This window comes from Enhydra lutris, unplaced genomic scaffold (assembly GCF_002288905.1).
Source record: "Enhydra lutris kenyoni isolate GAN:26980312 unplaced genomic scaffold, ASM228890v2 scaffoldscaffold18, whole genome shotgun sequence".
Classification (NCBI taxonomy): domain Eukaryota; kingdom Metazoa; phylum Chordata; class Mammalia; order Carnivora; family Mustelidae; genus Enhydra; species Enhydra lutris.
This window is the reverse complement of record NW_019154102.1, coordinates 19521409-19665587: the sequence shown is the minus strand read 5'-3', so window position 1 is coordinate 19665587 and position 144179 is coordinate 19521409. Positions and strand designations below refer to the sequence as shown.

Below are 144179 nucleotides of genomic sequence, written 5' to 3'. Positions count from 1 at the left end.
TTTAGAAAATGGATCTCCAATCACTGGTAATTTAAACTTCCTTATACCCCAGTTCAATGCCTGATAAGACAAGAGTGCTAACAAGATGGGAACTGAGTTACTATATTAAGGAACCCAGACAGAACAAAAACCAGCCCTCTGTGGTTGTTTTGTTTATACTGTAGACCCATCTGTTTTAATTAACATAATATTTACATGAGACCAGCTCCTGGTACAGCATTTGCTGCGGTGGTCGATGCTGTGGTTTGTTCTTTGTTTTTATGAAGGTCCTGCCAAAGCGTAACTGAGACCTTGCCTAAATAAGGGATATGCAGTGGAATCGTGTCACAGCATCCTAACTCTCCCCCCAGGCCAGGTGCACCTGCTTTGTGGAGTTGGGAGCCAAGTGTCAGATTGCCAGAGAAAGCATAGATATCCAATTAAATCTGAATCTAAGATAAGCAATCAACAACTTGTTTGGAGTAAGTATATCTCAAATAGTGCACGAGACATATGTATACTAACAACATGTTCATTGTTTTTCTGAAATTCAAATTTAGTTGGGTGTCTTGTGCATTTATTTGTTAAATGTGGTAACCTAAGTCGGCTAGTATCCGGCAGGCTACAGGAGGGGAAAGAGCCAGAGGAAAATAAAGTAGCTGTCCTTCCGTTCCCACGTGGGCTATTCAGAGGATCATGAATCAAGCCTAAGAGGGTTCATTTTTGAAGAGCCGCTCTGAGACTGGAGGTTGAAATCTACTTGACCGTGATACTTACTATCCTGAAAACAGTAACAGTACCTAACACCTCAACCTCCCCATTCCCTGAAAATCTTACCTTTAAATCTTTTAAAGATTTATTTATTTGTTTGAGAGAGAGGCAGGGGGAAGGGCTGAGGGAGAAGGAGAGAGAGAATCTTAAGCAGACTCCCCACTGAGCATGAAGCCCAACCTCACAATCTTGAGATCACAACCTGAGCCAAAATCAAGAGTCCGACGCTTAAGTGACTGAGCCACCCAGGTGCCCCGGAAGTCTTACCTTCAAAGGTTCTCTTTTTCATATTGACTTTGCCTGTTTTAAATTTTGTTATATTCATAAAAACAAAATTGCTGGAGAAAAGAACATGCACATTCAGAATATATCATTCTGAGAAACACTAGCAAGTTCATCACCAAAATGTTATACAAATTCTGCTTTATTAGCTGTGTACAAGATACTGTTTCTCTACAGTTTCCAGTATTCAACACTACTGCTTTTTTTTTTTTTTAAGATTTGATTTATTTGACAGAGAGACACAGCAAGAAAAGGAACACAAGCAGGGGGAGTAAGAGAGGGAGAAGTAGGCTTCCTGCTGAGCAGGCAGCCCGATGTGGCACTCGATCCCAGGACCCTGGGATCATGACCTGAGCCTAAGGCTGATGCTTAACCACTGAGCCACCCCAGCGTCCCACTACTGTTTTTCTTAATGGATGCTGCTCTTGTTGAACTGTGCCCCCAAGCTCATAGGTTGAAGCCCTAACCCCCAATACCTCAGAGTGTGACTTTATTTAGAAATGGGCTCTTCAAAGAGTTAGTCAGTTAAAATGAGGTCATTAGGGCAGTTCCTAACCCAACATGATTGCTGTCTTTATAAAAAAGATAGATTGAGACAAAGAGATAGACATAAACATGAGGTGAACACCATGTGACGACAAAGGCAGAGTTCAGCATGGTGTGTCTTCAAGATAAGAACTCCAGTGATTGTCAGCAGACCACCAGCAGAGAGAGGCGTGGACACGATCTTGTATCACAGCCCATAGAAGGAACCAACTTTGCCAACACCTTGATCTCAGACTTCTAGCTGCCATAACCATGAGACAATCCATTTCAATTTGTTATAGCAGCCATAGGAAACCAATACAGATTCTAAGTACAATAAATATGAATACATTGAAATTTATTTCTGTAATGATTGGTAAGTTTGAATATATTTGCTTATATTTTTTGACTAATTCTCTTTATTCTTTCAACAGACTTCCCCTCTTTTATCCATTGTTTATATCCTCCTAACTGATTTGTTGGCATATATTACACTGTATGTACTGTGTGCAATTAATCCTTTGTTATATGCTGTCAATAGTTTTCCTGTTTGTTGCACCCTAAACTTGGATTTCCTTCGTGAGACTCAGATTGAGTCTTTGTTCTTCCTCCCCACAAACATAGGAAATGCATGTCAAGCTGTCTGCGGGGCACAGTTTGAAGCTACTTTTTACTCCATTTCAAGGGTAGGACGGGCATTCTTCCCCTCCCTTTAATTCCAAAATGCATTTACTATACAAATGAATTCATCATCACAAAATCACATTTTGAATACACGTAGGCATGGAAAATATTTCCTTAATAAGAACATTTGTTTCTTAAATTAAGTCAAATTGTGATAGGTTTTAAAAACTTGGTGACTCAACATGGCTAAACACCATGCTTAAGCTAGAGCTGTAACCTTCTTTCTGTTCTGTTTATTAGATTTTAAATAAATTGTAATTTGGAATTTTTACTGTTTGGACAAAGGAATAACAGAAAAATTAAGCAACTTAATTAAAGTCAACTAATTAGTCAGTGGCAGAATTAATCATTAAGACCTAGGTACTGCAACTTCTTATGTCAGGATTCAACCTAACAGGCAACCAAGATGTTTTTAGTGAACTTTTACTCTAAGGTTTGCTTCAATACTTGGGGTTGTTGTCATTGTTGTTTTTAATGAGCAGAAAACAAACAAAAAATTCCAGATCCTAATAGACTATCTTATATATTTTCCAAAATTTATGAACATATTTGAGCAAAAGCCAGATTTTAACAAATAAAGACTGCCAAGCGATATTATTCAGTAAGCACAGATCTACATAATGTCATTGAATGTCGTTGGTTTGAGGAATTGCAAAGTGAGAAGCAAAGTGCTTTTGAAGCAACCCAGGAACATGGTGTTGAAAAGCTACATGTGGAGTGAAGGAAAGGTTGGAGGCAGGGCAGATTCCCAGGGCAAGTACAGTAACCAAGTCCCGTGATCCATCACCTTTCGGTTTGTTGCTTTTTGCCATGACAACTGCTTATCTTTGGTAGATGTTTTTGGATCCACTGCTGAAGGAGGTGGCTTTTCTTAACTGGATTAACAAATGAAGACCAAGTATGAAAATAAAGCAACAGAGCCAGAGATTTCTGTATGGAGGATATGAAAGGATTCAGTACAACTCTTCTTTCCGTGATCACACAAGTGATGTCAAAAAGACACAAGTGGAGAATACTGATTTCTCTGAGCTCTTATATTCACAAGGAAGATGCAGTGAATCAATCACATTCGCTAATCTGAGCCCTTTAGAGCTATGACTAGTGCTATTGCTAGCACAATAACTTAAAATTGGTAATAGAAAGATCAAACTGTTGGCCTCTAATCCTTGCACCCAGGCAAATTAGATCAACCTTGAGGCCCAGAGCCATATTTCAGACTCTGCTAGGCCACCCTGAGTTTGTGTGGCCATCTTGTCATTCTGGACAAGAAGGGTAGAGGCACTGGGACAGCCCTCACCCTTGTCTTCTTCTTATACCACCAAATGATCCCACCCTTCTCTTTGAGCTGTCTAGAATGAGGATGGCAACCCCCAGGTCCAGGCAAGTCACATAAACAGTGAGGCAGCCTGGAGACTGTGGAAATTATTGACATGATTGTTATGACAATGACTAAAAGAATAGGTGTTAGTATCAAGCACGCCAGCTCTCAAATGGACCTGTTCACAGTGGTACTGGTGCAGGGCCAGACAATGGTTACCATGGTAGAGTTTAGGCCCATGGATGCCAGATCTTCCAATTTTTAAGATGAGCTAGAAATCTGGAATTGCAATTTTTTTTAATGCTTGTCTGATTCTACATTCTGCAAAGTACAAATAATGCATCTCTGTGTGCCAGATTTGGCCCACAACTTACTTCTCTGGCCTTGAAGTTAGTTGAAACACGGAGAATCACAATCCCCCAACTGGGTCTCTGACATTCCCCTACCGAGCCCAGAGCTCTAGCAATTGTGTCTGGAACTGGAAATGTTCCTCCTTGAGGCTCATTCTCTCTGTTTGACTGTCATGTTCTTCTCTTAGTTAAGAAGAATCAGGAATTGGGTTGGGTGCTTTCTTGCCCCCTCAGAGCTGGAGAGTTTACATCTGCTCTTTGGTGATGCAAAGTCAACAGCATCTTTAGAGTCCCCAGGAGACCTGCTAAGGTCTGCACTTGATCCTGGCATTGTTCCTACAGCTCAACATTACAATGGGACTTTCTCCAACAAAGAGGCATTCTATTCCAGTAGTTCTTGGTCTACATCTGAATCACCTGAGGAATAATTTTTGAAAAAGTGTCTGGTCTTACCCAGGAGAATCAGATGTAGTGAAACGGGTATGGTGTAGGGCAGCGGTTCTCAAATGTTTTGTCCTCAAATCCCCTTTGCATCCTTAAAAATTACTGAAGATCCCAACAAACTATATGTGGGTTCTATCTATTTATATTTACTATATTTACTACTTACAGTTATTATAATTTTAAGTAAGAATATTTAGATATGTATTTATTAATAGAGTTTAAAATTAATAAGCTCATTGCATGTTAATATAAAATAACATATTTCGTGAATAACAAATATATTTTCCAAAACAAAATTGATGAGAAGATTGGCACGGCTTTACAATTTTACAAATCCCTTCAATGTCTGACTTAATAAAAGACAACTGGGTTGTTCTATCTGCTTCTGCATTCAATCCATTGAAATAGGTTGTTTTGGTTGAAGAGATGAAGAAAACTTGACCTCCTACAAATTTGGAGTTAAAAAAAGGGAGACATACTTTGATATCCAGTTCAGATAATTGTGGATATTCTTTGATACTATACTAAAACTCAGTGAACGACAGTTTCTTACATGTTAGTGGCAAAGTGAAATCTGAAATCGTATTCATGAACTCTGTACTTAATTGAAATCTATTGACCTTTCTGCAAATTTTTTTGGCCTCACCATTCTGGATGCCAGAAGTCCAGAATTAAGCAGAATGAGAAGGTTGGTTTCTTCTACTTTTAAAAGCATTTTTTTTTTTAGTATAATTGATACACAATGTTACATTAGTTTCAGGTGTGCAACATAGTGAGTCAGCATCTGTCTGTGTGATGCTGTGCTCACCACAGTGAATTGCCACCTGTTCCCACACAACACCATTACAATATCACTGACCATATTCCCTACACTGTACCTTTTATTTCTGTGACTTCTTCATTCCATGACTAGAGATCTTCTTGCACTTTTAATGGCTATCTCACCTAAGAATAATTCTATAATATTTGTCATTTGGAAAATATTTGTTCACAGATGTACTAAATGTCGACACACTTCATTATACATATACATCATTACATATCATGTAGCTTCTGGAAAACTGCATTGTACCCTCCCTGAGAGAATGAAAATGAGAAAAACAAGTATCTTGGATTGTTGGGAAAGATGGTTTTGACCTCTACGGACGCTCTGGTGAATCAGGAAGAGCCCTTTTCTAGAACTATCTAGATCTACTATAGATAGCGCTACAAGCTAGCTAAGTGACCTTAAAATTTCTTCACTTTTCTATGGCAGTTTCTCAGTTTTAAAATGGAATTTCAGAACTCGAGTTGGTGTTTATTAGTGAGGCACCATTGGCATTCAAGGCAGAAAAATGTGTTGTTGTGAAGGACTGTCCCTCGTGTTATGGGATAGTTAACATCTCTGCCTCCCTCACTAAACACAAGCTGTACCCCATCTTCAATCCTTGTAACACCCAGAACCCTGGTGAGAACCCTCTAGGGGGCGATATTGCCTCCACTTGAACTAAAGGAACTTCAAGAATTCGTATTCTCTGGTAGTGGGTAATGCTTCCACTTGAGCAGCTGACCTGCGGTGTGGGAAGAGAGAGCCAAGTTTTCCCTAGACTACCAAACTCCGGAGAACCTATAGAAAGCCATGAACATATCCCTCGGCCAGCCCTGCCTCCTTTCTGCTCCTGAAGGAGCAGTAACTTCTAGAGGCTGAAAGGCCAGCCTGCCTGCCTCTTACTTAAGCCCTCTATGCCTCTCTTTCCTCATGTGCCCAGTGAGAAGAATCACTGTGTGAACACATACAAATTACTTGGAACAGTGTGTCTCAGTAGATAAAGAAGCAATAAATGTTAGCTAATGGTGTTACTAAGTAAAAGAAGGAAGCCCAACTCCCCTCTGCTGAAAATTTTGGGCTGCCTTTGAAGTTTTGTTCCCCTTACCCTGTTACATTTTTCTGTTTTTCTCTCTTAAGGCTGAATATAAAACTGCCTTTATCCTACTTTTCTGTGAGCACATGCGCAGTTGGTTTTCAGAGGGGGAAACACCATGTTGATAACTCTGGGGGGTTTCCGTGAAAAGCTCTCAGGCTGCTTTTCTGATGTACATTCTAAGTAAAGGCAAAGCAATTTCCTGAAGCCCAATAAAGTGGGCACACCAGAATTTGGGGGGACTGGAACACACACTTTTAAATGAGGTTGATCTGTAATCGTCACTGTTGGCAATGAAAATCCCACATAAACAGGCCAACATGGAAACTCCTCAGATTTTTAGCTTTGCAAATGACCAGTCAGAAGAAAATTCCAGATTTAAAAGGGACACCACCTAGCCAGGACTTTTCCACAGTAAGCATTTGGAAAAGGTTGCTAGAGGAATCCTGGAGGTTGGATCGTCTTCCTCTTCCTCCTCCAGAAAGACAGAGATTGATTTACCTTTGGCACTCTGCTCTTTGTAGAACCTCCCCCTGGGCTCCAGAGAATTATATTTTCACATCACCAGAGAAATAAGGGTGGTGGAGGGATAAGAAAGCAAAGGCACCTACCTCTCGGGTTAACTGCGGCCCTATTTGTGACCTGACTTCCGGCTGACTCATGGAGCTCTGAGAGCAGAGTTCTGACAGACATATACACTCTGTCAGCATTGCAGAGATAAGGGGAAGGTGATCTCACAGCAAAGCTTCTGTGTGTTTGTGTATGTTTGTCTCTGAATAAACATTCTCTGGTAGAGCTTCTCGGTCTGTGGTTCTCGTGTCTGTTCCTAAGTGGCCCGAACACTTAGCTACTCTTTCCTCAGGATTCTACTAAAGACCAATTTAAGTACTTGGTGGGAAAGATGCATTTGGGGTCTTTTCCAACTCTGCAGATGTATAAATTTATGTATTTGTAGAGCTAGAAATGGCTTCAGAACTCATCCAGTTGGACTCTGTTTGACATGGAAACTTCCTGGATCAGAAATTGCTTTCAAGGCAGGACAGAGCCAAGATCTCCCCAACCACAACCCTTTCTCTTACTTACTCCAGGGTTCTTGAGATTGGGGTCCACGTGCTCCCCTGGAGCTATGAGCCATGTGCACAGTGCACACAAAAGTAACAGGCTACAACTTGGGGTACCCTCCTGGAGATTCAGTTTTACCCTTGAGCTAATACATAATATCTTCATACCACACGTGCCACTATTCCCATCCCAGGTATCATCTGCTCCGCAGCTCCCAGAACACCACCTAACCTAGTGGGTCATCAATCAATATTTATTGAATGAATGACTGTTATAAATAAAATATGATACTTTATCAAAAAATGTAGCTTACAGTGGCCTTAGAGATATGTCAATGGAAATATCTGAGGACACCACAGTGACACTAAAACCAGGTGTCTCAAAGAAGCAGCTAGATTGTGGCTGTGTGCCACATTTGAAAATCTTTCTATATGTTACTGAAATCCAATGTATTTTGAAATCAGATGAATAAGAAAATCACCTCCTTTGTCTCTCTCAGACATAATTCCTGCTCTTCCCACCTAACTGCATAATATTTTACCTTTTCTTACCACGTCCCCAGGGAAGCCTTCCATGACCCCCTAAACTGAGTGAAATCCTCCAGTTTTATGTTTTATTGAAACCTACCCCCCTCCTTTGTAGCATTCAGCACACTTGATTTGTGTCTGTCTTCCTAGCTACGCTGTCAGTTTCCTACACGAGGCATGACTCGTGTTGCTCTTACTCAAAGCCTGGTATCTCTGAGGCCTTGACCAGAACCTAAAACATGGTAAGGACTCAATAAATAGTGTTTAATAGAAACAGAATTGAATTTTCTAAGCTAAGCATATAGTGATTGAAGATGCCTGGCTTATCCTGCTCCAATCCAGAAACAATGGTGCTTGGCTTGTGTGAACACCAGCGGCTCACTTCGTACCGGATACTAGACTGTCTCCTGCTGCCCCAGTTGCAGAAGCCAAAACAGAGGCAGGTCACTGCTCTTCTGACCCAGTGGCCACTCACTGTGACCCAGGCTATTTTGGTCATCTCTTTCACTAACGTCACTGATGCCCAAGATTGTCCTATTTCCTAGTTGAGAACTATTGGAGGTAGGGAGGGGGCCCAGTAGGGATTTGAGGAGAGGAGAAGATGAATTCAAGAGATAATTTTGTGAGGAAATGGATGTGATTGGAACAGAGATCAGGGTGTGGAGAACCCTGAACAGTTCAGTGTTTTGTAGCTTGGATGACTCGTTGGAGACACTGCTGACTAAGAATGATGAAGGAGAGGAGGCTGTCTGAATGGAAAACCAAGAGCTGTGGTCTTAAAATATTGAGTGTGAGACTCCCACTGCTGCAGTGGGTGTGTCCAGGGATGGGCAGAGCTGGAGACTTCTATTGGAAAACTGCTAGCTCCCACCAGCTGGCTGTTCTGTTCATAGTCTACTACCTGGCTCTCTACCCAAGATCTCAAAGTAGAGACCTCTACATCCTCTCTCTTGATAAATGAACTTTGGATCAAGTAGGGCAGTGACCGTGGCAGCCTCAGTGGGAGAGACAGGTCAAGCCACTGGACTTGGCCCAGCCCCAGTTAAAGATTCATCCCTGAACATGACCCAGAGAAGACAGAGGTTCCAGCACTATCAGGGTTAGCTCTGCTGGTGGTGTGTTAGGAAGTGGAACACATCAGTGAAAATGTAACAGAAATACATGGGCATTTGTCAATCTTGACAGAAAAATGGACCCTTGTGAACAATTTTTATAGATACACAGACATGCCTGGCATATACATGATAGTCAAAAAATACTTAAAATTCAATCCAGAGCTGTGTTATTGCATAGCTTTCCAAAATCTAATTCTCTATATTTTTTTGTTGTTGTGGAAAACTCTTACTTCATGCTGACCGGTATGATTAATATCACACACACACATACACACACGCGCGCGCACACGCACACATGTTTAGGTGGAAATAATGCAAAAGGCTTTTTTCGGTGGGATGGTGCCTGCTGGTGACAAGGACTGTATGCTTCTTGGAGACTACTGGTTCTTCGGGCCTTTGAGACAAAGCACATTTTCTTTAAAAACCCTTCCTTTTGCAACTACTGGAACCACCCTTGGACATTCCATTCTAGGTTTTAGAGCAGGGGCCAGACCCAAGGGAACTACCTGCCCTGTAACTCATGTTGGGATGTATGTGAGGCTCACTGCAGCCCAATGCTCCGGACCCATTGATTAACGTCCCCACCTCCACTTACCTATCCAGGTGGAGATGACAAACTTGGAAAATATTATTTCCTCAATAGTCCCTCTAGCAAAGAGAAATATTGTCTGCCCTCATGGAGTAGACAGGACATGATATTTTCCTTTTCTATGCAATTTTTTTCTCGGCATATCTGCCATTCAGGTCCTGCCACAGGTGGTTGTAGAAGGCAAGAGGATGAGGGGCCCCGAGGATGTCCAGACCACGGCTCTCATCTGGTAACTTCCATACAGATCACCCTACAGTGAATTCAAGCAATTAAGTCTCTATGTAGGTAAAGTATCCCGGCTCTGAGAGGCCCATGTGCTCCCAGATGACTTTACAGCTTCTCTGAAAAGAGCCACTGACTCTTAAGAAGAGAACTTTGGCTTCCTTTGCCTTTACGTTTCTAGAAACTTACAGCTCATTCGGGACTGCCCCATGGAGAATGACAACAAAATGTTGGAATTTAATGAGTCTCACCTGCCTGCCTCCTGCTTTTGGCATTGGTAGCTATTACTTGCTTCTAAGTAATTTCCCTGTCTAGTAACTAAGTTTTCTCCAGAAGCTCCCCCTTTTGGCCCGCAGTGTTAGCGCAGAGCACACTCAGCCTGAATTCAAAACGTGGTTGTACCTGCAATGGCAGCGAGTTGCTGGGCTAAGCATGGGCCTCGCCCAACCTCCTTCACACCGATTGTTTGCTTATGTGTTGTGATTTAGTGAAATAGGAGTGACTGTCCCAACAACGCCGCCTCCTTAAGATTTTCTTATTAAATGGAATAATCTGTGTAAATTGTTCATACGATGTCTACTGTACTGTTACAGCTTACATTTTAGCAATAGTAATAAAAATATAAAGAGTTAAAATGATAGCTAATCATGACAAATTATCAACATTTATCAGCATCATTATTGTCACGACAATGACTAAAAGAATGGGTGTTAGTATCGAGTACACCCGCTCTCAAGCCTTGTGTCTACCGCTTGCCATCTTCACGCTCTTTTCCACCTATACAAATATGAGCAATGATCGCCCTCAAAAGACTGCTGAGGGGATTTGGTGAGGTCAAGTTAAAAAATAAAGAAATGATAGCTTAGGGCCTGGCTGATAGGTAAGGGTGTTCAGTAAACCATGGGTTGCTCAAGAAGAGAGCTCAGTGGCTGAACTCTCTTCTCCTCTTGAGGACGAAGTTCAGTGACTCTTTTTCTCTGACAGGGACTTTCAGTTCATTTTGAATTATCTTGTAGGTAGAGTGACCGGGCACAGAACTGTGATCCTGAGGCCATCAGTCAGTCAACCAACGCTGACGAAGCCAGAGCTCCCACACATCAGTTCATGGGGCTCTTGCTTTCTCAGTAAGGGCTTCTCTCATCCCTGTGCCAAAAGAACTATTGAATGGCACCATTTATTGAGTAGTGAAGTCCAAACAATCTAGTAAGTATTTATTTATTTAATAATTTAGCAGCTGTTCAGGAAAAAAACAATGCACCTACATTGAAACAAAAACAGTACTATTTTTCAATTTACTTTTCAATCTCCACAGTTAGGAGCAGGCTGTGCTCTTGTCGGCCACTGTGTGCTTTCCCAAACCTTGGCATAACCTGACCCGCCACTCTGGTTTCCTGTTCCACATTGATTTTGTGCAACTCATGTCTTTTGTCATAGCAACAACCAAAAGCCAAACTTCAAAAGATCTGGTGTCATCGAAAGGCATGCGGATGATTTCATGTTGAAACTGTGCACACTCTCCAGCCGGCAGTCTGCTCTGGGTGTCATGGTTGTTGAAGATCCCCGTGTTCCCCTCAGAAAGGTAAAACATTGTGGTACCCTGTGCGTTTGCTGCAGTCCCTGGGGCAGGGTGCCTCGGCACACAGTTTGGGAACTGCCATTCGAGAGAATCCGTTGCTGTGGGCCAAGAAGTCTGCCAATCACCGGATCTGATGCATGAATCAGATGCACACAGTCTGCGCCCCATGATTCTTACAGGTGAGTGGTGAGACCAACATTAATCAAAGAATCATTCCCCAAAATGCATTATTACGAACTAAGGGCAGTGAAATGAAACCAGCCTGTTCCTGGCTGGACCTTGTTCTCAGGCCCGAGAGAAGAATCTGTCCTCATCTGGTTCTCAGTAGGTGTTTCCTTTGGCAGCTGCAAACCCAGAGTTGTACTCAGTGCTGTCCTTCCTAAACAATGACTTGGACAGAGAAGAAAACTGGTATGGCTAGAACTGGGGAATTAAAAATAACAATGTAGGCCTTAATGAGATGAATCTGGTGGGCTCAAGGATGCCCATACTTACCTCACCAATATCTCCTTATCCCTGGTTCTCGGGAAAGATATTCAGAGGGGACTCTCCAAGAAAAATCACTTTATTTCAACAAGGCTTTTGCTAGAGACCCTACAGGTTGGGCCAGGGTACACGTCTGGGACTCTTAGGATGGATGCCTTTTGTCCTGGTCCTGGACAGGCTGGAAGCAGGTTATCGGACATCTTGGACCTCTGTACACTGGACCTTGGCTGTCAACTCTAGAACTGTAGTTTTTATTTTTTAAAGAATTTATTTATTTATTTAAGAGAGACAGAGAGAGCACAGCAGGGGGAGCAACAGAGGAAGAGGGAGAAGCAGGCTCCACTCTGAGCAGGGAGCCTGATGCAGGTCTTGATCCCAGGAGCCTGGGACCATGACCTGAACCGAAGGCAGATGCTTAACCAACTGAACCACCCAGGTGCCCCTGAACTCTAGTTTTTAAACTCACAATGTGTAAGTGGGGGAAGGCCCCAAGTCTTCCTTACCAAACTAACTGTGTGAAGTAATGACTCCCAGAAGATAACACTGCAGGGGGTGGTTTTTACCTGGGCCTCTCAGTCCCTAATGCCAGCTCCACCAAAGTATCTGGCCCATTTTTGGTTGATGGAGAGACATGAATCTAGAGCTCCCACTAGTGGCAGGAGAGAGAAACCAACATTGTTCACTTGCTTTCATTTCTTCCCTTGTTCACACTGAGTTTAATTGCTAGGTTGATGGTCTGCAAGAAACATTAAAAAACACCATCTTCACTTTTATGGGGACATTTTCCCAAACACTGGAAGTTTTCTATGGACCTTCAGGGAACAATGGATGCCTCCAGGCTTTTATGAATGCTTCATTGTTAACCCCAAAAGCCTCAGCTACTAGGAGGGAAGGGTAATAAATCATCTCTTCTTCCTAGATTTGCTTTTTCTCAGGGTCAGAGTGGTGAGATTGGCAGGGGTAGGGAGCAGGCAGCAGGCAGGGGTCAAGGAGACTGCTCAGCCTTGCCAGAGTACAGGGTGCAAATCCACCTCTAACCCAGTTACAAAGGGCCTGGTGCTGCCACGAGGTCCAGCCCAGGTCACTGGGGGATTAAACAGTAGTTTGGACCAAAACTTTTGCAACAATAATGAATGTGCTATTGTCTGTCTCGTCTCCACAAACCCACCACAGTAAAACCTGAGTGAGCAGAGGTTCAGCATTCAGGGTTCCTGGGTCAAGTGAGATACTGTCTCATTAGAGTTAACTAACAAAAATATTAATAATTATTATAGTTTAATACATAATCAAATAAAAATGCTATTTCTCATCATTTAAAGCCAGGTTTCCTCACCCCTATCCAGTGTCCTTCTCACAGTACCCATGGGTCAGCAAGATTTTAGAGTACTGATGCTATTGACCTTCTGTGATAGAAAATTTAAAACAAAATGCAACAATAATCCCTGGTTTCAAGTTTGAAGATATTAAGATATATACAGATTTGCAGAAGAGATTCTGAATGCAATGATCCCTCTTCATTAGAGATCTAAATAATGAGCTTATTTTGATGATGAGTATTTTGAGCTTAATTGTGCCTTCTTCTGGAGTCCCAAGCCCCAGTATCTCAAAACATTAACTATTTATGGAGATAGGGCCTTTAAGAGGTGATTAAGGTAAAATGAGGTCATAGGGGTCATTGGTCATAATCCAATATGACACCGTGTCCTTTTAAGTAGAGTAGATTAGAACACAGACACAGAGGAAAGACCATGTGAAGACCCAGGGAGAAGGCCGCCATCTGCAAGCCAAGGAGAGAGACCTCAGAAGAAACCAACTCTGCCGACACCTTGGTCTCAGACTTCTAGAACGGTGGGGAAATAGATTGCTGTCACTTAAACCATCCAGTCAAGGGTACTTTGTTATGGCGGCCCTAGAAAACTGACACACCAAGGTTGGGAGTTTTTCATCACCAATAGTGATGCCAAAGTCAAAGCAGTAGCGCTGGATAGAGTAGAACTGGGTTTGAGATTCAGGTAATTCTCTGGAGACTTCACATCTATGGCGAATATTAGTCATTGTCCACCATGTAGGGCTGCTTTGAAACAATGACTTTCAAAATCATAATTTAAAAGGTTATTAAAGAACATTTAGGGGAATGGGTTTTTTTTTTGTTGTTGTTGTTGTTTTTGTTTTTGGAAAAACTGCTTTCTAGGTGGTGTGGAGGAGGGAGCAGGAAACTTCTGTGTGCATCTCGGGCTCTTCTAATGTCTGTCCCAGCACATGAGGCTTCTGGTTGGAGACATCAGTCTGGTTTCCGCATCTCATCCAGATGTTTGCTCCATGCCAAGTGCTCTGGTGTGAACATGGTTCCTGGAAAACGAAAGCGCCATCCCCGGGCTGTGTGAGCACATGCCTGCATCAGAGGTTCCTCACGGGCACACTGGGTCAAGGACTGGAAACTTCCTCTAGTGATTTTACATGCGTCATCAGCCTGCTTTCTCAGGCTACATCAGGAGGCCCAAATGCCCTCACTGGGGACCTGGATCTTCATCCTCAAGCCCCAGGTACTCAGAGGAGCTGGGGAGAAAGTCTGCCTTGCTGGGAGACCATGGCCTGGTGGCGAGTCTTGCTGTGAGAGCCAGCATATCAACAGCCACATGGGGCACAAAGCCTGCTGGAAGGAGAATTCCTTGTTCTGGGGGGTCGTGAAGTGCAGTGGTATATGTTACTACTACTGAGTAGTAGTAATACTATTCTAATACTCAGGCTACTGGCTCATGTGTGTACACACACATCACCCCACTCGGTCCTAATGGTCGTCTTGTGTGGTGGGCAGCACACGTCTCTCACATTATCCCAGGTCGCAGGTGAGGAAGGTGATGTCTCACAGGGTGACCATGAAGGAACACGAGGACCAAGGGTGTATACATGCACAAGCATCCCACGTTCTCTAAGTGCCCCCCACACCGAGCGAAGGTGTTTGAGCTGGTTTTTCTGGCAGGCAAAGGTTTATAAGGCAGAGCGGTGTGGCAGCGCTGTAAGACGTTTAGTACCCCTTGAGGTAAATAATTACAACCTTGGAACAATTCTCCTGAGATAATACTCCTGTTTAAATTTGACTGGTACCATCCACCACCCAGACTAGCGAAAGGAAATCATTTTAGAATGGGAAGTTTCAGCCTACTTGTTCTCTCTGTTACTGAATCTTTTTCATATCAACTCTTTTTAAAAAAAATTTATTTATTTATTCAAGAGAGAAAGAGCGAGAGACAGAGCATAAGTGGGGGGGGCGCAGAGAGAGAAGCAGACTCCCCGCTGAGCAGGTAACCCGACTAGGGGCTCAATCCCAGGATGCAGGGATCATGACCTGAGCCAAAGGCAGATGCTTAACCAACTGAGCCACCCAGGTGCCCCAATATCAACTCTTTTATCTATAAAAAGAGCTTCTCATCTGCTATAAGTAATATTAATAATAATAACAGCTTCATCTACTAATAAAGAGCTGTTTTAAGATGGACTTCTTGGGAAATCTCTTGAGATCTAAGAACCCTCTTATCCCCTCTGTCTCTGAGTTCCTTGTAACAAGGGTGGCATGCCTGACCTTCCTTCTCTTCTTCAGGGTGCTCCGCTGCCATTTCTGCCCCACTGTGACCGTCTGTTGGAGAGTCCCCTGGCCACCTCTGGCTCCTTGGAGTGAGCTGAGTCCTGCCCACTGTGGGCTGACAAGGTCCTGAGGTTCTGGGTTTAGTGAGCTGGCTGTACGTTCGTGTGGAGGAAAGGTCCCCCTTCCTCCGGGTGAGAAGTCAGAGCACATGGCTCAGGGCAGAGGAGGGGGGCTGTGCTCACCCCTTTGGCTGTACGGCTGCACATGGCAGAGGCAGGCAGCGCTCACCCCCTGTTCCACATGGTGAACTCCTTCTTCCTTCTGACCCGGTCTTTGGGGTTTCTAACCATTGCCCCATCCAACCCCCCCACCCCCACCCCAAGCCAGGCCTTTAGTTCAGTGACTCAGGACCACGCCTCAGCCTTGCCCTGATGCTCTCCCCATCAGGTGTGAACTTTCTTACGCCATCGCCTCCCTCCGCATTCCACCCTGGTTTCTAGTAAATCTGTTTCCAGTTGGCCCTGCGAGCGTGGCTATTCATACGTGAAAGCAGACTAATTTGTCAAAAGCCAATTTGTCACAGGAGCATTTCACCCAATTACTGGAGATTTTCTGAAGTGTTAGCGTTGCCCTAAACCTGCCCTAGCTCCATCTTTAACCCTAGAAACTGTCAGAAAAAATGTTTTCCTCTAAAAGGGAGACAATGAGCAGAGCCACAGTCAAAGGCAGGAGCAAAAGCAGAAGCAAATTGCTTTGCTGTGAAAAGGGGATGCTGCTATCTAGCTGTGAGAGATTTGTTAGGATTAACTCCGTTAATACAAATAAAGCACTTAGAACAGTCTGGCAGAAAATATTCAGCGTCCCATAAATGTTAGCAATTATTGCTGTTATGATCAATGTTAACTTTAAATTTTACACATGCATTTAAATTATAGGAATTAAACCATATGCTAGATGAAAAATAAAATAACAAATGGGAATGCTGGGAAAGAAGATGGATAGCAAACACTAGGGCCGACTCAGCGGTCCATATATTTGGTCTCATCATTTACCTGTGGAGGGGGAAAAGGGCTGGAGACTGAGTTTAATCACCAGTGGTCGATGCTTTGATCAACCGTGTCCATGTAATGCCGCCTCCATAAAACACCAAGGAACGGAGTTTGAAAAGCTTCCAGGTTGGCAAATACATGAACATGTGGCCCGAGGAAGCTCCAAGCCCTCTCCCCATATTTTGCCCCAGGCACCTTTCCATCTGGCTGTTTCTGAGTTATATCCTTTATAACAAACCAGTATTCCAATAAGTAAAATGTTTCCTGAATTCTGCAAGCCACTCTAGCAAATTAACCAAACCCAAGGAGGGGTGCAGGGAACTTCTGATCTGTATCCAGCTGGTCAGCACCATAGACCCCGATTGGCATCTGAAAGGTTGGGGCAGAAGGCATTGTTGTAGGACTGAGCCCTTAAACTGTGGGGTCTGATGCTGTCTCCAGGTTGATAGTGTCAGAATGGAGTTAATTGCTTGGTTACATTGGGAAAAACACACATTGGACATACTAATTTCAAAAGTGTTCAAATGAAAAAAAAATTATCTCTCAGAAAGAAGATATTAACTATGAGTCTAAGCAAATGACTTAACCTCTTAAAGCCTCCATTCCCTCATCTGTAGAACAGAGGTAATACTAGAAACTTCCTCATCGTTGGCTGTGAGAATTAATAGAGATATTGCAAGTAAAGCAGAGTATTTCATGCTTAGGGAACAGGAAACCCTCAACAAGTGCATTTTTTTTAATGTCCTTATTCAAATGTAGTTCTTCTAAAACACTCAAGGGCAAGAGGAAGACTCGAGTGTTGCAACATTTTGCTATATCTTGGGTTCAGCCTACATGTGCTGCAGATATCATTGTAAACACAATGCAAACACAGTAAAGATACCAGTGGCAACACAACTGTCCATATTATCACTGCACAGAGATCAGCTTTCTCAAGATTGGCATGACCGCTGTCAGATGCTGTGTGATTTGCAAGTTTTTGCTTGTCCAGTAACCCTCAGATTCTTTGGGAGATAGATTCCAACACTCTCGGAAGAGCAAGAAAGACCAGGGTGACTGTCAGTGACTACGTAAGTAGCATGAATGGCAAGACACACCACTGATGTGTACCTACTTGACTTCAGCGGAGTCCGTGAAACCCAACATAAGAAACCTTAATGAACATTATGGCCGGAATTTTGAGGGTATGAGTTTCACATTAATAAATGACCAGCATTTCAACAAGTAAGCAAACTCAGTATGGTAGAACATGGTGTTTGCTTTTTCTGATTGGGGTTGGATTTCCATTGAAGGTAACATCCAGCCTGAAAATAGACACAATACCTAATCCAGACCACCTGCTTCCTGGCGATCAAGTTCAAGTTCCCACAGAATGTGTCTGATGTCTACCCAGTCAGCTGAGCTGGGCCGCGTGCTCCCCCAGCTTTTTCCCTAAAAGGACACTGACAGGCAAACCCCTGCCCTCTCTCACAGTCAGGAACAAGTGACTTCGAAGGGAAATGAGGGCTTTGTATCTTAGCTGAGAATCAGTAATGGTAAAATGCAAGAGGCAGCGGGCAAGTCCTAATAAGTGCATCATTACATGGGCCCTGCTTCCCAAGGAGTCACGTATTGATCCTTGCTCTGCTCACCGGTCCTCTGGGAGTGCTACAGAAGCAATCAGACACATGAAGCAGGCTGAAGATATTCCGTGCCTTACACTCAGAAGCCACAAGCCTCTGGCCAGAATGAGCTCTTTCAGCCTGTAAACATCCACAGGGCAGAGCCTGTATTTAACTTATGACACGTCTTAAGTTGAGGAAAGGATGGGAATTGTGTCCTTATTTCCTCCCACCAACACCACCTGGCTCATGCAGACTCCCTAAGGTTTCTACGTGGACTAGGAAGAGGGTTTTTACTCTCTCTAAAAGGACTCATGGGCAGTACATCCTTCAAAGTTATCCAATAAGCCCACTTGAGGGCCCCCTCTCAGCTCGTGCAAAGAGAAAAGTTGTCTCTAAATGGAAAAGAGAGTGAAGGATATGAGAAGAGAGCCAGCAAAGAGGTCTTAGACACTCACTCCTCAGCACTATGGAGCCAGACACTCCTGGGAGACCCCGATCCTGGAGTTACTCCCATGAGAACTTTCCAGTGTGGAGCTCACGACGTGGCACCCTATAAATGTACTCCGGGTAAAGGCCTGGCATGGTTTGTTGGCCTCCAGCCACCCTCAGGACAAGCAGGCAGGTGTGACTCGGGGCAGTGGGGAAGGCATCTGCCTGCTGAGATTTCTCCACTTTGATGCTGAATCAGAACAAAATGAGGGGCCCTTTCCTGAATTTGTACCAGTATTCTTTATATTTAAAAAAAAAAAAAAGTCCTTGGAAATTTTATTTTAGTTCATCACCACTTAGAGATAGCTTTCTTCCTGCATTCCTTCCCCACATAAGGTCAAGGACGACATAGCATCAAACAAACTGGATAGATTCGGGCCCTTGCTCTGCTGCATTGAAACCTCAATTTCCACACCTGTGAAATAAGTAGAGTAGCGCATAATCCAAAGAGTCTATCAAGGATTTGAAGGCGACGTCACGTACAGAGTGCTTGGCACAGCGTCTGACAGAAAGCAAATGGTATTTGTTGCTTATGAGTGGTAGTTAACGGTTATGATGTTGATGGTGGTACTAATTAAGAACAGAGACCAGAAAAGGAGGTCTTAGGGCCAACTTTGACCAGTCGTCAGGTTTGCTTGAGGGCAAACCAGCTTTGCAGGCTGCTACTTAAATCCCCCTTTCCCCTTTTAGGGCCCTGTCCCCACACCCCACCTCAGACTGTGTGCCCTGTGCACCTCCCCCACCACCAAACTATTCCCTCCACCCACAACCATCTTACCCACTCAGGCTCTCATTCTTTCATGACACAGCTCTCTGCTTGGAACCAGGTAACTAATATAAAGATGGTATTAATGATTAATGGAGGCTTCATGGCTGTCTCCCAGATATATCACATTCGTGGTTAATTTCCCAAAGGCTCTTGATAGAGCTTTCTCAATCTGAGTTTGAAAGGAAGATGGTTTTAATCAGAGCCGTGCTTGGGACTCTTTAAATGAAGCTGTCAACTGCTAACCTTCTTAAAGCAAGTTGGGAGCATTCCCATATATAAAAGAAATCTCAGGCTCCTTGAATTTGTTCATGTCTAAGCTACTGTTATATTGAGATTTTTTAAGTAACAACTTCGGGCTCAGTTTTCCTCTTCTGAAAAAATGGGTATGTAATGAAGATCCATTTTACTATCTCTTAAGCATTTCTTATCCTGAATGAGTGAACACAAGATAAACCAGCAAGTAGGGAGGACAGAGAATGTGTAGTGTTGACTGGGGATAGAAAAAAGGAGTAGGTAGGGGCACCTGGGTGGCTCAGTGGGCTAAGGCCTCTGCCTTCGGCTCTGGTTATGATCCCAGGATCCTGGGATCAAGCCCAAATCAGGCTCTCTGGTCATCGGGGGAGCCTGCTTCCCTCTCTCTCTCTCTGCCTGCCTCTCTGCCTACTTGTGATCTCTGTCTGTCAAATAAATAAATAAAATCTTTAAAAAAAAAAAAAAAGAAAGAAAAAAGAATAAAGGAGTAGGTAAAAAAAAAATCTTTAAAAAAGGGGGGGGCAGATCGCTCAGTTGGTTAAGGGTCTGCCTTCAGCCCAGGTCAGGATTTCAGGGTCCTAGGGTCGACTGCTTGCTTGTCAGCTGCTTGCTCAGCGGGGAGTCTGCTTCTCCCTCTACCTCTGCCCCTTCCTCGACCCCCATCCCCCTTCTCCTGCACACACACTCTCTCTCTAATAATAAAATCTTATTAAAAAAAGGAGTAGGTAGATTTAATATTATCATTAGTCAGGACTTGTGTCAAACTTAGCAGTTTTAGAACCATATTTAACAATTCTGTCTGCATATTAGAATTAACCGGAAGTTTTTTTAAGGAAAAAATTCTTAGACTCCACCCCCCCACCAAAATTCTGATTCAGTTGACATGTTGACATGGGGTGGGGTTTGAGCATCACAATTTTTTTGTAAATCTCCTTAAAGTAATTCTATAGTGCAGCCAAGACTGAGAACCACTGTCTTAAAAGAGCATCAGTCGTATAAAGTAGGTGGGAAATGGCATCCTGGGAGCCAAGTGTTGGTTGCGACCAAAAGGTGAGGCTGGGTCTCTATCCCGGACAGACTCAGCAGGTGACATTCAATGGGTTTCACCTTGTGGTCATGGCCTGGGGGGAAGAACTCCGGGACAGAAGTGGAGAATCACTAGATAGTGGGCTAGAGGAATCACTGAGTCCCCTAACTTTAATCCTCTTCTGCATTGATATGTGAGCACGGGCAATTCAACTTGCCTTCAGGCCGCAGTTTCCCTATCCATTAAATGAACAGATTAGATTAGATAAGCCCAGGGGGTTTTCTAAGTTAGTTTCTGCGCCTCCAAGGCAAGATGCACCTAGGCGTTAGCGTTCTCTGAGCACTCCTCGTCTGAAGTCACCCTGGGAAGCTCACAGATCCTTAGGCCCTCCAACTCCAGCTCTTCTGCTGCCGTCCAAAGGCCGGCCTGGCCTCCTCCAGCAGTAGCAAGACCTCTACCCTTGGGGCCTCATCCAGCGGGAGGAAAGCCTGGGTGCAGTTCTTGTAAAGGCAGCGTGTTTGAATTGCAGGGGCGGCTTCAAAGCGATCTCTCTGGTCCCTGGCAAGCCGCGGGCCTGACCACGGACGGCATCTGCAGAGGAAGTGGTGGAATGTGGAAGTTTACATGACGTCCGTGTGCGCACATCCCCCTGTCTTGAGCCCTGGGAGCCTGGCCAACAGCTGCGGTTCCCTGGGGCTCCTCGTCCGCCCACGGCCTGGAGCTCCCTCGGAGTCTCCAAGCTTTGAGCTTTTTAAAATGGAATGACTAGGCTGTTGAGCAGGGCTTAAGGAATTGAACAGAACAACAACAACAATGTTTGGTGCTTATATCCTCTGCCCAGGCTCTGCGTGAGGAAGGTCCCACTCCAGGCCTCAGACTCTGACCCAGATTCACCGGAAGGGAATTGCTGTGGTCTCAATGTTTGCGCCCCGACCCCCAATTCCTGTGTAGACATTCTAACCCCAAGAGATGAAGGCATCAGGTGGGTGGCTCCCTCCTGAATGGGATGAGTGACGGAAAAGAAACACCCAGAGATGGCGAGCCCCTCCACCATGTGGGGACACACGAGACGTCTGCAGCCCCGAAGGAGGCCCTCACTCCACCCCGCTCTCAGACTCCCAGCATCTGGAACTGCAAGAAATAAGCATCTGTTGTGACAAGGCGCCCAGTGTGTGGTATTGTGTTATAACATCCCAAGTGGACAAAGACAGGAATCATCTCAGTCAATCCCCTCATACAAAATGTCCCATCTGGCGCACTAACTTACTGGAAAACCCTCAGCTCTGCCTCAAGCTTGGGAGAAAAGTGGGCTGACGCGTGCCATACCTGAGGCTGTAAGGTAAATGACAAGTCCGGGTGGGGAAGAAGGCCAGGGGTTTTGGTGGGCACACTGCAGACCTTTTTTAGTTTCTCATTATCTGTGCAGGTGGAAGAGAGGCAAGGTGAAGAGGGGAAGGATGAATGGAAAAAGGCAGGTTTAGTAGATCTCGCCCTTGGGAGAGCTAAAGGTGGGAGCCAACAGAACACGGATGACGTAGGTCTGTCTCTGTGAGTTGCTTTCTAAACACTGGCTTCTTGATCCAGATCAAGCCTAGAGCTATCCCGTGCTCTGCCTCACACGGAGCCTTTGGGGCACGGAGGCCAGTGGCATCAGACCCCAGATCTTTGCAAGCCCTTCCTTGCCCTCACAGGGCCTAGGGTATAGAAAAAACTCCTGCTTCTTGTGTTCTCCTTCTATGGACAGTGGCAGAGGAGGAAGCAGGGCTCCTCTAGCCAGCCAAGTTGCCCTCTTGATCATGAAGAGGAACAGACACTCCAGCTTCCAAGGCTGGAGTGGCTGCTGTGTTCCCTCATGGTCCTGGTGGAAGGAATAGAATAAGAGGTGTCGTCTGGCCAGGAGGAGCTTGGAATTCGAATGCAGCCCTTCTGCTCAGCCTGAGCGCCTGCTCCGAGCCCCAGCCAGGTCCTGCCACACTGACCTCCAAACACAGACTTCAGGTCCTCCTCTTTGCACCTTCGAGCAAATGTTCCCCTTAGAATTTTGAGGTTACTTCCGTCCTCAGCTTGGTTTCAGCCCCTAGAGGGTCAGTGTGAGGAACCCACGCCTGGCAGAACTACAGACTCTCCTCAGTGTAAATTAGGTGTTCAACAAGTGTCTCCATGTTCGCCTCTCTGTAATTAGGAAACAAGCCCCAGGAAATCAAATATTTTATTGCTTTACTTAATGGTGTGCCAAATCACCCCCTTTCCTTTCACCCCAGTCTTCTATAAACTCATCTCCAAGAGAATGTGCTGGGTCTTGCCCCTGCCCTCCAGCAGTCTGGTGGCTGGTGGTGGGTATGGCAGGACTAAACCACACTGACCCTCCTGTCTGTACCTTTTGCTCTGTGTCATGGCCACAGGGAGAGGGACAGAAATAACGAGAGCAAAGAAAACAAAGAGAAGAAGAGAAAAAGTGAGAAAACAAAAGGAGAAAAAGGAATAATGGAGGAAAAGTGCGCCGGGTTACTCTCATCGCAGTAACCATCGATCTCAAACCTCTGAGGAAGCCAGGTGGCTTCAAGAGTTCAGGTAAACGCGTGGCAACGATGGGATGACACCTGGAAACCGAGCACAGGGAACACCTGCTGGGCAATCGGACTGGTGGCCTCCAGAGCAGAAGGCACCTTGGAGAACATCTATTTATATGTGTTTCTGTCTCATCCTTACTCAAAGTCTGTCCTGTGTGTGTTTTCAGATATGTATGATAGAGTCGTACAGTAGTACCTGCATGTGATTTCTAAGTAAAGAAATCTATTAGAGGGTGTCTGCTCAAGTATTTTCTTCCGATGGAGTACATGGTCAAAAGAGCTTGGCGATCACCTGATTAGAACAATGACAAGCGCCATGAAAGAGCCCTCTCTCCTACTTAGTGAGGCGTGGGGCCTCTCACCAGGGCCCTCTGCTAAGCTGCCTTAATGTAGGAGGAGAAGCCAGCTGTCTGCTCGAAGGCCCCTCTCCCAGCTGTTCTCTAGGGCCTCTGGTCCCTTTCAGGAGTGAAATCACTTGCATTTTGGTGAAACAGAATATTATCGTGATTATTGCTATCTAAAACCCCCAAACCAGCCTCCAAGGAAGTGCCATCATGGTGAGAAGGCCTCTGTTCACAGGCCCACAGTATACAACTGTGGCCATGGAAAGGCAGGTCCGGAATCCAGCCCAGGCCCTGCTCACCCAGCCATGTGCTGGGAGAGGAGTGCATCTGCCTCAAGGAAGGGGCACCTTTTACTAAGGTTCACAAACATGTCTGTAAGGATTACCAACAGCCCTTTCTTTCTTTCCTCCCTCCCTCTCTCTTCTTTCTTTCTTTCTTTCTTCCTTCCTTTCTGTCTTTCTTTTCTTCCTTTCTTCCTTTCTCTTTATTTGAATATGATTTCTCATCAATTTTGCCTTCATAAATACAAAGTTTATTGCTTGCTTTGTCTTAGTCTAATAATAATTTTGACTTTCCAGCCCCTAGAGAGTGTGCATCATGGAAGGGGGGTACAAAATGGGGCTTTGGTCAGCAGGTGAAGCCCCCCAAAACACAGCTCACCAGCTCACCACAGGTGAGTACAAGAAAGCTAAATATCATTTTCTGTCCCTGTGTCTCAAGGCCATCATGAGGCCATCTGATTAGGTGAATTGTTCCACAGAGAAAAAAAAAGAACTAATGCCTCAGTCCAGCCTTGGTTGGGGCCAATCTATTGCCAGGTCCTGGGATGCGGCCTGCTTCAAATGTCTCCATTGGACATAGTCACCCAGCATGGAAAGTTCCATTTCACTCGGCCTGAGACCACAGTGGAATAATGCAATCCTTTTGAATATAGCCACAGAGGTCATGGATGTCCCCACACATCCCTGCTCACCCTCATCTTCCTGCCAATTGCATTGGTTTATTTTACCAGGAAAAGTGATGTTTCTCCTCAAATGTCTTCTCCCTCCTAGGGAGTAATTTTGCCTCTCAGTCTCAGGTAGCACCGAGAAAGGGAGTGTGTCGGGTGGGCCTCTGTGGGCTGTCTTCATGGTATGCTTGGAACCCTCAAGCATCAGTTTTGGGCTCTTTCATCGATTTGACAAATTCTTTGACTTCTTCTTCCAGGGCCTTGTTCCTCCTCTCAACATCCTCCCGGGAGCGCTCCACATTGCGGAGGCTGATTTCCAAGGCTGCGGATTTCTTCTTCTCCTTCTCCAGTTCTTCATTGAGCCTCACCACCTTGGCCCAGACATCATAATTTTCCTTCTCAAGGCTACAAGGAAGGAAATAACAGAATGAAAGAACGGGACATGACCTCTAGACTCTCCCTTCACCCTTGCTCACATACTATCCATTTTCCTTTGTACATCACAAGTCCTATATCCAACTTCCACCCCCCACATGCAGACTTCCCAGTAAACCTGAATTCCCAGGGCATGTCTGAGCCCCCCTCTTGTCATTTAATATGATCTTATAACATCTTCTGTGTTGTTGTTTTTCATGTTGTTCTACGTTTTGTATCTTCTATCGGATAACAAAGTCTTTGAAAGAAGGATTATATATATATATATATAAATTATATATATATATAATTTTTTTTCCATCTCCACAGTACCTTGCACATGTCCTGCAACAGAAATGCTGATTGGGGGTTGAAGCTCCATATTCCAGATTCCCAACACCTGTGCACACATGACTGCCTGTCCATCCTGCTGCCAGGGAGAGTAGCAGTGCTGCCTTCTCCTATTAAGGCCTCCTCGGGGAGGAGATTCGGAGAATTTCAGGAGCTGCCCTTTGGGAGCAGGGGCCATGGCAGCTCCACCCTCACTTCTGAATCTGCTCCAGGTGAACAATCTGTTGGGTTTCTGAATTCCCAGAAGTTTCCCTGTTATTAGCCCAAACCATAGTCTAGTCACAGGTGCTCCCTGCTCTTCCAAGCCTTGCTGAATTAACTCCTAAGAATGAGAGTACAATGCCATTTTTAAGCCCAGAGAGGAAATTTCAGGACTGTGGGGAGATTGTGTGATTGGAAATTTGCTTCAGAATTTCACTCTGTGAGGCGTTACCTCCTTGTCCAGCACCCACTCCCCACCCCAAATGGCCTATTTTTTTTTTTTTTAGTAGAAACTTGAGTTCCCATTTGAGCCCAGCCTGGCTTCTGTCTTCAGGGGCTTTGGCCGATTCTCCAGGTAATGGCCCTTCTTTGGAGCCTTGCCTTCCCCTGCTTATCTCTTCCTACAGCTAAATTAGTCTCGTTCCTTCTGGCCCTCTCATTACAAATCCAGTTTTCTTCTCCAAGTTTACTCTTGCTTCCATCTTGCTTTGGGAGAAATCTCAACTGAGAGAACTACTGCTAGATTTTGACCACTGCTGCTGGTGGAGAGGTAGAATCTGGGTGGGCTCAGGAGCCTGACTGACCCAGTTCAAACCCCAGCCCTACTGATGATTAGTCGTGTGCCCCCCGAGGAATCTTTTTATACTACCCGAGCCCCATTTCTTCTGTAAAACGGGGATATTATCTATCTTACAGCATTGCTGTGGGGATTACATGAGAAGGTGTGTCTGAAACACGAAGCTCACAGCAGGCGTTATGGACTATTAAGTCTCCTCTCTCTGTTGAGGATGGAGGACCCCTCTGATGGGTGAATTCAGAGGACTTGGTTCCATGCAGGAGGAAAGGCCCCTCCATGGCAGCTGGGCTCGCCCTACCCTGCCAGTGACATTCACATGAGAGCGCAGTAGGAAACTCCTCTGGGGACGCTTCCATCACAGACAAGATGGCACTTGAGTGTTGTAGTCCTACAAATGACTGATTTCAGGTCCTTAGACAAAGGATCTCCATTTTGCTTTTAGACAGGCAACCCTCTATGTAGGAAACAAGGAATCAGGGCTCACCAAGTCTTCCTTTCATGTGTCTGAGCCTTAGTGAGACTGAAAAAGTACCCATAATTTGAAAGCCCCACTAGTTCGCATTTCACTACGTCATGATTTGTGTTCATATGGGCTAAACTGGATTGAGCTTACGTTCATGAAAAGTCAATGGTGTGAAAAAGGTTTCAAGAAAATAGTTTATCTACCCAGGAGGCCACATTGTGTCCAAGCACCTTAGGGATGTGCATGACAATTGTGGCAATAGCCTCTGTGTTGGCCTTCCATTCACCCCCAGTGGGGGGCCTGACCTCAGTGAGAAGTCAGTGATTTGGTGAAGCTTTAGTCAAGTAGATCTGGCTAGAAGCTCTGCCTCACACAGGCTTTAAGGTGGCTGGCAAGGCCTTCTGCCCTCATCTGCCCTCTCTCCTATCAGCTACTCCCCACTGCTCCAGCCCACCGCCACTCTTCCAATGCACGAACAGACTGACCTGCTCCCTTCCATACCCTCTGCACCTCTACTTCTCCCTACCTGGCTTGCTCTTCCCCAACAAGTGGGCCTGACTTATGCCCTCGTCTCTTCAGGCCTTTGCCTTAGTGCCACCTTCTCAGTGAAGCCTTCCTGACCATCCTGTTTAACATAGGAACCCCCTTTTTGGACCTCCCAAACTTCTGCCCTGCTTTACCTTCCCCCATAGCATGTTCCAGCATCTGACATAGCATATATTTTAATTACTTATATATATATATAGTCTGTTCCTGATAGAAGGAAAGCTCTATAAGCACGGAGACTTTTGTCTGTTTTGTTCAGTGCTATTCCCCAACAGCTGAGATGGTGTGTGGCACACAGTAGGTGCTCAGTAAACATTTTCAGAAGGGATGACTCACATTTCTATGAAAAAATTTAAAGTTCCTCTTAATTTTTAGAGCATGTTGACCCTTAAAGAATCATGATTTGGAAACTGTTTAAGCTGCATAAGCTACACACTTCACTTTTTCATGAATTTAACCTGAAACTTAAAGAGTTTTTACTACTGCAGTCATCTCATCATTCCCTCTACCTCTTTCCTCAATTACGCCCAACTGCTATAGATTACTGCATTCTCTAAACTCAAGGTTTCTAACATCACTTCTTCAGCAGAGGAGAACAATCCCTGTTGCTTCTGAAAATGGAAGCTGAGTGATTGCCCAAGGCCCCTCGCAGGTGACTTACTTTTTAATCTGTTCCTCATACGTTTGCTTCTGTGTTTCTATTTCCTTTTGCAGCTCCTGGACCATCCTCTGCAAGGATTCAAGTTCCTCTTCCCCAGAGTTCTTTCTTCCAGACCTGGTTTCAGAGGTGGAGCTGGCAAGAGTTTCTCTCTTGGAGTCACAAGCTTGGGAAGAGCCGGCAGCTGCCTCATCCCCAGGGGCCCGGGGCGGGGCAGGGACATTATCGTAGGTGGAAGTCCGCTGGGAGTCTGGGCAGGGGGGTACGCCTTGAGACATCGTTCTCCTGTGCCCTTCCCCGGCCTTTACCTCTGAGGAAGGTGACCAGAATTCATTTTTAAAGATCTCCACTTTGCTGCTGTTGGCACCTTGAAACGCTGATGTCAAGAAGCATTTCCGATTAGGGAGTGTCTGAGTCCTTTTCCGTGACTGCAGCTTCCAATCCCCTAGCTTTTCCCTGGGGGCTTTACTGCTCTCTTCCAGAAACCCATCATTCGGTCGTTGTCCGGTGGGGCTGGTTGTGTCCGAGTCACTGGTCTAGAAAGAAATGGCCACAGATGTCACATGGGTTTTTACCATGTGTCAGGTTCCCAAGATAAGGATTAGCAACCTGTAAGAAAGAATCTCCGGGCTGCACACCCGTGAAACTCTTAATGAGAAGACCATCTCTTAATTCATCACATTATTGATTATCTGCGTGGTGTTTTTTTCCGAAAGGACATTGCACTGAAAGGAACTAACTCATGCTCTAAAAATCAATTGTCTATTAGTGGTAAGAGAGTCTTAAAGTAGGATTTTTTCATAGCTTTAGGATGAGGAGGCCTTTCTAACTAGAACTCAAAATCCAAAAACCATGAAATACAACTGTGTTAAATTCAACCTACATAAGTTTCCATGACTCCCCAAATTTAAAAGAACAAAAATAAGACGAATAAATCACCATAAATAAAATAAAAAAGAAATGACAAGCCAGCAAAAATATTTACAATACATATCATGGACAACAAGCTACTCTCTCATATAAAAAGTTCATAAAAATTAACAAGAAAAAGACCAACAACCAACATAAAGATGGAAAGGATAAGATCAGACCATTCACAGACGAAAAGAAAAATGCAACGAATCCTTACACATAAGAAAAGATGTTCAGCTTCTCTCATTGTAAAAAAAAAAACAAAACCCCAAATCAAAATTAAAATTACTGAAATATCAGGGTGCCTGGGTGGCTCAGTTTTGGACTCTGGATTTCAGCTCAGGTCATGATCTCAGGGTCATGAGATCAAGCCCCACCTTGAGCTCTAGGCCCAGCTGAAGATTTCCTCTTCCCTCTGTCCCCCCACACCCTCTTACATATATACTTATGCATTCACTCTCTCTCTCTCAAAAAAAAAAAAAAAAAGTGAATTATCAGTTCTCATCTATCAATAATACATCTCCCCAAATCTGAAAATACATTTTGCTAGTGAAACTATAAGGAAACATGCTCTTTTGTGCATTGACGGTGGAAATTTAAAATGGCACAACCTCTATTTGACAATTTTAATAAAAATTACACATAAATCTACTTAACCTCTGACTCAGCAATCCTAATTCTGAGAATTTATCCCAGAAATACATCTACTTAAGTACAAGATGAAGCATGGTCAAGGTTATTAATTGCAACCTGGTCATATGAGGGGTCTGTCCATGTATTGACATAAAAATGTCTTCAGGATATACTCTTAAGTGGAAAAATGCAAGATAAAGATAAAGAGTAGCATGTATGTGTGTGTGCGTGTGCACGCTTGTGTGTGTGTGTGGGGGGAGAGAGAGAGAGAGCGAGAGAGAATATATTTGCATAAAAATGTAAATAATTTACATTCAGATCTGTTTGTAATTGTATAAAGAAACACTGGAAGGATAAATACGAAGAAAATAAAGGCGAGGAAGGATGGAGTGGATGGAGATAGCAAAGGAAGCAGGATTTCTTAATATATAGTTTTTCTCATTTTAATTTTTTTGAACCATAGATATATAAATTAAAAAGAAAAAAAGGAAGAAAAACAATGAGCTCTAAAATCAGAAAATCAAGGCCTAAGCTCTTCTTCTAATCTCTCTATCACTTGCTTCCTCGATCCCACCTGGAGACAGAAGCCCTGGGACCTCAAAGTGCGAACTAGAACTAAAACCCACTCTGTAACATCCTAGTGCTGCCATTTTCCGCCCACTGGTCAACCTCCCTGAGCCTCCAGTCCTGAAAAACAAGATGTGGATGACAAATTCTGCCCTACAGAGTTATGGTGAGGACCCCAGAGGTGACCTACTTAAGTTTACCATCACAGTGTCCGCCCATAGCTGCCCATACTGTTACAATAAATAGAAACCTATCAAATAAGCATAACGATATCTACTCCCAAGGACCGCTAATTGGATTTCATTATATGAAGTATGAGCATTTCTAAATATTAATTTGAGGGTGTTGGTAAAATGTATCATGTACAGACATCACCTAAGAAAAATCATAACTACTACCACTACTTATCTTTTTTTCATACTTCTTTAATTATCCTCAGGATTAACAGTACTATAGACAACTTCATTACAAGGTCAACCAGAAACTTTAAATTTATCTCTTGGTCACATAAAAAGAATCAAGCTGCTACAAAAAGTTCATGGCTGGTTTTTTTTTTTTTAAGTATTTGTCTCTATAAATACATAAAAATATTTGAACTTTGTAAATTATTGGCCTCAACTACTCTACATTTCAGAGGTTGCCGAGTTTTTTGACATTGGGAATGTGAGCCACGACCTTTTAGTACAAATGAGGGGAGTGACATTGCTGAGACAGCTTATCAAGGAATGAGAAATATTACATGAGCACATCACAGAAATCACGTTTCATGGGTTAGCGGGAAACCAGTTCTCTCTGGACTTTGACCTGGAATTTTCAATAACTCTTGCTAAAACCCTTACAATGTGACATATAATTTCCCCTATTGAACTTTCCTGGGCTGTGTTTGGAAAGGCTTCCCTTTTAGAGTGGGCTTTAGTGAGGACTCTCACTGCTTAGTCATTGGGAAACTGGCACACGTGTCACTAACCCCACCTCCAGGATGCCAACAGAGACTAGATTTTGAAAGAGGTCAGGCTTTCAAGATGCATTCAAATGGGTCTGTATGATCTGCGCCCACTGTCATGGCATCCTCTAAAACTGCCCAAACTTCCACCCCAGACTAGCACTTACATGGAATGACTTGGACTAAAGGAAGAGTCAGAGGGAAGGAAGAAATTTCTCTGCACCTTACCACGTTACTGAAGCTATCTGTCCTAGAAATTGGAGGGTCTTCAGTGGCATCCCAACCCACAGAGCTTCGAGCTACTGGAGGTTTCTTAGGGTCATTTTTCTGAGCAGGGGGTGACAGGGGTGCATCCTTGGACTTGGGGAAGAGGACTTCGTGGTCTCTGATCATCATGGTCATCACTCTTTGGATCTGAGGAGTCCCTGAAAGAAGAAAGAGATTTGTAGACCTGGACCATGGCAAGAGGTGGGCAGTCCTCACAGTCTCCACCCATGGGATGTCTCTAAACTTGGCTCTAAAACCACAGGGCCCAAAAGGTCCCCATTACTCTTCCTGGGACCCTTCTAAATTGCTTGAGGTAGGAGATCGTGGTGAAAGAGAAGGGAGAGAAGGATATGGGAGTGGGGTAAAAGAGGGTTATTTTCAGCCTATACAGGCCCATGGGTCAGTCTTTGATCAGAAACTAAGCAATATAGTAGAGAAAATGAAGACATCTTTCTCCCCTGATGTGGTCCTCAACATGTCATCTCATTTCTTATTGCACACACAGTAAATACATGCCAGGTGTACTGCCTTCCCAAATGCATGGCAGACATCAGTACTCTATGCCAGCACTTCTGCTCACCAAACCAAGACACAGCCACAGAAGCTTTTTCAACACAACTTCACAAGTAATCTTTTGTGAGTTATCTTATACAATCAAGCTTGCTTTCTCTATTTACTGGCAAACTTGCTTTCTCTGGCTAAGGGTATTTAAAAGTCATACAAGACTAAAAAATACTGTTTTTGTGCTAGCCTTTTGTACTGTGTGACCACTGGCTCAATTTTTCACCATTCTGCTCAGCTGCGATCTGGAAAATGGACATAACTTCTGCCCTGCTCCTTTCACAGGGCTATTTCACAGTAGGGACAAGGGAATCAACTGAAAATGCTTGGAAAATTGCAGTGCCCTTTGATAGCTAGGTAATTGTTGTCACTTCCTCTGCACCTGCCTTCCCCACGGGACCAGCTGTACCTCTCATGATCACAGCTGGGTCTTCGACCTTCGACCTGATGAGATTCACACCAATCACGGTAGCCAGGTTATCCACACTCATCTTGTTAACACCACAGTTGAGCTGGATTTCATGTAGGAACCTGTGGGCAGCCAGGAAGTCCCATAGTAGGAAATAGGAAGCTGCCAGAGAAGGAAGCACTTCCAGATACCACAGAGATCTCAGAGATGGATCCCATCTCCTTCCTTCTAGTCTCAGGAATGGGACTATGATTACAGTGCCAAGCATCTCAAATTCCCAGTGGGTGATCAACAACTATAAAGATTTTTTACTATAATTCCACCCAATGAAGGCATGAAGCTCTCAGCTTCCTTATTAAAAAAAAAAAAAAAAACAACAACCGAAAAAAAAACTGACAATATTGGCAAAGGAATTTCTAAATACCTTCTCCAAAAACTATTTTTAAATGGATAGGCTGAAACAACTTAAAATTCCAAATACATAGAAACTACCAAATAAATGGTGATGTTTTCAAACGAGGAAACATTATGGAATACCATAGTCATTTATAATCCTATTTTATGACATAGGGAAATGTTCACAATATAATATGAAGCCAAAACCAATAGGATACAAATATATACAAAAAATTGTTCCCCAATATTTATATTGATATATGTAAAGATCTTTCATAGAAAGAAAAATATCCAGAAGGAAATATGCCCAAGCAGTAATAGTGATTTTTGCTGAGTGGGGACACTGTGTATTATTTTTATTTCTTATTTATAGTATTTGTATTTTTCTGGTTTCCAAATCAAGCATGTATCACTTTTACAACCTGGATACTACAACATATTATTTTTTAAAAAGAAGATAAATTTCAGCTCTGTCTGGCATGGAGATCTAGGCTCCCAGCTTAGATCAACCTGGGTCAATCTGCATGCTACGTGTTGCCATGAATGTCTCCAGGGCACTAAATTATGGTCCCAGAGTCGGGAAGATGGGAGATACTGCTAGAAACATTATAAGGATTTTGGGCGTTCCTGCATGTCCCAGGACTCCAGGCAGCCCTGGGCAGGCCTGAAGGAGGAAGCATGTTCACTTTGCTTGCCAATCAGACGTGGAATGGATCCTTGAAATTATCTTGTGGACAAAGGGAACTACTTCAGTGCTGCGTGAATATGGCTGACCTTCCCAAGGTCTGGACCAGAAGCTATGAGTTCAAAGAGACCCTCTTTTCTCCTCTAACTGGGGCTTTTTTCTGATACAGCTAGAAAGTGATTCCAGGGGACTCTTACCTGCATATGTAGCTCAGGAGGCTATAGTTGTCTCGAGGAAGGATGGACAGCTGCTTCACCAACTCCTGCTGAGCCTGGGAAGAGATTCTACACTGTAAACCAGCCTGCTCCCTTTCCAGCAATGAGACTCTGGAAGATGGGGAACATAACTGATGTATCGGTACAGAAGCAGCATGGGCAGTCACTCCTGTTCCATAGTTTTTGTGTTTTTTTTTAAGAAGCTTTTTACTTTGAAATAATTATAAATTCACAGGAAGCTGCAAAAAAAAAATAGTATGGAGAGGCTACGGATATTTTTACAGCCCATTTTTTTTATTTGTCATATCCTCTTCCCCAACTCAGAGCTACTCTAAGGCAAGCATGATTTGACAACTCATACTCTTAATAATGGTTTGCTTAGTGAATGCTTGAGATGTAACACTCCAGTAAAGAACTGGATCATAACCAAATACCCCAAGCTATTTGGTATTTAAAACCAAATTCCCCAAGAGAAGAAAAAAAAAAATCAGTAGTGAGAGAATAAGGAAGTCTCTAAGGGTTTTAAGCAATATGGCCTTGCTGAGACCTGCTGGGACACAGGATAGGCTGACTAATCTGGGGGGTGGGGGACAGGTAAAGGTCAGAATGTTCTAGCTCCATGAGACCATCAAACAAGGAATGCATGTGCCAAGGAGGGGAAGGACAGAGAGCTTTTCTTAGTTCTCTTCACCCGCAGCTGCCTGTAGGGTCTGTAGTCATTGCCAATAATGTCATGATTATAAAAGCGCGTCAGTTAACATGAGACACACAGGCTCCCTCAACCCTGAGCAACTCCTCCTTTGCACCCTAAGCCCTGTCAGCCTGCGTGTAGTGACTTGGTGCAGACCCTCTGTATCCAGGATGCCTGCTTCATACCGGGATTCCATCCTCTTCAGTTTAATGAGTGAATTCTTCGCAAAGGCTTCTGCAGACTCTTGGCTCCCAGCTACCACCCCTGCCACACTTTCACCAGCAAGGGAGGCTGATGTCCTCTGCCCTGTCCAGATGAACATTACCCCAGATTAGAAACTCAGAGATGTTGAGATGGAGTAAAGTTGGGAGAAGCAGGTCCAAAGTGGGGAAGTTCGGTGGGCGGGGTGGTGAGGGGAGTCTTACTGTCAGATCTGCATCTGTGTACCTCCTTTGCTTTCCTTGCAGCCAGGGGCTGAGAAGTTGCCTGGTCTTTCTAGCTAACTTTTAAACCTCATTCCATAAAGCGTTGTTACTTCCACAAAGGGGAGCTGATACGCCTATATTAATTAAGATTTGTCATGTCCTCATTTCACCCCCCACAAAAAAATTCATAAATCCTGCCCCAAATCATGCACTCAGCTACTAAATTTAAAGTGGCTTGAGGTATTTGATTATAGTCCCATTCTGCATTGGATTGTTACATCCCAGGAAGGTTGACACCACGATTGGCTTAATTTGCATTTTGTTGCTGAGGAAGATCTGTATGAGATTACGCAACCTAACTTTTGGGTCGGAAAATAGCTATAATAGCTCTAGCGTATTAGCTTCACCTGTATCATCTCTTTCATTTCCTGATGTTGAAATACAAAATCACCTTTTTTCTTGTACCAGGATCCACTTAAATGGTGAGGCTCTTTGCCCTGAGTCAGGAGAGAAGTTCTCATAGCTACGCTTTCTACCAGGTCTAGGGTACTATTGTTCTGTTGTTTAAAAATGACAACCGTGTGTGTGTATGTGTGTGTGTATATATATATATAAAAAATATATATCATGATATATGTGATATAATGATATGATGATAACGATATAATATATTATCATATAATACTTTATGTAATATATTATATATAATATAATGATATATATACATAATGATATATATACATAATGATATATATATATATATATATATATATATATATATATATATTTTTATATATATATATATATATAGATATCTATATATATATATATGGTTTTCTGGGGGTATACTATATAATAAATTCTAAAATAGAGAATAAACCTCTCCTTAAACTAATCATTTAAAAATATCACTCACCTACCTCATATCTCTTGTCCTCAAAACAATCCTAAATATAGCAGATGTTATTACAAAATTTGTCTCAGTTTGTGCTGTCCAGTACAACAGCTACTTGACATATGTGACTATTTAAATAAGAAAACAAAATAAAATTAGGAATTTGGTTCTTTACCTGAACTAGCCACATTTCAAGTGCCCAATAACCATGTGTGGTTAGAGGTTATCATATTGATCAATGTAACTATATACTAGTTCCACCATTATAGAATGTTTCATTGTAAATAAACTCTAGTAGAAAATGTTTAATTTGCCTAAAGACAAAATCACAGTTAAATCCAGGTCTTCACTGTAGGCTTTTCTGTGCACCATTTTGCCAAAGAGAGCTTTAACACAGTAGTGCTAAGAACTACCCCCCACCAAAGCAGGGAGTTAGACCCTAATTATTAGCAGTATTAATAAAAGTATTTCTCAGGCATTTGATTTTGCAAATCCTGGTTAAAAACCATGAAGGTTTTTTTGTTGTTAGTTGGGTTTTCCCGGTTTCTTTTGTTGGTTGGTGTGTTTAATTAACATGAGTCCAGGTTAGTGACTATTGACTATAAGACCTTTCTGGAAACAATTTACATAAGATCACAAATCCTGCAGGTGAACACATGCGTTCTAACAAGCAGGCATCCACAGACACTGACCACAGCCCTTTAAGCAGCTGCAGTGGAAAAGAACAAAGAAAAGCTCCTTGTCCTTCCTTTCTCTGGCACATGCATCCCTTGTATGTCCATGCCTGACACTCATTCACCATGGAACTAGAACATTCTTACCTCTCCCCTGACTTCCAGGGTGTCAGCTCTGTCCTTGTGTCCCAACGGAGTCTCAGCAAGGCCATATTGCTTGAAACCCTGCTCAGAAGCTTCCTCTGTCTCTTATTAATTTTACAGTGACTTGGGTGTATTCAATGATAGTCAATTCTGCATTGGATTGTTACATCTCAGCAAGGCTGTCACGATGATTGGTTTAAATTGCTTTTTGTTGCTGACAAAGTTCCAGTTTGAAAAAGTATCTCACTCAAAGTTATGGGTTCCCTGACCCACCGTTGCTTGCCCACCAGAATAGTTCAATAACCAACACCTTCTTCCAAAGCCGGACAACTAACTTCAATGAGATACAGACCTTTGCCTCATCTGCATTCATGAGCTGCCCACAGAGCAGGAACCCCTCATACTGATTCCAGGGAACCACGGGTTCTGGGAGGTCACGGAGGTAGAGCTTTAACAGGGAGGCCACTGTGTGCACGTCTGTCTCTCTGCAAAAAATAAGCAATGTTCTTTGAAAGTGAAACTCCAGAACATTCCTCACCTCCCCTTAGTGATCCACTGAATAGAACCTCAGGTTCCAAAAGGGAGTTTTGCCAAGGAGTAGAGTCTGATACAGATGTATCTGAACAAAACATCTTTACAAATCTTCTGGAATAATGACCCCCAATACTTCTTCCTTTATCTCTTCTACCCAACTACCTCAAAGGTAAGTTCAAGGTCTATCTTTTCATTGATCCTATTAAATTATCTTTGTCTTCATCTCTTTCTTTTTTCTCCAAGTCCCTTAGTGCCTCACAATTTTGCATTCTCTACTTAGTCTCTAATTTTCATGCGATAACTCATTTATATATCTGTGGTCCATGATGTCTTTAAACCCTCAGAGAGCTTAAAACATTTCTGGGATTCATTTACATATTTGCACAGTCACGCATTCAGTCAGTAAGCATTGACAGAACCTACTAGGTGCAAGATACTATGTTAAGCACTGCAATTTCAGCAGGGACCCTGAGGGATACACAGGACACCTGGCCTCATTGAACCACAGAGCTGTGCAGACTCACACGTTACCAAGTCATTACAATATTGTGAGGTTAGTACCATGATCAGGAAGCCCAGGACCTGGGACTGTATGGAAGTATGAAAAACAGGGACACCCAGTGCAGAGTTGGGGAGCCATGGGGACAATCTGAAGAGTGACAAGAAGTTACAGCAGGGGGAAGGGAGAACATGGGGAAGGGAGGGTGGAGAGCAGAGGTCCTGCTGCCGACACATAGATGGTATTCAGATGGCTGCCTGTTAACGAGGGAGGCTCGGGTTTTTCCAGTTCAGCTTCTCCAGCTCACAGCAGGAGTGGGTAACCCCTGGCCCAGGAGTCAAATCTGGCCCACTGCCTGTATTTGTACAGCCTTTGAGCTAAGAATGGATTTTATGTTTCTAAATGGTTGGGAACAAAACTCAAAGGAAGCTTATTTCATGGCCTGTGAAAATATGAAATTTGAATTTCAGCCTCCCTACAGTGTTACAGGAATACAGTCATGTTCATTCATTTTTGCATTGTCTTTGGCTCATTTTGTGCAAAGACTCTGCTAAGAGCTGAGCTGAGAAGCTGCAGCAGAAACCATCTGGCCTACAAAGCCTCGATATTTCATATGTGGCCCTTCATCGAAGTCCGCTGACCTGTGGTTATAAAACTCCTGCATTTATTCTGCAGTTCCGTAAGAGAAAATAAGTCTGAGTCTACCATATGCTTGAAGTTCATTAGTGAAGAAATTATTTGCTTCGTATAAAAAAAATCGGTATTCTTAAACAACTGTCCAGGTAGTATTTTGAAAAGCTACGATGTGGTAAGAGGTTCACACCATGTGAGTGTCTCCTTAGTTTCAGGGATGGGGAATATAGAATTGGCTGGTAGAAGAGCTTCCTGGAGAAGGGGCAGAATGGGTCAGTTTGGGCAGAAGGAAGAGAAGGGAGACATTGGAGGGGGCAGAAATGAGAATGTCAGGACTTGACTGCAAAGCTCTGTCTTGACCTCCCGAGTAAGTATTTTTTGTTTGTTTTAATAGCCAGTGTTCAGAGCTGTCTCCTGAAAAGGCCCCCCTTTTGCAGCCTCAAAATGAGACCGTGAACTGGCATAGAGCCCGGACTGTGGTCCACTGCTGCCTCAGGAAATTGAGGGTGGGAACCATTCACTTAAGGTGGGGATTCTGGAAAAGCCTTCCCTGCTGACTCACTGCCTAAAAATATTCCTGGGCAAAGCCCTCTTGTCAAAATACATGAGAAGTTCCCAAGAAAACGGCAGAAAGACAACCTGCTGACACACATTATCCTAAAGTCCAAGAGTGGGTCCTCCTCATGCCCCAGCGCTGCAACTGTCTTTATGGTCTTAGTAAGAATCCAGGGCCTCTCCCTCACTCCACATCCAGTTAGCTTCCCAAGCCCCTCAATCCTACCCGAATGTCATGTGAGTTGCTCTAAGTCCTGCCCCCCACCCTTCACTGCTCTATTTCAGAAGGTAATGGCCTCCTGCCAGGATCTTGCCCCAGCTTCCTCTCTGGCCTCCTGCCTCCACGGTTCCATTCTCTGACATTCTGTCCACTGCCTGGCACAGCCCCCAACACACAAATTCCACCCAAGCAACGAATGTTGCCAACAACAATTTGAAATAAGAAAGACAGTATCAATGATACATTAAAAAAACAGAATCTTTTGAAGATAAATGACAACAACAAAAACCACAAACTAGATAGTTCAATCAGAAGAAACTATGACAACAAAAATATCTAACATTAGAAAAAAGAAAGGGTTATAACTATTGATATAGTGTAGATGCTTCAAAGTTATAACCAAAGAGCACAATTATCTATATAAATCATCTGGGAATATTTAAAACCAGAGGAAGCTTCCTGATTCATTTTACTGGGGGAAGATAATTCTGCTTGTCCTGACTAACCCCTCGTGCCTGCTTAATGCGTCTGAGTATAAATGTCATTTTTCTTTGGAGGGTCTCTGTAAATCCACCAGAATATGCCAAAAGTCTCCTGTTCCGGGGCATCTGGGTGATGCAGTCCGTTAAGCATCCCACTCTTGGTTTTGGCTCAGGTTGTGATCTCAGGGTTGTGAAAGTGAGTCCTGGGTTGGGCTTAACTACAAGTCCACTTAAGCTGAGATGCCCTTCAACAGACGAGTCAATAAAGAAGATGTGGTCCATTTAGACAATGGAATATTTCTCAGCCATCAGAAAGGATGAATACCCAGCATTTGTGTCAACATGTATGGAACTGGAGGGGATTAGGCTGAGTGAAATAAGTCAAGCAGAGAAAGACAATTTTCATATGTTTCACTCATATGTGGAACATAAGGAATAATATGGAGGACATTAAGAGAAAGAAGGGAAAACTGAAGTGGGGGAAATTAGAGGGAGTGATGAACCATGAGAGACTGTGGACTCCAGAAAAAAACTGAGGGTTTCAGAGGGGAGGGGCAGGATGGGGGGATGGGTGAGCCGAGTGATGGGTATTAAGGAGGGCACGGATTGCATGGAACACTGGGTGTCATATGCAAATAATGAATCATAGAACACTACATCAAAAACTAATGATGTACTGTATGGTGACTAACATAATAAAAAAATTTTTAAAAAGACTCTCTCTTTCTGCCCTTTTCCCCCACTTTCTCTCTAATAAATAAATCTTTAAAAAGGTGGGGGGCTCCTGCTTTATGTTCTCAGAGTACCATCCAGTTTTCAATTTTAGCACTTAACACAATGAAAATTATGCAATTATTTCAGGAAATTTTTGGTTTAATATCTGTGCCCCCATTGTAACAGGGTCAAATCAGTTGTCACAGTTATAGTCTAAATTTCCAGCATGATTTTTCCTGATTTTGCTCTTCCTTCAACCCAATGAAATATCTTTAAATTATTTTTTTTTAAAGTCAAGGACAGGGGCACCTGGGTGGCTCAGTGGGTTAAAGCCTCTGCCTTCGGCTCAGGTCATGATCCCAGGGTCCTGGGATCGAGCCCCGCATTGGGCTCTCTGCTCAGTGGGGAGCCTGCTTCCTCCCCTCTCTCTGCCTGCCTCTCTGCCTCCTTGTGATCTCTGTCTGTCAAATAAATAAATTAATTAATTAAAAAAATAAAGTCAAGGACAAGGGCAAATCAGGAGCCAGGTGACTTCTGAGTTCAACCCCTGATCCCCCAGAGATTAGCCCAGGCACCACGGATGGCTCTGCCAATCCTTCCGTGGTAGCACGGTCCTTAAAATGTGGCATGTCTGTATGTGTCTCAGAGAACTACAGCTATCAGAAACCCATTAGTTTTGTGGATGGCAGAAGCTCAACAAAGAGATTTTAAAATGTACATGTATATGTTTAATGAGAATCAGATCTAGGTGCTCTAGAATCTACCAAATAAAAGTTCCTTTGTTTCTCTTCATTCCAGTGAGACAATTTGGGGGATCTAGAACCACACATATGACCAATATAGGTCTGGATGAGTACCTACAAGGTTTATGTAGTCCTAAGTCTCGGCCCTAGGAGGACTCTTAAGAGCCCCCAGGTGACCCCTCCTAGTTCTGGGTGTGTAAACTCTACTTCTTAGTTCTGGGGGTGGAAGAGTCATGACAAGCTGTGTAACTTTCCTTCTTCCAGCCCCAAATATTTCCCAGGAATCAAAGACCATGACTCCACCACCCAGGCTGACTTTATAGGTCTATAAAATCAAGCCCAGGACAGGTTATCTGACAAAACTCTACAATCACCTCTATCCCTCCTTGCTGACTGTTCACATCCCTTTAGCAACAACTCACCTGTATCTTTTGATCAACTCAAAGCTAATTAAAAACATAAGAAGAAAATGGAATACAAAGTTGGTGAGCTTAATTGAACAGCTGTCTGATAATGAAATGCAATTTATAGTGTTGCTGAGAGGTCCGTAAATTTGATGCCCATTACCTGCTACAGGTACAGTAACAACTCCACCCATTGCTTTCTTGTCAAAATACAGCACTCTTGATAAGTTAACCTACTGCACACCGAGGGCAACAGAGATGGACATGTGGTGGGCCAAACTCAGACAGTGGCTGTGAGACTGGAGAGAACAGGTGGTATGAGAGATGCTTCAGGGGGAGAACGGGCATTGCTGGTGACGGGGGAGGATATCAGGGAGAGGGACCTAATGGCATGTAGCTGTTCATGATTCTCCCAAAATCAATCCTGTTCCTCGGTCATAAATAACCTCTTGGGGAATTTCAACCTTTGGAAACTGGATAGAGTTGAGGCCTGTCTCCCCAAATCTTGATTTATGGGCTGCTGATTTGGAAAGAACAATAGCTCTTTCATGCCAGCAGGACAAGACCACACAGGCAACCAGAGTGAATATTGCACAACAGGCGTAGAGCGTCCAATGTCGGGGTGGAGGGTGTACCAGCTGGCTGCGGCAGAGCGAGAAACCCTGGCTAGGGAGCAGCAGGAGGTTGGGCGGGCAGGAGATGGCGAGAAGAAATGTCACTACAGCTGGTAGGCCCCAACCAAACCTGGGCAACCTCCACAAAGGAGACATGGGGGGACGCCAGTCTGCTAAGTCATCAGTATGTACTCTCTCCAAAAATGCTCAGAACTAAGTTCAGAGGTGGACTCTATGGCAGTCTCCCAAACTAACAAGAAGTCCTGGTTCTGGCCACTTCTGGAAAGCTGTGGAAGAACATCAGAGCCCTTGGGTATAGAGACGGTACGTTCTCCACCATGCTGAGTGGGACCGTAGAGACAGCTCAGCTCTGCCACAGTCCTCATCAGCCCGGCAGTGTGAGCCTCAAGCTAGGTCCCCTCCCACCATGGCACTCCCGCTCCCGCTACCTCAGCAAGGCCCTCCTTCTAGTTCATGTCATTCCTCCTGTAAGTGATCAGCAAAACACAAGGCTCTCTTTCTTGCCAGCCAGGGTTGTGGAAGCAGCTGTGCAAGTCCTATAGCTCAGCTGGTAGAGAGAAGTGTCCCTGCCCGAGTGAGGCAGGGGGAGGGTACGGTGAGGACAGGGTACCTGTCAAAGGAGGGCCGCTCCCCGGCATCAAAAGCATCTCTGAGCTGCTTCACCAGGTTGTCCTGCCCAGGCAGTCGGAAGATGCCCTCTTCATTCAGACCATGCTGGAGGATGAACTCTGCACACTTCTCCACCAGGATGGGCACCAGGTGGGGGCCGAATTTCTGCTCGTAGGCTATGGTCTCATCCAAACGCTGGCCAAACACAGCTGGGAAGAGAAAGACAGGACCTGCCCATCACTCTGACTTCCACTGGATGAACTGGTAGGTCAAAGTGCTTTGCCCAGATCTGGATTTGTTTGTGTTGCCTGTAACCTCCAAAGCTATAGTGCAATGATACTAGATGAAAGGCAGGAGACAAGTCACCCACAATATTTCCTGGGGCTATACATTTGGAGCAGTCTCTGTCAGTCTTTCTCTCTTGACCCACATTCTTACAAATTTAAAATAACAACTCACTTTCACTGAGTACATGTTGTGGGCTAGAAATTGTGCTAAGCACTGCGCATACCTGTTCTCATTTAATCTCTACAGTAACCCCACGAGGTAGTAGAGTCGTTATACTCACCTTACTACGAAAGACACTGAGCCTCAGAGGCACTAGTGAACTTGCCAAGGTCAGGTGCCAAGGCATGGTAGTCAGAATTCAAGCCCCGGCAGTAAACTCACGGAAATGAGCTCTTAACCGAAGCAGAAAACAGGCCATTTTGAATTCTGCTTGTGTCATAAAGCTTCAAAATATAACAGTCTATCACACAGCTGTCTCATGTTGTATGAAACCATTGCAGCGTTTTCAATAATTTAGATTGTTTACTATGTTTTACTACTTTTATTTATTTATTTTTTTTAAGATTTGCAAGGAGGAGCAGCGGGAGAGGGAGAAGCTTCAAGCAGATGAGAACCCAGACCCAGAGCTTGATCCCAGGACCCTGGATCGTGACCTGAGCCTAAATCCAAAGTTGGTTGCCCAACTGACCGAGCCACCCAGGCACCCCCTATGTTTTACTATTTTTAAAATCGCCACAGTGAACATGCTTATCCACCAAGCAGAGTTCCTGGAATGTATTCAGTGCAACGTATAATTTCTAATTAATTGCTTAATTGATTAATTAACATTTGGATGCATGAACATAGGCTTTTTACTCTTTTGAACTATTTCCTTAGGGCAGATTCCCACACGTTGAATTACTAGGTCAAGTGGTTTGAACATTTTTATGACTCAATGGTATGCAAATTGTTGTCCAAAAATATTTTTCCAGATTACACTGCCTCCAGCAAAGCATGTGTGGACCAGCTCTAACCCAGCCCTGTCAGTACTTGGCTCTATAATTGCCCCATCCCAGTGGTACAACAAGGTTAGTTTTTAAGTCAGGATAATCATTGGCTACCCATTCTCCTACCAGGTACCCAGGCCCTTTGGTTCCTGGAAGCTCAGAAGACAGGTCATGGCTTCACCTCCGCCTGATCTTCCCTCTGTCATAATTAGGCCCCTGCTACAATGACCATTTCAACTACCAGGACACTGCTTCCCAAAGTCCTTTGGTTTTCCCCATGGGTCTCTCTCTGGTGGGTCCCCTGTATCCAATCTCTAACTAATGTGGATTCCACCTGGGAAAAGCTATCCTGAGCTCTTGAATCTACTGTGTCCTCTGCACTCCCAGCACTGCCCTAAGCCAGACTAGACTACTCTCTCACCTATGACAGCTGCGGTCTCTTCCCTTCTGATGTCTTCAAAACTCTCTTGCTGCTTACCTTTCTAAACCACCTCCAATTTACCTAAGCACACTCCCTCGCCCCCCAACCCTGTTCTTAATAGTCATCTACTTCTTCCCCAATTGTCATAGTGGCATTTTCCAAATTACCCCTCAAAGTCCTAGGGACTTCCTCTGCAGCCCCTCATCACATCAGGTGCTGGGAAGTGAGGGAGGTGAATCTAGGAGGAACTGAGCATGGGGTTGTGGAGGGTGTGGTCCTTGTACTCCCTACTCCCAACCAAATCCACTGGACTATTGTCTGTTTTACTTACTGCATTTCAGTGAGACTGTTTGATGAACTATTTTTGTAGCTAGAGTCTGAAAGTTGGGGCTGGCATTGCTTGGGTTGGCATTTGATCTGACCATCCCGCCCCCCCCGGTCTGACTTCAGATCAGGCCCCTGAAGACGCCTCTCCCTGATGTTCCCCAAAGCCACAGCACTCTCCAGTCATCATGCCCTTGGATGGTCTTCTCATTGCCCAGTCTGTTCATCTCTCCTTCCTTGTTTGCTGGAATTCTATTTGTCTTCCTTGGCCTGACTCAAATATCATCACATCTGCCAAGCTTTCCTTGACCCCAGCCTGAGAGACTTTGTAGCTACTTTGTGTACCTGTATTCCTTCTAAAATGTCACAATCCCTTTTGACACTGTATGGTAATTATTTGTATGTGCCCATACTCTCTGCATGACTAGGTTCCCCATTGCTGGAAATATGGAGATGCTCTCTTTTCATCCCCAGTGTTCAGCCAGGCATAAGGTAGATAGAGAGTATGTTTTGCTGAATTACTTAAAGAATTATTTCTTAAGCAAGTGCTTTCCCTGATTAATGACAACTGTGGTGTTTCTTTAGTTTAGGCACTGGTAGAGATCTCCTTGGTGAAGAATTCAGCTTCACACTAACATTTATTGAGTGTCAGCAGCAGGCCTTGTGGAATGAGTAATACAGACAAGAGAATGTAGGATATGGTTCTTGCTTTCAATAAGATTGCACTTGAGTCATGGAAATGAAAGGACAACATGCAATATAATAAGAAACAATTAGAGAATATCAACAGCAGTATAGAATTTGGTTCCTATATGTCTGTGAATGATTGAAATAATCTGACTTAAAACAGACCACATGGCATTTGTAAAAATCCATTGAGGGCCACCTCAAAGAGGGAGGCAGGTGGGTTTCAGAGCAGCTGAAACTCAGGTTGAAGGGGTCCCCTGGACCCTGACAAGGAACCATATCCCAAACACAACGTGGGAATGTATGTGGAGACGTCAGTGCTGTCAGATGGGAGCTCTATTCCCAAGGTCCAGAGGCAAGTGCTCTGTTTGCAGGTGACCTGGAATCCAGCTCCTTCTTGCAACCCTCTGGGTAGCAAGTCCTGTAATTTTTCTCCCCAGGGATGAGAGGATGTGCTCATCCTCTCATCCCTTCCAGGCCCTGCACTCAATCGTTGTGATGTCACTCTCACCAGCAAACCCACATCCCAAAACCTCATCTCTCCTCCATCATCTCAGCTCTGCTGATTCCCAGTACCCTCTCCACTCCTCGATCTGGTCACCCAGAGCTCCCAGAGCTCCCAGGGCACACAGCATTCCATATCATGGAAGGTCATATTCCCAATCTCGGGAAAAACTTGGTTCCAAATCTTCCCCACTTGCCTTGCACTCACCACCCCTTCCTTCCCTTCTCTATCTCAGCAGATGACCTTGGCTCCTCTTTAACTTCTCTTCCTAAGTGAGGACATGATGATGACATCCTCATCCCCAGGCCCTGACTTTCTGGTCCCTCCTCCTCTGCCTGTCTGTCTGTCTGCTCTCAGAGGAAGAAAACAACCCTGTGCTTTCCTCTAAAATGTTGCTTTCTCAGCCTGGGGTTCCATCTTTTCTTACCTCTTCTAGGACTTCACTTCTTTTGTATTTTAAATTTTTCTTTTTTCAATTGAAAGAGCCCAAGTGCATCCAAGTCTGCCAATTTATTAAACAATAACTTCCTGTCCCAGCTCTCAAACAACCACTACTTGTCTTCCTGTCTTCATCAGTATACTCATAAGAGAACATGTCTACTTCCAGCCTCACGGGCTCTACTTCTTCACTTATCAACCTCTCAGCCTCTCAGCCCATCCCAGTCTGGTTCCATTAGCCTGAGTCTTTCCACCCAATCCACTCAATAAAATTTCCAGTTCAGAAATGGCCAGGCATGGCCTATGTCCATTCCACACCCTGCTAGTCTTCCCTGAAGACTCTTGATGCTGTTGATTCTCTTTCCTCATCAAGACTTTATCCCTACATGATGACAAAGCCATCTGTTCTCATTCTCTTCCTATGTCCTTGCCGGCTTCTCTGCAATCTCCTTTACTGTGCTCCTTCCTCCACCTGCTCCTTTAGTATGTCGCTTCCTGGCATTCCAACTCAGCCGTCTCCTCCCTCTAGATATTCTCTTTGGCAAGGTCCTATGATTCGGTACATTTGGATATCACCTATATACTGATAACTTGTAAATCCACATGTCTGGTTCAGAGCTATCTATCTATCCATCCATCCATCCATCCATCCTTTCCCATCAAAAGTCTAATGGCAGTCCCCCCCAGTGTCTTCTCCAATCTCACTCTCATCCCACCCCCCAACATTCCCAAATCACTACTTATCCTGTAGCCTTCTTCCCAATAAATAGCATTCAGTCACTCAAGCACTAAAGCATCAGGCACTTTCCTAGGCACAGAGAGTACAAAGCCATCAACACAAGGTACTTGCACTCAACAAACCTCATTAGCTGAAGGGTGAGCATTAGGATTGTCTGCAACACCCTCTCTTTCCCTCCAAACCGATCAGCACTTTCTAAATTAAACCATCTCTCTTCTCTGTCCTCGCTGCTACTGTCAAAATTATTGTGATGGTTTCTTTTGCAACCCTGTTTCTTGTAAACGCCTCCCACTAGAATTCACAAAGTCATTCAACAAATACAAACTGAGTATCTGCTGTGGACCAGCCTCTCTGCTAGCTGGAGATTAGGAAAAAAATAATGAAAAAAAAAAAGTCTTTGCTTTTGAAAACTCTGGAACTAACATCCTTCCTCCTTCTCCCCACCTGGGAACCTGATTTTCCAGCAGCAGGAGTTCCAACTCTCTTCTCCTCAGAGGGAACTGGTCCCTCCCGCCTCTGTCCTCCCAGAGCTCCCATAGATAGCTCTATCCTACCATTTCTCAGGTAGTTTAGTTTTAAACATGTCTCTCTTCTTCTGGACTGTGGGCTCCTCAAAGGCAGACAGCCCGTCTGGTTTACCCTCTATTTTTATTTCCTGGCACAGAGCCTGGCACATGATGGACCAGTCCTTGAAGAGCTTTCACCAGCGGTCTCCCATTGCTCTCGTCCTCCACTCCTTCTCTTCAGAAAGTACTCTGATCAGCACTTCTCCAAACTTGCTCTTGTCAAAGAGATCAATGGCCTTTACATTTTTGAAACCAAGAAGTCAAATTCTCAGTCTTCCTCTTAACTGCTCTATCAGCACCATGTGACAGAGAAAATCACTCCTTCTTGAGACACTTTTCTCATGGTTTTTGGCACTCCCACTTGGTTCTCAATTTATCTCATGGGCCACACTTCCTCAGCCTTCTCGGATGATTCCTCCTATTCTCCCTGTCCTCTAAATGTTGGAGTGTCCTGGGCCTTCCTTCCCTCAACCTCATGTGCTTCCTAGCACTCCCACTGTTTTCATATTACCCATATAACAAAGACACTGAACTACATGCCTCCAGCCTAGAAATCAGTCAGAGCTCTTCCCTCCAAGAAGAAATGGCCACAGCAGGCTGTAGATACCACAGGACCAACAGAAGAGGAAGAGCATCCTGGTTTTCTTTAGTTTGTTTCAATCAAGCTTTGTCACTCTCCATCTCCAATCACATATGAGGAGTCTGGAATAGAATACCTTCCTGGAACTCCAAAGACCCAATCCTGAGTCACACCTACCTCTGACTTCTCAGTCCTGATCACTACCCTTTGATCCTGGGTAGACATGAAAGAGCCTAGACCCCAAGGAAATGAGGGAAGGAAGAAGACAGCAGACAGTGGGGTGGGAGGCACTCGAAGACCATTCTCCACCTCGGGCTCCCCTGCCTCTCAGGCTGCCCCCACTCCTTCAAGGAACTAGTACCCCTGCTCTTCCTGCCCTTGGCCAGCCAGTCAGTCACTCAAAATTGCTCCTCACTCTGGTCCAGTCACTATTAATAGAGACATTGCCATCTTAATGGGTACAAATCTTAATTGATTAATTCTAATACATAGTGTAATAATTCTAATTATTAATGCATTTAATTAATTAAGCTAATTTTTTGAAGACATGCCCTAGAAGGTGTCGTGTGTGCTCTTAGTCCTCATAAGAACCTTACAAAATGTGGTGCAAAAACAATGAATACTGTTACACTGAAAAGAAATTTTAAAAAAAAGAACCTTACAAAAATAGATATTATTGTTCCATTTTACAGATGGATAAACTGAGACTTGGATTAGGAACTTGTCCACTGTTGTATTTACCTCATGATTCTAAATTTAGTACTTTAATCTTTCTTGTTTAAAGCCAGTGGAATACAATTGTCTAGGTGAAATTTCAAACATCATTAAGTCTCAAGGGGAAGAAGAAAGGAGTAAGCGGCTTCCTAGTCTCTGTCTGTGGCCATCCTCCTCCACCCTTTACTTCTAAGCTTCCTCCTCAGACTTGCTAGGCAGCCCCAGGATACTGAGTTGCTCTGGGGAAGCGAAAGCAGAAGGATTATCTGTCAACTCCTTTCTAACCTCATCCCTCCCTTTCGTATCACACATACACTCCTGGGTTCAAGACAAGAACCCCTCCCCACGCTGCCTCTGGTCCAACCCAGAGGGACTGTCCCACCCCTGTCCCCTCTTTCCCACTGGCCTTTTGTGTTTTTTGTTTTGTTTTTAAGATTTTATTTATTTATTTGACAGAGAGAGAGGAATCACAAGTAGGCAGAGAGGCAGGCAGAGAGGGAGGGGTAAGCAGGCCCTCTGCTGAGCAGAGAGCTCGATGCAGGGCTTGATCTTAGGACCCTGGGATCATGACCCAAGCCGAAGGCAGAGGCTTTAACCCACTGAGCCACCCAGGTGCCCCCCACCCACTCGCCTTTTGACCCAGCCCTGGTACCTGCTTTCCAGGGGGTCAGTTCCAGAAACAGCACCATCTCCATAGGAGAGGGAAGGGGAGCTGGGCAGAGTGCCTTTTAGTGGAAGAGTTGAATCACAAAATAGGGAAGAAATACCTTTCTTTTGGAGCTTGGGGGTTTTCCTCCTGAAATTCCAGCAAGAGAGCAGTGCCAGGGCAGAAAAGCCACAGCCCAGGTCCCACTGCGGCATCCTAAGAACATGAGGCATGATGGGGTCCGAGGAATCACAGCCTCTGCCGGGGCCAGCCTCAAGCCTTCCCTCCTCTCCAACCTGGAAGAACCATCCTCTCTCGCTTCCAGATCAGCACATGCTTGTAAATACTGCTCAGGTTCTGACTCCAGCGCGGAAATCATGGGATCTGTCGGCACCTGCCCCAGGCCCTCCCTCCCTCCTTCCCACACTACTTCCCCTCCCCACTCACCTTTATACACATGAGTCTTGGCTTTTAAAGAGTGAACATAAAGCTGTCAGGGCCCGCAATAAAAATAAGTGCCTCCTTTTACTTAGCAGCTAATTGTCAACTGCCATTCAAGGGATAGAATGGAGGTGGGTTAAAAAAAAAAAAAAAATTCCCCGCACAGGCCCTTACCAGCATCGCCCCATATATCAAAGTGTCTGGCAGGAACACAGGATTTCACTTAGTGTTGATGAAGCCAGCCCACCCTTGTCTGAAAATGCTTTCAGAGTTGCACGTGGTTCAGTCAAGCCTTCAGAGAGAATGATCTTGGAGGTGGGTTGTGGGGTAAACCGAGACGATTCCCCCCTCCCGTTGAGAAGATTTTAGCAAATAGTGCAGCAACCCTGCCAGACATGCCCAGGAGACTTGGAATGGACTCTCAGCATCATGAGGGGACAGGTGAGAGCAGGAGGGATTGCCAGGAGGAGTAATGCGATGCCCCCCCCCCCCACAGTGTTCATCCCTCCATTGGCTCATAGGCTGGGAATCAAAGACTCCATCGACACCACATTCTCTTTCCATGCCACATTCACACCCATGTCGTGGCAACGTTGCCTTGGAAATGTTCTGCACACCTGCTTACTTTTCTCCATCTTCATCAGCACCACCCTCATCCAAGCTGCCTTAGGAGGAAGACCGACAGCTTTAGCAAGGCTATGTCCACTGTTCCTCTCACTCCAGAGCCTGTTCTCCTTTCTGTCACAGGACCTTGGTATGTGCTATTCCTCTGACTGAGATACTGTTCCTCTTCTCCCTCCTTTGCCTACTCAGCCTCTACTAACCCTTCAGATTTAAGCTTAATCATCACTAGTTCAGGGAAGCTTTCCCTAAACTTCTTGACAAAGACATTTCTCCCCACCGTGCATTATGGGTTCTTCCTTCATGGTACTTTTCCCAGTTGTAATGTTATGGTTTGGGTGTCGATTCATTTCTGTCTTCTATTAGACTTAGAGGAGACTTAGTCTTTTCTCACTGGGGTATCCCCAGAGCTAGCACAGTGCTTGGCTCATGCTCAAGAAATATTTGTTGAGTAAATGAATGAATAAGTATCTGTCTTGGGGTGCCTGTGTGGCTCAGTGGGTTGAGCGTTCAACTCTAAATTTCGGCTCAGGTCGTGGTCTCAGGGTCATGGGAACGAGGCCCGTGTCAGGCTCCACACTAAAAAAGGAGTCTGCTGGAGATTCTTTCTCTCTCCCTCTGTCCCTCCCCGAGCTCATGCTCACTCTCTCGCTCTCTCAAATAGAATAAATAAATCTTAAAAAAAAAAAAAAAGTTATCTGTCCCCAGGGATGGGGGACTACTGAAAATAAGGAAAAATCAAACTTCTTGGGCAGACGGTAAAAGAGAAAAAGAAAGAAAAAAGGCGTCCTTCTTAATATCCAGTTTATCTAGAGAAAAGGAATCAGAACACACGGAGTAACAATGAATCACAGAGATAGGACACTCCCACGGGCTAACCCTGCTGTAGATTGTGAAATCATGTTCTGAACGATGTGGACAACTTAGGAAAGAAGAGGAAGCAAAGGAACCCAAGGCATGTAACAACCCACTGTTCATATACTCTATGCCTAGTGTTGGCAAACACACAAATATGCTTAAAACAAGGGACCTGGCCCGGGCCTTACAACCAGGTTGGTCAGAGCAGAACTAGGCAGGATTTCCGACCAATCAGCATTTTGCAATGTGGCCTGCCTGCTCCCTGGGGGTGGGGCAGACATCTGGCTTCAGGGTGAGGATCCAGGCAGCACCGAGCCGTCCAGCGGGGGGAGGGGTGATTTACTATAAGAAATATGTTTTTGGTCTTTCATCCATTTCCTGCCATGGAGGTCCTCAAACTCTTGGAATTGCTTGGAGGAGAGAGAAAAGGTATCTTTTGTTATGTTAATGAGGCGAGTTTAGAAAAGCACCTTGGATGTGGGCTGATTAACAGTAGAACCAACCTAGTGATTATAGGATTAGAGTGTTCTGTCCCACCCACTGACCTCCAGAGAAGGGGGGGGGAGCTGGAGATTAAGTTCAGAACAAACAGTCAATGATTTAATCAATCATACAGATGCAACAGTCTCCATAAAACCTAAAAGGCTATGGGGTTTGGAGAATTTCTGGGTTGATGGATACCTGAAGATTTCCGGGAGACTGGTATTCCTTGAGATGGTCTTTGCCACACCTTGACCCATGCATCTCTTCCATCTGGCTGTTCCTAAGTTAGATCCTTTTATAATAAAGGGGCAGTCTATTGAGTATACTGGTTTCCTCAGTTCTGGGACCCCCTTTGGCAAATTAATTGAACCCAGAGAAGGGGTCATTGGAACCTCCAATCCATAGCCATTGGGTCAAAAGCACAGGTGACAATCTGGACTTGAAACTGGGACCTGAAATGCATGAAAGGGGAGACATCTTGCAGTACCGAGCCCTTTGCCCGTGCAATCCAATTCTATCCCTAGGCAGATAGTGTCAGAAGTGAGTTAAATTGTTGGACATCTAGCTGGTGTCCAAGAATTTCTGGGATGTGTGGAGATGCACTGGAAATGGTCCCAGAATGGGACAAGGTGAGAGGAATGTTCAGAGCAGCTAGGAGGCAGGAGGAGCCAAGGGGAAAAAGCTGGGCTTGTCATGGGAACGACATGGGCCTTCTTTCTTGTCAAGGCAGAATGGCAGCCAGAAAAGAGACTGGGGCAAGAAAGGCCTTGGCTCTGCAAAACCATCATGAGAATAACTTCTAAAACATAGTTTGGACACCGTACCTGGGTAGTACAAAGGGACCATTTTTGGGGAAGAGCTTCCACAACTTTTATCAGATTCTCTAAGGGATCTACAAACCATGAAGAGTTTCACCAAAGCTCACCATTAACACACTTCGAGCAAGATCATTCTAGAGGCAGCGACCCATTTTCCACATAGTTTCCCAGGTAAGCTGATGGTCACCAAGCAAGGAGGAGAGCCTATGGGAGTAGAACCCTGGACCACCATGGAAAGAGAAGGCCATTCCTTCACATCCACTGTGTCAGGCACTGTTTCGATTCTGGGATACAGCACTGAGCAAAACAGAGAAAGAGATTCCTGCCAAGTAGATTGAAGGTTTCCTTCTTACCAGGGGAGACCAACTACGGACAAATGAGTGAAATATTTAGCAAGCTCCTAGAGGATAGTACTGACGAGAAAAATGAAGAAGGAAAGAGGGAGAGGAAGGGTCAAGGGTAGGCCAAGGGAGGCATTCAATGTCAGATGGGATGATGGAGGGAGGGCTCACTAATGTCTGAGCAAAGGCCTACAAAAAAGCAGAGTACCAAGCCACACAGCCACACTGGAAAGAGGATTCCAGACAAGCAAATAGCGATGTGCCTGAGGCAGGAACATACCTCCGGTATTTGGGGAAAAGCAAGGCAGCTGGTTTTGGGACCACTGTTGTAATTCAGATAAGATGGTAGGGCGCCTCAACGAGGATGCTGGTATTAGAGATGCCAAGAAGAGAGCTTTTCTGGGTGGGAAAGGCCATAGAAAGTATCAGGAAGGGCTGGAGAGAGGCAGCAGCAGCAGCAGCATCTCTCAGTGACTTTCCAGTGGTTGAGAAATGTGCCCTGCAGATTGAGCGGGCCCGGCTCAGAGGCACTTTCCGAGTGTCTGCTGTGACAAAGCTGCCTATGGAGGCAGGAGCCCCGGCCCCACTCCTTGGCAGCTGGGCCCCTCGGACTAATCATCTACTTCCTCAGGACAGAAGTTTCCTGACTTACAAACAGGACGAACAAATGTCAGGCTTGCTTCATGGCCTCAGACTGGACCCTCTGTTGTCTTAAAATGCCTTCTCCTCCCAAGATCTAGCATTCAGATGCAACTAGAGGCTTTGGGCACATCTGAAATGCCCCGCCAGGGACAAATTCTGTTCTTTGAATATATAAATATGCTGTACTCTTTCTTTCTCGTCCCTTGGACTTTCCCTGGCCTGCAGGATTTACGCTCGGCTGGCTTCTCACGTGGTAGGGGAAAGAAGAAATCCCCACCTGGAGTAGGACCCAGTAGAGCAGCTCCCCATGACAAGGCTGAGCCAAGCACCATATAAGGCATGGGGGCTATTAAAGCGCTGGGCTAGGGAAAGCAGGAAATGGTCCACAGGACTCGGGGCCAACAAGGAGGGTCACCGCTAAACCTCCCCAGGCTGAACGGCAGAGAAGAGAGCTTGAATAAAAAATCTCATCTTGGACTGATTAGCATAGCAAAAATGAAGTGTCTAGGAACTGGGAAATGGTTAATGAAACCCCGCTCCCCTTTTTGTAATAGGATGCAGCTGTTCGGACAGTGGTGGCAGGCACTCTGGAGTTTGGGTGTCCCATCAGTAACTTTTTTTCTCCCAGCTCCCTGCTAGGCAGGGCGCAGACTGCAGGACTGCCTCCTTGGCCCAGCTCCTGAGTCTGCAAGGGGTCTCCTGACCCCAGCTGAGCCAGGTGGCTCTTCTTTCTCAGGAGTTTGGAATGGGGTGGTGGAGGTTGAGCTCAGCCTCTGCTCTGCTTGAGAGAGAAGTCCAGGGAAGCTGGCACAGCTGTCTGGGGCTGGCACAGCTGTCTGGGGCCATAGGCAGGAGTAAGTCCCGGAGCACTGCTAACTTAAGCAAACCCAGGCAGGCACGCGGAGAAAAGCAGAATGCGACGCTGCACTGCCCCAGAGAATCCAAAAGGATAAGGTCTGGGCCCATAGTCCAGTTCTTGGCCCCACTCTCTTGAGTCCTCTTGGCAATTCTCCCATAGTTTCTGAGTAGCTACTATACCGACCCAGTAAATCCCTCTTTGTTTAACATCATTGCATGCGATTTCTACTTTTTGCAACCAAATAACCCCTGAAATGAATCGATATAACAACATGGGGAAAAGCCTTTAGCTATAAAATAAAAGGTATTGTATATATTCCATGCTTGTCATTCTGGGAAAAAAAAAAAAAAGAATGTAGATATGAATATTACCTGGAAGGAAAGCATAAAAATTCCTCTGCTGGTTGTAGGGGTAATTATTTTCCTATATTTTTTCAAATTTCCACAAAGTTGTTATGGTGCTCATAATTTCTAAAGAAACCATTGGGCAATCCAATAAATATTTAATATTGGAACTGTAAAAAGCTCCCCCCCATGACTTCCAAAATAATAGGCAGCACAGTTGATAAATAATTATATACGGGTATCCTGGAGTTGACAGAAAGTGTGTTCCTAAAAAGCTCACAGAAAGTGATCACTCGAGATGGCCCACATCAGTTCCTCATATTTTTATGAAAGGAAAAAACACATGCTGGAGTCACCTGTTTTGTCAATTGCAGATGTTTTTGTTTTGTTTTAGTTTTTTACAAATTTGTATTTAAATTCAATTTAGTTAATATACAGGGTATTATTAGTTTCAGGGGTAGAATTTAGTGTTTCATCACTTACATAGAACACCCAGTGTTCATCCCATCACGTGCCCTCCTTCCTGCCCATCACCCAGTTACCTCATTGCCCCACCAAACTCCCATCCAGCAACCCTCAGTTTGTTTCCTAGAGTTAAGGGTCTTTTATGGTTTTCCTTCCCTTCCCCTATGTTCATCTTTTTTGTTTCTTAAATTCCACATATGAGTGAAACCATAAGGTATTTCTCTTTCTCTGACTTTTTTCTTTTAGCATAATACCCTCTAGTTCCATCTGTGTCATTGCAAAGGGCAAGATTTCATTCTTTCTGATGGCTGGGTAATATTCCATTATATCTATATGTGTGTTTGTGTATACACACACACAGATAATACATATCTACATATATATGTATATATATCACATCTTTATCCATTCATCTGTCAATGGACATCTGGTCTCTCTGCCTATTTTGGCTCTTGCGGACGCTGGGTTAATTGCAGATATTTTTTTCACAGCAGTTTCTCCTCTAGTGTGGACCCAACACCGGAGTTGCCAGAAAACTCAAACACATGAGTCATGGAGCCCAGAAAAGTGCTCATCCTGAATTCGCAGAGCACCTGGGGGTGGGACACAGTTCCTGAACCTCCCCCCAGTCTGACCGCCCCAGTTTCAGCCAGCCGCTTCACTTTCCTGTGCTGATCAGCCTCCCCCAGCTTTCAGTATAGATCTTGCCATCACCCTCTGGCCCCATGACCCCATAACCGGGCAGAATCCTGGTGCCACAGAATGTTGTACACATTTGCCACTGCGGTGCAAAGGGCTGCAGTTCGCCCGGCTAATCTAGAGTTGCCTCTTGAGCTCATGCAGGGAGCGAAGCTAGATACTTGGCAACGAGCATAACCTCAGAGTTGTCCTCTCGTGGTCTCTGTTGAACACTGTTCAGGGAGGGATCGTGTGTGGAGCTACTAACTCCCCATCTTTGAGCCATCACAGACACCGGCCCAGGAAAGCCTGCAGAGTCCTTACCTCCAGAGGGCGTGCCAGCGACTCTCTTAAGGAATTTAACCCACTCCTCCATCTCGGCCTGAGAGCTGGCCATGAGGACATAGGAGTCCTGTCCTGTGCGACTCTGGTCCCATGAGGCTGGAGGAAAAAGTAATAGTAATGAAAGTCTTCGAGTGGTGAGCGGCCGGGACGAAGGGAAGCAAAGGGAAGTTGAACCTCAGTGGCTTCCTTGGTTCAAACAACACAAAAGCTTTTATCTGCTTATCCTCAAGGGAACCAAACATCGATGCACCCGAAACCCTAATTCTATACATAAACCACTGAACACCTGTGGTTTGCAAGGAGGATGCCTTGGGCTGAGATCTGCTCCTGTGGCGGAGAGAAGCCATTTCCTACCAGAAAAGAAGAGAAGTTCAGGGGGCAGTGTCGGTGTTAGAGAAAAGAGGCTCAGCCCATACAATTTTGAAGACTTCAGTCCATCACACTGTCACCATCAGCTTGGATATTTTCCTAAGCTACTCATAAGCTCAGCTGTTGGGGTGGGGAGGATAACTGCAACTCAAGGAGCACGTGTGTGCCTTTCTCACAAAATCAGTGCTTCCCATTCAGAATTTCTACTCTCCTACCTGCACAAGACATTATAAACGGTAGGTTCTTAATACATAGTTGACGGACAAATGAAGTTTATTAGGACTTTCTTTACCATTTGGACTTTAAGCCCATGATTATGGACAGACATATGTAATGTTTCCTGGGTTTGTGTTGTCAGACAACAGGGTGGCAGAAATGACAAGGGGGTGGAACAGGGAGAGGATGCCAAGAGAAAGAATGAAAGAAAGCGACAAAAAGAAAAAGCGGGTCAGAGAAGGAAAAGAGAGGAAGAAGGAAAGCATCAAGCACAGGTCTTAGGAAGGATAAGAACATAATAGCATTCCCTTTCGATTACAAGTGGCTATTAAATTTCGAAGTGTCTGTGTAAGCACCAACTCATTCTTCTCACAATGTCAAGGCATTTCTCTCAAAAAGAGTTTGTTCTAGCACCCCAGTTGTGCCCAAACCTGTCTTTTCTCGCAAAGCAACAAAAGACCTTCAAAATCCCTTTGGTTCTGATCTCTTGAACTTAAATTACTATCACTACATTCTTTAATGCTTTGGGACAGCCCGATTCGGAATCCATCCTATCACTGGGTCATCAGCTCTTCTGACCAGAAGGGTCAGTCCATGGAGGCCCTGACCACTCCTGAGATCTAGGTGTTTCCCGAAGTAAAATGGGAAGTAAAAAGTGGTCAGGGTAGAACTAAAGAATCCTGTAGGAATCACAATATCATTTTGAAATAGAAGGGGCTCTAGTATCATTTCCTCTCTGTAGCTAATGGAACTCAAGTCCAGAGATGCAAAGAGACCTGCCCATTGGCACCCAGAAAGTTACCACCACACTCAAGGTTTGGCCCCTGATCTTTCTCCCAATAATTGCTACTAGCCCCTATGGCTTCCAATTTGACCTTGGCTGAAATTTATCTGGCACCCTTCTCCACCACGCTTATTCTCCAGTCTCTTGTGTATAAAAAACATGCCTTTTCAGTTTACCCTGACTTCTGGGAGATCTTTTAGTTTTGCCATTAGTTTTGTCTCTCAACTCCATTGAGACACACCCAGCTCTCAGGATGCTCCTGACTGGCCAGGGCTTTGATGGACTGATCCTTCTGATCAAAAGCCAATGACCCGATGACAAGAAGGATTCTAAATCAGGTCATCCCAAAGGGTAAAGAAGGTGAAGCTCCATGATATTAGATAGGTTCAAGAGATCAAAAGCAAAGGGATTTCAAAAATCTTTTGCTGCCCTATAAAACAATTAATGTGAGGCACATTGGAGTGTCTGCTCTATTTAAAATGGTAAGTGAGGGGCACCTGGGTGGCTCAGTTGGTTAAGTGTTTGCCTTAAGCTCAGGTCATGATCCCAGGGTCCTGGGACGGAGCCCCAAGTTGGGTTTCCTGTTCAGTGGAGAGTCTGCTTCTCCCTCTCCAGTCCCCCTCCACTGCTCATGCTCTCTCTTAATATCTCTGTCTCTCTCTCAAATTAATAAAATCTTCTTTAAAAAGTAAAAAAAATAAAATAAAAAATAAAATGGTAAGTGACCGGCCACTATCCCCACCTCAACCAGAATTTTTTCTCTCTTTCTTTGCTTTCATTTTTTCCATTGCACTTATTCCATCATAAGCAGTCCACTGTCAGTCTCCCCCATTAGACTATCATGTAGGCTTGTTCTTTTCTGGATTCCCAGTTCCTACAGTAGTGCCTGGCTCATAGCAGGTACTCAATAAATCTATTGTTACATCTCACCAGGCAGTATGAGAATGAAATGCAACAAGAAGAATAACTCTCTGTATCCTTGATGACTTCCTTTGGGTGGAAGGAAAACAGATAGTTATTCTGCTAGAGGTAAGTAGGGAGAGCAAGGCTTGCCCTAAATTTTTGCCTGCTCTAAAGAAAGAAACACATAGCAGAGCTACAAGGAAAGGCTTCTCTCTGGCTTTTGTGATAGTGACACAGGTGATCACAGAGAGAGGGCCCTGAATAGGAAGGCCATTTCTCAGGCCCAGCGTCGGTCCCTGAGAATCGTCTTGCCTAAGATCATGACAAAAAGAGGAACTAAAAAGTCTCTAAAGTGAAGCTTGCCTCACTTTAAGTTGAATGAAGACTTGAGAATGATGGCTCCTTTAGGAAACCTTTAGGAAAATGGTTCCCTACCTTATTACTGCTTTAGAATTATTGTTTGTTCTTATGAGACACGTGTGCATGCAAGCACTTGCATGAGCACACCCAGGGGCCTGCAAGTGTACGTGATAATGAGATACCATAGCCTAGCAATCTTCAAGGGCACTAAACTTTGGGTGCAAAGCCCACAGTGAATCCTAAGGAGGATCTCTCAGTAGGGTTACCCATAACGGAAATTTAGGCTTGGGACACACGTTACCATGGATGGTTGCATCCCATGAACTGTGCTGGGAAAGGGGTCCTCGGACTAGAGGAATCTTGTAGGAAGAAGTGGGGCTTTCTCAGGGAAGAGAGGCTAAAAAATAAACTATTCTTTTGAGGAGAAGAGAGATGGACAGAACTTCAGATTAAAAAAAAAAAAAAAAGAGTGCCCACTGGGGAGGAGGCCACCCAGAAAAGCTGAACTTTAAAAATTGTTTTTCTTTGTTTCCTATAGCAGTAGCAAGTTTCAGGATAGATTTCTACCTTATAATTTCCTCTAGTTATCCCCAAATGTCAAACACTGACACGGCACTCACTATATACCAGTCACTATACCAAATGGGCCAAATCGATTTCATTGTGCCAAATTGAGTTCTTTCTTTCATTCTCACTATCCTCTTCATTGTCTCCATGTCACAGATAAAGAAACAGAGGCAGGAAGAAATGAAATAACTTGATCACAGCTACACAAATAGAAAGTGGCAGGGCCAGGATTCAGAGCAGGGCAGGCCAGCTCCAGACCAGGCACTCTAACCTATGGCCACATTGCCTTCTTCATCGTGTCTTATGCACACGCTGCCCTGTGTCAGCGGTAAGGAGGAGGTTAAGGGAAGGGGCGTGTGCTTACCAGTCAGGGGACTGGTGGCCTCCCCTGCTGTGTGGAGTTCCTAGCCAGGCTGGGGCTGGCAAAGGAGCCTGAGACAGGGAGAAGCAGCCTCAACGTGCCAGGCTCATACAAACACCAATTCCCCTTGAGACAGAGTGGACCAACTCCCCTTAGCCCAGATGCACTTGAGAAAGGGAACTCTACCCTGGGCAGAAGCCCCCTCCAGTGCACTGCTAACATGCACGATACAGGACTTTCAGCACCTGTCATGTGTTAAGCGCTCAGTAATTCACGGCTGTCATTTCTTATTAGGTCGTGTTGAACCACATGTGACTGTTGACCTCTCTGTAGCTAACAGAGACCATTTGTGACCTACCACAATGGCAATTTCACAACGCTCGGTTTACACTGTAACTGTTCATTTTAAGGTCCCACTCAACTTTGAAACCGGGCTCCTTTTAGTGAGCAGGGCTGATGTACTTTCCAGAGTAGCGAGCCAGCGCCTAGTGGAATACATTGACTCTAAGAGCGCCCTCATGAGATGCTTACAGGGTCGAACCAAGTGTGCTCCCGCTTAGTTGGCTACTAGCTAATCAGCTAGCATAGGTTCATTAACTACATACAGAGCGATGATGCTTTCTTACTCAGTCAGTCGGTTAGCTGGCTGACAGATTCAGCCTTGACTTCTAGGATCCAGAAGTAAGATGGGAATATAATGTAGCTCTGTCCCCACTTTGGTTGCCTACCTGGAATGACTTCAAAGACAAACTTCCCCGCCTCTTCCGGGTTCGTGGCAATCTCTTTGACTGTACTTCCTGGTAGATACATGCAACCCTGCAAGATCAAAAGTTGGCCCTTTAAGGGAAGCAGCAATTTTGTCACCTAAAATTCAGCTGAAGGGCAGACAGGATAATGATGGGATGGGAGAGGAAGACAGGTAGGTGGAGAGCAACCTGGAAAGCTAGCATATCACTTTCATCCAAAAACAGTAAAAATAAATTGCAAAATATGTTAGTACCATTCATCAAATAGTTACTAGGCACCAGGCTCTGTGCTAAATGCCCTGAATATTTTATCACATTAAATCTTCCTAAGAACTCTCTGAAGGACAGACTGTTATTTTCCCCACTAGAGACGTGAGGAAGTAAGGGTCAGAGAGGTTAACTGGCTGATCTGAGATCACAGCGCTAGTTAATCAGAATGCTATGAATCAAACCCTGGTCAGTGGGATTTCAGAACGACAAGTAAGGCTTTACTTAAAAGTCCCACTTACTCTGGGGGAAGAAGTAACCATTAGAGTTAAACGTATTCACATCAAGTCATAAGTGGCAAACTCCAAGACCTTCCTGAAATGAGCACAAGAGGCTTGCACATCATAAATGAAGAGAGGAGAGAGAGAAAAACCATAAGAGAGACAGTAGGGGGGCGGGGACACTGATGGGAAGGAAGGAATGGCCCCGGACGGGGAAGGGTGCCAGTGGCTGTTCTCCCCCACAATGCAAGTCAACAGGGGTGGACTCTGTACAAACATGGAAGGAGGAGGTCACATGTCCCACAACAATGAAGCAGGGCGGATAGCCAGGGCAGTGGGGTGCCCCAAACAGCGGTCCGTAAGAATGAACTGTCGCACTTGCAGGAACAATGTGAGCCAGTTGTTAAACAAAGCCGTTATCAAAAGTTTAATGATAGAAGCTTATGACGAAATATTTTATATTAAAAATAAAGGTAATAATACTCAGAGTTTACTGCTTCCTAGTGACTTACTGTATTTTACTATTATTTCTGTTCATGTGTTTATTTACACCTGTTCTATCTGTGTGGTTATAATACTATAAAACGCTGTGCTTTGTGTCCTTCTTCTCAACTCTGTTCAGTGATGTCATGCTAGAGGCCCACATCAGCCACGCTGGGGTATTTACACCACGGAAATTGGCCAATGCTACATCATGATCAGCTCGGCCACCAGAGAGCAATTTGTGAAACACCTCCCAGCCACCGACAGTCAGCCACCGGCACTAAGGTCCCAGAGAAGCAGGGAGATGAGCCAAGGGGACAACGAAGGAGGATTGTCCAGAATGATCATTCTAGCAGGAACTCGAGGGCAGTCTCCTGAGGTTCTGGTTTAAACAATTTCCCTGATAAAGAACCTTTTGGAATGAGTTATATTAAGCTAAGTCAAAGATTTACAAAGCATTAGCTTATTAAAGCTGGACAGACCTTACTGAGACCTCGGAGGGAAAAATGCACAGACTGTCTTCTGTCGAGCCCCAGGCTTCCTGGGAAGCAAGCATGGGAGTCCTTCAGACAGAGTTCCATCATTTATTTAATCATTCTCCTTTGTTGGACATTAAGTTCAAACTTTCTCATTATAAACAGCACTGCATGTATCTTATTTCTTTTGGACTACTTCCTAAAAATAAAATAACTCAGTATAAGTGTATGATGTTTTTTTTTGGCTCTTAGAAATCCGGCCAAATGACTTTCTAGAAAGATTGTACCAGCTTATATACATATCATCTGTGTACCTGAGGGTCTTTTTCACCTGACTGCTCCAAAATTACTGGGGTTTCTGTCTGAGATTTTTTTTTAAAGGATAGAAATGTGTGTGTTCTTTTTAAAGTTATAACTAAATTATACCTTATAGAAAGGTTGGAAAATGAAAAAAAAAGAGGAAAATTAAAAATTGTGTGAAACTCCAGTGCTCAGAGGAGATAACCACTATTAACAGGTCTGCGTGTTTCTTTCCCAGCCATTTTCCCACAAATTCACCTTCATTCGTTTTTCCTTCAACAATGGGGTTAGTTAGATACATCATCCTCCATTGTAAACAGGCCCTTTTTTGCTTTTGTTTTCAAAGCAATATTACGGATAGTTTTCCATTTCAAAAAGTATTAATTTAGGGCATTACAGCAGACTTGTATTCTGTTGTTTAATGTACAAAAGTTCCTTGATATAACTTAGCCTCACCACTGGGCATTGTTTTCAATATCACTATTATAAACAATACTGTAGTGAAAACATATACAGGTAAATTTAATTATCTACATCAGTCTTGGGCCACCTTGGTGGCTCAGTCAGTTAAGCAGCTGCCTTTGGCTCAGGCATGATCTCAGGGTCCTGGGACCTAGCCTGCATCACGCTTCCTGCTCAGCGGCAAGTCTGCTTCGCCCTTTGTCTCCCCAGTCTCCCACCCCATTCTCTCTCTCTCTCAAATAAATAAACAAAATATTTTAAAAATTATATCTACACAAGTCTTAAGCAGTCCCTTTGGTTCAATTCCTAGAATTAGAAATACAGGGTCAAAGAGTTTGCATTTTTAAAAAAAGCATGTATTACCCTCCAGAAAGGTGGTACAGATTTTCATTTCCATCAGCTCTGCATTATAATAATTCCTATTCCCTGTCCTTACCAACACCAAAATTTCTAGAAAAGCATTGCTAGGGACAGTGATGTCTCATTATATTACAACGCACATCCTTAATTTTACTGAGACCGAAATTTTTATACACATATTGGGGATTACATTTCTTTGGTAAATTGTTGGTTTGCATCATTTGCTCACTTTTCTATTGAGTTATTTGGATTTTTTTAATAGGTTTGAAAAAATACCTTGAATATTAAGAATATTTGTTTCTCATTTACACATATACAATAATTTTCTTCTTGTTGTTTGCTTTTTCACTTTATGATGTTGGTTTTTAAGGTACAGGTATTTTTATTTATGTAATTAAATTAGCCTTTCCCTCATGCTGTCTTTGTTACTTATACTATGCTTGAAAAACATGTGCCTTCCAAAGATTATGCAGATAACTGCATTCTGAACTCAGTTTTTTGTTTTTGTTTTTGTTTTTTTACATTTAAGTCTTTAGTCCATCCAGAACCATGGTGAAACATAGCATAGAAATATGCCTTTCTTTTTTTCCCAAGAATTTAGCTCATGTCTGTAACTTTCATGTCATTTCTTTTTTTTAAATAGTCATATTTTCTTTCTTTTTTAAAAATTGTATTTATTTATTTGAGAGAGTGAGAGTGAGAGAGCACAAGAGGGGGTAGGGTCAGAGGGAGAAGCAGACTCCCCACTGAGCAGAGAACCCAATGCGGGACTCGATCCCGGGACTCCAGGATCATGACCCAAGCCAAAAGCAGATACTTAATCAACTGAGCCACCCGGACACCCTCATGTCATGTCTAGATGTTTGCAATATCTATGAATCCCAAAACAATGTTAAATGATAGCATAAGAAAGTGCTTTATTTTTAACAAATTTCCTTTATCTTAATGAAATAATTACAGATATATAAAAAGTCTACAAAGATATCCACTTAACTCTTATTTGTAATAATAGTATAAAAATACCAGCCCAAATTCTCAACTTATTTTCATTAGAAAATTAGTTAAATAAATTACAGAATGTCCATACGGTAGACTATTCTGCCACCATTAAGAATAACATTGTAAAAGAATATTTGATTATCATAATAACAATTCATGAATTGTTAATTTTTAAATTAAAGAATATTATTATATTAATTTGCATTTAGAATAGCTGAGTTCCTAAAGGTATATGTATAGAAAGAACTGGAAAAAGTGAGAATTTAGGTGCCTATTTCTTGCTAATGGGATCATTTTCATTTTCTGCTTTGTTCTCCTCCACATCTTCCAAATTTCCTACCATGCAGCTTTTGTAATCAAAGTATCCATATCTACATACAGTAAAATCTTCTTTCTAATACATTATCATTTCATCCCTAAAAGCTTTTCAAAAACCTTTTTATATCTGAAATGAGTATTGGATTTTATCAAATGCTGATAATTGTGGTTGAAACCACAATTTAGGGGTTGTGCAGTTTTTCCTTACTTGACTTATTGATCTCAACCTACTGATCTGATGTATTATATTAATAGATTTCCTTAAAAAAAAAAAACACAACGTACTTTCATCCTAGAAGCTTTGCCTAATTATCTCAGGCTACTTTATCCCTGGAAGGATTTTGAGTTACCTCCTTCAGAAGCAAAGGAGAGAAGCTAGGACCTCTAATAATTTATTTAATCATTGGCATCAAGTTTATGCTTTCACAAAACATTTTTTTTTTTACACATGCTTCATATTGTTGGAGCCTATGATAAGTGCAGGACAGATATGATTGTCTTATTCTACAAAAGAAGGAAGAGGAGTCCAGAATAATTAAATAGTTACCTGGCCAGTTTCCTAGGAGAAGAGCCAGGGAAAGAATACAAGCTTGGACATGTTGTACTTCTCACCATCTATACCTGGGGGAAGTAAACCCCACTTAGCTGTCCTTCCTGCTGATGGGGGAAGGCTAATGCCTTGGTGCCACCTCCCTCATTCTGCGGATGGGAAGACTGGCTGCATCGGCTCCTCACGCACCAGTCGCCACCATCTTGGCCTATAACTGCTTGGCTGTGATAGGGTCTGGGTTGTTCATAAAGTAAAAAGAATTCTGGTTACCATGCATGGGTCACTGGACAAGAACCCAGTTTGTGGTGGGGTCTCTGGCCCTTCTTCAGCCTTTGCAGTGACAAACACTCAAGCGGAAGGCCTGGTTAACCAGGTGCTGCTGATGTGTCACAGATCCCCAAGCTTATTCTTAAAGAAATCTGTCCTCTTCCAAAATTACTGTCTTGTTTCTTTACATTCCCAGCCATCCACCCTCAATATCCTTACTCTTCTTGGGGCTTTTTTTCTGGATCCAGAAGGTTCTAGAGTCTATCTTCCCTAATAAGTTCCTTCTGGCAAAGCCTATTCTTCCACCATCACAGACATGACTCTGGATGGGTGGCCAGCGTCTTGGTTGCTCCAAGACATGCAGTTTACACCTGGGGTCCCAGGGAAATTGTTAATAGCATGCCCTTTCACCTTCATGTACCATGATGGCCGGGAGGAATCACTAGTTCCAAGATTAAGGACCAAAGTCTTCTCGGGCCCCATCCACTCCATCTGGAAATCCTGTTTGCTGTACTTTCAAAGTATACCAGGAACCTGATCACTTTCCTCCAGCCCACAACCCCCACTGATATTCTAAACAATATAACCTCTCCCCTAGGTTACCCTCGTGCCTTCTTCCTCTGGTCCTGAATCTATTTTGAACATTGTAGCCAGAGCCATCTTTTTACAGCATAAGCCAAAGAAATGTCCCCTTTCTGCTAAGAACCCTGCAGTGCTTCCCCATAGTCCTCAGCACAAACCCTCAGGTCCTTCAATGGTCATCTTCTTTGATATCTTCACTGTGATCCTAGACCCCACTTTCCCCTCACTGACCCCAGCCCATCTGATCCTCTCCTTCCCTAGCTCTGGTGTTCCCACACTGACCTCCTTAGTATTCTCAGCGCACAGCAGACATGCTCCCCCATCAGGCCTTTGCACTGGCTTTCCTCTCTGCCTGAAGTGCTCCTTCGCCAGAGATCCTACCTGGCTAACTGCCTCTCCTTAATCATACTGCCCACCCTTTGTAAAATCATATCAACTCCCCAGATGCTTGATCGGGATCCCCTTAACCCATTCTTTTTTTTTTTTTTTTTTGTCTCATGGAACGAGTCATTTTTTAACAAACCACATACTCTCCTTATTTATTATTTTCTGTCTGCTCCCTTATTTTATAAGTTCCACACACAGAGACTTTTATCTGTTTTACCCTCTGGTTGATTTCAAGTACCCAAAACAATGTCTAGTACATAATAGATGCCCAATAAATGTTGGCGGAACAAACAAACCAATTTGCCTGAAGGCAAATCCGCTGTCTCTGAGCCTTCCTGCTCAGCATCACCATCAAGACAGGATCACCAGCCTTCACCTCAAGGCTGAGTTTAGGAAGCTCCTCAGTGCTCCCCTCAGGGCTTCCTGGAGGAGGAGCCCTTTGTCCTCTCTGCCACTCAGTTTATGGATCTAAAACCCAGTGGGAAGGAGAGAGGGGACGCCTCGGGGATGGGTGCACATCTAGCCTAAGGAGAAGGCCTGCAGGTGTTTCCTTCACCTGAGCGCAGGCTGACAGCCCTGCTGGTGGGGACCAACAGCCTGGCTGGTACCTGCGGCTTCGTGTCCTCTTCGTCCTTGTAGTAGAAGAGCTGCTGCGCCCTCAGCACGAAGTACCTCTGCTGCCAGTTCTTCACGATGGACCTCTGCTTCTTCAGCCAGCCCATCTTGATGGGCCTCTCCAGCGGGTTGGGAGCGGACGGCTGGTGGAGGGCGGCCATCTGCTCGCCGGTCATCACACTCCTGGACCGAGCTATGGAGAGGAACAGACAGGCAGGCTGGCTCAGGGACATGAAGCTGCGTGCGTGGGAGGAATGAGGGGCGCCGGGGCCACGGAGGAAGCCCCAGGGGGCCAAGAGGCTGGCTGCGTGCACCCCAGGCGGGCCGGGCTCAGGGGGCCAGGCCTGCAGGAGGGACGAAGCCCCGAGGAGCCGAGAAGCAGCCAAGCAGCCTGCTCCGGGCGCTGGCCGGCCAGGGACCGGGAAGCCGGTGACAGCCAGAGGCCCGATCCACACGCAGTCCGGCGCCCGGCGCCGGCCCCGTCATTCTGCAAAGAGAAAGGCTGGCTGGAGCCTTCTGAAGAGGAAGTGGCCGCAGCATCTGACAAAAGGTGCTTCCTTTTTCCTGCGTGGGAGTCGGTATCTGACAAGAGAAAGAGAAAACAGTGCGAGCTCGGAGGGCTCGGGGAGTCCTACGCGGCAGCCGAGGCAGCGGAAGCTGACCGGGCACTGGCCCCAGAGCAGGAGCTGGGGCCCCCTGACGTCCCTCTCCCGCGGAACCCGAGCCCCCCGCCCGCTCCACGCCCCCACCGTGCAGGAGGCGGGCACCTCGGGAAGGCTCCTGCCCAGTGTCACCCATTGCCACTCTGTCCCCGGCCCTCTGAGAGTGTTTACAGCCCTTTTGCTATACCAGGAGCCATGCCATAGCTGCCTTCCGACCACGGGATCAGTTGGGTGGGCCGTTCCCTGCGCTGACGACACACAGGAACCCAAAGGAAACCATATCTGCCAGCAGAACACAGAACAGGAATTTGAATCCAGACCCTCATGTTTTCACACCAGAGCACTCCTGTCCCGGATCAGGTCCAAGTGTCCACAGATCGTCTCCAGGGCAACTCCCAACCAGGATAACTGTCCCCCTCCTTCCCTCCACAGCAACAGGTCTGCAGGCCTGTGGTGCGGCTGGATATGTCCTCTGATCCCCACCTGCTTTCTTTCCCTGCCAGGTCTACAGTGCCCTTCTACAGAGGTCCACCACATCGAACACCAGACCCCGATGATCGGCTACCCCCCACCCCCAGCACCTGCACTGCATTCTTGCTGGAAGAAGTCTCTGTCTTATAGCCCCTTTCTTCAGCTTTTGTGGGTCCCCAGAACATTCATGACGCCGCTGAACGCAGCCAACCTCACTCTGACCAGTTTCTCCCTGGCTGGTTGGAGACCAGTCCTTCCTTTCCTGGTTCGTGGGCCCTTCAGTCCAGTACACAACTTCTCTGAGCCTCAGTTTCTTCACTTGTTAAACTAGGGCAGTAACAGTCCCTACCTACTCTGTGGAATCACAGTGGAGATTAAACAAGCTAACATATATAAACACATATAACTTGGACATATGTAAGTGGTCCAAGATAAGCCAAAGTTACTTGTTAATTTTATCAACAGGTGACGTTGCTTCCACTACAAAACTGGAGATCATCTCTGAGAGCTTCCTAAAACTTCCCTGTGCATTTCAAAGTGTCACTCCTTCCTCAAGCTTCCTCTCGTTTTTCACTTCTATCTTTACTGTATTGAATTGATAACTTTTCCCTTTGCTTTTGATTCTTTTCTTTCTGTCTCCTTCTAGGCCTATGGTTTTCAAACTTTATTTCTGTTCATGCCATACTTTCAAGTACCAGAATTTTATATGGCATCCCAGACTAATCGTATTCAGAGTGATCACTCTATTTATGTGTTTTACCCTTGAGTCCTATATGGCTGTCTGAAGACAACTATGCTCCCTTGATCCTCACAAGGAACCTACGTTCCTGTCACATCCCTTGTAGCTTGTAGTCACCCTCACCTCCCACCAGGGGCTGGAGAGGTCATACTAGGTTGGACACTGGGACAAGGCAGTTAGTTCAACCTCCTCTTGGGCGGACATCATCATAACAGTGCATAAACTCGATTGTAGTAAGAAGTAGTTTGACATTTTGATGACAATTTGGCAGCATGCTTGCAAAGGGTTTGCTTTATATCACTGTCTCCTGGCACCCCAGTTAAGAATTTTATCTTAGATCTTGCTCCTCAGTTAACTACTGTCTTCATGATCTTCCACCTATAGCTCAAACAACAGCCACACTGAGGCTAGTCACGTACTCTAAGGCGGTGTACATGATCTAAGGGGATGATAGGAGGTTCTCAGCCGGAATACACTGGGAGAAAAGAATTTGAAGAACCAGGTACAGCTCTGTGTCTCTCTGGGTCGAGACTGTAGCTTGTGAAGACTCCTGTCTGTCCTAGAAAGAGGGCAGATAGTAGGCAGAGATGACAAAGAATGGTTCACACCCACAATCTTCAGAGAAAGTGGAGGAGAGAGGCATTCTGGCAAATTTGGGGGTGCTCTCCTTCACTTCAATAGCCTCAGCATAGCCAGGCCATTCGCCTGAAGTAGCACCATACTTGAGAGGGAGACTCACCATTCTAACAGGGCCATAATGAGGAAGCATCCCTTGGCTTCCAGACTGATGCCGCCAAACGAAGACAGCCCAAGAAAGGAGAGAAACAGGGAACAAGAAACAGGCAGATGCCACATGATGATTATGAGAACTCGGGCCTCCTGAGCCACCCCCAGAGACCCAAAGAAATTGTTGATGGGGGAACCATGGTGGGAGAAACTAAAGGGGGATGGGGGAGACATAAGCCAAAAAGACACTGTAGAATTAACTCAAGCATGGAACTTGGATGCTGGGATATTTTTCTGTGGTTAATTCTGTGAAGTTTTTACGCTTTGTTGTGGCAAAAACGATGACAAAAACAAATACACAAAAACAAAACCTCCTCTAGAAACATCTGTGCATTGTAGAATGGCCCGGCAAAGGCAAAAGGAGGCCTGAGGGTCTTTCATTCTCGGACCTGGCCAACAGGGGTTTGGATGCCCTTGGGACTGGTAGGCAACCACCTTTTCTGCCTACATATGGTCAAGGCTTTATCTAACATTGTTCATACTCCAGAAATTATTCTATTCACCCCTACATCCACCCAGTTTGTGAGTACCTGTTATCATCCTCATTGTGGGTAGTTTGACTATACACACTGGGTCATGCTTACAAGTTAGAGTGTGGATGGCCTAGTATAAGCCTCCACACTGCTAGAAGTAGCCCCAATGTCACTGGTAAGGTGACATTTGGGCCTCCAGTGAGCCAGTGACTAAGCAGGGGAGCTTTCTGTCCCACATCAGACCCATCTCCCACCTTAGCCTTCAGCATTGCTCATCAGTCAGACCTACCCTGAGATGATTCAAGTATCAGGGAAAGAAGCCTGGTGGGCTTTGAGTTTGACTTGTTTTTGGCTAAGTTTCCTTGTTAGTTCCTTTGAACAGTCTCTCCTCTTTGTGGGTGTGACTTGTTCCCAGATAAAGTAAACAAAGAAATCTGTTACTATTAATGGAGCTGTTTCTCATAATGAAAATAATAACTGTGATAAGCTTCACTTGTGAGCTAGTCACTGCACACGAGTGCACGATCCCAGCCCTGTGGGAAGGAGATCTGAGCCAGGCTGTGGGTTGGAGAGGGGGCTGCAGGCTGACCAGAGAAGGCAGGAAGTCAGAAGGCAGTTGCTAAGCATTTACAGAACACTCTGGGGAAGTGGGAAGCGAGGGCCTCAATAAAGTCAGAAACCCACCCTGACTTTAGGAGAGAGAGAAAAAAGAAGCTCCTCAGACTGTGCTATCCAAAACAGTAGCCACTTGCTATGAGTGGCTATGTACATGTAGAATTAAAATATGTTACATTTACTTCCTCAGTCACACCAGCTACATTTCAAGTGCTCAATAGCCCCATGTAGCTCATGGCCACAGGACTGGACACCACAGATAGAGAAGATTTCCATCATCACAGAAAGTTCTATTGGTCAGCACTTCCTGCAATCGGAGTGTTATCGTTACTTAGCATGAGACAAAAATGGTTATAAATGGTGGGGCAGCATTTCATCAAATAGAAAATCAAGCTAGAGATCCCCGAGAAGACACGGCTTCGGGTGGCAGAGTGAGCAGCTCAGCATTGATCTGAGAGGTAATATGGAGCCACTTGACGTACCTCGGCAAGGGAGGCCCAGAAGAAAATATAGACGAGTTCTAGGATAGTTCTGTGTATGCTGAGTTTTAGTCTGCAGTCTGGGAGGGCACCAGAAAGAAAAGAAGAGAAATGGAAGAAGTGCCACATGACCAGAGGATTCTGTTTCTGTAGTAGAAGTTAGCTACTCTCTGCCCCAAATTAGAACAAGAGAAAATTCAAGAGAGAAGTATAAACAGAGAAGTCAGCTTGGGAAGCACTGTCACTTCCTTTCTTCATCTTCCCATCTTCTGACCCCTAATCCCCAAAATAATCAATCACAAAATCTTCCACGGTCTACTTTTGAGATATTTCTTCTATCTGCTCTCAGTTCCACTGCAGTTTAGATTCCATTTAGATGGGTCCGAATGTATGGGTGAGATGTTAATAGTTCATCCAAAGGTGGGTATTTTCTCGATGTTCATACGAGCAGGCATTAGTCTGGGAACCATGTTAAATGGCTTTGAAAAGGGAGTAGACAATACATGCTTCACCCCCAGAAACCTGAGCTGCAGATCTGTCTGTCCAACTGCCTACATGTACTTCAATGGGAATCTCAAGGTCACCATGTTGCTAGTGAAAAGTACTACCTTCCCCTGTCCCTTCCACCGTTCCCTTCACCTTACACCCACAAACACACCCAAACCTAACCCGCTTTACCTCCATAGATCTCCATGATGTGCTGTGAGGGATGTCTTCCCAGCCAGCCAAACAAAGTGGAAAGCTGTCCCATTTCACAGTCACCACGGTCAACAACTCTCAGATCCAGGCTTCCTCTCTACCCACCCACCTCCCTGCTTTTGTGGGCCCTTCTATTCTCCCCCTAGATTTCCACAAGAGTTCCCTTATATGTCTCTTCTACCAGTCTCACTTCCAGTCCATTGGTGACATTGTCTATGACATGGTCCCTCTAAAACACAAATCTGATCATGTTATTCTCTTGCCTAAAGCCTCTGATAATCCTCCAGCACCTTCATCATTAAAAGATACAAGCTAGTCCTTCAGTTTTCCTCCTGCATTTCCTGCTCCTTCTCCATACACATACTGCCCTTCCTTCATGACAACACACTATTCTCTCTGTTGGAATATTCTCTCCACCCACCCCCAGTTTGATATCTTGGAAAGCCCTCGCTCATCCTTCAAGACTTACTGCAGGCCACATCTCCCATGAGAGGCTTTCCTAGCCCAGCCAGTCTCACTCCCTGGGCTCTGTTCCCTCCTGACTGAGGACATGTCTATCAGAGCCCTACTCATCCTGCTTGGTCCTTTCTCTGTCTCCCCTCCCCACATATGCTCTAAGGAGATAAAGGGGGCTCTGCCTTTGGCCTTGCTCATCCTTGTACCCTCAGCAGCTAACACAGTGCCTGGAAGAGAAGGTAGGGTGAAGCAGCAGAGGGCACAGGCTTCTACATATGTAGCGATAGGTGAGTCATGTTCTATCTCTGGGGGTTGGTTTCCTCCTCCGTGAAGCTGTGATAATGATATGTACCTTGTGGGTGGCTAGTCTATAAGAATCACTATGAATAATGGTAAGTGGAGAGGCCTAAGCTACTGTCTGCTTCTTAGAACATGAGCATTAAGGGGAGGCTATATCGAGGCCATAAAATGGACATAAATGAGAGAAAAGACAGAAGAGATGAAAAAGAGAAGGGATCAAAGGAGGGAGAGAGAGAGAGAGAGAAAAGGAAAAAGAGAAGACGAGCTGGACATTGTACAACATTCCAAGTGCAAGTCCAGAGATCTAGTTTGGACGGTGGCAGAGGAGAAGGACAGACTAGGGTAGGCAATTGTGAGGGAACCTCAGACAAGGAGGAGTGGGAGGCAAAGACTCATATGAGACTTGGGGTGACCTCGGGTAAGGCAGCCTTCTCCATCCGTTTGTTTGCCGTGCGTTGGCTGAGCACACATGTGCACCAGGAACCATGTCAGGTTCTGGAATATAAGATCAACTGATGTAATCCTGTCCTCAAATAGCTCATGGGTCTGGGAAACCTGTCCATAGAGGCAGAGAAGGAGGTCAGAGGACAAAATGGGTTTGAGCAGGCAGGGGAATCCCCTTCTGGGCCTGATTAGATATAAAGCTGGACCAAGAGCTGTGAACTTCACCAGAGCTCTGGTGTTCACAGGTGAGGCCTGGAGATTAAGAAAGAGATCAGAGGGAAAGGTGCAAGTGAAAACCGGGAGATGGGAGTAACGTGAAAATCTCAGATCTGAAAAGTAATGCAACAGAGGTTCAGAAACCAAAGAGAAGGCTGGGCACACAGGACACCAGCACAGAGAGAAGCATTTTTAACTTGAGGCTATGGAGATAAACTTATATATGAGATGGAAGACGTTGCTATTTTCCTTGGGCCCTTAAAGAGAGCTTGCGGCAGATCTAAATATGGGGAAGAGGAAGTGCAGCAAGAAAATCCATTATCACCAAGAGTTTGGGGATGGACCAGGGGCTGCTACCTGGAAGAGCAAAATCAGAGAACAGAGGTTGTCATCCTGTGGTAAGCAAATATCCAGGGCCAGTTCAGGCCCATTTCACATCCCTGGGCCAGAAACTGTCCTTGGAGAACACATGGGGCCATTGAGTGAAGAAATAGGTTCCTCTGCCTCTGGTTTGGGTGGATGCAGCCACACAGCAGGGTAATAGTTTGATGAGAGAAGCACCAGTGGGTTTCAGTCCTACTCAGGCTTTCTGCCAAGGCCCTTGTACAGTGCGCTCTTATACAACCTTCCACGTACGGCAAGAGGTTATTTAAATATATAACGTACCATTTAAAAGCAAGACGTTCTTTTCAAAGGAGTGTTTGAGTCTCTGATCTCAGTTTTCTCTCTCAGAAAGGTATACTTGACTCCAAAGGTGGGCTGAAAGCCCCATAGCCTCAAGGATAAACATCTTTGCGCTTTTATTGCATATTTGCAGGTGTTAAGTTGATAGAGCTACAAAGAGGTTCTTGAGAGCAAGAAGTACCATGTCTTATTCATTTGAGTATCCTGAGCACCCTCACAGTGTCTGACTCAGAAAAGTTAACTGGGAGCAATGAAGAAATGAGACGGGTGTATGTGTGCATGTGTGCCTGATTGTGTGTGTGTGTGTGAGTGTGTGTGTGTGTTATGGAGAGAAAATAATATTGAATAATGCTCAAATAAAAGATTCATAACATGGATTCTTAACATGGATTCTTAACCAAAAAACCTAGTCTTATCTCTTTTATTAACCAATCAGAAAAATCAATTGGGCATTTCTTATGTGCAGGGTATGGTGCTGGATAATGGGCAGGGTTTAAAAAAATAGAAGAAACTCTCTAGATTAATGAACTTGAGATTTGTGGGGTTTCAAGTATTTATTGTAACCCCGGCATACAAAAATGCATTCTACAACCCCCTGTTTCCCAGGGTTGCCCCAATCCCAGTCCCATTTCTTGATGATCTCAGCCCTGTCATACTCCCCTTGTATAAAATAGGGGGATTCCAAATCAGTCATGAATCACAAATTATTAAAGGAGAGATGAGCATCTAGTTGAGGCTTTCTTTCTGGTAAAATCAAAATGAGAAAAGAGTAGCACTGATAAGCAAATTGGAATGGAAGCTCAACCATCAAAAAGTAAGGTTCCAGGAGCAGGGAGTTCAACCAACTTCTTCACCAACCTAAACACACCTCCTAGAAGAGCATCTGGCCAATTGAAGTTTCCTAATAAATATCTATTAAGTGAATAAAATCAACATTTTAGAATGAATTGCAAGCCTCTATCAGGCATATATGCAACAAATATTGGCCAGTTTACCTATTCATGGGATTTCTAGATGTGTTCGCATGTGTCCACTCAAGCAGAGTGGCCACTAAAAGATTTAACCCCTGATCTAATAATGATGCACATCAATAGTGATACATTCATTAAATATTTATCATGTGCCAGCCACAGTACAAACACTTCATAAATCTAATTTCATTTAAACCTCATGGGAGGGCGCCTGGGTGGCTCAGCGTAACCCACTGACTTCAGCTCAGGTCATGATCGCAGGGTCCTGGGATTGAGCCCCACATCGGGCTCTCTGCTCAGTGGGGAGCCCGTTCCCCCCCCACCCGCCTCTCTGCATACTTGTGATCTCTGTCAAATAAATAAATAAAACCTTAAAAAAAAATCTCATGTGAACTTTTTATGGGAAACACCATCTATCTTACAGACAAGGTCATCTCCATCTTACAGACAAGGAACCGAAGATCACAAAAGTGAAATGATTTGCCCCAGTTTTACTGCTAGAAGTCTGATTTCAAAGCCCAATACCACTACCTAGTCTACAGCGCCCACAGAGAAGCATGGATTCTAGGGGTAAAGCGAGGCACCTAAACTGGGAATCAACGTGTAGTAGTTGCCAGGCTCAGATGGGTAAGTGGGAAGTGGGCAAAGGACCTTTGCCTCTGGGTAAAGGACCAAGGCCACTATTCCCAACCCATCACATGGGATACCTGCTTCAGCCTCTACCCACTTTTGCCTCCATATTATGCATAAAAAATGTTGTGCTACTTTTCCTGTACACGGTAGGCTCTGCAAGCCTCAATAGGTCTTGGGGGGAAAAAAAAACAGTGACAAAAAATGGTACTGAAACCTCCAGCCCATCGCTGAGGCTGTGCTGACACCCTGACAGGAAAATGGACATATTAGGTAGTCCTGCCATGTCTTACCAGCGCAACCACCCATGCTCATTACAGGAGACCTAAGGATTCTGACCAAAGGCCAATGTGGCCAAGGTGTGGAAGGGAGGAGCTAACCCACTCCAGCCCAGCACTCAGGCCCACACCACAACCTGTGGCTGGCAGCCCAACCAGGCTGAGGATGGGGCTGCTGGGGAGCCGGGCAAAACAGCAGCCTCCCATCATCAATAACTCCCTGTTGAAGAGGGATCTGTACAGCCTTCCTTAGTCCCAGCACACACGCATGCACACATGCGAAGACAGACTTGCCTGTCCCATTGCCAGACCATGGGAACATGGCCCCCGCTAGAAGAAAGTTAGGTCTTCTAACTACAGAACCTCCAGGCTCACTTTCTTTATTCCTTTTCTCTTTTCCCTCTCCAAGGCAAACTGCTCTCCATTTTAAAGCATTCACTATTCAGGGACCTGGGGAACTTTTAAAATCTTCTCACTTTCAAAACCTGACATTTAAACTTTAGGAAAAATGTATCCTGTGATTACTCTCCTGGATTTTTCTTTGAATTCTAAGTTCCATTTCTAATTTTAGTATGAAAAACCGGGCCACCTGCAAAAACCAACAACACATAAGACTGAGGGCAGCCAAGGGGACTGCTCTGTGCACTTGAAAGTAAGTCACACGGGCTTCCCCAGGACACTCACTCATGAGACAAATTTACAAAACCTCATTCAAAGGGCTATCTTAAAGTCATCTTCTGAACACCTGTCTCCATACTCAGGAACCGAGCAGGTTGACCCTTCCTATGCTCCATAGCCTGTAGAAATGCCCTTCACTGTTTGACAAGTAAAGATTTTGCCCTAGAAGAACAAATTTTGTTTTGGAAAGACACTTAGCCCAGATCACTGTCCTTTGCAGGAAGAGGTTAAAAAATGTGGTCTCATTAGCAATATAAAGGAGAGAGAGAGAGTAAGACAAGAGCGGGGTGGGGGTGTCAGTGAGGGAGAGAGAGAGAGAGAGAGAGAGAGAGAGAGAGAGAGAAGGTGGGTGGAGACAGGGCAAGGGAGGGAGAGAATCCGCTTCCTGTTTCTTGGGCTTGCAAGGTCTTCTGCGCTTACAAATTCTCTCGGCCAAGGGCACCTTTCCAGGGCCACCGCTCTGGTGTCCACGTTTTCGAGCTTTGCATTTCTTAGGAATTGAGAGCCCAGTTGCCTCCTGGAGGTGCATGTCTCCATCTGTTTCAACACTTCAAGCCCCCCCACTTCTATCTTTGCATAACAGGAAGCCAAGCATAGTAACAAGAAACTTGCAGAATTGTGAATGCTTCCTACTCAGCACTGCTCGGGCTGTCTCTTCCTCAGCACAAGGCGAAATGGAGATTTGGCAACTGGGTGGAAAAAGTGTCTTGGGTTGAACGTGTGGCTGTTTGTGTATGGATGCTAATTGCCTTCCCAGACATCAGTGCAAGGAAGGACTTTGCATCATGTAGGACTGTGGGACAGCTAGCAAAGGAGTCTCTGCTGGGTGCTCACGTGGTGTGCTAAAGCAAGAAGGGCCTTGGGAGAAGTAGTGACCTTTCCATTCTCACTGCTAGTCATTTTTTCTAGTAAAGAGGTTTTGCTCAGTCACTGGCATTCATAAATAAATAACTCATTCAAATGCTTGATGTATTTGCATTTTATGAGCTCGGATGAATCCGGGGGTCCCAGTGTTTCAACGCAGCAATCCAGCAGGGGCAATGCTCAAGACTGGCCCCCATGACCAAGCACAAGGCTACCCATCCCACAGTCTGTTCCATTCTGTCCCCACAGCCTTCTTCCCCTGGTCTTCAGGAGTAGTGATATTTTTTTTTTAAAGATTTTATGTATTTATTTATTTGTCAGAGAGAGAGCAGGCAGAGGCAGAGAGAGAAGCAGGCTCCCTGCCGAGCAAGGAACCCCACATGGGACTCGATCCCAGGATCCTGGGATTATGACCTGAGCTGAAGGCAGCGGCCCAACCAACTGAGCCACCCAGGCATCCCAGGAGTAGTGATATTTTTAACCTTACAATCCTACTAAGAGTGTGAACAACAAACAATACTTGCAGTAGGATGGACCCGGTATACAAGACACGATGTATTTCTCTTATTCTACAACCTGATAAAAAGACTCTATTAAAAATTGAAGTGAGGGGCACCTGGATCGCTCAGTGGGTTGAAGCCTCTACCTTCGGCTCAGGTCGTGGTACCAGGGTCCTGGGATAGAGCCCTGCATTGGGCTCTCTGCTCATCAGGGAGCCTGCTTCCTCCCCTCTCTCTGCCTGTTTCTCTGTCTACCTGTGATCTCTGTCAAATAAATAAATAAAATCTTTAAAAAAAATTGAGGTGATTAGATTATGGGTAGGTGAGAAATGATATCAATAAATTATTAATGAGTTTTGCTAGGTGTGATCAGTCAGCGTGGTTAGGAAGCAAAATGTTGGGGCACCTGTGTGGCTCAGTCATTAAGCAGCTGCCTTCAGCTCAGGTCATGATCTCAGAGTCCTGGGATCGAGCACTACATCGGGCTCCCAACCCAGCAGAAAGTCTGCTTCTTCCTCTCCCACTCCCCCTGCTTGTGTTCCCTCTCACTGTGTCTCTCTCTGACAAATAAATAAATAAAATCTTTAAAAAAAAGACGGAAGCAAAATGTCCGTGTTTTAGAGATGCATACTGAAGGATGAGGAATAAAAGTCCATAGCATCAGGGATTTGCTTTAAAAGATCTCAGCAAAGCAAAGAAAAAAAGAAAAAACAAGGGATGGCTAAAGCAAATGTGACAAAATCTCAAAACTGTGTAATTTCAGTAACGGATATACATGGGGGCTCATTACACTCGCCCTCCATATTGGTGTTTGAAATGTGTATGTAATAAAAAATCTTTTTCAGGATTCTATTAAGTGTTTATAAATACATTCTATGAGGCTTATTTTTTTCTTTCACACATCAACTATTGCCCTGAACTTCAACTTGCTCATTTTCCCAGGCCTGCATTTCCAGACCTGTTAGTTATTCCTCCGAGCACAGCAGAATGATCCTACACAGATGTCCTACCACACACGGACACATTCTTCCCGGACAGATCCTGCCCCTCCGTCCCCCTGCGCTGTCATTTTATCACTTAATGAAGGCGAAGAACTGAGGGACTCCTGATGCTCCCAGTTATGGATAGTATTTCCTGTAAAGTCAACTTTTACCCAAACTGTTAGTGGTGGTGATGGTGTGTGTATGTGCGTCTGTACACAGTACATGTGCGTGAGCGCACATGCGCACGCACACACACAAACTTTCCCAGTGTAGGGAAAGGAGGAATGGACAGCCCCAACTTGAAAAACAGCTGTTTTTCAAAAACTCCAAAGCAAGGATGACAAGGAGACTTCAACTTGTGTGACGATTCCTTCTAACGGGGACTGTGTGCGACATCTGAGACCTAGCACAGGCTCAATGGGAAAAATTGAGTGACTGATTATCAGTGTTTGCAATGACAGAAGTTAGAGAAAGTCACAGTCCATAGGCTTTCCCTGCAGCATGGTAGATGGCCGACTCTATCTTAGCTCCCCTGGCCCTGTGGCAGAGACAGGTAGCACAGTGTATCGGAAGGTATATCTGACTGGCTTCACATGACCTGGGTTCAAGTTCTAGCTCAGACACAAACCAGCGGTGTAATTCTCTGGGCCTTTCTGAGCCTTTGCTTCCTCATTTATAAAATCAAAGGATGGAAATGAACTATCTTGAATGCATTTTTCAGCTCTAAATTTTTTTCTGATTAACCTACAGAGCATCTTTCAACTGCTTAATTTGTGTTGTAATCCTATTTTACGCGCGACAGGTCTAAATTTGCCAACTCAGGCAGGACTCCAGCTCTATATCAAGAACATGGGCCTCTAGCAATGCACTTATTTAACTGATTTTAAAAAATGGATTTGGCAAAAGACATATTCTAAGCGGTTTTAATTAAACACAGATGGTCTGGCATGCTTCTGGTTAGAGTGTTCGTGAATTTCACTATTAGGCTACAGAAGATCCCCTGAGGAGTCCCAGGGACAATACACAGTGGGAGGTGCAAAGACAAAAGCCACCATGACTATTACTCAAGGGCTGACAGCACAACAAGCTGTGTGGTCGATCTCTTCTGGAGTAATATCTTAGCTCCCAAACATTATGGACCCGTCATCTTCATGTATCTCTCCAACTCGAAACCAGACCTAATATATCAAAAACCACAAACACATCCATGCTCTTTCAACCAATGAAAATGTCTAGTAATTTAGTTAAGGAGATAACAATGTTTGTCTATTAAGTTTATTTATAAGGATACTCACTACAGTACTACTGTTTAAAAAATGTAGACCACTAAATGTTCAAAAACATGGAATCAGTTGAATGAAGTATGGGATGCCTATGACATAAAATACTAAGTAGACTAAAGATGATGCTTTATTGGATGATAATGATGTGGGAAAATGTTGAATTTATGTAGATGGATCGAAAATTACTTATTCCAAAGCAACTCCATTTTGTTAAAAAAAAAATACACACTGACACCCATCTAGGCACAGTGTTCCACTGGAAAATTGTAAATAAAAATGTGGTATAACACAGAAAAACATGATAGCAAGAGTTACACCAGACTGGCGTGGGGTTTAAGATTATTTTCCTGAGAGGTGGGTGTGTGGGTAGTCTTTATGTCTTCTCTTTGTGGTCATTTTTTTTTTAATTAAAAACAATAATAACAACAAAGATTATTTTAACAGCTCTGTGTTAGCTTTCTCTTCAGGGACCTCCCTCTTCAGTGAGTCTCCCAAAATACAAATTTTAAGACTAAAGTAAGTGAGTCAAGAAAGAGACATCAGTAAAGAGAATCTGTCCCATTTGTAGAAAGAATTTCCATAAACTAAACCCATGCAAATTCCAAAAGTTTTAAAAGAGAGCATTTCAGGAGCTAGCTATGTCATCTTAGGCACCTTACCATGCCCTGCCTCATGGGATTATTTGCCCGCAAGATACAATATATAAACGATCACTTCTGAAAAGCAAAGTGGATATAGATTTGTTTTATTATTATTATCACTAACAAGAAGAACTTTTGCAGAGTTTAGCTGCTCCATATATAAAATTAAGTGGTTTAACAAGATGCTTGGTGGTTTAACAAGATTCTTGCTAAGGTTCTCCTTGGCCCCCAAATTCTTCTGTTCTCTGTTCACTGGCAGTTTCTACTAAGACCATAAGGTATGCAGAGTTTATGATTAGAGGGAAGGGCAGCAGGAATGAAGGATTCGTTATTTGGGAAATAAAAAAAGAGAAAGCGCATCAGTATAACTGGAAGCTGCCAGCCAAGACATCATCAAAACCATAGAACCTGGACAGGGTCTCTGGGGCTTAAACAGAGGCAGTCCTTGGGAAGAGAGAAAGGGCAGTGGGAATGCTGGAGAGAGCACAAGGGGATGTTCTGAAGGAGCTCAGGAAGGAAGAACCACCTAGAATTTCAGATGGTTTAACTTCATTTCCAAATTTCCACTGCATTGACAAAAAATTACTTTAGTAAGAATCTGGGGAAATGTGAAATGAAAGTAAAAGTAAAGAAAAACGATACCAGCATGCCATTTGTGGGGAGGAGGATTTCTGTACAATGGAGGAAGGCAGGGAGGACCAAGCTGCAATGTTGGTGGAGGGAGAGCCACCCGCCCGGAGGGGAAGGTACCAGGAAGAATCTGCACCAGCTCTGAAGAGCAGAGCAGTAGTGCCAGAGATGGGGAAAAATGGAGACCCCCAAAAGCCACTTCTGCAAGTGCTCAGAGAACAGGACCCTGGCTGGGCCATGTCGTCTTCAGCTTACCCCAGCTGCTCAAAGTCTGGCCAGAGAAAATTGATGGCCCTGTCCTACTGGCCCTCAAACAGGGTTATGGGACCAGTGAGAGGATGGGACACACTTTTCCAACTCCTCCAGGGCTACCATAAAGAGGGGGGAAAAATTAAAAAAGGAAACTCTTCAGAAGGGGAGCTACTCTTCCTACACTGAATGGTTTTTAAAAAGGTACACCTAAGCTTACCCTAGTGCCCAGCAATTCCACTTCTAAGAATCAAAGCATGAGAAGTGAAAGAGCCAACTTTCTTGGATGCAAATGTTCCCAGCAGCGTTATTCTTCATGGTTGAGCTGGAAACAATCCAGAGTCCATCAACTGGGGGATGGATAAACACAAGGAACACAAAGCAGCCATCCACAGAATGCAACATTACTCAAAAGTAAAAAGAAATGAATGAAGCAAGGACACATGTTCCAATGTGGCAGACCTCAGAAACATGGTGCTCAGTGACAGAGATGGAATGCACCAGATGGCATGTTCCAATTCCATATAGGAGAAATACCCAGAAATGGAAATGCCATGGAGACAGATGCAGATCATGGTTGTTGGGGGCTGAGGTGAGGGCAGGGAACGGCTGTAAATGGGCAGGAGGAAACTTTCTGGGGTGATGAAAGTGTTTTAAAACGGGTTGTGCTAATTGCTGCACAACACTATAAATTTCTCCCAAATCACTGAATTCTAAACTTACAATGAAAACATGTTACAGCATTGTACCATAAAAACATGTACCTCAGTAAAGCTATGAAAGAAAAGATCAAGAACTGTAAATATTTAATTCACACACACACACACACACACACACACACACACGGAAGTACTGAAGGCAGAACAGTCTCTGCATAGAAAAATAAGGAATCATTCCTAAATCGTTTTATAAAAATCATTTTAAATCAACCACAAGCTCCACAAAGTTAGAGGGTTGTCTGTTTTGTCACTCATGTATCCCAAGGATCTAGAGTACTCCAGGAATGTAATAATACTTCAACATTAGAAAAACTACTCCAATAGTTTTATAATGGTTCATAACATCAAGAGGACCAGGACCTAAAAAGCCATATGTTCTCAAAAGATTATGAACTTGCACTTGGTAACGTTCAATACTGAGTCATATGTCAAGAATGGGAGACTATTTCTTAGGTGGTGAAGAATGCGTATACATACAGGGGATTGAGAGAATATTCTGTGTTCCTGAAAAGTCAACTACTGAAGATTGGAAGACGCATACATTGTTGGGAATCAGATCAAGTGCTTGCTGTTTGGGCTGTCTAAGGACAAACGATATCATGCAGGTGAGGCACGTCAAAGGACCAGAAAATGACATAGCAGAACATTTCCACACTTCTACTGTGTTGTAAAATTGAGGGCTGTTGAATGGATGAAAATTTCCATTGCCATGATATTGTGCAATGCTGGTAAAAAAACATTTCAGGGTTTGACAGAAGAAATCATTCTAAAATTCATGAAATACAAAAAAAAAAAAAAATTCCAGAAAAATATCAATGTCAATGTCTTGCTTGGAGCTGCCAACATGTGAGGAATGATTGAGGTTTCACTTTTTCCTAAAATGATGTCCTTTACCAGCATTTCTATCCATTTCAGGCTGTTTCACAGTACTCAAGTGAGGCAGAAGGCAGAATTTCCCCTGTGATACTGTCACCGACATCCTGTAGTTCTGTTTCCGCTTCAAAGCTGTCAAATGTTATCAGCTGTCTGAAAACAAAATGCTTCGCGTGGGTTTCCCTTTCATCACTCAAGGTCCTCACAAAAATGTTGGGATTTATTTTGTGTGCATCTGTGAGCAGCCGTAGTACGTCTGTCTGACCTGAGCTTTCTTGGTGGTCAGATGCAGACCTTTGCCCTAATACGTCCCTTTGTGGTTGGCTACACGTGATGCTTCTCACAGCCTCTATAACACGTCTCTTGTTGCCCACAGAAGAACTAAAAGAACATCATTCTTTCTTTCTCCTTTATCCATTTGTTTGCTTTTAGCCACTTTGGTCACAGAAGGACAAACTTAGATTTAAGGTTCTGGGTGCAGAAGCACCAATGGACAAACAGGAAGTGGAGGAAGGGGAACCATGAATGGGTGACTCGGTGACTGACACCATGACAGGCAGGACTCGCTCCCAATTCTGAGGTCTCCTGGCTTGGCACATCTTATAGCCTAAGAGAACTTTTCAGGATGAAAAGTAACTTGAAATGTTTGGGTTAGGTTTAAGACAATTTCACTAAACTCAAGGTAGGCACTACATGGAGAGTCATTGAATATAAAATAACCGAATTGTCTTATAATAAACTGGCATGGGGCGCATTTAGAAAAGAAGTGGTAAAGATTTTAATGTGGAATTTAAAAATGGAAGAAAGGACTTACTTCATGTGCTCAGGAATGAATCATATTTTTCCTCTTCTGTGCTTTAACTCCAGCCTGCCCCCCCCCTCCGCCACCTTCCTGCATTCCCTTATTGGAGCAACTGAGAAATGGCCGGCTTCGCATTGGACAGAAGTGGGAGGACACTGTACCCAGACTTAAGAGCAGCCCCTGAAAACATCTGTTCCTTTGAATATATGGGAAGTTTTTTTCAAAAAACAAACAGATAAGCATAGCTAACCTGTTGATTGAAGATTAATGTCCATTGATCTGTAGCATGACTTTGTTACACCAGGGTTGGATGTATTTTTGGGGGGTGGGGTGGGAAATGAGTTTCCAGAATACCATTTCTATTTGCATGATTTTGAGAAAGGGGATCCAGAATGACATTCTGGAGTGTTTGGCCACAAAAAATAGCATGGACCATTCCAACCTTCCAGCACTTTCCCCTGCTTGATTAAAAAAAAAAAAATTACTTTGGAAAATGTGACTTTTGTGATCTTTGGGAGGAAGCCTGGAAAGGGTGGGTTGAGGGTTCCGCGTGACACAGGAAATCTGTGTTTGTAATGCTTAAGTGTGTGGGTGTGTTCATGTGGGCAGTGCTAGAGAAGAAAAATGAAAAAAACCTTTTGCAGACCTTTGCAGACAAGAGCTGAATGAGAGACTCAGAGAGTCCATAACATTTATAAAACATATTTGATATCCACAGAATATCCTGGGTTGAGACTGTCAAAAACAACTCGACATCAAAAACACAATCTGTAGAAGAACAATTTGACATTGGACTTCAACAAAATTAAAACCTTTTTCTCTGTGAAAGGCACTAAGAAAATCAAAAGCAAGCCACAGATTGGGAGAAAACATTTGCACATCACATACCTGACAAAGGAGTTGTATCTAGAAGATACAAAGAACTCTCAAATCTCAACAATAAAAAAACAAACTGATTTTTAAAGTGGGCAAAATATTTGGGCAGACACTTGATGCTAAACATCCTTAGTCATTAGATGAACATAAAATAAAACCACAATGAGATGCCACTACAAACATATAGGAATGCCTAAAATAAAATTTTAAAACAAATGAACAATATCAAGAACTGGTAAAGATGAGAAGCAACTAGAATCTTCATTCATGACTGATGGGAACACAAAATGGTTCAGTTACTTCAGAAAACAATTTGGAAATTTCTTACAACGTTAAACATACATTTGTCATATAACTCGGCAGTCCCACTACTTGAAGTTTACCCAAGAGATATGAGATCTTATGTTCAAGCCAAAACCCACAGGCACATATTTAAAACAGCTTATTTCTTATCTCCAAAAACTTGAAGCAACCCTAATGTCTTTCACTTGACAAATGGCCACATCCATACAATGGAATACCTCTTGGCAATAAAAACAAAACTACTGAGACAAGCAGTAGCACGAATGACTCTCAAATGCATTCTGCTGAGTAAAAGAAATCAGACTCCAATGGTTCCATACAGCATGATTCTATTTATAAGACATTTTGGAGAAAGCAGAACTATAGGGACACAGAACAGATGAGTGGTTGCCCAGACCTAGGGTTGGTGAAGAAGAGTTGACAAGAAGAGACAGTGGAACGACATTCTTTTTTATGATGGAGCTCTTTTTATCCTGATTACAGTGGTTGTCACAGGACTCCAGGCATTTGCCAAAACTCATATAATTGCAGACCACAATGAATAAATTTTATTAGATGTCAATTTCAAAATAATCCTTTTCATCTGCTCAACTTTGTTGCACGCTTGTTACACAGTACTATTTGGCATTCTCACCTCCTTCTGACCTTCAAAAGTTTCCAATACTAATGTGAGCTCTGAATGGAAAAAAACAGTTATTTCTACCATCCACAGTGGCTTGGGTGAGGTGAGTGGCCTCAGAAAACATGGGAATGTAGGGAAGATTAACACGTCAAGCTAAATCTCTCCAGATAGGATTAGGTTCCCAGGGTTGGCAACAATGACCTTCATTAAGCTTGTCTCTGTCATGGGTGCTAAGGAAGATCATGACATGCCATCTCTAGCAACAAACCCACACTCCTGTGAGGAAAGCTTGCACAGGACCCTCATTCAGATTCTTCATTTTGGTGTCCCAAACAAATAAGAAATAAGCCAGGGTGTTTTCTTCCATATATATATAATCTCTTAATTCTGGTGGTACTAGGTGTTTACTGTAAGGGAGGGCATGATGGTAGGCAAGCTGGTGGGATCAGAGACCCTGCAAAGAAGTCCTCTTGAGGAGAGCAGTAGGTGGGTCATGTTCAGGTCATGTTCAGGAGACCTCATATCTAGTCCTGGTTCTGCTGCTAACTTGCTGTGTTCAGATTTGGGCAGTCCACAGAATTTCTCCCATGTTTCCTCACTGTCTTAGTCAATAATGTTTTGGCTATAAGAATCAGATTCTGAATCAAATAGGTTTAAGTTAGATAGATACATAGATAGATGAACAGATCATTCCATCAGTGGTTCTTGGTTTCGGCAATGTCTAGAGGGGATATTTGGCAATGTCTAGAGATATTCTGGTTGTCACAATGGGGAAGGGTACTACTAACATCAAGTGGGTATTGGCCAGGGATGCTGCGAAATGCTCTACAATGGGTAGGACAGCCCCACAACAAGGAACTGTTTGGCCCAAAATGGAAAGAGGGCCAAGGTGATATAAATACAGACATACAAGCACATCTATAAATAAGGCGTGTGTGTGGATGTGTATATAATCTTTAAAGGATAATCTTATTTTGAAACAAAAACTTAAGGAAATTTCAGGAAAAAAATTCATCCCTCAGGAAGGGTAGAAATCGAGGTAGATTTTGTGAGTTTTGAGCTCTTCGCAGAGCTCAAGGACTTTCCTCTTAGTGCCCTGTGACTTGCAGGGCTCAGTTCCAAATGCCCATTCTCCGTGAGCCTCAGACTGAGAGAAAACCAGACAGATGCAGCTTAACTCAGCTATTCATCCTGTTCCTGTCAGTTCTGTTCAAGGGGGCAGGGTTACAAAGGCCAAGCCTGTGCCACCCATGGAAATCTTGTTGGAAGCCCTCTGAGAGGGGGGAGCCGGGAAACAGCCCCAAGGAGGCCTATTATATTTATCAGGAAAGTGATAATAATGCCACCTAGCCTCCAGAAGCCTTCAGTTAAATAAATGACTGGGGGCCTCAGGTCACTTGAAAGCGGAAATGGTAGGTCTCTCTTTCAAATGGAACTCATAATTTTTTTCTTCTGTTCTGTCTTGAAGAATAGTTTGCAATTTTTAAACCGCCACAGAACGGATGTTTGCCAGTTTGCACGGCTGATTGCATGAGCTGTAATAAGTTCTGCATATTTCAGGCTGTCCCAAGTTCCACCTTAGAGCTACCAGGTTGTGGAGGGTCATTTTGCTACCTCCCCTTTTTGATAGAAGGACGATAAACCCCTGCTCAATACAATACGTGGGGTCCGAAAGTCAGTCATGGGCTCCACAGGGTCACGTTATTTTGAAGCTAACGAAATGGCCGCCAGGAACCGGCTCCGTTTACCGGCGACAGCTGCCGGGGTCTGGCGGCGCCCTCAGAGCCATCCCAGTCCGGGCAGTGCGTGCTGCCCCCTGGTGGCCACGGCCGGCTTCGGTTTACAGGGCGACAGGCGGGATGAGGCCCTGTGGCTGCCCGGGGCCTGCCATTCAGCAACAAGAAGCAATTCTAGGAATTTCCCCAATTGTAGTCACCCTCCTGTTGGCCCAGGCCAGGAAGACTGGGTCAGGAAAAGACCGTGGACCGGGAAACCCGTGTGCTGTTTCCCCAGTCAGCCTTTTCTGTTTCTCCACATCTCTCTACACGCAACACCCAGAAAATACTTTTGGGCAGGAGGGGCCAGGCAGAGGACAGGAGTCAAGTGTCCATCACAGTACACCTCATGATCCCTGAGTTCCCCTCTGAGATGCTTTCCTGTGCTTGGAAACAGAAAGCAGTGGCTTTCGCCTTTGTAAGATTGCAGATATCTTTGAAAATCTGCATGTACAGGGGCACCTGGGTGGCTCAGTGGGTTAAGCTTCTGCCTTTGGCTCAGATCATGATCTCAGGTTCCTGGGATTGAGCCCCACGTCGGGCTCTCTGCTCAGAAGGGAGCCTGCTTCCCTCTCTCTCTGCCTGCCTCTCTGCCTACTTGTGATCTCTCCCTGTCAAATAAATAAAATCTTTAAAAAAAAAAAAAAAGGAAAGAAAGAAAAGAAAATCTGCATGTACATATATATACATTTACAACTTTGGGAAGGTTGTGAGCTTACTGAAGCCAATCCATTGTCTTCTCTCAAAGAGAGAAGTGTCTTCTTCACAAAGGGAAAGGCACCAAACGCGGGCCTGAGAAAGATGTTAGTTAACTATTAAATGTATAATCACAAGCCACTCTGAAGTCATTTGAAACAGAAAGGAAAAAGACATCAGGGTAAGTTTATGCTCGTGGAAGGATCTGAAGCCCCTTTTTGTCTTGTAGAATGTGTTAACTGTCCATATGACTCTCAAGCCATATTTATCTATGCTGTGTCTCTTCCACCTTCCCCTTCAACCTTAACAATGGGTCTCTGTTTACCTATCTGGGTTTCTCCTGGCTTTCCCCATTCCCTCTGGTTTCCGTCCAGAGTTCCTGGCTGGGATGAAGCCAGCACCCCAACTCACCCAGGTGGGTGTGAGCAAGTCCCCCACCCTCTCTGGGCTCTGACTGAAGACAAGCATTCCTTAATGCCTTTGGGGATAAAAGAGACACTGTGGACAAGTGGAAATCATGGAACGAGAAGCGGCCTGCAATTTCTGAGTCTGCCATGTTCTTACAAAAGCAAGTCCTCCCAGAATACTCCACGGGCCATGTATTCTTTGAGTAGGTGCAACGTCCCTGGGCCTGCCCTTTGGAAGCACTCATGGCAATAGATCTTTGCTGTGTAGCTAGTCCCGTAGGAGCTTATAATAAATAATCCATCCTAGACCACACCTCTGCCACTTAAATCAGTACCTCTGAAGGGGAACCTAGGCAGCCAAATTTTTTAAGATCTCCCCAGGCAATTCCGACCGACAGCCATATTTGCAGAGCAGTGACTTAGAGGAGGTGAAGGGGAGCCCCCCCCCAAGGCTGGATGCCCCCAGCACATGGTTTCCGTGAGCTATGTGGCGCTTACTGTGATCACTGAAACTAGGGACACAGGCAGGCACTGGGACCTCAAGGGAATGAATTAAAGATCATGAAAAACAGAGGCTGGACCAGGCTTAGGAGGTTTGCCTTGTCATCTGGGCCTGAAATGGAGAGAAGACAAGAGGGTAGATCTGTGATACAGGCAGGAGGTAGAACCAATAGACTGATGGGCATGACCTGGAGGAACAAGAGGTCCCGAGGTCAGGGGTGGGCTCAAAGATGACCCAGTTTCCAGATTACGACGTGGAAGAACATCAACTATATAATTTGCAGGGCCCAGTGCAGAATGAAAATGTGCGGCCCCTCATTCAAAAATGACTGACATTTGGGGCGCGTGGGTGGCCCAGTCGTTAAGCATCTGACTCTTGATTTTGGTTCAGGTCATGATCTCAGGGTCATGAGAATGAGCCCCGTGTCGGGCTCTGTGCTCAGCAGAGAGCTCCTTGGGGTTTCTCTCCCTCTCCCTCTGCCCCTTTACCCCCTCACTCTCTCTCTCTCTCTCAAATAAATAAATAAATCTTTTTTAAAAAGTTATTGACTTTCAAGATGGCAAGAGCAGAGCTCTAAAACACATTCAGGATTCTGTGAGCATGGGGCTGCGTGCAAACACGTGTCCACACAGCCAGCCCTGAAGAGGGAATCTTGGCCACTTGTAGAGCAGGGAGGGTAGAGCAGGGGGGTGCATGGAGAGAAATGACCAGAATGGAAGACCATGGACTGAGGATTTTATCCCTTGGAAAGAGTCACCGAAGTGCTAGCTGGGGGTATTATAGGAGACTAGAATCTTTCTCTTACTCTCCATCTTCCTTCCTTTCCGCCTCTCCCTTGCTCATCCTTGATCCTTAGATCAGCCATCCACTGTGCTAACTAGTTGTACAACTTTAATATACAACTTTAATATTTGCATTTCCTGAGTAAAGCTACCTTGTGCATGAGTTAGGAGCTCCCTGGATGCTGAAGAGGAGAACCAGTGTCCAGTTAAAGAGAAGAGGGAAGGAAGCAGGCCTGTGAATGTGGCTCCCAGCCCCTGGAGTCTGAGATGAAAGAATTCGTTGACCACACTCAGTCATCAAGAAGATTGATTAAAGGGGCAAGAAGTATCCCTTGTGAACTTACCCAGCAGGCTGAGCCCTGTGATCTCTCTCGAGAATAGGTGAATGTTCTGTCCTCCACATGCTGTCCAAATGAGCTTCAGAAACCAAGAGTCCTACCTCTTTCTCCACAAGAAATTCAGATCTGCCTCTCTGGTTCAAACTGTTCCTCAGCAATCATAAGGGTGGCAAAAAAAACATGCATTGGTCTTATTTTGACTTTCTTCATCTCACTGGGATAGAAGAAAGCCAGCGGGCCACAAACCAGTCCCCGGTTAGCCCACAAAAATCCCTTGATCAGCAGCTGTGTGTCAGGCACTGTTGTTGGCAATGGTAATATCAAAGGGAACAAAACAGGCGAAGCTCTGCCTTCAGGAAGCTTATAGTCTGGGGGGGTTGGAGGCCACAGACGCAGAAACAAATAAATATCATTTCAGGTATAAAAAGTGTTAAGAAGAAAATAAAATCAGATATTGGGATTAAGACAGACTGGAGCAGGAGGGCCGCGTTAGATACTGTGGTCAGGAAAGAGCTCTTTAGAGAGCCAATATTTGAACTGAAACTGAATGGGGTAGAGGAAAGACCGTGGTGAGATCTGGGGATGCGTGTTTCAGACAAAGCAGCAGACAGGCCACGCAAAAGCCTTGAGCAACTGCGTGGAAGGAACTAGAAGGTGGGCTTGGCTGATGGGCAGTGTGAGAAGAGCCAAGGAATGGCAGATGGGTGGGGAGAGAGGGGCGGGGTTCAGATCCCACAGGCAGGGATCCTTAGATTAAAGTTCATTCTACATGTATGGAAGGTTTCATAGAAGACATGATATAACCTGATTTCTCTGTTGAAAATATTGAGTCTGGCCGCGGTGCAGAGAATAGAAGATACGGGACAAGAGTGGCAGCAGGAAGACTGGCTAGAAAATGATCTCAGTAGACTCAGCAAGACGTGATGTGTTTCTAATACCCGAGAGATAGAAATAATCAGATAGGGGGCCTTACATGGGAATGAATCCAAAGTTTTCTGTAGTGGATTGGATACAAGGTAGGAGAGAGGAAGGTGGACGGAAGAGGTCTGTAGGTCTTGAGTCTCTGCCACCTGGTGCCTTTATTGAGGCCAGTGTACCGGGTGGGGAGGGGCAGGAACAGAGAGACTCGCTGGGAGAGAGAAGCCCACGTGACCTCTACGGGGAGTAGTGAGCAGTCTAGAACCCAGCAGAGAGGTGGGGCTCTTACGAAGCAGTGCAGAAGGAAGGTAAAGCCACGGAAGGGATGGGGTCACCCAGCTAGTGAGGAGAGAGGGCAAGGGAACTGAGCCCTGGGAGCAGGGTTCGCTTCTTGGTCACACAGCCTATGCAGCAGCCCTCCTGGGCCCCACGCTCACCCTGTCCCTGTGCTTGGTTTAATGCTCTGCTATCACCCTCTTGAAAGTCTTACTAATTCGGCACAAGAGATTCCACATCTTCATATTGCTCTGGGCCCCTCAAAGGATGTGGCTGGATCTGCCCGGGACACTTCCGAGTTAAGAGTTCTGGGGGAGTGGAACACTCCATCACGAAGACCCAGAAAGAGTGGCTAATGAGGCAAAGGGAAGCCGGGGAGTGTGCTGTCCAGGAAGCCGTGCCGGTATCTCTGGGGGAAAATGGCTGAGCGTGTCAAATGTTGCAGGGCAGCCAAGTGAGACAAGGACAGAGAGTTCACCCTTGTCGAGCCAAGGTACAGAGATGAGTGATTTCAATGACGACCTTCTTGGTGGAGTGGTGTGCTCTGATGTTTAACTGGGTTACTGCAGAACAAGACGTGACCGGATCCACCACTGAGAACACAAATGGAGGCCTCGTCGTATAGTCCACGCCCTTTCTCTCTGTACCCAACTCTGTTTCTCACGGTGAGGGACCTCATACACATGCCTGGGGACACGTCAGCCGGACATGCTGGCTGTGCTGTAGGCCTCCCTACAATCAACCACCCGGGGTGGGGGTGGTCCCAGGAAAACATTCCTGAGTGTCTGGAGATAGCTCTGGCCAATGGTGTAGGGAATTTTATGGTCCCACGTGGTCCCAAAGCAAGCAGGGCATGTCCCCTTGGCCAGGCGCCTTGCCCCAGGAAGAACACAGCTGCAGCCGGGCCCGAGCAGGGCCCTGCAAGAGCTGGGCCTCCAAATGGGAGCCCCGTGGCCCAACTCTGGGTTATTGCTAGAGGTGAAAGCACTGGGTGGTGGGAGAAGGAGGAGGGTTTCACACTGCTGCCCATGCTTTTCTCTATGAAATATAGAAGTGAGGGTGAAGTCAGGAGGAGGTGATAAAGCCTTGAAGAGAGGAAAAAAAAATTTTGGGAAAAGGGAAGTAGATCTACTAGGTCGGCATGGTAGGTAGGCCTGGCTGGCTCTATTGACTAACCACCGGATATGACGGGTCACAAACTGAAGCAAATCCACACAGCTCAGTGGTCTCATTCTCCTCAGCCACATTCAGCTGCCTAGGTACAGGCACCCTGAAGGGGGATCACTGGGTTTAAACAGGGTTAGGGGATATTCCCTGTGGTGATGACAGTGGGAGAGAGATAGGGGGCTCAAGGACATCTGTTCAGCAGTGAAAAGGTGGTAGAACCAATGGAACGGTAGCTCATTGAGGTCAGAGAATTACTGAAGGGTGAACTGGGCACCACAGCACTGGAAGCCTGAAAGTGGGCTTTCAGGGGTGGTACAGTTGTAGGGGATGACATGGTTTACTTATGACTAGGAGCAGCTGAGCTGGGTGGAGAAAGTATTATTAGAGATGAGACCATCAAAGGAGAGATACTACCAATAATAAAAACACCAGTTCATTGCCAAGTGAACATGTACACACATTATTTGATTCTTAAAACAGGTCTATAAAGTGGGCAGGATGACTGCCCCCATTTTTCAGATGAAAAAACTGAAGCACAGAGAGATTAAAGCTACTTGCCCGAAGACTGACTTGGACATCAAATCCAGGCTTATTTGACTTCAAGGGCCGTGTTCTTTAAAAAAAAACCTCCCCCTACGGCCCCCCGCTCCAGCCCCAGACTACACTCAGATCTGGCTTCTTAGTTGAACTGAGTTGGTTTGTGGGTTTTTTTGTTTTTTTCTTTTCTTTCAAGAGACAGTTTTTATCTGGAACCTCACTTTTTATCTGTAAAGACACAAAAGGGACTAATTTACCATTTGCTTTCACTGTAATGCTGGGCATTTCAGGTCACTGAAGGATAAAATATAAAGACAACACTGTGCTGCCCAGAGACTGGTTAAATTCCAGGGCTTTCTGGAGAGAAACAGTAGAAACCAAGTTTAGGGGTAGAAATGCAGCTACACTGTCTGCGAATGCCCTCTACTGGCAGCCAATGAGAATAGCAGCCTGGGATTAGAAACTTGATTTGTCTCTTCTTGGAAGACAAGAGACTTGAATTACCAAGTGAAAACTTACCCCTTGTAGATATTTTGGAGCTGTGGTTCAAGTAGGGCAAGGAAGCTTTAGTCACAGAAACTTTCGAAATTTCACAATCGAGGGCGCCCGGGTGGCTCAGCCGGTTAATCTTTTGCCTTAGGCTCAGGTCATGATCCCAGGGTCCTGGGATGGAGTTCTGCATCAGGCTCCCTGCTCAGCAGGAAGTTTGCTTCTCCCTCTGCCTGCCACTCCCCCTCCCCCTGCTCATGCTCTCTCTCTCTCTGGCTCTCTCTCTCTCTCGCTCTCGCTCTCAAATAAATAAAAAATAAACAAAATCTTTAAAATTTCGCAATCGCTGTTATTTCACTTAAGAACTTCTGATTCTCACTGGAAAGGGTATGTGCTATGGTGAGTGCTGTGAAGTGTGCAAATCTGGTGATTCACAGACCTGTACCCCTGGGGCAAATAATACATTATATGTTAATAAAAATAATTTTAAAAAATTATGCATGGGGGGAAAAAAAAGAACTTCTGATTCTCTTTAGTGGGAGAGCCCTGCTTCCCTCTGAGTATCTCCCCCATTGAGACTGCAAGCTACTTGAGGTCAAGACCTTAGTCTTTTTCATATTCTTACATCATGAGCCTAGTAAAGTGTCCAGCACATTGTAGGCATCCAATAAATAGTATCAACCAGAACAGAGGAAAGTGAACAAAGTGTTGCAATTTCACAGAACAGGAGGGACTATTCCACTTGGGCAATTCAGGAAGGCTTCCAGGAGGAGATGGGTGGTGGCTATAGTGATGGGGGTGAGGGAAGTAGAGTCAAAAAGAAAATCCAGAAAGTAGAATGGCAAACCTAGGGGGCCAGATACAGAGACCCACAGGACAGAGATTTTTTTGTGTGTGTGATTCTGGAAAGAAGTACCTTGCCATATGGCTGACAGGTGAGGCTCCCAATCCTTCCAGAGAAAGTATGAGCAAGAATTTTAAGTTTCAAAAAATATAGGTAAAGGAAGCTAGTATAGAAGTTGCAGGTAGGCTAAAGAAAGAATTTGGAAGGACTTCTGACTATGGGCACTAAAAAAAAGAACAATTCAAGGTTTAAAGAAATTTTCCTATAATTTCATTTTTACCCTAAACTGTGTGACAGCACCAAAATTCAATTCGATAGCTATACAGAACTCCTCTCACAATAGTCCCCAAATACCTTATTTTCTTTTTCACCCACCAGCAAAATAGGCTTCTGAGCCCTAACTCACCGAGCACACAGAACACAATGCAGAAGCCTATCAGAGGGCAGGAAGACACTCACAAAAACCTTTGGGTTGCAACAGTAGAATTGAGGCCAAAGGAAAATGGAAGCCTCATTTTGAAGGTCCTGCTGTTTCCTCATAAGCACACCTAAATAAAATGATCTGAAAATGAATGGTAGGCCACAATAGCAAGATTCTTACAGTAAACTGGAAAAACTTGCCTGCTGCTGCTGTAAGCCCCATGGAAGTGATCGCCAACATTAAACACGGACTCCAGGGAGGCCCAAACAAACAACTTTCAACCTCACTTCTGTGGCCAGGGGCACTTATGACAGCAGCAGAGGTCAGCAGCTTGGGAGGAAGTGGTACCTCAGTAATGGGGGACGGTCTTCCAGGCCGGGCACAGCCCAGAGTCACTCTTTTCCTTCCCAAAGTAAGGGGAGTCTGAGGAACATCTCCTTTCACAACAGCACGGGGACAGTGACTTAGCACAAACTCCCCATTAGGCTTCCTGCAAAGTTATCACTCAGGTACTTTACAGGTTTAGGAAATAGATGACAAAAAAGAAAAAGGAAAGAAAAGCAAGAAGAGAGGCACCTGGGTGGCTCAGTTGGTTAAGCAGCCGGCTCTTGATTTTGGCTCACGTCCTGATCTCAGGGTCCTGGGATCGAGTCCTGAGTCAGCCTCCTTGCTCGGCTTGGATTCTGCTTGAGATTCTCTCTCTCTCCCTCTACCCCGGTCCCCACCTGCACTCTATCTCTCTCTAAAATAAATAAGTAAAATCTTGGAAAAAAAAAAAAAAAGAAGAAGAAGAAGAAGAAAGAAAGAAAACAAAAAAGAAGCTATGTAAACGTAAGGAAGGGCTCTATTTTCAAAGATTGGAGATAAAAGAAGTTAAGAAACGAAAGATAGCTAGTCAGCAATAGCCCAGCTTGGTTGCCTTGGGACTGGGACCGACACTGAGCAGGAAAGTAGATCAGCAGAGGTTACGAAGACTGCTTATCTAAAGAAAAGACAGACGAGAGGCGCCTGGGTGGCTCAGCTGGTTAAGCGCCTGCCTTCAGCTCAGGTCATGATCCCAGGATCCTGGGATCAAGCCCCACTTTGGACTCCCTGTTCAGAAGGGAGTCTGCTTCTCCCTCTCCCACTCCTCCCCTGCTTGTGTTCCCTCTTTTGCTGTGTCTCTCTCTGTCAAATAAATGAATAAAATCTTTTAAAAAGAAAAGAAAAGGAAACGAAAGAGAGAAGAATTAAACTGGATCAAGACAAACAAAACACTAGCAGTGCTGGCCGGACCTCTCAGTGCTGATTTGTTAGGAGTTGGTATTGTACCTACAGTGTCGTAATGCCTGTGCAGTGATGGTGACAAATGATATTTGTGCAACACACACCAATGCCTGCTATTATGTTACAGGTTTTGCAAAGATCATGTCCTTTAATCCTCACAATTACCGTATTGGTTAGCCCTATGATTGTGCCCATTTTACAGATGAAGAAACTGAGGATCAAAATCCCCTATCTAGCAATTAGTAATGGTGGGATCAAATTTAGGCAGTCTGACTCCAAGCTAGCTTTTGAATTACCACACCACATCTACAGTTGGCTCCTTTTAAAATATTAAAAGAATTCTACATAGCCTAAAATCTTTATACCATAGCACTTCCTCTTTCACTTTGAAATTCCCAAACCAACAAGGAAGCACACGACTGGTTCAGAAGCCACAGGCCAGGGTTCCAGCAGTAGAGAATCACCAGCCCCATCTGGAACTAAGATCTGTGTGTATACATTTGGGGGATGGGGGTGGGTAGCACAAGGAGGAAGCAAGGAAGTGAAGCAGCTGTCACCTGAGTGAGTCACAGTCCTGGTGACTGACACCTCACAGCTTACGGAGAAAATGTGGTGGCACCAACGTTTGAAAACACTTCTTTTAGAAAGATGGAGGTGTGGGTGAGCATGTGTTATCAGTGTGAGGAGCACAACATTGAGAATGCTCTTTGCAAAGGACCTATCATATTGAAGTCCGCAAATAAATGTTTTATGAATGAATGAGAGACATGACCGGACCCAACGTACTGAGGACAACACCATTTCCCACAACTCCAGGGGAAGAATATAAGCAGCCATAGAGTTGCATTTTCACTTATAAACTAAAACAAACAAACAAACAAACAAACCTCATTCTCAGCACTGACACTCTTTGAACACCATTCTTTAAAAAATTGTCATGCCCAGTTGCTACTGATAAGTGGAAAACCTAGCCACAGCATATTTGAGGAATTGTGTGCTAATACATCGCCTATGATCACCCTCCTTTCCTCAAAGGCTTAATTGGCTTCTCATGTTCAAACAGAAAGCTCATTTACAATGAACACGTAAATTTATATCAAGGACAAAGGAAAATATACGTGTGTGAAGTGAATAGATAAAAGTTGTGATTGAGGTCCAGTTTAGCTCTGAGCTTCCTGGCAGCCAAGACAAAAAGAGAAACAATAATTTGCACAACCATGCAGAAAGGAGAAAGTGCACCAGTCCCTCCAACGAGACAAAGTATTTCTGAGCACTGAATTCTCAGTGAGTTTTCTTTTTTTTTTTTTTAGATTTTATTTATTTATTTGACAGATAGAGATCACAAGTAGGCAGAGAGGCAGGCAGAGAGAGAGAGGAGGAAGCAGGCTCCCTGCTGAGCAGAGAGCCCATGTGGGGCTCGATCCCAGGACCCTGGGATCATGACCCGAGCCAAAGGCAGAGGCTTTAACCAACTGAGCCACCCAGGCACCCCTTCTCAGTGAGTTTTCTGACACAGAGTTTCACATAGGTGTCAATGGCATTGTTCATTCCTTGTTCTCATTTTACAACACAAATCTGGGGCAAATTTCATGAAGTCATTACCTGCAGTAAAGATAAAAACTGAGCGTGCAATAATGAAGCATAACTCAGTGAGCTCATTCTGTACGGGAACCAAGTCCACGTAGTCCAAGTTCAGCCTCTAGTTTGATCTGAGTTGGAAATGAGATTATCTATAAAGAAAGGAAACAGGTGTTTGCTGAACACCTAAACGTGTGCTACGGGCATGACATATTTTTTTTCCTCTCAACATACATATCATTATCCTATTTGATAATTAAGTAACTTGCCTTGGGATTCACAGCAAATTAGCAGAAGGATCTTAAGCACATGAATTCTTTTTTCTACCACACACCCTCCTACCCACCTCCTATCACATACTCCTATCGAGAAAAGCCAATGGGCAATTTGTCCCTTAGACAATTTTTATGGGCAATTCAAGTTTGTTCTCTCCAGGGAGGGCCTAGAGCATTGGTGTTGTGTATTTCAGAGTAGGACAGATTTCTGTGGTTCAAAAACCCTAGGCGGGTGGAGTTGACACATGTAGGCAAGTTCAGGAACATTCACCTCAGAGGAAGTCCACAGTCTCTAAGCTACAAGCCTCTCTGTTTGAAAAGTTTGAGAAAGGATTCTTTTACTCTCCTTCCAGTGATTTGCCAACTTAGAGTCTCTGAGAAGGAAAGATGTCTATGTTATGATCAAAGCATGGGTAGGAATTGGGTTCTACAAAGGGAGCCCTGAGTAGGGAGGGGCTCCACGCAGATGAGAAAGGTCAGATACAGCTGAGGTCTGGAGTATGAGTCTGTGTGTTCCTGGGGAGGCAGCGAGGCAGGGGACACACGGGCAGGTGAGCAGGTTTTGAGATTTGAGTTTAATCCCTTTGCCAGGAGAAGCTACCCAAAATTACAAAGCTTTTTTCTTCTCCAAAGAAACAGAAAGTAATACAGAAAAACCAGCCTGAGAAAGATGGCAAAGGCTGCAACTCGCTATAGATAGCATACATCCGTATCTTAGAGAAAAGAACAGCAGCGGGGCAGGGGGTGGGGGGAGGGCTGGACCAGAATTCCTCTCCATAGGCACCCTCCTCTGGCTCCCATGGCTATTCTCACCACAGGACTTGTCTTAATACTGTCTCCTTGTCTGTGCCCCACTAGCCTATAAGCCCATAGGAGCAGAGGGCAAGACTGTCTTTGTATTTGGCTATCAGACCTATGGGTATAATTTTGTTTAAGTGATACTTGGTTTTTTAGAAAATGATCAAAGGGAAAAAAATTTCAAGGAGCAACATGGTGACAAGTAAAGCATAAAACAAGAAATGTAAATTATTTTCTCTTTTTGTTACTTCCATATCTCAGTTCCTGTCTGGGAACTCTACAAAATTTACATGTCGTCCCCTGGAAAGGATTCCTCAATTGGTCTGTGCTGCCCCAGGGATGTCCCCTGGTGTTGCCCCCGGTTCCTCACTGTTGCCAGCGGGTCTTGCCAGTCACTGTGGCCACAGCCGGGGTTGCACGTTGGCTCTTCACACGCTCCCTTCTCTTGTATCCAGTTAGCCAGCCGTGGGGCTGCTTCATGAGAGGTTTTACTATTTTCCTTCCAAGCATCTGGTACGTGAAGGGTCATCATCACCAGCTTATTCTTCTCAATCATTCCCAGGATCTTTCCAAAACCCCATAATGTGCATTCCTTACCCAAGGGACCACACTCCAGCTCTGAAGCAGACAGGCCGAGTCTCCACATGGTTCTCCACAGGACACTGTGCAGGGGCTTTGTAAATTGCAAGCCAGAGACAGCAGTCGTCCTGCGACTGGAAGACACTTGTGGCCGTGTATACCATGCAAGGACCACGGGGTATCTCACTCCAGTCCCATTTTCTGAGATTCGAGCTCACCTCTGCCAATCCAAGTATACTTTAGTTCCTGATCTAACACAATATCCAGAATCTAAATCGACCTTGTCTGGCCTCTGCAGGGAGGACTTTGTCAATGAGTGAACAGAAAACAAGATTTTGACTCTCCGTCACCACTCAAGTTGAGCCTCACTCCACTGCTGTTTAGAAGAGCATCAGTCTCTCTTCCCCAGATGACAAGGAGGCTCTCGGCTGGGACAGCAGGAAATGTGCACCTTGTGGAAAGAATTTGATGACTAAAGGTAAGTCGATGACAACATAGGGCAGGTTTTTACTTGAACAAGGAATCAACCTGGGCACCTGGGTGGCTCAGTCGGTTAAGCATCCGCCTTCGGCTCCGGTCATGATCCCAGAGTCCTGGGATTGAGTCCCATGTCAAGCTCCCCACTCAGGAGGGAGCCTGCTTGTCCCTCTCCGTTTGCCCCTCCCCCTGCTCATGCTCTCTCTGTCTCGCTCTCTCAAATAAATAAAATGATAAAGAGAGAAAGAAAGAAAAAAAGAAAGGAAGGAAGAAAACAAGCATCCACCAAAGCTGAATGCGAAACAAACAGACCAGCTCACCGTGGACTTCATGGTCTTGGGATTCCCAACCTGGGGATCCGGTATATCTGTGTTCATTCAAAATGAGAAATATGCTCAAAGAGGGAGGCCTGGTGACTTTGGGACCTTGTAGCTCTTCCAAGAAAACCCTCTATCCTGGGTCTAGAGGTGCAGAAAGTCTACAGACAACCAGCTGTGGGTCCTGGCTTGTTCCAACCTCTGCTGTCAGATGGAGGCTTTGCAGCTGCCAGCGGATCACCAAAGAGCACTTGTTGCCTGTAGTACCTTCTGCCAACATGCTTGACCAAGCACTCTGGAATTTGTTTTAGCTTTCATCATTTTTCTAAAGATTTTTTTTTATTTATCTAAGAGAGAGTGAGCGAACAAGAGAGCACAAGCAGGGGCAGAGGGAGAGAGAGAAGCAGACTCCCTTGATGAGCAGGGAGCCCAACTCATTTATAAAACATTTACACAACATTTATAAAATAATAATACAATCTCTATAAAAATACAAACAACATTTTTCACAAAACAAGAACAAAGAATCGTAAAATTTGTTTGGAACCACAAAAGTCCCTGAATAGCCAAAGCAATCTTAAAAAAGAAAAGGAAAGGCATCACAATTCCAGACTTCAAGTTATATTACAAAGCTGTAGTAATCAAACCAGCAGGGGACTGGCACAAAAATAGACACATAGATCAATGGAACAGATTAGGACACCCAGAAATAAACCCGCAGTTACATGGCCAATTAATCTTTGACAAAGCAGGAAAGAATATCCAACGGGAAATAGTCTCTTCAACAGATGGTTTTAGAAAACAGGAAGCCATGTGCAAAAAAATGAAACTGGACCACTTTCTTACACCATACACAAAAACAAGTTCAAAATGGGTTAAAGACCTAATTGTGAGACCTGAAACCATAAAAATCCTGGAGGAGAACATAGTCAGTAACCTCTTTGACATCGGCCATAGCAACCTCTTTCTAGACATGTCTCCTGAGGCAAAGGAAACAAAAGCAAAAATAAACTATTGGAACTTCATCAAAATAAAAATCTGCACAGTGAAGGAAACAATCAGCAAAACTAAAAGGCAACCCATGGAATGGGAGAAGATATTTACAAATGACGTATCTAAAAAAGGGCTAGGGACACCTGGGGGGCTCAGTTGGTTAAGCGGCTGCCTTCGGCTCGGGTCATGATCATAGGGTCCTGGGATCGAGTCCCACATTGGGCTCCTTGCTCAGCAGGGAGCCTGCTTTGCTTCTCCCTCTGCCTACCCTGCCACTCTACCCGCTTGTGCTCTCTCTCTGACAAACAAATAAATAAAAATTTTTAAATAAATAAATAAATAAACAAGGTCTAGTGCCCAAAATATATAAAGAACTGATACAGCTCAACATCCAAAAAATATAATCCAATTAAAAATGGGAAGACATGAACAGACATTTCTCCAAGAAGACCTACAGAATGGCCAACAGACATGAATGATGCTCACCGTCCCTCATCATCAGGGAAATGCATATCAAATCTGCAATGAGATATCACCTCACACCTGTCAGAACGGCTAACATCAATGACAGAAGAAACAACAGGTATTAGCGAGGATGTGGAAAAAGGGGAGCCTTCTCGCACTGTTGGTAGGAATGCACACTGGGACAGCCACTATGGAAAACAGTATGGAGATGCCTCAGAAAGCTAAAAATAGAACTACCCTATGATCCAGTGATCACACTTCTGGGTATTTACCCAAAGAATACAAGAACACTCATTCAAAGTGATGCATGCACCCCTATGTTTATAGCGGTATTATTTACTATAGCCAAGATATGGAAGTAGCCCAAATGTCCGTCAATTGATGAACAGATAAAGAACACACACACACACACACAATAGAATATATTATTCAGCCATAAAACAGAATGAAACCTCACCATTTGCAACAACATGGATGGAGCTAAAGAGTATAATGCTAAATTACCTGTCAATTTCAGGACTGCCTATATTACCTTCTGTCAGAGAAAGACAAATACCATATGATTTCACTCATATGTGGAAGTTAAGAAACAAAACAAATGAGCAAAGGGAAAAAAATAAGAGAGAGAGAAAGAGATACAAATAAAAAAACAGACTCTTCACTATAGAGAACAAACTAATGGTTACCAGAAGGGAAGAGTGTGGAGGGAATGGTGATGGGGATTAAGGAGTAAATAATAATAATAATAATAATAATAATAATACATATGTGTGTAAATCCTTCACTAGTTAACTACTATTAACAAACTGTACATCCGTCCAGATTTTTGAGGGTTTAAGCATGTGTTCATTTCTTTGTTCATTTTACTTACAATAATCAAATAAACTCTCATGTACCTTCCACTGTAGTTACACCTTTGAAGCTTCTCAGATGCATTTTCCCTTGTTTTCCCTCTGGAAGTAACCATCACCTGAGTTTTATATGAGTCAGCTCCTTGCTGTTCCTTACAGTGAGGCCAAGAACAGACAGGGTTTTTAACCTGAATATACATGACTCCCATTCTGCTCTTCTGCGCCTCTCCTTTTCTGCCGAAGTTTCCGTTTTTGCACAGGTAACTGTAATTTCTTTCTGGTCTTAAGCTGTGTTCCATTTAATAAAAATACTGCAGTTTCCTTTTCCACCTGTCGCTGTGGCTTGCTTCCTGCCCCCTCTTATTATGAGCAATGCTACTCAGGAACGTCCCTGCCTCTATCCTGATTCCCACGCATGGGACCTTCTCCAAAGGACTGTCTCCGTGCAATGAAATGGCCACTTGGGAGGGCTGGTGCGTCATCAGTTTCACTAAGCCATGTTAAATTGCTTTTCCAAAAATGGTTGTGTCTTCAGCATAGGAGAGTTTCTTTTGTTGCATGTCCTCAAGAGCACTTGGTATTGTCTGACTTTCATTTTAGCCAATTTGCTGGGTGACATGTTTGTTGTGCTTTTATCTTACATTGATAAAATGTAAGATTATCGTGATTAAGCCTATTTCCATATGTTTTCTGGTGTTATCATTCATCTTCTGTAAAATTCCTCTTCATGTTGTGTATTTTCTTTTCTCCTTTTTATTGATTCATAGTACTGCTTTATATATGAATTCTATCTCTGTGTATCTGTGGATCTATTGATGCATCTATTTATCTAAAACTATACTTTCAGGGGCGCCTGGATGGCTCAGTCCTTAAGTGTCTGCCATCAGCTCACGTCATCATCCCAGGGATCTGGGATCCAGCCCCTCTTCAGGCTCCTTCCTCAGTGGGAAGCCTGCTTCTCCCTCTCCCACTCCTCCTGCTTGTGTTCTCTCTCTCACTGTGTCTCTGTCTGTCAAATAAATAAATAAAATCTTAAAAAAAAAAAACATACTTTCAAATCAGACTTCTTTTAACAGGAATAATGACCTCCATTGCATAAAACCTTAGGTTTTATAAATTGGGTTTAGTTACGACAATCTTAAGGAACAAAACGTTTTCATTCCCTCTACTCAGATTTTCTAAAGGGCCAAACTAAACAAACTATATCAGACAAATAATGATTTATCAAACAGAAGAAAAAATTAAGTAGGGAAAAGAAGCCCCACCATTGCCATTATACCTTTTACTACTTGGGAGACTAGAATAATGAAATTTTGTTTCTCAATTATTTCTGATTTCACATTAAATTTCAGAGGGGAGAAGAAAATTGAAACACCTTGTCCACAGTACCTTTCATTATGGATCTCAGAGCCCATATGCTCGCTAGGGTCTGCTTCCCATTCTAACTTGGGGGAACCGAGCACAAAATAAGATGGACCTGAGACAGAAGGCAATATAGGCAGTCCGGAAATTGACAGGTAATCTTCCCACTGAGTGCTCCCAACCCACAGGGCAGAAAGGGGGCTTTCCCTGGATGGTCAATGCCCTCTGCATGCTGGGCGCTGGGGGTGCCAGACCCCTGGACTGTGTGCAAGAGAAGATGCTGAGCCCTGGAACCTGCCCTCTGAAGCTTACAATTCAGTGAGAAGGATGAATAGGTGGGAAAGATTTCACTCACAGAGCAAGAAACCAGTGGAATGGTTCCATGGTTTTCATTGTTGGAATGAATAAACGGAAGATGATAAAGGATCAGAGAAATGTGTGTTCTGGGCTCCACCTGAAGTCAAATCTGTTTGCTCTCCATTCCCCTTTCCTCCAGGGTGGTCCACTAGGATCACCAGGCAGAGGCAGGCTGGCCTGGGTCACATCCTCCCAGCACTGTTGGGCCCATGTTGGTGGTCTCTGGGTCAGCCCTGCCAGCCAGTCCCCACACACCCCCACACCCCACTGTCAGCTCTCTGAGAGGGATCCCCTCCCCCACTCTCACAGACTTTCACTTTCACTCCAGCCGACTCCTCACTCACAGGGTTTAGGGGAAACTGGAAGCACAGCTGGCAAAAAGAAATAGCTGGGATCCCCTCCTGTGTCACATCATGTGTCAGAGCCTTGCTGTTTCCATAAGCAAGTGCTGGTTCTGGTATCTGCCCTAGGCCACTGCTCAGCCCCCTGAAGTTACAGCTTATGAAGGGTCCCTTGAAAATTGACCCAGGCAGTGAATCGTAAGGTAATACTTGGGTTCCACTCTTTGGGATGATCTTCTTCTCCAGTGATTCTCAACTAGGGCAGATGTCTCTCCCTGACATCTGGTAATGTCTGGAGACGTTTTTGGTTGTCATAGCTGGTGGGAGTAGGAGAGTGCTGCCGTCATCGAGTGGGTAGAGGCCAAGGATGCTGCTAACATCCTCTAAAGCACAGGAGAGGCCCCCATCACTAAGACTCATCCCGCCCCCAAATATCCATAGTGTGCAGGTTGAGAAACCCTGACCTACCCCTCCTCACTTTACAGAATGGCCATTGACTTCCCTGACATGACTCCCCATTCCACACACCTTCTTAACAGCTGTGGGATTCTCTGATAGACCGTTAAGCCAGTTCTTACAGTCAACCTGGACACCGGATGCTGGAGAGGGGACCAGGTGTCCTGTGGCTGAGTCAGTGACTCTCTCTCCTAGGAGAACTCAGCTTGTGATCTGAATTCTCATCAGGCGTGACACTCATGAAGGATATTCTGGCTGTAGTCCAATCTCTTGGGGGGTGACAAACTTGTAAATGACATGGATAGTGAGAAGGGCTTCTTTATATTTCATGATGTGGTTATTATTTTTTTCATTAAATACTACTAAATAATATCATCAGCTTATAGTCCATCATTCATTTAGTCAACAAATGTTTATTGTGTGCCCACCAGGACCAGACACTGTGTTCTGTGCTGGCTGAATGGTAGTTCTTCAAGTCTACTCATGTAGACCATACATCCTACAGCAAAATTCCTTCATCAGATGGGATGGAGCAAGGGGTGCTTGCGAATTTGCAGGTGCATGAGCCCCCCTCCAGATATTCTGATTTCACAAGTCAGGGTCATGCCCAGAAACCTGCATTTTTAGCAAGTGCTTGAGGTGACTCTCATAGAGGCTATCCATGGGACCATGATTTAATAAACATTGGTAAAGGGTGCCTGGGTGGCTCAGTGGGTTAAGCCGCTGCCTTCGGCTCAGGTCATGATCTCAGGGTCCTGGGATCGAGTCCCGCATCGGGCTCTTTGCTCAGCAGGGAGCCTGCTTCCCTCTCTCCCTCTCCGCCTGCCTCCTTGTCTACTTGTGATCTCTCTCTGTCCAATAAATAAATAAAATCTTTTAAAAAAAAATAAACATTGGTAAAATCATGAAATTTACCCAACCTAATCCCAGGTCTGAGAACGTGCAGAACTGAGCTCCAATGTGGTCATTTCCTATATAGCTGGGGGGAAAAAAATCATGTAACCATTTAATCTATTAATCATTTAATCATTAATCTCACGTTTCTTATTTTTAAGCAGGAGAGTAAGACCTGTTCAAACACCAATGGTGAAAGATTAGAATGACCCCAGGTAAAACCAGAGAAGCCAGACACTTAAAAAGGAACAAAACCATAGAAGTTTTACTTCTAAAAACTAATTTTTATGACATATAATAAAATGAGCATTTGCCAACTACACTGGTATCAACAGTAATTAGGAGAAAAATCTCTTGCTTATGTAAGAGGTATGCACACTACCTATTCTCGGAACCAGCCTCAGCATGCAATGATTCCTAGCTTGATTAGGGACCACGAATCCTCCCTGGATACCAAGATTAATGGCTTCTCTGATTACTCTCGATTGTTTTTCAAATCTCTTCTCAGATCTACATCATTTACCCTCTGTTATGTGGCTTTGCAGTGGACCACTTATTTTAGGAACATATTTACCACCAGTAAAAGACCTCATCTAAACCTCGTTCAAAGCAAAACTTTTCCAAGCCATGAGAAACCCTCCCCCCCCGCCCCAACTTATATAATGTCCAGGAAGTTAGCTCACTGTGCAGGTGTGATTGTAAAACACAGGGAAACCACTTTCAGCCCAACTTCTCTCCCCCAAAATTACTGTGATCGATTACATAATAGAAGAAACCCATATAAAGAAACTCGTGATAACAGTTATATAACAGATTAAAATCGATGTGTCACAATGATCATTAATAAGAAGCAAAGATTAAAGGCCAGAATATCTCAGACAACATGCTATCATCTTTTAATTAATCTACAATGCATTTCTCTTTTTCAGCTTCGCTAAGAATTTCCTCCCATTCTGTCCCTTCAACTAAGTGTCTCTATTATACCTTCAACTGTCTCTAGGTTCCTATCTGGTCTTCATTGTTTACTTTTTGCCTCACAAACAGGACCCTTTGAGTTTCTTCACCAGTCAAGCACTTCAGAAAGACTCTGCTCTCTGTGACCCTAGGAAAGACCACTCAAAATACAGACAAGTGTCCAAACAGGAGGGAAATTATCCTTTCATGAAAAATAAGAGAAAAACTCTCAGTTTCGTGTGTGATCTGCAGACTTAGCCCATCCGAAGTGCCCCAGTGTGGCCTCAGCCCATCACACCCCAAATAAGCTCTATTCCAACACCAGCTCCAAACAGAAAAGAACCCCTCTCTCCCGGTTTGGGAACTTTGAGCCAACATATCAATTTGAATGCAAATTTCCCCCATACTCAGATTTGCTGAGAGATCCATTTTTAAGTAGATTAAGCTCCCTGTAGACCAACATGCAAATGCGGGTGTTCAAGTATAAGAACCCAAGGGCAGCAAAAAGACATTGACTGTACCTATTTTCCCAGCCTCCACTTTCAGGTTGAACTCCCAGTTTCTTGGTAACTTCAGGGACATTTTGCTCCCTCTTCGGGTGAGTAGCTGCTGAAGCAACAGGTCTGTCACGATTCCCGCCCTTCTCGCTTTCTCGATGTTTCCCTCTAGGTTTTGTGTGTGTGTTCCCCTTTGTGAGTTCTTCACAAGCAATCTTGGGTTTGGAGTTGATTTGCCAGCAGGAGTCTTCCTTTCTTTCAGACGAAAGGTCCATCCATCTGTTTGTCACTTTGGGGATGGCCCCCGAATCCCCCCAAGGCCTCCAACAGTCCCACAGGGGCTGGTGCTTCCTGAAGTGTGTACCTTGCTTTTTCTTGCTTTCAGTTTTACCAGAAATATCCCAGTTGATACTTCACTCTGCGTCATGAGAAGCAGAGCTCCAGTTCGAAAGAATCTCAGGCCTCGCGGAGCCGAGGTTGTGATCAACAACTGCCGTCTCTCGTTTTTTTTTTTTTTTTTTTTTTTTTTTTTAACTCTCTGCTTCCTTGCATTTGAGGAAGTGGGTGGCTGGCTGGTGTAGATGATGCATTATGAGCACTCTTTCTTGAGAAAATGGTTTTTGGAAATGCTCCTATAAGTAGAATGAGTGTTCTTGTGATCTAAGGCTATAGCTTCGATCAAAAGAAAAAGAAATACAAAATTTCAAGTGTCCCACCCTGTACCTCTAAGCCTTCCTCCCAACTGAGTGGATCAAGCATCCAAAAATGGTCAGTGAGACAACCTGCGTTCTCCCACCCCACAAAGTTTTCTTCTTTTAAATTCTCCCTGCTGTTAGGACCAGAGAGTAAGTTCTCCTCCTGCTTGAGATAAAGCCTCATGTGGGGAGGGCTCTGAGGTACTTAGCTACTAAGCTGGTTTTAGCTGAGTAGACCCACTCTCGTGATATAATGGTTCTTTGGCATTGCGTACAGGGTGTGGGTTTAAGAATCAGACTCACCTGGGTTCAGAACGCAGATCTTCCACTTCTTAGCTCTGCAGCTTATCACAAACAACTAAATCTCTCTGGGCCTCAATGTTCTCAGGCAGTAAAATGAGGTCGATAAAAACCATGACTGCACAGAGTCATGAGGCATCTTGTACAGAGCTTAGCACACGGTGGTTGTACCACTGATGCTAATTCAAACTTTATCTCATTTACTTCAGCTCTGTGACAAGCTTTCATATGTTTAACTGGCTCAGCCTAATCTAGTGATTAAGTATTTGAGTCCAGAGCCAGACTGCTTGTGTTCAAATCCTGGTTCCATCACTTTTTTGCTGTGTGACTTCAGACAAGTTTCTTGACCACTCTGTGTTTCAATTTCTTTATTGGTTAATGAGGCAAAAAAATAGGCCCTACTTCATATGTGTGTTGTGAGGCTTTATTAGTAGGTAAAAGTGCTCACAGGAGTCACTGTTAGCCAGCATGCAAACTACACATCCTTGGTACATTCAGTCTTCAACCCTCTTGGATGACTTGGTCATACTTTCTTCATCATCTCGCATATGCTCATTCTCTGTTGACGACCTTACTTCCTGTTTATTGAGAAAAGTTGGTACAACTAGAAGAGAATGTCTGTATCCTACTACTGTGTCTAAGTCCTACATGTAAGTCTGTACACTCAGCCTCCTCCCAGTTACAGTCGATGAACCATATTATCACTCCTCCATCTTTTTTTTTATTATTTTTAAAAAATATTTATTTATTTATTTATTTATTTATTTATTTATTTAGAGAGCACAAGCAGGGAGAGGACCAGAGGGAGAGAGAGAGAATCCCAAGCAGACACTACGCTGAGCACAGAGCCTGATATAGGGCTCGATCTCACCACCCTGGGATCATACCTCAGCCGAAACCAAGAGTCAGACAAACTTAACCCCCCAGGCTCCCCTATCATTCCTCCATCTGAATTAATTCCTTCTCTCTCTCTCTCTCTCTCTCTCTCTCTCTCTCTCTCGGATCATTCCCAACAGCATTCAAGCTTGTTTAAAAAAAAAAAAAAAAAACTCTACATTCTACTTCCTCCTCCTGCTACAGCCCTATTTCTTTTCTTCATTTTGGAGCAACGCTTTGGTAAGGATTGTCTACATTTGCAAATGCTTGTCCTATTATTCCCTCCTGAAACCTTTCTGTTGATGTTTTTGCCCTCAGGACTTTACGGAATACGTTTTTATCAGGACATCAACAGCATCCCTGTCACTAAATCACTGTCAGTGATGGACCAGTGATAGACTGGGCTACATGTCAGCCCAGTGCCTTACTGGCAGCTTTGGACACTCTGATCACGCTCTCCAACTCTGAGCTCTCTCTCTGCTTGGATCCCACAGTGTCTCACTGGCCTGGTCATCTGCCTGCCTTTCCAGCTGCTCCTTCTCTGGTTCCTTGCTGGTTCCTTCTCATCTCTCTGACTGCCGAATATTGGAGGAAACCAAGACTCACACAGTGGATTTCTTTTCCATCGGTACCCACACTTGGGTGAGCTCACCTATCTCAAGGTTTTGATTGCTATGCATCTGCTGATAGGGCCAGTGTAGATCTTTAGCCCAGACCACCCCAAACCCCAAATCGTACACATCTCGGCTTAGATATCACACAACCATCTCAAACCAATCATGTCTAAAACTTATATTCAGGGGACCAAACTGAAGGAGCAGTGGTGACCTGAGGTATATTCTCATTGTGAACAAATGGTGACCTGCGGTATATTCTCATTGCGAACGAAAGGAACGTAAGAAGGAAGAACCACATACACATTCTTCAAGCCTCTGCTTGCATCGTGTCTGCTCATATTCCAGGAGCCAACACACATCACATGGCCAAGTTCAAAGGCAGGGATATAGGAAGTACACACAGCCCTGAGGTGGTGGGGGAGGGGAGAACAGAGTGATTATTTGCTGATCAAATCTCCAATCCAGCACACTAACCCAGTTCACTTCACCTAGTTACTTTCCAACTTGCCCAGGGATACTGAGGTGCTTTGAAGCTGACTCAGCCTACCAGAGATTTTGGAGCCCCAACTCTGCATTTTGGCCAAACACCACTGCTCTTTTTTTCTATCTTGGCTTGGAAGGGAGGAGCAGTGGATAACCATCCTGAGCCCCAACCCAGCAGCATCTCCATAGGGAAGTTGACATGATCCAAAGTTCTAGTACTGGGACCTTTAACTCAGGAACTCTGAAAATATTTTGGAGGTAGCACTTAGAAACACACAGAGAACTTCCTTTGCTCTTTAGGGTAGGTTCCTGTAAGTCTTGGAAAAACTCATGACTGATGGGGAAGTTGGGTATGAATGCTTGGAAAGGCAATCAGATGAAAAGCACCCCTGGAAAGGCCCAACCCAGCAGCCTTCCCTCTGAGGAGCCTTCCCTCCAGCCAGCTGCTGAACAGGGTTAGAGAGCCCCTGTCTGTGCTGGGCCTCTCCCCTTCTTCCTGACCTTCGGGGAATGAAGAACTGGATGTCCTGTCTGGCCCCAAAGTTTAAATCAGCATTTGCAGTAGCAAAAACAAAAGCAAAAATCCATTCATCTATTTGCTTACTGAGTATTAACCATTTCTTGAGTAAGGACTTCATTTTTGCTAGACTTTGGAGGAATGTCCATGAATTTTGTTTCTGCTTTCATGTTTCTGCTCTCAACAGTTTGTTGAGAGAGAAGAGTTACGTTGGGAGTTATGGGAGTTTATATCTGAGGTGCCTCCCAGGGACCTGGGGAGTAAAGGAAGTTTTCCTGGGGGAAATGTCTTTTACATTAAGGCTTGATGAAGGACTTAGGGAGGCAGGAGGGTTGGGAAATGCTTCCAGACAAACAAAGGGCATGCAAGAGGTACAGAGGAAGGAAAGAACTCATCAGGTTGCTCTGGGAAAGGGTGAAAGGGGTAGGAGGGAGGAGAGATGGAGAGATGGTTGGATTGGGGATGGACCCCTGGTAAGCTTCTGTAAGAGTAGTGACTTTACCCTAGAGGAAAGAGAAGCCATGTAGACATTACTATTGGGGTCCAGATGAGAGGCTATGGCAGATGGCCAGGTGACAGCCAGGGAGAGGGAAAGGTCAGTGGCAGTGTGCAGGTAAAGAAGGGAAAACGAGGTGAGCCATTCTGGCGGTGGGATTGACTGCCCAAGGGAATTTCTGTAGGAAGAAAAGAGATGTGCGTGGTCCTGGCTCCAGTCCCTGGAGGTGGATGGGCTCCCATCACAAGGTCAGAGACTGCATCAAAAGAGTGAGGGTTGCTGACGAGGTTGCTAAGGACGAGAGACTAGCGAGGAGTCAGTTGCCAGAGGGAGAAGCCAGTGGGCTCAGTTGGGGGCACCTGTGAAACCCTGGAGCACAGCTGTCCTGAACCTAAAGCTCAGCAGTGAAATTCATTTGTTCGTCCACTCATTCACTCCATAAACATTTATCCAGGACCGGGCTGGACTCTGAGTAAACAAGGATGATTAAGATCCTAGCCTAATCCCCAAATGACTCAGTGAAAGAGAGAAGTGTAAACATAACGGCAGTGCTGTTTGAGCTATTAAAAAGAGTGCACACACAGGGTAGGGTGACAGCAAGAAATGGTGGGCTCAGCTTGAGTAGCCAGGGATGGCTTCCCAGGAGAGGTGACTCAGGGGAGAGCAGCCAGGTGTGAAGGAAGGCGGGGGAGTGGGAGGAGGACATCCAGGCAGATGAAACAGCAGATGGCTGCTAGAACACAGACCCATTCTCAGGGAATTCTGGGAATGGTGCACCAGAACAAGGCTGAGGGGGAGCCAGGCGGACGGGGTTGGGCTTGCTGGACCCAGGCCTGATGTGCAGCCTGAGGGATTGGACTCCACTCTGAGGTGATGGTCTTTGGAGAGCTTTTTTAAACATCCTTTTTATTGTTACTTTTACCATTACAGTCGCCCAAGCATGATCTTCAGAGAGGATTTCAATAAGCATAAAGAACATAAACATCAGGACCCTTGGGTGGCTCAGTTGGTTAAACGTCTGCCTACAGCTCAGGTCACGGTCCCAGGGTCCTGAGATGGAGCCCTGTCTGGCTCCCTGCTCAGTGGGGAGCCTGCTTCTCCCTCTGCCTGCCTCTCCCCCTGCATGTGCTTGCTCTCCCTCTCTCTCTCTGACAAATAAATAAAATATTTTTTTTAAAAAAAGAACTCAAAAATCACTGTTAACCATTTAATGTGTAAGGGGAATTTTCCCATCTCGATCTCCATCACTCTTTTTCTATTTATGTGTATATGTAATGTGTGTGTATGTATTTTAAATTTAAAAATTAGTATGTATGCTATTTTATAAGCTGTTATGCTCCCGTGACAAAAACGAAATAAGGCAAAACACATAAATAGTTATCTTATTAAGTGTTTTCCCAAAACATCATTCATGGCCTCATAGTCTACAGTTCCATAGAGATAGCAAAATTTATTCAACAAATCTTTGTATCACTGAGCGTGTGAGATGTGTACAAATTTTCATAATATTCTTGCAGCTAAATGTCTGGGGAAATCCATTCCCTCTCCAGAACCCCTCCACTCCTAGATGGATTCTTGGAGGTGGAAATGCTGGGAAAGCGGATGAGAAATGTTCAGACTTGATATGTCTAAACTGTTCTCCAGAAGGTTCTGCTTGAATCCACAAGGGGCGAGCTCCCGCCTGGCTTCACTAAGAGCTGGCATTTTTATTTTGTAAACAAACCAAACCAAACCATTGCCAACTATTCAAGCAAACAACTCTAAGTGCGACTCAAGTTATTTTTCAATGTGCTTATGGGCCATTTGTAGGGGCCAGATACATCTAGGTATCTGTGTGTCTAAATGATTCTGCAAGGAATCAACAGATGGGGTGCCGGGGAGTCTTAAACCTTTATTTGTGACTTTCAGGCTCCTGGCTTCAGCATCTCCTTCAGAACCTCTAGATAATCTGCATGCCAGCCATCCACTTTGTTGCCTCCTCGTCTTCCATTTTGTCACCTGGATCACTAACCCTCTGCGTTTTGAGATAATTTCTCATGTTTGTACCTCACCTCACTGGTTTTGTTTTTTCATAGCTTTATTGAAATATGATTTACATAACATACAGTTCACACATCTGCAGTGTACAATTCAATGATTTTTAGCATATTCACAGAGTTGTGCAACCATGACCACAATCAATTTTAGAAGCTTTTTATCACTTAACCCCCACCACCACCACCAAGAAACCCTATACTCATGAGCAGCCCCTTTCCATTCCCCCACAGCTCAGTCTTGGGCAAACCCTGGTCTACTTTCGGTCTCTATGTATTTGCCTATTCTAGACATTTCATATAAATGGAATCCTGTAATATGTGGCACTTAGCCTTCTTTCTCTTCACATGTTTTCAAGGTTCATCCATATCATAGCAGGTGTCAGAAATTTATTTCTTTTGATGGTTAAATAATATTCCGTTGTATACATGTAGCACACTGTACTCACTAGTTGATGGACACTTGGACTGTTTCCACTTTTTGGCTGTTATGAATAATGCTGTTTTAAACATTCGTGTACAAGTTTTTTTTTTGGTGAGTGTATACTTTTGTTTCTCTTGGATATGTACCTAGAAGGGCATTGCTGGGTCATATGGTGACTCCCTTTTAAACCTTTGAGAAACTGCTGGTACATTTTCCAAAGTGGTTACACCAGTTTACATTCCCTTCAATAATGAGGGTTCCATTTCTTCCACACCCTCCCAAATCTTGTTATCATCTGTCCTTCTCATGTTAGCCATTCTAGAGGGTATCAAGTGGCATCTCATTGTGGGTTTGATTTGCATTTCTCGGATAGCTAATGGTGTTGAGCATCTTTTTGTGTTCTTATTGGCTGGTTTGGTTTTCCAGAACCTAAATTCTGCTTCTTGGACTATCCAAAGATGTAGCCACAGGGAATCTGCATTTCTACAAGGACTGAATTTGGCTAACACTCAAGCCTCCAATTTTGACTTACATTCTACGTTGTTTTGTTTCCTTTAAATCCTTCCTTAGGGAAAGCCCACGCACACTGTGTTAAATATCATCCCAAATTTCCAGCTGTCTTTTTCCTCTGTGCTTCTGTTCCAACTGAAGTGTCACGTTCCCCTACCCCCTGCCTGGATCTCTGGAATTTTTAAGCGATGCTCTGCATAAAAAAAGCAGTCACACCTTCCCGGCAGTGATCAGATTTGTTGGAGAGACCCACTGGCCATCACATCTCTCCCTTTCTCTCCCCATTGCAGTTGTTACCAACATCCTCATCACCATTTTGGTTGTAGCTGCTGTTTTGCAAGGATTCGTAAGGATCCCAGAGGGGACGGAAGAACAACAACACACTAGCTGCCTCAAGGATCAGCATCAGAGAAATGGGTGGCAGAGAAGCAGAGTTCAGTTTTCTGGATTCTCCCTTATCTGAGCATCTGAGTAGACTCCAAGGGAGTCACAACTTGAGTGCCCACCTTTGTCAGGAGGTCTCTGGTCATGAGACAAAGCCAGGGAGGTTTCTCTGGGCCGATGTCCTTGTGCGGTAGGATGATTCCCTGTGATCCGTAAATTTGTCCTTACCAAGAACAAAGAGGACCTCTGTTGCTGGTGCCACCCAAATGATGTTGCCGATGCTGTTTTTAACAGAACTAATTATATATTGGAGGAGGGGCACAAGCAAAGAAGAATCTTGAGCCTCCCCGTGTTTGAGCTTAAACAGAAGGGACTTTCCGTTTCACTATTTAACCAAGAAAACTCTTGAAATACAGAGAGGCGGCTGAGGATTGGGTCCCATCACACCTGTCTCCCACAGTCCTTGAAGGGTCGCTTGGTGAAATCTGAAGGCCCTGACCATGGCGGCAGCTCCTTGAATCCAGTGTCTTTGTTTGTCAGTGGTGAGTGTGCAGTGGGGGAAGAAGGGAAAGCAATGGGAAGGGCCTGCCCTGATCAGGCCGCTGAGTGCATTGTCTGCAGAGAATTTTAAAAGTATAACAAAACTAAAAGACACCTACTTAAAAAAATCATCACCGTGCATAGTACTTCTAAATAATGTCTGTGCTAAACACTCCTCCCCTTAGTTGGACTACTTCCCATCCCTACCCCCATGGTAGGTCCCTACAACCTACCTCCTCCATGGGGAATTCTCTCCTTGCCGTGGAACCTGCTATTGTTGTGTACTTTGATTGATTATATTACCCACCTGCAAAGTGCACACCATGCCTACTCCTTCCCACCCTAGCTTCTTAAGGATTTGAACTCCTATCCCAGCCCCTATCCCACTTTCCCCATTGGTGGTCTAAGAAATCCCCTCTTCTTGTGAGCTTTCCCACGAGCCTTGAATCTGAATTAGATGGCTTGGTCAGAAAGCCTGCAGGATGCTATGCTAAAAAGAAATGCACTTGTGATAATTCCGGGTATCATATGAAAGTGTTGAACAACTAAATTGTACGTCTGATACTGACATTACACTGTATGCTAACCAACTGGAACTTAAATAGAAACTTTTTAAAAAAATGAAAATAAAAATAAATGTCTTAGGGGCACCTGGGTAGCTCAATCAGTTAAGCATCTGCCTTCAGCTCAGGTCGTGATCCCAGGGTCCTGGGATCGAGCCCCGCATCGGGCTCCCTGCTCAGTGGAGAGCCTGGTTCTCCCTCTCCCTCTGCCTGCTGCTCTGCCTACTTGTGCTCGCTACTTTCCATCAAATAAATAAATAAAATATTTTTTTAAAAAATAAATGAATAAATGCCTTAATACTGCATCTTAATGAGCTTATCCTATTTGAGTAGAGCACCCATTTTCTTTTAATTAATAGACTTTATTTTTTAGGCACATTTAGATTTACAGAAAAATTGAAAGGAAAACAGAATCTCCATATATCACCTCCCCCCAGCCTGCTACATGCTCTGCACTTCCCTCTTATCAACATCTTGCTTTAGTGTGGTACATTTGTTATAATCAATGAGCCAATATGAATACATTATTCCTAACTAAAGTTCAGAGTTCACATTAGGACTCACTTGTGGTGGTGTATACTTTATGGGTTTGATGCAATATGTAATGACATGTGTCCCTCATCATGGTATTATTGTACAGAAGAGTTTTACTGCCCTGAAATTCCCCTGCTTGGAGCACCCACTTTTTAGATACCCCTCCCCCTGTCTGTTCACTCAGGGTGTTTTTCTTCATTAGAATTAATTGTTTAGTTTTAAATAGGAGAGTCACATGAGAATGCAGTCAGTGACATGGTACTTGTGCCCCCATGAGATCATGGCCAGTGGAAGCTCCGCCGAGGCTGACTGTCTTCACATAGGTCCAGCTAGCCAGAACACTTCCACTCCCCAGAGGCAGGGACAGGTATCATTGGGAGGCACATGTGTACTGTTGTTTTCCTTCGAACAGACTGAAGAAGAAAAAAATGTAAGCCATGGTACCCAACTGGGTCTCACTCAAAAGGGGGGAGGAAAAATACTAGTCTGAAGTCATAGAAGTTGGGAGAAAACATGTTTCTTTGTGGTTGTGAGCCAGCCAGTTTCGCTTGCTTCTATCCCCCACATGGCTCCCACAGCGGCTGGAATTGGGGCCCTGCATGGCGGGTGCACTCGCTTAGCAACTCACTTCTACTGGCTTGTACTCCTGGCTGATTCCCCAGCATATGTGTCCTGGAGGGTGGCATTTGCAGACACCAAAAAGAAAGGTGTTTTTCATATGGATTTGAGTAGTCTATATCTCTAAGAAAGCTGAATTTAGAAGGCACAAGTTTAAGGTTTGATTCCCGTTCCCTTGGCTGTACGGGGGGAAAACAGAAAACAAAGACAAAAACAAAAAACTCTGGCAGAGGAAGAGACTTCTGTGCTCTGTGCACTCTGTTTGAGTTCAGGGACCAGGTACAGGAGTCTTGGCTCAGAGCCTTGCTTCTCTGGGGCCTGAGCAATGAGGTGGACGTGCCTTATTACTGTTCTCATCTCTGCCAAGGTCCCTGGTGTTGGTTCTGATGTCTGGTCACAGTTTGATAGTCTATTAACCTTTACTTTTGTCCCATCACAGCTGAAGAAAGAAAGAAAAAAAAAAAGAAAGAAAGAAATCTTTCTAGTTCTGAAGGCCGAGACTGCCATTGTCACTGCCAACGCTCTAACTAGAGGAAGACTGTTCCCTGGGTCATGGCGTAAGAGAGAGGAATGTCTATTTAAATGGGAAAGTTATAACCACAAGATTATAAATGGAACCAGAATTTTTCGAACCAGAGCACACAAAACAAATCAGGGGGAAATGTTCCCCCTACATAACACCTCCTTCTGGCCAGTTACGGGTTACATATTTGGTTGAACCACATGAAGTCACTGATATTTGACCACTTTTGACCTGAAAACACAACAGTTTCATAGGGTTCAAAGGCCCACTCTGTTTCCTGCCACGCATTCACTCAACAAATAGCAAATGAATTGTACACCTGTTACGTACCAGGCACTGTCATGGGTGCAGAGAATGTAGCCCAAAGCAGGAGAGACAAAAATATCTGGATTGGTGAAGCTTATATGAGAAGAAACACCCATGCACACAATAAATAAATAAATAAAGTAAGTATAACAAACTAGTTGGTGGTGAGTGCTGTGGAGAAAAGTAAACATGTCATGGGAATTGAGAGAAGAAGTAGGTTTCAGGAGGAGTGTTTGCAGATTGAAATAGCCGGTGAGTAAAGCCTTCATTAGGTAGGCAACACTTGAGTAAAGATCTAAGGGGAGTGAGGATTGAGCCAGGTAAATACCTGTGGAAGAATCTTCCAGCACAAGGAAGAGTGAGTGTAAGAGCCTTGCCAGAGGTGGAAGCAAGCCCAGTATGACCAAGAGACAGCTGGGTGGCTGCCTAGTGACACTCTCCTTTTTCATGGGGCTAGTAAGAGAGAGGTTTTACCCAGGAGAGACCAACATGATAGGCTCAGGTGTCAAGCCGTCTAAATTGCAGGCCAGGTGTTTAGGAAACTTGGGAGGAAAGTCAGCAACCTAACAGCTGGCAAATGGGAGGCCCCAATATGGTGGGAAGTTGAGGCCCGGAGAGTCTCAATCTTCCCCACTGGAAGAAGGAAGTCAAGCCCCCAGGCTGTGCAGAGAGTTCCCCAGTCACTCATTGGACAGTGCTGCCTGCTCACCATCTGGCTCTTTGACCCCAGAAGCTCATCCGTCAGGGGCAAAACTCTGTTGTATCTGGATTAAGAAGATGGAGATTATTGATCCCACCCCACCCACTTGCCAGTGCTGGAAGTGTCCCTGCCCAACCAACTGGGGTCTTTCACTTCTGCCAAAATGAGCCAGATTATTAATCTCTTTGGACCAATAAGCTCTGTGGGGATCTGGGAGTTCCCATCCTGCCACTGTAGATGATTCCAGGGACCAGAGAGTGTGTTAGTAAAAATCACCCAAAGCACATCGGTATGTTCAGTTCAGGTCCATCCCAGACCGTAGGCAGTAGGGTGTCTCTCTCCTCCCCCTCCCCCATGCTCAGGCACATTGGACACCGACCTCCATCATGGGAGGTGAGAGCAACCTGTGCGATGACCTGGGCCAAGAAGGCCAGGTGAGCAGGGGCGTGGACGCACAGCTTCTCCCACCTGCCATCCCTCAGATCTCCATGCTCACGGGTCTAGGAGTCTCCTTATGGCAGAAGAGTCTAGGCCTTCTGACTGCCCCCTCAGCAAGCCCCTGTATCTGCTTTCTGAAGCACTCAGCTCACAACAGATCCCAAAAATAGATTGGTATAGTCAAGATGCCAATATTCAGGTCCCCTTTCTTTCCCTCCAAGCCCTTGGAACCTACAAGGGAAGAGGGGATTGCCCCATGATGCCTAGAGGGAACCCTAGAACAAGAAGGGAGCCCTTGGGGCGCCTGGGTGGCTCAGTGGGTTAAAGCCTCTGCCTTCGGCTCAGGTCATGATCCCAGGGTCCTGGAATCAAGCCCCACATCCTGCTCTCTGCTCAGCAGGGAGCCTGCCTCCTCCTCTCTCTCTCTGCCTGCCTCTGCCTACTTGTGATCTCTATCTGTCAAATAAATAAATAAAATCTTAAGAAAAAAAAAAAAAGAAAGAAAGAAAGCCCTTGTTGCCCATCTTCCTCCTTGACCTTGTTCTGGATGGTCACACTCCTTATAATAACTGCTCTAGGTTTCCATCTACCCCTTTGTACTCTCCTAATGATTGCAAACCGCCACAAGCAGGTTCCCAATAAATGTAGCTCATTCCTATAATTTTCCAAAGCCCCCTCCAAGATTTGAGATAGCCCACTGGCTTTCTGTTTTGAGCTGGTCCTGCAGTAGGGACAGGCCTGAGCAGTAGGGACAGGCCTGAGCTGCCCAAAAGGCCCAGTGTGGTCAGTCCACTGAACACCTGTCACCCTGAATGACCAAATCCCCCTTCTTCACCTTGGCTCCACTGAGCTTTTTTTACCACTAACCAGCAGCCACAGTGCAGACCCTGAGTTGGCTGCCTACAGGCTCTCAAGCCCAGATTTGTCCTCCTAGCCTTGAACATAAGCCCATTGCCCTGTGCAGTCCAACCAAGCCTAGTGCCCAGAGGGATAGCACTCATGTGCATTTGCCTCGGGTCTCCTCAGCCCCTACTGAACCTGGCTTTCCCTTTTACACTTTCCGTATTGTCCCCTGGTTTAAGCATTAGATACTCCTCCATTTCTCGTCTATCAAAAATGCTGGTAGCCATCTTGCTTTTGGTGAGGGGTGTCATGGCAGACACCCACTTCCCCTTTCTGAGCTTCCTCTACCCTTCATCTCCTAACTCTTTCCCAGGTAGAGACCTGGCAGTTGTACCCATCCTGTCTGGGATCTTACAGTATGTAAGGCTGAGCCTTCATGGTCCCTGTGGTCTTATAAGGGATGTTCAACTTCACATCCAGGGTCTCTGGGAAGTTAAATACTCCACACAGATATGCAGACTTGATCACTGGGAGTCCAGCCCAACATGAAGGCGGGAATGGGAAGGATCCCTTATACACGGCTGATGGGGGAACACTCATTCCACATCAGCACACTCCGCCATAGAAGGCCCTGGTGTCATCACTGGTGCAGACTAGGACCACGGGTGGGGGGTGTCAGCTGGTACCCACAGACCCCTCCTCTCGGCTACAAGTGTAGGGCTGTGCTCCAGGAGAGACCATTTCTGAAAAAAGCATCTGGAGTGAAAAACCCCGCAGAGGCTTCAGATGCCACAGCCATCATGGTGTAGCCCCAGCAGGCCACAGAGTCCTACAGGACGCCTGCTGACAGGGAGGAGACAGACACCAGGGAAAGAGCCACAAGGACTCTATCAGACACTGAGAAGCACTGCTTGCCAGCTATGTGAATGGGGATTAATTCCCTGATGCTCTAGCCTGGCCCACAACTAGCAGATTAACTCTATAAACTCCCTGCTCCCCAAGAGAGGGCTTCACTTTCTTGAACACGTTCTCGGGGCAGGAAGTTGCCAGCTCTCGCAAATGGGTAGCCACAGACTGTTAGATTATATTTGCCCTCCTTTGTCATCTGCTGGGAATCTCTGACTACAGGAACCCCACTTATGACCACTGCCTGTCAGTGGGCCCAGCATCGTGGAATTTGCTGGCTGTTCCCCACTCCTTATCAACCACAGCCAAGGCATCTAAATGAGCCCAGAATGGCCAGCCCGAGAGCAAAGCATAGCCACTATCACAGTTGCCCCATAAGAAGAGAGAACAAAGAGGAGGGAGAACCCCTTTGCTGGGGTACAAGCCCACGTGCACCCAGTGGAACCCAGACCAAGCTCGCCTCCTCAGTCTGGAGAGGGGGGAAAACCTGTGCCTGTTGACCCCCTCCCTGAGGGCGTTGGCACCTAGTGAAACGTGCTCGTGTTTGCCCTGAGTCCTTCGCAATGCTTGACAAAGCTGTCCCCGAAGGCTCGTGTGCCCATAGCAATATGGAAGTGTCAGGGAGGGAGCTCAGGAGCCTGAACTGGGCTGAGAAGCATTCCAGGGAGCAGGGATCCCAGAGCCAGCCTCCTGGGTTTGAATCCTACCTCCTCCACTCCACCTGTGTGACAGTACGTATGCTGACTAACCTCTCTGGGCTTTCCTCTTCTCATAGGCTAAATGAAGGGAATTATATCTCTCCCACAGAACTGATGAGAGGATCAGAGAAGACTAACACATGGAAAACACTCAACATGGTGTCCAGCATGTAGCGAGGCTCTTAGTAAATGTTCAAAAAGAAGATGTTTTCCACTGGTGAGATTACATGTCCCTTGAAGCTGCATTTCATGTGACTTCAGAAGAAAGTAAGCTGATAGCTAACAACTTAAAATATGCTACATCTGCTTCAATCCGGGGTACAGGAGGGACATGCCCTTTCCTGTTTCAAAAGCTCATTAGACTGCAAAGCCAACTTAGGCCAGTTGGGGAGGGGCATGGAAAATCGTGAGGGAGGCCACCATCTGTCCACAGAGCTCTGTGGTGCTAAGATGCTGAGGACGGAGACCAATCCTGGACCACAGGTTTGTGGTGTGGTTTAAAGAGCCCTTCCCGCCCGCCCAGAAACCTGCACCTGCGCACACAGTGACACACCCAGTTTTATCAGCTTGGACAAACTGGGAGGAAGGAAGTGGTGTTGCGGAGAGAGGTAGGTAGGAAGGGAGAGTTCCAATCTGCACACCCAGAACAGGGAATGGGATCTAAGCTGCAGACAGGCAAACCTGCCATCTTCCGTCCACCTAGGGATTCACTGGGAGGAAATCTGAGCCAACAGTCTGGAAACTCTTTTTAAGCCACGCCTGGAAGGCTCTGCCAGCCCTGCTTCTATGCTCCTGAGATCACGAGATGCTCAGCAGGGGCTGCCAGAACAGGAAGTGACAAAGGCAGCTGATTTCACCAAAGATACGAAACCCACAGTTCACATTGAATAATCACACAAAGAGCCCTTGAAGCTGCATTTCGTGTGACTTCATGAAAGCCAGACCCATGGGACTTCTCTGGGACAAGAGAAGAGTCAGTGTGAGCGTGTAACTTCACTTGAAAATAATTCCACGCACTGGCAAAGAGAACACTTTGACTTCCATACCCATGGCAAATCCATTCTCCCTTCACGTAAATAGGGCAAATATTGTTTATCAGTTTTACGGATAAAAAAACCGAGGCACGAACCGGCAAGGCAATTTGCTTAAGGACCAAGTCAGAAATCTGTATTTTGTCCAAGAGTTGCTACAAATCATTTTTTTTTTTTAGATTTTATTTATTTATTTGACAGGAATTGAGAGAGAGAGCACAAACAGGGGGGAGCAGGAGAGGGAGAAGCAGGCTCTCTGCTGAGCAAGGAGCCTGAGGCAGGCCTCGATCCCAGGACCCTGAGATCATGACCTGAGCCGAAGGCAGATGCCTAACTGAGTGAGCCAGCCAAGGGCACTGTGTTGTTGCAAATCTTAATGGTTATACAGTGTACAATATAACCCTTGAAATAAAGTATAAAATTCAAAATAAAGCAAGGAATTAATTTCTGATTGTTAGTTCTTATGGCAAAAAGAGGAAATAATTTTTGGTCAGTTTCATAAAAGGAATCACCATGTGGTATTGAACTTGTTGTTCAAAAAAAGCTTTGTTTACGAAATTTTAAGTAAGCCGCTATAATTGAGACTTGTATACATTTTCGTTTGAAACATGACAATTTGCAATGTTAATGTAAAGTTGGTATTAGTTAAAGTTGTTACCAAGAAGCTTCATGACCGTGGAGAAGGAAAAAAGAATGAGGAGAAAAAGATCAAGACTTTGGATCTGAGGGTGTCTCAAACATTTCCGCATTCAATCACATCTGTGACCACAGCTGGATTTCTATAAAAGTGTATTTCCTTCCAGAAAGATAATACTAGTCAAGCAGAAGAGTCTATCAAGATCACCTTCAAATATTCCAAAACATCTGGTGGGGGTTGGGGGAGTGGTGTATCAGAAAATAGCCTACACATTTTAAATCCACATAGATTTTGCCTACCTTGCTAAAGACCATTTGAATCTGGGAGGTGGGGAAATATTGAAAGAGCACCGTGGTCCTTCTGTACCAACAACATGCTCTTTGGATAAGTCCAACAACAAAGTGATTATGGCCACATCATTGAGGGGAATTTGGTCTCTGTCCATAGCAAAGCTTCCAAGGCAAGCAGAAGAGTTATTATTATTATTTTTAAAACTATTAGAAGTATTTCCATGTCTGTGATGTCTCTTCTGACCCAGCTTCATTCCTCTGTTCCACCAAAAGTCTGAGCCACAATTTATCATAGAAGCTCATCAAGGTGGCATCTCTCAAACCATCTCCTGCCAAGGGGCAGCATTTCTGCTGGCTCCTGTGATTTTAAAGATGGTGACCCTCCCTGTCTGGGTGTGTGATTTCTAGAAATGAGCCGTGATCAGTCAGCAGAGAGTGTGCAGGAAGTTGCTAAGGCTTTCCACCAAAACTATCACTCTGGTGTCCACGTTGTATTTAAAGATTCCTTCTCCAAATACACATGGGCTTTATTTAGATCAATGGACATTAACAGGTAACTGGACAACCATGGGCTGTCTGACATCATGCATGTTAAGTTTGGAAATAAGTCAGGTGATTGTGTTGGTGACATGAGCCAGCAGCCAAGAGGAGCTCAGTAAACCTGGATTCATGAGAGCCATCCTTGCTCCAACCCATTATGATTTCTGAATCCCAGGCTCCTCATCTACAAGGATAGGTTGATGATAGCTACTGTGGGCTATACTTGTGAAGATTAAGCTTCCTATATGGAAAGCTCCTGGCACATAGCAGACATTGTTAAATAGTAATGATAATAATGATAAATTTCCTTTAAACAAGATTTGACAAGATTGTAAAAGGCTGAATAATGGCCCCCTAAAGATGTTCACAGCTTAAGTCAAAGATCTTAAGATGTGGGCACTGTCTTGAATTGTCCATGTGGGTCCAGTGTAACCACAGGGGCCTTATTAAGAAGAAAGCAGGGGGAGAATAATGTGAGTATGGAATAAGGTGAGAAACGAAGGATGCCTGTGTGGCTCAGTTCACGGAGCAGCTAACTCACTATTGGCTCAGGTCACAATCTCAGGGTCCTGGGATGGAGACCTGTGTCAGTCTCCATGCTCAGCGAGGAGCTTGCTCTCTATCATTCTGCCCCTCCCCCTGCTCTCTCTCTCTCTCATAAATAAATAAATAAAATCTTAAAAAAGAAAGAGGAAGGGGGAAGAAAGGAAGAAAGAAAGGGACCATGTGCCAAGGAAAGCAGATGACTTCTAGAAACTTGAAAAGGTAAGGAGACAGATTTCCCCTCAGCGTCTTCAGAGGGAACTCACCCTCTTGACGCCTTGACTCTAGCCCAGTGAGACCAGTGTTGGAGTTCTGACCTCCAGTACTAAGACTCAATCCATGTTATTTTAAGCCACTGAGATTGTGGTAATTTATTACAATGGCAAGTAGAAACTCATACAAAGGTTATAAAACTTATTTTCTTGGGCAAGCCCATAAGCTGGCTCTGGAGGCTATTTCCAACAGAACAACTTTTCTCATTTTTTCCAGAACAGGAGTATCACATATTTATGACATACCTATTTCATACCAGGTTCAAAAGTCTGAGTAGCCAGGCTCTAGAGGATGACTTTGAAGGGAATACATTTGAATGGCACCAAGAATCTCCATTAATGGACCTGCCTTTAACCAATTTCCCAAGTCTAACCAGTCCTTTGTAAAATTCCTTGACGGGTACCCAGGGTCTACAGAGTGCCCGTGACTGGTGGCATGTCATTTACTTTCACTCCCACCACGGAACTGCACATATTATCTCGGTTAGATCTCTTCCCAAGCAGATGCATCCCAGGGTAATACAAGCTGTACTCACTACTTAAATTATATGACGAAGTTGATTACTTAAACCAGTGAAATATGAGTGCTGAGAAAAAACACAGAGCCCTTTCTATGAAAATTCAGTAAATGGACTTGGCAAGAGAAAATGTATATCACTATAAAATATGTCAAATCATGTGTGGGTAAGTGGAAGGGGGAATCCTGAAACTCTCTGAACTTAGAAGGCTTTAAAATATGCCTTCAAATCTTCACTCCCATTTTAAAGAAAAAAATTTGTCCTGTGAGTGCATTATACATAGCAAACACGTAGACGAGAAATGCTATAAGGATATGCATCTGGTTTTTAGGTGAAAAGTTGAAGATCAAGTGGCTGCTACCACTCTCGGTGGTGGTGATGGTGTACTTGCTTATGCTTCAGACCTTTGGTTTTACTTACACAACACTGCAGTTGTTACCTACCAGCCCTGTCAAGCCTCAGCACCACAAACCTGTCAGAGGCTGTGATTAATCTCTGACTTTTGCAGAGAACACTCTGAAGGTCAAAAAGAAAGGAGTGAATTGACTTCGTTCTGGAACCAGAGGAAACCTCACCATGATCACGCCAGATCATGGTGCCTCTGCCAAGCCGTACCCTTTCATGGGGGTGGAGTGAGAAAGAGCATAACATATATTTAACTGTAAGATAAGTGGTCAGAAATACACATAAGGCAACTGCTTGTAAACAAACAGAATGTCACATTCTGACATTTCAAGAGGGAGAATCACACATATCGTTTGAAAAACTAGGGTCAAAGAGCAAAGTGAAATAGCAGCTGTGGCAAAACCACATTAGGCTGAATGAAGTTTAGGTCAGAAAAGTCTATAATAGAATACAGGCACCTATCTGAGATGGCCCTGGAGACCCCGTGGTGGTTTCTCACCAATGTAAGTGCTACCTCAAGATTACATCATGTGGTTGAGGTTTGGAATAAAACTATATATACGTTCTTAAATGTCATGTTCTGGACAACCCAAACTTCAGTTTATAGAATTATGAAGAGAAAAGGACCTATATTTCTACAGCTTCTGAGTTTTTTTGGAGAGGAAAGGATGTTGGCCCAAGCTCCAGGGGAAGGTAGAAACAACGGCAGGCAAGCTCAGGAGCCCTGCTGGCCTTCTTCATGGCCATGCTGCCTCACTGCACTATTCCTTTCTATCCTCAAGGATCCACATTTTGGGAGAAGCCACGGCATATTAGAGTTAAGAATCATTTCCATGGCATCAGTATATGGACCACAAGGATCACACGGACATTCTAGGGGAGAACTCACTGAAGAGCTCTTCTCTTTCTCTATATACTTCATCTTTCCTTCTACTGAAATGGGTGCCACATCTCAATAAAACAAACTGGGGCTTCTGAGGGAAGTAGGCAAACTTAGCATATTCCTCTCTCTTTCTCTCTGCTCTCCCCAAATCCCATCCACATGATAATATGGATGGACAAAGAAGAATGAAGAGCATAGGAGACAATCAGCAGGCCAAGGGTTTTCATGAATCTCTGGAAGGCAGTCATTGAGTAGAAGGCTACTGAGGAATAAACCCCTGGCAAAAGGGACATCAGCTCAGAACATGACCAAGGCAAAGCTGCAAAGAACAGGGCCAGAGGACTTGAGTATGGAAGGTATGAAAATGAACAGATGCCTGTGGAAGAAATGGTGGCGTAGGCTCATTTTCCTGTCCCCTCCTTTACCCCCGTTCCCACAACAAGTCCAGGGTAGGATGATTCCAGGATGGTTCATTTCGGAGCTCTGGGACTTCAGGAGGCCTGCAGATTCTTTCCAGCTCTCAGGTGCCCTGCTCAGTGAATCAACTCACCCATGACTGCAAGATGCCTGCAGCACCTTCCATCCTCCCCCCAAGATGGAACAATATCCGACTCAAGGACTGGGGATGGCTCCCACTCTTCCATACCTCTTTTCTAAGATCATGAGCTCTTTTCCCAGAAGCCCTTTGACCCAATCTCCTACCACTTCTCACTAGCCAGAACAGGGTCACATGCCCAACCCTAAACCAGTCACTAGCAAGAGGAATGGAATTTCTGTGGTTGACTCAGAACAGTGTTTCTTAAACTTGAGTGGGCTTCAGAGTGGCCTGGGGAACTGGTGAAAGAACAGATTTCTGGCCACCACCCCCAAAGGATCTGATTCAGTGAGTCTCAGGGTAGACTGGGGATTTTGCATTTTTGCCGTGCTCCTACATGTGATGCTGATGATGCTGGTTTAAGAATCACTAGATTTGGGGAGACAACCAACAGTGAAAGGATCCATCCTGTTTTGGCATTTTGAGTGGTTCTAATGTAACTTCCTGCCCACATGTTTCAGGTTAAGCCTTCTGGTGCACGCAGCCCGCCCTTATGCTCAAAGCTTAGTCATCCCTCTTAATCAGGGAAGTTATGATTATAACCATCAGAAGAACTAAAAGCAGAAATGGTCACAAGTGGCTATCTCAGGGAAGCAGGTGCAAGAGGAGGGGGAAGAACTAGAAAAGACCACCAAACTCATGTCAGGGAGCAAATATTTCAACCTTGGGAAGCTGCCAGATACCTGGGAGGCTCAGAGCTCCCGAGAAGGAGCTGTCACTCAGAGATATCTTCCTGGGAGAAGCGGCGGTCTAGCATGTCCAGAGTCACCTGGGCGGGGGGCTATAGGCCAAAAACTGAATGTGTCCTTCAGACAGAACAACTCAGAGCTCCTAGGCCACCATTAACTGACACAGAAACCAGAAAAGCCAAATCTGACCCGTCGTAGACATCTTTCTGAGTGAATGAATGAAGAAATAAAAGCCCTATAGCTGTTTTTGACCTGATTCACTCTAAAATCATTATTTCATTCATCCTCCGAAGAATAGGGGCTCTGATTCAAATAATACTTATGTTCCATTTCGTTCTGGTCATCATTTCCCACTAATACCCAGGAAATAATCCAAAATTCTGCCACTAGTGCAAACGTATTGTTATTATTCCATTTGCTCAGGAACTGAAAGGATTCCATTCGTAAGCACCTTTCTTTTATAATTCGGGTTTCATGGGTTTTTAAAAAATTTTTTTTTTCTTAAGAATCTCCATTTCTCTTTGCAGTTGTAAAGCTAGGTCGAATTATTGTTTTTCCCTCCCTTTCTGTGGCTGAGTCTCCTTTTCATTTATGTATTACCTCTTTGACTCACCTGCAGACTAGCAGAAAATCAACCTCAAGCTATCTGTCTCCAGTCATTAGCTGTTTCCTTTATGGTGCAAATGGAGGCGCTTGTCGTCAGGCCCTTCAATAAGGCATCTCTCAAAAACAGTAACACGATTACCCTAAGGAAAGCGATTCTTTAACTTATTAGAAAAAAAAAAATCTGAAGAGAAATGTATTGGTCGTTTTGTCCTGTATACCCAGAACCCAGTATGATTCCGCTGTCTTTGTCTCCCTCCCGAAGAGGATCATAAGGATCATAAGGACGTCCACTCTGGCCCACAGGGGGTTATGTATGTGCGTTTAGCCCTCAAGGACAAGGACAGCACGGCTGGCTCTGGCAGACAAAGCGGGGCTGAAATGCCAGGCACACTCGCTTGCCAAATTGCAGGATTTTAGGATCTTGGTTTAATTTGCTCCAGATTATCATCTGAGAGAAAAGTACCTGTTTGTCTACATCCCATATCCGCAGGAATGCGAGGCGTGAGGAAAGCTTGCTTCTCGGCTCCCTCTGCTGGCCTCTCAGAAAACGATCGGTCCCCTCACTACCAGATCCCGCGCGGTGTGGACCAGTGGCCCGACTTCCGGCCAAACAGAGTCATTAGCCGATAGGGAAGTTCCGGCCGGGTGGACTGGGAAAATCTCTTCAAGGAACCCGGTGCTTCGAGCGATGAAAACAGGAGAGGAACCGACCCAGTGGCGAGTCCAAACTAAAATGCTGATTCTCGGGGCGCTTGGGTGACTCAAGTCGCTGAGCGTCTGGTCATGATCGATCCCGCAGGAAGCCTGCTTCTCCCTCTCTCCCTCCCCCATCTTATGTTCCCTCTCTCTCGCTGTGTCTCTGTCAAATAAATAAAATCTTTAAAATATATATCTAAAATAAAATAAAATAATAAAATTTAATTTAATTTTAAAAATGCTGATTCTCCAGCCCGCCTTACAAAGAAGTAAGCCACAGAGGGAGCCCAGTCCTGTTTATTCTGAAAGAGAATCCCAGGTGATTCTGTTGCACCTCCTGGTTAGGAACCACAAGTCCTAAAAGTTTTGTTTTATATTTAATGTGTATATTCTGGCTCCTACAGTTCAAATTGGTATCTGTTGTACAGGCTTTAGGAGTAGGGAAGAATCAGCATATTAACCCCACCCAATACGCTTGGTTATTTAAATGGCACCTACAGCCTTGCTTCCTCAGGGTAAATGAATGAATGAATGAATGAATGAATGAATAAATAAATACTAAAGTCTGCTTTTTTTTTTTCTTTCTTTCAGTTTTTATCCTCTTGGAAGATTCTCAGGAACAGGTATAGCAATTCAGAGAGGCCTTCAGCATTGCATGCACTCATGTTTCCAAGCCTTGTTACTTTCTCATCTTTGGTTTCCTCATTTCTTCTTCTTAAGGGTTTGGCTAATGTCAGTGCATTCCTTACGAAGCTGGTGAGCAGCCACTCACTGACAAGAGGGTCAAACCTCCCACAGTGTTCATGCTATTCGTTGCACATGAGGACAGGGAAGATGAATGACACACACAGCATACTGACCCCATATGACCCCATATTCTTCAGGTCTGCACATCAAACCTACCCCTGGCAAGAGAAGAGGTCTTGGCACACCAGCTGGTTGACTAAGGGATTGTTTCTCACTGGCCAGGGCAACACTCAAATTCTATATACCCCAGTGAGAGCTGCCCCGAGAAAAATGGTTTCAGGGCTCTAGGCTATATCCATGACCTTAGCCAGACACCTTATGTGTGGTCTTGGTTATTTCCTACCAAAGGAGATAACTCAGAATTTGTACCAAATAATCCTGCGTCAGTCGAAGTACACGCAAGACAACAGAACAAAACACAAGTTTGTTCTAAGAAAATACTATACAAACATAATGTAATACTTTCCTATAACCCTTCGTTCTTTACAAAGCAGGTTAATAGGTGTTTTACAATCAAGTTTTATAACCAAAAATGTGTTGCCTTATTACAACAGTCTTTCACAATTGATTTGTGTGTGTCTCTCTGTGTGTATATGTGTATATATGTATATATATGCACATATGCATATATATTTAAGTATCTATATATTCTTATACACATATTTTATATGTTTACACATAAACCTGTAATTTTTTAAAAAGATTTTATTTATTTGACAGACAGAGATCACAAGCAGGCAGAGAGGCAGGCAGAGAGAGAGAGGAGGAAGCAAGCTCCCTTCTGAGCAGAGCCTGATGTGGGACTCGATCCCAGGACCCTGGGATCATGACCTGAGCTGAAAGCAGAGGCTTTAACCCACTGAGCCACCCAGGCGCCCCTAAATCTGTAATTTTTAAATCAGGAAATTTTTTGAAAAAATAGATTAACTTCTTTAAGATACACTCCTTGATTATTGAAGATAATCTTTCAGTTTTAACAAATATTAACCCAAAATATCTGAAAGGACTCAATTAATGGCACAATGCACAAACACTCTAATTTAATCCTTTGAGTGAGTGCCCTTCTGAAAAATGCCAATACCAGTACACTGAAATGATCTAGGTTCTATGAATGGGAGAAGGAGTCCTGAGATAAATATAAATAAAGCTCTCTGGGTTTTTCAGACATATCTTTTTTAAAAGATATATTTTTCTTACAGATATACTATGTCTCTGCCATGCACCAGATTTGGGAGCCTCTTGTTTATCATGTCGGCAATGCTTTGCAAGCCATTTTTGACCCTCCAAGGGGAAGACTGACATATACCTTCAAGCATCCACTAAGAATGTGCCTATTCACGCACTGCAATGTTCTTTATTTTATTCACTTTATCGTTTCTTCTTAACCGCTAAAAAATGAATGCAAATCTCACACAAAGCTGCCAAATGAAGTGGAAATACACTGGGTATTAGAAAGAATTAAGGAGATCAACACTACGGATCATTTCCTTTGCTCATCTTACGGCACAGGGATGGAACCAGGAGGCAACGGAAGGGGTTGAAATCCCCAAATGCTTAAAGTTTAATTGGGCCTCCATGTCAACTCATTTCCTAATCTTCACAACCATTTCATTATGGAATTTAACATGACCTTGCTTGGCTTTCTGCATCATTCGCTCAATAAACATCTATGAAATGTCTATTATGTTCTAGGCACTATTTTCAGGGCTGGGGATATAGCACTTAACAAAGTCACTGCCTTTGTGTTGTCAGATTCCCTAGGGGACGATGGACAATCAAAGCAGAAGTCACCGAACACCAGGTGGTAAGAATAAAGATAATGAAGGCTTAACTAAGGAAGAGAGAGCGGTGGGTGGGTATGATGAGAAGGCTTATAGGGTGGTCGTGGCAAGCCTGTCCAAGGAGATGACTGGTGAGCAGAGCCCAGGGTACAGCCCTGAAGGAGCAGGACTTGTGAAGAGGGGGGAAGAGCTCTTCAAAACCGGAAACAACAGACACAAAGGCTCTGAAGTCTATTGAACGACTGCTGGTTTCCAGATACTTGGCTAGATGCTGCAAATATGACAGCAGGCAAAATGGGTGTGAACTTCCACTGTCATGGCACCTATAAACCCTGTGAGGAGGTGACCCACGGGGTGAAATGGAAGGGTGGTGGTGAGGGTGGGAGGGAAACTAACTTACTTAAAATGGTCAGGAATGTTCCTCAGAAGTGCTGCCACTCAGCCAGAAGATGATAATATCGAGACAGCTGGTATGGTGGCCAAGAGCATGCTCTTGGCTGAGGAGGGGATTGCCAAAGTCCCTGAATGGTCACTTGACACACTCCAGGAAGAGAAGAAAAGGCCAATGATAGTAGCACACAGTTGGCTCGAGGACAGCAGATTGAGATCAGTTTGGAGATATGAGTAAATATCAGACCATTCTGGACTTTGTTGATCCTGAATAGGAGTTTCAGGTGTTTTTAGTGCATGTGGGGATTTAAGCAGAGAGTATCCTGACCCGATTTGTATGTTTAAAAGACCACTCTGGATGCTGTGAAGGAAACAGACTGGAAGAAGACAAGGAGGGATGTGAAAAGTCCAAAGAGGAAGCCATTGGGCTATTGCCCTCGCTCAGGGGAGAGGTCACAGTGGCTTGGACCACAGCGAGGGCAGTGGGAATGGAGAGACAGATCTGGAAATGGGAGACACAGGTCTTGCTGCTGGATTAAAAGAAGGAGATGAAGAAGGAGAAAGCAAGTTTGTGTCCTTTTTCTTATAGTGGGCAGTAAGTGTTTACTGATTGTCCCTTACTGAGGTGGTGAAGACTGGGAGCCAAAACGAATTGGGGAGGAGGGAAGAGGAGATCCAAAGGTCTGTTCTGGACATTAGAAGTTTGGAATGTCTGTGAGGCCATTAATAGATTATAAAATAGGCAAATTTTATAAATCATCCCTTTAAAAGAAGTCTTTGAAAACTAACTTCGGGTGTTTGGTGACTTCTAAAGCTGGTCACTAAATATGACCATCCAGGACCATCTCTCAGGTCAATAAAGGGGTTAAGATTGTCAGCGTCTGCTTCCTCTTGGCCAGTATTGTGCAGGGTCACTGATCCCGAACTGACTGGCACACAGAAGGAAGGTATAACCTTCCAACAACTAAATTAACTGCCCTGGGTGTGGTGTTTCCCCTAGGAATAGAATCTGAAAGAGGAATAATAACAAAATTAAACATTTGTCAGGGTCTGCTTATGGTGGATATGTGCCAATCAGAGTCCAGTTGAGAATGTCAGGGTGACTTTTGTGCCTTTTCATAACAACAAGATACTGTTGTATTGCTTTTCATTGATTTTTCTCTTTTGTATTTTTGTTTTCTGTTTTATTAACTTCTGCTCTTATTTTTATGAATTCCTACTTTTTATTATTTCCTATTATCATATTTACTCTTGTTTTTCTAGTCTCTGAAGAAGGAGACTTAAATGATCTATTTCAGACTTTACATCCTTTTTCCAAAATAAGCATTTAATGCTATACTTTTCCTTCTAAACGTCGCTTTTACTGCTGTGTTTTTATTTTCAATGCAAAATATTTTCCAGTTTCCTCTGTGACTTCTTCTTTTATCCATGGGTTATTTAAACTGTAGTGCTCAATTTTCGGTTATCTGAGGATGTTCCGGGTATGTTTCCACTTTTTAAATTTCTAGTTTAAGTTCAACTTGTTCAGAGAGTACACTTTATATAATCAAAATTCTTCTAAATTTCTCGTGAATACTGCTTATTCTGACGAATGATCAATGTGCACGTGAACACGTATTCTGTTTTTGTGAGGGATTTGTCTATAATTATTAGGTAAAATTAGGTGATGCCTCCATTCAAATATTCTTTATCCTTACTTACTTGTTCCATTGAGTCCTAAGGATGAAGTGTTGAAATATGCAGTGGTAGCTATGGGTTTCCTTGTGTCTCTTTTTCGGCTAAACTGGGTTTTTAAAAACATATCTTGAAATTTTTGTTAGGTTCTTCGATATTTTTCTTTCCCTGCATTCTATCGGATTAATTGACTCTTTGGGTTCAGTGAAGACTTTATTTCCTACAACCTCTGGGGCACCTTCAGGAGTGGAGCTGGGTGAGGAGGTCTGACGGTGGTGTGAGCTGGTTCTTGGCCTGGGACTGCGCCTCTGCACGGTTGGCAAAGCGTCATCAGCATCTGTGAAGCACTGTGTCCCTGCCGCAGTGACAGCAATGCACAAAGGCAGTTTTCCCAGCTCCTGAAGACAAGGGGCCCAGGGACGTGAGGAGAGGCCCGGACACAAAGACCCTGGTCTTCTGATGGGTCACTGAAAGATGTGTCCTTTCTCTCTTCAGACAGAGTTTCTGTACTTGATACAAAGATGAGTTCGCTATGTTTTTCTTTTCTGGAGAACATTAATATACTTGCTCCCAAGCTGTGGACCAAACTCCAGAAATACTATTTAATTCAAAGAAAGACAACTAAATAGTCATTAAAAGCAATTTAAGTTAATTTAAATATCATTCCATCTCTCGAGGAGCGACCTTCTTAATCCAGACTCAAATATCTTTTTTTTTTTTAAGATTTTATTTATTTATTTGACAGAGAGAGACACAGCGAGAGAGGAAACACAAGCAGGGGGAGTGGGAGAAGGAAGAGCAAGCTTCCCACCGAGCAGGGAGCCTGATGCGGGGCTCGATTCCAGGACACTGGGATCATGACCTGAGCTGAAAGCAGATACTTAACTGACTGAGCCACCTAGGCGCCCCCAGACTCAAACATCTTAAGCAACCTCTCTCTTTAGCTCTTCCATCCTCAATATCTCCCACGTACATGGGAGATACTCCCTGAGAATGTTTTGCCGTCCATACTCAGCTCCCAACTTAAAACTCTGATATCGACCCTGCTGGGCTCCTCTAGGACTTCACATTGTTCTTAGACATATTGGCTTTTTTTCTTTCATTTCCATTATAAACCTTCTTCTGTTCTCTAAGAAACTAGATCCTCATAATAAAAATGACCATGGAGAGGAGAGGAAGGAGCAAGAATAAAGGGAGGAGAAGGAGAGTAGGAGGAGTGTGGTCAAAGGAAAAAATATTAAGTCAATGATGCTAGAATTTCCAGAATGTTCCTTATGGGCAAAGGGAAGATCATGAGTGTATACGTGTTATTTGATTTCATCTATATTGTACAAGGAAAATGGGAGGGAGGAAATAACCCTCCACTTCTTTTATATCTGGGTAAGAGATTTTGTTGAAAAATAACAGAAGGGGACACAGTAACAAAAGCCTTAACCTAGAGCATGAGAATTCTTGAAACTGTGAGGACTGAAGTGAAATCACTGAGCAAGGGGTCCCAGAGAACTTGCGCGGCCTAAGCCACACATACCAATGACCCAGCAAATGTCTGGTCACCTCTGTTATTTACTCTTTGTCCCTCATATTTCAATAACATATTTATGCAACTGTCCAGAGCTACCATCTCCACCTAGAGAAAAAATTTTCAGGGCAGCTCCTCAGGATAAACGAGGGCGAGACCCTTCTGCCCCAGCTGTTGACAGGGAATCTGGCTCACTAGTTAATTCCTGCTGGATAAACCCTGGCTAAGTGCTCACAGGCCAGGTGCAGAGAGAACATCACTTTCTGGAAAGCTTTGTTCTCAGCTAAGCACCTGAATCAATTATCGACCTTCCCCAAACTCAGCGACATTACAGAACTGGCTTCTCTCCCCAAATGTTCTACCCCAGGGGGGTCTCGGTACAATGAATGGAACTTTCTTTACCTGAATAGCAAAGCCCAGGCCAGGTCAGATGTGTTGGGAACAACATAGGTCCCTGTGAACACCTACTTGTATTCTTTTTTTTTTTTTTAATAGTATACCAGATTGTTTTTTATTTATTATTTTTTTAAAGATTTTATTTATTTATTTGACAGAGAGAGAATGAGATCCTAAGTAGGCAGAGTGAGAGGGGGAAGCAGGCTCTCTGCCGAGCAGAGAGCCCGCCCCATGCAGGGCTTGATCCCAGGACCCTGAGATCGTGACCTGAGCTGAAGGCAGAGGCTTAACCCACTGAGCCACCCAGGCACCCCACCTACTTGTATTCTATCAGAGGTTGAGAAATATGTCTTACTGACTGACCTTAGTTTATAACTACTATGTGTTAGGATGTGTGAGCACAAGGGCCTTTTCATTTTAATCATTCTGATGTCAATTCCAGAAGGTTCTACCCCTAGAACATTCCTACAAATGATTGGGATGTCTGGGTGGCTCAGTTGGGTGTTTGCCTTCGGTTCAGGTCATGATCCTGGGGTCCTGGGATCGAGTCCCAAATCAGGAACTCTGTTCAGTGGAGAGCCTGCTTCTCCCTCTCCCTGCCAATGCCCCTGCTTGTGCTTTCTCTCTCTCTAATAAATAAATAAAATCTTAAAAAAAAAATGATCAAATATCTGAAATTAAAATGTCATATTCAGATCTTAAAAGTATGGACTAAAAAATAACTCAGTAACCAATAACTTGGTTAATAGTTATAAGGCATTACAATATCTTTGAACCACCCCCTCAAAATCAATAAGAATAGATCCACACCCTGTCATCTAATAGTAAAACTTACAAGTCTTAGTGACAAAGAGAAAATCCTGAAAGCAGCCCGGGACAAGAAGTCTGTAACATACAATGGTAAAAATATTAGATTAGCAGCAGACTTATCCACAGAGACCTGGCAGGCCAGAAAGAGCTGGCATGATATATACAGAGCACTCAACAACACCTTTGAACCAAGGACTTGCTTCATGATGATACTGCAATGGTACTAGGAGCTCACAAACACTGAAGACGTACAAGGCTTCAGGGCATCTATTATATTATTCCATTGAATCCATGGCCTGCTCCTGGCAGTCTCATCCTTCCTCACTCTGATGACGGGCTCAGGCCCCCAGGGAGTGGACACAGAGCAGAAGGCACAAAGCAACCACAGGCTTTGTTCCAGTCCAGTTGGGAAATATACTTCCTCATTATGAGAGTTAATGCAGATGAGCGCAATTTAAATGAAGCCCTGCTAAATTACTCGATGGGAAGGCGACACAAGGAGATTTCAAAAGGAACCTTGCAGAGAGAGAAAGAGAAGAGCCACAAGTGGTAATGACCATCTCATTTCCTGCCAGAATTCTCATCCCAGCACACCACATCTCTGTTTTTCTGCTTTATCAATCAGTAAAATGAGAGCCTCATGATAATAAGGCACATAGCCTAGAGATCATGATTAAATACAATATTCAAAATCAGCTTCAACAGAATTAGCTCTCACTAAGAAGGACGGTGAAGATGGCTGCTTTTAAAAAAAGAAGAAGAAGAAGTTTGCTTAACCTCTCTGGTTTCAGTTCCTCTTCTGTGAAATAAGTTGCTGAACTTCATTCTCTCTGAATCCTTTAGTATCCAGCACCCCCTTCCCACCACTTAACCTAAACATAAAAAGGAGGAAAGAAGATGCATAGTTTGGCTTCTGAGAAACATGGCTTCTGAAAAGCTCTGTAATAAACCCATTCTCTGCAAAGCTGACACCTGGCCCCCCAAAGGCCCCCAAAATAAGCCATTCCCAGGATTTCTCATCTTACCTACCTGAGGTAAGGGAAAAACAATGAACGAGAACCTGCAAGACCAGATTTGTATCCCAAGTCTCGACTAGCTGTGTGGTCTTCGTCTGGGGTTAACCTCCCTAGAGCCTTTCCTCAATTGAAAAGGGTGGGGGGGGGATTGGGGCAGGTGTTCTCTAAGTAATGAAAACTTGAAGTAATACAAGTCACATGGAATAAAGGAATTTTATGACCTAAATTTCTCAGCAGTGACCCAGAACGTAAATCAAATGGCCCCTTGGGAGGAAATGGCTCCCTAGAAGTGTTATTGATAAGCAGTTCATTTTCATACCAGACTTACATTTCACACAAGAATTACCTGGTCCCTTATTTAGAATGTGAGGGCAATTTCAGCTACGGTGACGGGGTTGATGTGAGTATAAAATTTCACATAAAACACGTTTCTTCTAACTATTGATTTTGCTCTGCTTGGCAGCTAAGAAATGGTGGATAGGTGGTCTTTCTTCCAACAGCCCAAGGTTTTTTTAAATTAATAAGCTGAAATGGGTGATGGGCATTAGGAGGTCACCTGTAATAATGAACACTGGGTAGTATACGTAAGTGACGAAGCATCGAATTCTACTACTGAAACCAATCTTGCACTGTATGTTAACTAACTAGGTTATAAATTAAAAAACTTGAAAAGGAGGGGAAAAAGGAAATAAAAATAATAATGAGAAATCAATAAGCAGAAAATAATAGCTCCATACATATTTTTTAATAAATGAATGAGACGAAGAGGTGACATTTCTAACCAATTCATTTCCTGCCATTTCTGTGGGTTCCACATGCAAGTGACTGATCCCATAGTTATTGTGCCTCCTTATGGTCTGGGAACCATACTAGGATCTGAAGATTCAGAAATGAAGAGATCACAGTGTAGTTTGAAAAAAATGGAGTAAATGGTGGAAGACAAGGCAGTCATAGCTTTCCTTTAAATTGTTCTGTTTTCACGGAAATTTCATATTTTTCTAGGAAATACACAGTAACGAAGACATCCTTTCTTCTGTGTGCGGTAGGGTAGGGGCTCGACGCTCATATCCTGCTGTGCGCTCTCTGTTCTTTGTGCTCCAGAATGTGGCGGTGGATGTGTTCAGAGGTATCATTTCTACAGGAAGTTATAGAGAAGGACCCAGAAGTCAGCATCTTGTGGAGGGAGGAGGGGTGCTGGTTGTGTCAATCTGCACTCCCACTAGCAATGTACAAGAGTTGTATCCCCCCACCCCCGGGGGACACCTGGGTGGCTTAGTTGGTTGGGCACCTGCCTTCAACTCAGGTCATGATCCCAGAGTCCTGGGATTGAACCCCGCATCAGGATCCTTGGTCAGTGGGGAACCTGCTTCTCCCTCTGCTTGCTGTTCCCCCTACTTGGACACTCGATCTCTCTGGCAAGTAAATAAATGAAGTCTTAAAAAAAAAAAAAAAAAGAGGTACAGCTCTTCCACATTCTTGCTAATGTAGAGTATTGCCAATATTTTTATCTTAGTTATTTTAGTTGCTGGAAACTGGTATCAGCTTGTTTCATTTTACATTTTCCTAACAGCTAATGATGTTGCGAACCTTTTCATGTGCCTATTAGCCATTTGTATATTTTCTTTTATGAAGTATCTGTTCAAGTCTTTGCCATATTTAATCGGACTTTTGGTCATTTTATTGTTAAATTTTAGGAGTTCTTTACATATTTTGTATTCAAGCCCTTGTCAGATATATTTTTTGCCAATATTTTCTCTCAGGCTGTGGCTTGTCTGTTTATTTCCTTAAAGGTGCCTTCAAGTGTGCAGAAATATTTAATTCCAATGAATTAAATTTACTACATTTTTATTTTTTTATTTTTTACATTTTTATTTTTTGTCATAGTTGTCATGTCCTAATAAATCTGTTTCTGCCCCAAGATTTTAAACATACTCTGTTTTCTTCTAGTATCCTCATAGTTCTTGCTAATATTTTTAAGTCTTTGATCCATCTGAAATTAATTTTTGTTTCTAGAGAAAGAGAAGTTTCATTCTTTGCTACTGAGGTACTCAGTTGTTCAGTATCCATTTGATAGTTGTTTTCTTGCAGGCCATGATATACCAGGGGTGATCTTGGCCAGGGTTGTGCCCAAGTGTTTTTTGGGCTGGCAGGAAGACATTGATCAGAGGCCAAACCTTGTTTGTTTGTCTATTGTTCTGAATCACAGCAGAATCAAGAGTTAAGCCTTTTGAGACATTTTATTGCAAGAACTTCTCATAGTTAGGATATTCACAATCCAAAATTATAAAATCTTCAGCAAATAAAACTTTCCAAATAATTTCTCCTCCTTCACCCCACCCCCGGCCCATCCTGCTACAGCACTCATCTTCTCTTCTTAATGTGCTTTATCTGATCTTGGCACTGGTTGGGTTATCACTAATTCCATTTCCCCAAACTTATCCCCTGAGTTTCATCATCTCCCTTTGTCTTATACAACTTGTCTGGTTGGATTTTCCTCCTGAGAGGAAATATATATCATGTTTCTCATGCATTCAAGGGAATTTTATCCACTTTATGAAAACTGACTTAGTAGAATAAGATTCCTCCCTCAGGTATTAGCCTACTGTGAGGGAGAATAAGAAATTTGACTTGCTCTCCCATGGACAGATGACAGCCTCATGGGTAAGAAGGTGGGAAGGATGGGAGTAGAACTTTCCAAGTTCTCTCAGGCTTTAACAACAAGCTAGAGACCAGAGTGGGCTCTTTGTCCTTGGCTGTTGAAATCACACACACAAAAAATCTGCTCGGCTTGATCAAATCAGGTCTCCTGAGGCTGTTCAGAGTCTTGAGTTTGAACAGAGAGGCAAGAATCCCCAGACATGTGAAGAAAGCAACTAATATAATGGGTAGACCAAACCAAGTAGAAAAAGGAACAGCTGACATTTATTGAGCCCATATAGAAGGAGCAAGGCACTGTTCTAAGTATTTTCTATGCCATTACTCATTTAATCCTCACACCCAGCATTTGAGTTAATACTATTATTATCTCCATTGAAAAATGAAGACTCTGAGACATAAAGAGATTATGTAACTTGCCCATGTTCACCGTTAGTAAGTGGGGAAGCTTTATTTTAACCATGCAATCTGGCTTGAATCTATGCTATTAACCATTAAGCTAAAAAAGTAATAATAAGTAAATAAAATAAAACACACTTGTTGGCAATGGAGACAATTCAGAAAAAATAGGACTTCAAAAATAACAGTAGGGATGCCTGGGTGGCTCAGTTGGTTAAGCAGCTGCCTTCAGCTCAGGTCATGATCCCAGCGTCCTGGGATCGAGTCCCACATCGGGCTCCTTGCTCATCAGGGAACCTGCTTCTCCCTCTGCCTCTGCCTGCCATTCTGTCTGCCTGTGCTCTCTCTCTCCCTCTCTCTCTCTCTGACAAATAAATAAATAAAATCTAAAAAAAAAAAATAACAGTAATATCCTTTGAATTATAAGAGAAGGAATTTCATGTGAAAAACAAGAAAAGAGTGTTATAAGATGGATTATGAAAAGAACAGAAAAAAATCTTCCTAACAATTACAAATATGGAAACATAAGTGAAAATAAAATCAGTGGAATGGAAATCTTCCAGAAAGTAGAACAAGGGATAGCTTTGCAGCTGGTCTCCTGGCTTCCAAACTTGGCCCAGTGCCATGGGCACAGTGGTTACTTTGAAAGCCTAATTTAAAGTCACATTAATTCCTTGCTCAAAACTCTCCAGCAAACTCCGCTCGCACTTAAGATAAAATTCACAGTTATGAGGGGCTGTATGGCCTCCTCATCAAAGTCAACTCTGGTCATTTCCTCCTTACTCATTCAGCCATGCAAGCCTCTTCCTATTTATCATCTCACCAAACTTGCTCCTACCTCAGGGACTTTGCACTTGCTAGTCCCTCTGCTGGTAAAGCTCTTCTCCCAGATCTTGGCAGAGCAAATTCTCCAAGAAGCCAAGCTGTCCCTAACCTCCCAAGCTTAACTACCTCCAATTCCTTTCTGCCTCATTCCATGAACTGTGACTTGCTGGCCCTTTATTCTGCTCTACATTTTTCATAATATTTACCACAGTCAGAAAATGTGCTCTTATTTGCTTGTTTGGTTGGTTGATCTAGACTATAAGCCTCATAAAGGCTAGAATTTTGGCTCGTTCACTGTTGAACCTCCAACCCTTACATGGTACTAGTACACAGTAAGCATTAAAGTGATTTTTGTTAAATAAATAATGAATGAGTCATGTTACATGGTAAAAACAATGATACCAACTGCAATGACTATTTTTATGGAACCCCTAAATTTTCAATCTGCAAAATAAAGTAAAAGTTTGGACAAAAGACAAAGGAAATTGGTTTAATTTTTGTGACCCCCATAAGCTTAGGAGGGGGTAGCTGCAAACAGAGCATCTGGGCTGAACAGCTTGCTCTTGACATTTCTTCTGTGAACCCCAGAGATCTCTCCCTTCTGGCAGAACCTTAGGCATGGAAGGGGAGCAACACAGCACTTCTATTAGCTAAGCATGTAAACAAGCCAGCAGCTGCCTCTGCTCATTATCTGCATGAATAAAATGCTTCCACTGGGACACACCAAGGCAGAAGGAGTCTCAGTTCCAAATGAGCTAAGCTCTCCAGGAAAGTGATTCCTGATGATGGCTCAGAGAGACTTTGGAAGAAGAAGGGATCAGCAGTCCTGATCTGCCTTTTCCCAGCTGGTTTCTATCTGTTCCAAGCCATGAGGATGTAGAGGAGATGGATTTTCTTTAAACCAAGAGGGAGACTTTTCTGGGAAAAGTATTTGGATTGTCAACTCCTATGGACTGTCTCCATTGTAGTAAGCAGTATGGAGAGGACAACGCGAAGAAATCCAGTGGTAATCCAAATGTCTCCTTTTACCACAAATAGTAATATGCTCACTCTCCAAAAATGCCATGTCCCCCAAGGAAAACTTGGCAGGGATCTTCGGCATGACAATACAAGGTTGGCAACTGAAACCTGGAATCCAACAGCAGAGGGAGTCCAGAGTCGGGGGCCCAGGATTGAGAAGCAGCCAGACCCTACCCTGCAGTTCCCCTAAGGTGATTCTAGAAGAAGAACTGAGGGGTAGGGTAGAAACCTAAAGTCTCCAGGGGAAACTCAAGGCAACAATCCTAAGGAGAGCTTGGTGTCATCTTATAATTCTGGAGGTCAGAAATCTGACAATCAGTTTCGCTGGGCTAAAGTCAAGGTGTTGGCAGGGCTGCTTCCCTCTGGGGGCTCAGAGAGGAGAATTTATTTCCTTGAATTTTTCAGTTTCTAACGGCCTTGGCTTGTTACCCCTACTCCATCTTTAAAGGACATCATTCCAATCTTGGCTTCCATGGTCACATCACCTTTTTTCCCTCTGCCTCCCACTTATAAGGACACTGATGATTACGTTTAGGGCCCATCTGGATAATCCAAGGTCATCTCCTATCTCAACAGCTTTGACTTAATCACATCCATAAGGTCCCTTTTGTTATATAGGGTCGGATTCATGAGTTCCTGCAATTCAGACCTAGATATCTTTGGGGCCATTATTCAACCTAGTGTACACTGTTGTGTATAAAGTAAACTATATATGATGTATATAAAGTATATGTATGATATATATATCAGTATATATATAGATATATAGATATACACACATACATATATATAAAGTGTATATAATACCCATATATAATACCCACTCTTATCCATTGCTCATGGAGAGGATACCATGCCTGACTGCTGATGCTCCAAACTGAGATTAATTTGGTTTTCATAATGTAATTTACTATATCTTTGGGTCCTTCCAGTCAGTGTCCTCTCCTCCCATGACAGACACAACCTAATTGTGGATTATGAACAATCCCTAAAAAAAGAGTATTTTTAGTAGATGTGTGTGTTTACTTCTGTGCATGTATTTACTCACTGAAGATGATGTTATCAATTAGGGCCACCTGCTCTTTACCTCGCTCTGGAATAAAGGAGAAATTGGGTTTCCTGAGCACAAGGTGGACTCCTTATTAAGACTTACCAGTCCCATTAAAGACTGAAAAAACTCAGGTTTTCAGCAATATTAGTAAAGTAGTAAAAGTGGGCAAGAGGAGGGAATTCTGCCAAAGGAAATGCATGCAGCCTGGTCTCAGACCGAGGAGGGCTCTCTCTCCCCATGTTGAGGGACTTTGAAAAGCAGACAAACCCCTACGGCGCGCTGGCCATCCGGCGCCCCCTTGTGGAGAGGCGCAGCCCACAGAACTCCAGGAACAGCTGATGCAGACTGTGAAAGCAAAAACCAGGAAGAGATTTGTGAAACCTAGACTTTCCTCAGGGAGCCTCAGTAATACTTGGAGACAGGATCAAGTGCCAGGACTTTCTGCTAAGTTATAAATAGGTGACAGTGAAATGAATGACAATTACATTAGGCAAATGTAATGTCACTACACTCTGTGGCCGGGGAGGGGGGTGCTTAAAGGGGGGTCCTGTTTGGTTTGGTGATATGTTGCTATGGATACACTGATTGACTCCAGAGGACATTCATCTGAAGACCTGACCTCCCCTAGGGTTTAAAATTTCTTTTAAATGCCTGGAAGTACACCTAGAATGAGGTTTGTTTTACAAACTGCCATTTTAAGAGTCTTGAGACATTTTATCTTGGTGAATTCCAAAACTAAATGACACAAAATTCAGATGCCTATTCTAATTTAAGGGTTCTCTAAGCTTCTATGTATGTTCAGAAGAAGATGACCTATCTTTGTCCTGTATGTTTTCAATGTTGTTAAAAAACAAAATGTACTCGTTAGGTTATTTAGTATTTACTAGTGCTCAAAATGTTCTTACTTGAAACTCATGGAAGACTTTGGTCAACCTACTTCCTAAATAAAAAGGTCAAAGAGCTATAGGAATGCATGTTAATGCCTTATACTGAAAACTGTTCTAACGCTGGGTTTCTGCAAGCCTACTCCAAACAAAACATCTATTAATTTTCGCTCTCTGATATAAACATTTCTGAAACCCTAATTTTGAAAGAGTCCTCGGTGCTCGCTTCTCTACTATCTGTAGCATCGGAACTCCCATCTT

General features: G+C 44.3%; 1 protein-coding gene across 1 annotated transcript; it reads right to left on the bottom strand.

Annotated features, from left to right (window-relative positions):
* Nucleotides 1–24027: 24027 nt before the first annotated feature.
* Nucleotides 24028–107519, bottom strand: LOC111147961 (Rho GTPase activating protein 25). The gene is made up of 11 exons (XM_022504265.1): nucleotides 107067–107519; nucleotides 66498–66697; nucleotides 60200–60287; nucleotides 55891–56007; nucleotides 42124–42331; nucleotides 36447–36579; nucleotides 33248–33321; nucleotides 31970–32091; nucleotides 30961–31157; nucleotides 27681–28213; nucleotides 24028–24872 (listed from the first exon to the last, which is right to left on the bottom strand). The coding sequence occupies exons 1-11, from the start codon at nucleotides 107125–107127 to the stop codon at nucleotides 24665–24667; spliced, it is 1941 nt and encodes a 646-aa protein (XP_022359973.1). The 5' UTR covers nucleotides 107128–107519; the 3' UTR covers nucleotides 24028–24664.
* Between the last annotated feature and the right edge of the window lie 36660 nt (nucleotides 107520–144179).

What these genes read in the sequence shown, in the direction of transcription:
- LOC111147961 (XM_022504265.1), bottom strand. Translation starts at nt 107,127, where the DNA reads ATGTCCCTGAAGTTACCAAGAAACTGGGAGTTCAACCTGAAAGTGGAG. An exon ending in AGTGGAGGCTGGGAAAATAG is followed by an intron (nt 66,698 to 107,066) that starts GTACAGTCAATG and finishes TCCTCTCCATAG; the next exon opens with CTCGGTCCAGGAGTGTGATG. An exon ending in AAGAGGACACGAAGCCGCAG is followed by an intron (nt 60,288 to 66,497) that starts GTACCAGCCAGG and finishes TTGATCTTGCAG; the next exon opens with GGTTGCATGTATCTACCAGG.